The sequence below is a fragment of the Platalea leucorodia genome (assembly GCF_965183815.1).
Source record: "Platalea leucorodia genome assembly, chromosome: 3".
Lineage (NCBI taxonomy): Eukaryota > Metazoa > Chordata > Aves > Pelecaniformes > Threskiornithidae > Platalea > Platalea leucorodia.
Window position 1 is genome coordinate 22289412 of NC_138825.1, and position 144179 is coordinate 22433590.

The window sequence follows — 144179 nt, forward strand, 5'->3', positions numbered from 1 at the left end:
TAGGACTTGCAGGTGTGCTGCCGTTAGCCTGGGCTGAAAGGGAAACTCCCTGTGCAAAAGGGGACTGTTGAACCAGGTGAATCCCACCTGTGCCAGTACTGCAGAAGGACAGAGCTAGAAATGCGTTGTAAACTTGTTGTAAAACCTAAGCTAAGGAAGTGTATCTTGCAGTGGTTTTTGAATATGGTCTGGTTTCTTTTACTAGAGAGTTCCTGAGGTGGTGTTATCTGGGATGTATAACTCCCAGAGTCACAGTGCGGTTTCAGGAATGGGATTAAGTGACCCACTGGGGAATGGGCCTGGCATTAGAGCTTGATTTTCAAATACAGTGAAGATAAGCATATGCTTACTGCTAGGCATCGAGTAAGAGCTTTCTTCCCTTCCCTGTGTTGAGCTTAGCTACTGACAGGTGATAGTGTTTGGCCCTCTGTACAATTAATCATCAGTTTATTATTATGATGTACAATAATTATGCTCTGGAAAATGGAAAAAATTACATGGAAAACACCAAAATTACTGGGAAGTGCTATAAAAAGTTACCAATTGAAACTATAAATCTAACATTGCATTTCTAAGGTTTATTCCTAAGATAAAAATGATTTCCAAACAATGAGCTCTTAATCTGTCTATTGCATTGAGCAGTGAAACCATCTGAGATTCTTGGAACATGAAAGGTAGGAAATATAGTGCTTGGTCTTTTAAGGGGGTTGGATTTTCCCATTGGAACCTCAATAGTTCATACCACAACGGGGCAGAGCATTTAGTCAGAGACAGTGGAAGACATCCTGAAAACATCTTGTGAAATCTCCAAGAATGGCTGTGTACTTCATACTCAAAGTTATGACTGAGGGTAAGAAAAAGAAGTTTGTATTGCAGCGTGATTTTTTGAAGTGTACACATCTCCAAGAACTAGCTTAAGATTACAAGAATGTAGTTATAGCAACGAGGCATATGCATGAAATCCATATGCAAGTTTCTAAAGAGGGCCTGTGGTTTTGGGTGTACTGCAGGTTTGGCTTTGACCCTTTGTCCAGTGTTGTGGGCTAAACAAAAAGGACAAGCCTGCAGTGTGGTTGTGCTGTTACAGAGGAATTTGGAACAAACCAATCCTGTTGTACTGCTGCGGTCACCTCCCGTGAAGGGAGGAGAAGTCATCCCATCATCCACTTTTTCAAGTGGTCTAGAATAGATGTGTGAGTAGGTTCAATTTCTTCACAGCCCTCTGCAAAATTTGAGAAATAATGTGTATTAAAATGCTGATCCTGATGAAGTTTCATCATTCATCCACCTGACTGACAGCTGATCACAGAAGAAATGCAGAAACTTTTCACAGTGGCAAGGCATGAGTAGCCATGAGAGTAAGAAGATCCATAAAGGAGTTTTGCAATATAACATTCAGGTGTTGGGTTTATTTTGCAGCCTCGTGAGAGGTTTTGCCTGAAGCACTGTGAATTCCGTGGGTGATAAACTCCCACCATTTTAATTGGAGCTGGATGAAACACTTGTTGCATGGCTCAGGGTGCTGCTTCTGCTAAGATGTAGTTATTGCACAAAACTAAAGCTTGCGTGTATTCTCTTTAGTATATAACTGGAAAGAATTCTATAAAAGTTTCTTCCCTTCCTCCCACCCTTTTTGTATCTGTAAGTTTCTGTGTGCCAGCTAGCTTGGCAGGGACAAGAACATGCTGAGAAAAGATCTCAGTACAGTTGGTAAGCTTTGCATGTTGAGGTTTATTTAACAGCAGGGATTGCCTTACATTGTGAAACGTACATAGAGAGTGAAAGGAGGCTGCCCTTTCCAGAACCCGATGGAATATAAGACTTGGAATATAATATCACCTCTCTAGTAAAGTCAAAGTGATCCACTGGTCAAAGGAGGGATTTACTTGGGTTCAGTCAGACCCCTGAGTACGTAGGCCAGTTCAGAGAATGGATTTCCTCGCTGTTTTCACTCTGGTCTTCAAGCAGGTCAGTCTCCTTTCTTATCCTGTGAGCTTTGCACCTTTCATGTTGAGACTCAACACAGCCTCTATGGAAACAGCAGGCATAATGGAAATGGTGGGGAATTGTAGAGGAAGGTGCTTAGATACAGGCCAAGAAAGTGGGAGCTGGGTGCTTGATATACACCCCATTAAGACCTGGGAAACCCTGTGGGTGTCCTGGTTCTTAGAGAAGCATTGCCCCGTGGTTCTTAGAGGAAAGCTCCTCTTGCCATCCTCACACTGATGAGACTTACTGGTCTTACTGGCACTCATTATGTTTGAGTGCATGGGGGCAATCGTGGCGCTTTGTAATCATGGTCTCGCCTCAGAGGTGAGTGATACCAACCTAGACAAAGGCATTTGAAATTGGCATGTTAACATGCAGAGGTTACTTTCTTCAGGTCCCTAACTAGAGAGATGAAGCCAGTAGAAAAGAGACCAGTCAGCCCAAGGTAAAGCAGGTCTTGTTTTATAGAGCATGCAGGAGATGCTGACGCAGGCCGTTGGGTGTGTAGGCAGCACTGAATGTTCACCTCGCTGCCTGCTCAGAACGGAGGAGTATGTTTCTAAGCCAGATACTTATTTTTTGAACCTCAGTATTTTCACTCTGGAAACCACCTGGGGTCAGGAAGTCGAAACCATTGACTGAACTAAAAAGTTTATGCTTTTTTAACATATAAGTTAAATGCCTGAAAAAAAGCCGGTGAAATCCACTGGGCAAATCACACGTTCAGGACTGAAACTTGCAGCTTCTTGTTTCTTGTCAGCATTTCCCAAAGCGTGGTGGTTCAAGAAGTATTTGGGGCATGAGCCTAAACCCATGCAACCTAAACCAGCTTAGCTACCTTAGCTTGCCACTTGACTGATGGTGGCCATGAACACTAGAGCTCATTTGATGCACTGCGGGTAGAGGAGTAGGCAGAACACACTGGCAACACACCCGAGAGTCCTGCATTTCTCCTGCTTTAATTTGTAAATCAGGCTATTGGTTCATTTATGAACCAACTGATCAAAAATACAAGATGGAAGATAGATAGTGAAGCTTTCTGTGGTACATCATACAAACGAGCTTAGAAAGAGACATCCAAGTTGTCTTAAGCAAAAATACCCAGTGACTCTGCACAGTATGACTCCTGTGTGGCCATGTTAACTTACCCTTGGTGAAGTGCTTTGGATCCCTGTGGCATTCTCGCACTTGCGCACATGCTATTGTCCCCTGTAAAAAGGGAGAAAAGAGGAGTGTTGTCAGGCTGCGTTTTTAATATCTCAGAGGATTTCAGTGGTAGAGTTAAAGACTTGCTAAGCTTTGGAAAGAAAGTGTTGTTTCAGCACTGATCTAAGCCAGTCTGAGACCATACTGCCCCTAAAAAGGGTGGTCTTGGTCTTTATGAAACAGTATTATGTGTTCCTAGTGTCTCTCTTGGGTTGGAAGGGAAGACTGGGTTGAATTCATGTTGTGGGTAGATGCGATACTGCCTTTTGGCAGTTCTGCCTTTCCTGAGATCCTTGATTTGGAAATATCTTCCACTCATTCCACTGGGAATTGAATCAGGTCCTTAGTGATGCCTAACTATACAAATGAAAAAAGTAGTGTTGTGGAAGCAGAAACGGAGACGTGAAAGGAAGGCCATCTTACTCTTTGCTCGAAATCTAAATACTTTGGTCCCTCTTTTCTGAATTAGGCTCTGCTAATGAAGATTGTCCAGCATTTAGAGAACCCTTGTCCAAAAAAAAAAAATCCAAAAAACCCCAAACCAAAATAGCATAGAAGAAATCTATCAACACTCTTCTTGGAGGAAGATAAAATTAGAATCTCCTTTCAAATTCAACTAGACTTTCACTTAAACAGAAAAACTTTTCCCACATAAAGAACCTTCAGGGATTTAGTTAAAATCTGCTAAGATAAAATATATACCACATCTCACTCTCCTCAAAAAGCCTTATTATGTTCATTCCCATTAACTCCTTCCTTAGGGTATTTCATACGTCTGCAGAACATATTATGGCCATTTGGTTCTGAACGTTTTTGCAGGACTGTTACTGAATTTAAGTCAGAAAATGGCTAAAACTGGGAACAACATTTCAAAGACTATAACAAGAGTGTTTCAGTAATAAATAAGTCAGCAGATAGAAATGTCTCACTAATTCCCTGTCAGGCCAGACACAGTCAGATCTTGAAGGAGAAGGTAAGACATATTTTATTTGATGTATCCTGATATGGTGCTATCCAAGTGAAGCTCTGCCAACATTTTCACTTTAATTTTGCATTGCAGAACCCTACCGGAAGTTGTCTGACTGCCGTTCAGTCATTAATTTCTTTCCAATAACAGCCCTTTCACCCTCAGAGGTAATGTTGGAAAACCGGCATTGACTCTGCTCTATCGATCATTTTCATGTTATTTACCCTTGAATATCTGTGCGGCATATCTGTGTATGTCCACCTTCCTCAGTGGGTGAAGACTTTAATCATATTCATGAGGAAGCAGCATGGCAATTCTTGTACCAAGGAAGTTCTTGAGGGTTAGGTAAAGCCTCTTCATAGATACGCACAGTGGAAGAGTTAAAAGACTTTATGCTTACTGACTCAGATTGCTTTTATATCTAAGTAGGAATCCTTTCATTTTGAAGTTCGATTCTCTCGCTTTCTCTTGCAAGGCTGAACATTTTATCTGTGAATTTCCTACTGGACAAAGGAATGGCAAGCTCCTGTTTCTCAGGAAAATGAGCTGCTGGCTTCATTATCATCAGCTCTGTATAAAATGGTTTGCCAGACTTTCCAAGCATGAGGTAAAGTCCCTCCTGGGCCTGTGCTGCAGTCCTCACAGTGGGGAAGACAAGCTTTTGAAATAATTTCAATTTTTATTCATTAGTGTGTATAAAAATAGGACATTTGATCCATCCAAAAGCAAACAGCCAGAGTATACTGTGTCACCCAGCAAAAGTACAGGACAAAAGGGTGGAGATGCAAGGGAGCACAGCAGCACTGGTTCAGAACAAAGGTCACCTGCCCCAGTGTCCTCTGCTGATGGCAGCCACTGGCAGATACTTGGAGGATAGGCATATACAAGACTTTCTGCCAACTTTTTTTTCTTCAGATCCTTTTTCTCCTTAGTAGATCTCTCTTCCAAGTAAGTGTCTGGTCTTCTCTTGGACCCCTCTAAACTATTTGCAACAAAAACACCCTTTGGCAAGACATTCCACAGGCCAACTACCTGTTGCATGAAGAACCATCTCCTTTACCTTGAGGTTAGCTCCTTCTGGCTTCACGTTATGGCCTTAATTTTTGTATTGGAAGAGACAGTGCATAATTGATGCCTGCCTGTCTGGTCCTGGCCACTCTTGATTTGTAGATCAGTATCTCCCCTGCACTGAAATGACCCCTTTCCATACTGAAAGGACCATATGGAAATTGTTCCTTGTATGGAAGTTGTTCTGTAGCTTTGGTCAATGTAGTTGCCTTTCTCTGAATGTTTTCCGTTCTGATACAGCCTTTTTCAGTTGAGGGAACAAGGACCACACGCTGTATTGAAGAGGAGGAAGAGCCATAGATAGATTCATACAGTCACATAATGAGGTTTTATGTTGTTCATTTCTTCTTGATAATATGTATTCTTTTATTTTCTTCTATTTTAATTTTGCTATTTTGACTCCTACTGAGTTGACGTTTTTATGGAGCTAACTATCCTAATGCCAAAATGTTGTTCCTGGCTGTTAACTGTCAGGTTTGAGTCCATCATTTCCTATGTGAAGTTACGATTTTTTTTTTTTTTCCCTCCATGTACATTGTTACCTAAATTGTCGTTTATCTGCCGTTCTATTGCCCAGTCACCAAATCTTGCATGGCCTCTCAGCAATTCTTCCTAGTCTGCCCTTGTTCTTACTGTCTTGAATAATTTTTTATCAGCAGCAAGCTTTCTCACCTTTTGCCAGTTTTTTATAGTGTATTGAATATCAGCACAGTTCCCTGAGGAAATCAGCTGATGATCTCTCTCCACTGTGAAAGCTTACCCATTGGTTTTTGTCTTTTCACAAGTTATTTTTCCTTGAAAGGACTTTTCACTTACTCCATAGCCATGCAATTTTTGCATAGATATGATTAAAAGGAGAAAAATCAAAGTAAATAATCACCAGAAGTAAAATTTCTGCAGATCAAAAAACTCCAAGCAGAGCCAAGCTGTGCCCAAACAATAAATGCAGTCGCACAGCAGTGGTAATAAATGTCCTCCCAACAGAATCATTTAAATCCACACAGCCTGTATGTGCTTATCCCAAAATGTAATATGTCATCCAGTACTCCAGATAGGGCATCCACTGGGCCACAGAATGAACTGCCAGGCATCTGTAAAGGTGCACAGATACCCAGTTGCAAAGGAGAAAAGTGTGTGGGGTTTGTTTTGTATATGTGTTTGTGGGGTTTTTTTGTTCCCCCCCCCCCAATTTCATGAAACTATCTCTCTGCTTCTGATCTCTCAGGATCATCCTAAAAGGAAATGCTGAAGTATGATCCTAAAACTTAAATCCCTGCTGAGAAGGAAAAATCATGCTGTCTCCTCTTGCGCTGCACAGGGGGTATTTCTCCATTGCTTTCTGTCTCTTCCAGAGGCCTGTCCCCTAGCTACATCCTCTCTTCTCTACCTGTTCTAGCAACCAATTTCTTTCGTGCTGATCAGGGAAGCTTCTTAATCTGGCCACTTCAGCAATGCATATTACAGTCTCACCCACAGAGAGATGGATCAAAGCAGCACGGTGGAGCGAAGTGCAGTGGTGGCTGGGAGGAGCAGCCTGGAGTTGAGGGCTGAGCAGGGACAGGAGGAGCTTTTTACACTGATTTTGCTGAAGAGCATGATTCCTATGTATAGACTGTTAGTGGAAATGTGTCTAGACCATACATTGCTTAGAATTTGTTAGTTGCCTGAGAAAATGTGGAGATTTGAGCCTGGAAAGGTGTGTTTTCCAAGCTTTATCAGACGGTAAAACAAGGATATTCCCTCTCCCTGAAAACCTCCCCTCGCTGTTAAACTGCTTCCCTACTCGAGCTGGCTCTTGTTTAGCAGAGTGCCGGCCGTGTTCTTGCAGGTCTCTTGTTCTGGAGTTGAGGTGGGTAGAGCAGATAGTGGATGTGTGCCCTGATTTTTGCCAGGCTAGCAAGACATATAGGTGGCAGAGCTGGGAGTGGCGGTCAGGCTGCCTACTCTTTCCTCACATACAGTCATGGTGGCTGTGGACACCAAGCACTCTCCACTCAGATAAAGCCCTGTAAATCCGCAACCAACGGGGAGTGGGATCCTCTAACAGAAAGCATTGGGCAACCTTAATTAAAGGCATCAAAACGGGCAGCTTGTGTGATAGCCACAAAATGGCTTTATTGCTAAAATAGCTCAGTTGCACCAGGTTCTTGGTGCAAGGACCACTTTGCTATTTAGCACATTTACAGGCAAATCTTCTCAGGTTTAAGACCCCCAAAAGGCCAGCCAATAATTTTTTATGAAAGGCTTTGTGTTCTTTCAGTCAGTGCATATCCCCACTGTTTGCTGAGCTATGTTGTATTTGTAGGCATCTCTGCTTAGAGGACCTGTTTTTTATTTATTATCTGAACACCTATTCAACAAACAGGTAATGAGTCTGTGTTAATGAATCGGGTCAGTTTTCTAGCAGAGCAAGTAGATGCATTTAAAAAAAAAAAAAAAAGTGGCAATGATCTGGATATTCGGGAAATATCTGTAACGTTTTTTCATCCAAACAATTTGATGCTGCCTGAACACCGACAGGTATTTCTGAGAACCAAAAGGAGAACAACTGAAGGATCTTTGCCTCGTGCTGGGTTGAGTTTACTGAATAGAGCCATGTGAAATGCCCATCCTCATGTCATCCCCTACTCACCTATCTGTGTTTGCTGGAAGGACAGGCTACTGCCTTGCTCTGTCCCTATCCTGATCCCCACTCACAGGCTAAAAACATGACCATCACGCAGCATTTCTTGAAATCAGTCTCTGTCCAGATAGAGCTACAAATAATAGCTGTGTCAGTCTATGGCCTCTTTTCATTGTTTATTTTGTTGGGGGAAGCACTAAAGTCTCAAAAATGTTGACTCTTACAAGAGGATGTACTGGGCATGCCCATATGAATAAGTGATCTGTAATTGTGTGCAAGTGCTTCTACTGGCTTCAAGCATATTTTTGCAGGTGCCCCATCTGGGGAAAAAATGGCCACGAATGAGACCCTAAATCATGTTAAATATTGCAGAGAGCATATCAATGAAGTATTTAAAGATTTTAAAAAAAAAAATCCCGGATTCTGAATTTACAAAACACCATTTCCTCCATCTGCACTCAGTGCTCATCATTTTGTTACAAAACCACTTCATTCCTTCATCGCTAATGGCTCTCTTTGAATACTGAATTGCCTCATTAGGCTCTTTTATCCTGTGAATGAAATTCTTCCTCTGAGTCAAATAGGCAGTCCTTTATTTTTCCCATTGATTTTTAGTTAAATATATCAGACTGGTTCTAAGTAATCAATAAAGCAGCGTGGAAAGACTTCTGATCTTTGAAATTGTGTGGCGTAGGCCTTTTTATTATAATGCCTCTCTCTTTTGAAATCTTGTGTTTAATGGAAGCTATTTGCCACCAGTTTAAGCATACGGCTTCCCTGTTTGCTTTCGTCCGAAGGCTTCTTCCTTTCCCCGCAAGAGGGAATGGCAATTCCAAAAGTCTGAATCCTGCTGCGATATAACTTGGCAGAGTCACCCCTAATGAGGGGGGTCACACTTGTGTCAAACAGCTGGAGGAGCTCGCGAAGAGTTGGACTGGTTTGCTGAATTAGCCTGTCAGTCAGTGGAGAAGTTAGAAAGCAAGCTCTGCCTTGTGCTTTGATGCAATAGCTCTTCTCGGTTGTTAATAGGAGCTAAATAACCACTGTTATGATGATATTGTCTGCTGTAAATTCATCTCCCTAATTGATCTGTTGAGCAGACTACGTGTTTCTAAATATGGGTATAAGTCGCTTCCTTCTGTCTCACTGGTTTAACAGTTTAAGTAAACGAATACAGATGTTTTATTGCTCCCTTAATGAGTGAGTGGAAAACCATGGATGATTTTCTCAGCCGTATCATCTCCCTGTAAAGTGCAATGTCTTTTGGGACCTGAAAGTCTGGATTTGGTAATGAAATAGTTATAGGTTGTTGCTTAAAATCCTGGCAAACGTGGGCCAGAGGACTGTCTGATTTACTGCTCGTGGCTTTAGGGAGAGGTGAGAGGGACTCAGGTTATGGGTACGCCAGAAGATTCTTGCAAGGAAAGCTAAGGCCATCTTCAGTCCAGTGTGTGCTAGAAGAGAAGAGCAGACGCTTTGCTCCAGGACACAACTGGGAGGCTGCAGTCCTGCAGTGTATTGATCACGTTGCCTAGCATCAGTTTAGCTGTCAGGCTGCCAGAGGCCATGAGACAAAACTCACCACCCAAATGGCACCTTTACTGAGAGCCAATGGGGACAAACTCTTATGTGTTAGGTTGGACTCAGTATGGCTGTATGGGAAACGGGTGGATAACAGCTGCTGGTGCATTTGCCCTCTTGGGGTAGCTAGATAGGTAGTTTCAGCCAAAGTGGTGCTTTCTGAGAGTATATGAAACCGTAAAAGACAAAGGCAAAATCCAAATAAGAGTAATTTGTTTGGTAGTGCGTAGGCAGAAGGAGACATGTTTATACACTGTCAGATCATGCCAGCCTCCTTGAAATCAGCCCCACACTAATGCAGACAGCACAGCATGTTGTTGTGGCCAGCGAGGAGCTGATGCTGCCCTCTGTGTGTTGTCACTTGGCGTGAGACACCAGTTCTGATGTATACGGGTAGGCTGGGGCGAGTTAGTGGCTGATAACAAGATAGGGTGTCCTCACCTTCAGATTTAATTTCTGGATGTGTTTCTGATGTGTTTGGTGAGGCTCCATAAGTTACTAAACCCCTCTATGCTGAAGCTGACAGAGAAGTTGTAAGACTTTAGTTAATGTTTTGGCTGATCTAGAGTTTCAAGCGGAGCGCGTGTCCATCCATACTAGCACTGAATAAAACTGTCAGCATATTGTAGACCAGCATTAGCTGTGATATAACTCAGGGACCACAGCTGCCTGACCTAAGCACCTGTTATCACACAGTTTCTAAGCTTGCGGAAACAATTAGCGTCCTTAGATCCGATGATGTGCAACCCAACGGGGCCATAATGCTGCTCTCAGGGGCCTGGTGCAGCTCCTTGAAGTGGCGTTCTCTGTTCTTAATGAAAAGCCCTTCCACGAGAGCGTTTTGCTTTTCCAGACCTGGGATTGATACTTCACGTACGAGTCAACAGCTGTGGAGCTGAACTTGAATCACTCCAGTCTGCACCAGCAAGCTGGCAGCTAGCATTAATATCCCACAGGCAATGGAAGCAAAACAGCGGCGTGTTGAAGAGCTGGCGAAAGGGGGGAGTCACTGCTGTGCAGCACAAAATCAGAGGCCTACAGTTACTGCGTGCAGAAGTGGGTCTCTTTGAGAACACTGTAAACACTCGCAAGTACATATGGCCTCAGCATGCTGGACGTGTGAAATACCACACAATTAAAGTCAAGTGGATTGTTATGGCTGTTATCCAGGACAAAAGCAAACCTTGGAGCTGGCTTCCCAGCTGACATAAAATAAAGCTAGGTGAGGTTATTGAGAGACATGTGCATGGGACTTGGGGAATGAAATGCTGTCACTCAAATCCCGTCTTTGTGGGTGGCCATGTGGAAGCCAACCTGCTTCCCTCTTGCGGGCTTTGAATAATGACCTCCACTTGCTGGTAGTGGGGTAGCAACACTGGAGTCAATTGAGCTATACCAGTTTACAGTTTACAGATGGGAATCAGTAAGACTGGGATTGGTATATTTACTGCCTTCCTGGCAGGCATGAGAAGGGATATTTGTGCAATTTACAAACATGTAGAATATGATTTGTAGGAGTGTTTAACATGATAACTTCCTCCTGTGTGTCAATGCATGGTGGGCAGTGCCGAGGGAGTCCCGCCGAGGGAGTCCCGCTGAGGCAAAGCTGGGAGGTTGAGGCAATGTTGCTTGGGGAATGGAGGGCATGGGGAGAAGAGGGAAGGAATAGGAGCTACTTTTCAAAGCAAGGAGTGAAGAAGACTAACCTAAAGGAGAGGAAATACAAAGCAACGTGTGAAAAGAATGAGGGTAAAGAAACAGATGAGACTGGTTTGATGCTTGTGATTTTGCCGTAATCACTAATCCTGTTATTGCACCTTTCTGCCACAAACACGCCTTGACTCAACATGCCTGGGGTGGAGACAGAAGGGAATAGGGTGGCTTCCTGAGCTCGTACATGAACACTTCTGCATTAACTTGTTTTTACAGTGAAGTAACTATTGGAGCAAATTAAGAAAAGGCCTTCAAATTCAGCTAACCTCAGCATGGTTGTTTGGATATCCTCTGAGGGGACAGCAGAACAGCACTGGCATCCATACATTTCATGCAGGGGGGTTATTTCTAAGCTTGTCCATCAGTCCTGTACATGAGAGGTAGCTCCCTAACAATTCTGTTAGAAATATTAACTTCCTACCAGATCCTGTGACAGAGTACTCAGAAGTGGCTCTTTATGGGAGAAGATGGCAGCAGGACAAAGATGTCCTCCTCTGGCCATTTGAAACAGAAACAGGTGTTTTAGTCTGTTGATGTCAATCCAAATAACCATGTCAACCTTGTTCCCCATGTATTGAGGCTGTATCTCTCTCTTGGCACTGTGGTATGAGTTGGGGTACCAGTTTTTTTCTTGCAGCTATGTCTAGGGTGCTTAGGAGAGGCTGGATGTGTGAGATGGTCCAGTGAAGAAAGTACCATAGTCTTAAAAGTTAGTAAGTAAGTTTCTTGGCACGGATAGGTAGTGAGCAAGCATCTATACTGCCTATTGATAACCTTTACTATCCCTAGGCTGTGCTTATGTGACTGTCGTCTTGGATATTTTACAGTAGCCTGATGGCTGCTTTATTGTGCAGTGCCTCTGGTATTCCCCAGTATTCAGGATCCTTGGGAAACCTTCCCTGTAACTTTGACTCAAGCTTGATGGGGACAAGCAAAAGCAGGGAAGCTTGTAAAAGGAACCTGATTTCAGCAGAGGATCCCTCTGGACAAAAAGAACTGCCTGTGAGCAGGCAGTGTGAGGTGTGAAGGTATTGCAGCGTGGCTGCAACATGCAAAATGAACCTGGTCCATTTTAGTTATACTGTTAAAAACAGTTGTGGCTTGAAATGCTCTAGCACTGAGACTTACTTCGTAGAAACAGGATTTGCTGAAGTGATCCCCTTTCATGGTGGCATACTGAGTTGTGAGGCAATTGCAGTTATTTACATAATGTGTAAATAAACTTCCTTCCCTGACTGTAAACCCTGCCCATTAGCCTTATGGCCTTGTAATGAATCCTTTTAAAATATGTAGCCGGGCTGTGCTTTGAGAGTGCTAGTACTCACCTGACCAGAGTCTTTTCATATTCCAGGATCTCTCTTGTATTCCTCTCTTCAGTCATTTGCAAAGCTGCTGCTTCAGCTCTTGTAAACTATGTCTCCTCCTGTCATGCACTTGCAGTCTGCTTCTCTGATTGCTCCTCTGACTTCTCCTTGGGCAATGCCAATTTAGAGCTGCAGCCCAATGCCCTTTTTTCAGTATGGATTGCTCACTCAGCCTACTTACAGCATGTCTTTCAGTAAAGCGCGTATGGCTCTTGGATACTGAACATTTATGCAAGTTGTGAAAATGTCACTCGATGGGCTTGGTCAGATAGGGAACTTTTTGCAGTTTATTTTCATGAACAGTGGCTGATATAAGGAAATGGCATTGACTTGTAGTTTAGAAAATCTAGATCTGGTAGGAAATTTTGGAGAGATCATCCTACCTGCTGTGCTTAGGTCTGGAATCACTAAACAAAACAGACTTCCCTCCTTTCAGACATCATATTGCAAACACTGCTGTAGAAGAATGACCCAGGATGTCTGCAGAGCTGGATTTATTGTCCCCTGCCTGTTGGCTGCAGTAGCACTTAAAATCTTCAGGGCTTATGTCCATGTTAGCTCCTTGAATCCAGAATGAACATTTAGATGGTTAGTACTAGTGTGAAAAAGTTGCTCCAATGAGTAAATAACAAAGTCACTGGTGCATAAAGAAATAGGTGTCTTCTCTTCTGTGTCACGTTGGTTGTACTTATCATGATGGTGTCTGTGTGCCTGTCAGTAGTACATTAAATTGTGTGGGAGTAACATATCAGGTGATGAGTGGCTTGGCTTCATCTTCTTCCTCATGCATATGCAGAGGAGCACTTAGCGTTTGTTATGTAAATACAGCATGTGTATGTTTATCTTTGAGAAGCAGTTTTGGTTTTGCATTTGGCTGAGAAAGTGGTGACATTTGCAGTTGTGTGGCCCATTTCTTGTGAACTCTGGTGTGAAATTTGTCCCTGGTTGAATGAAGCTGACAAAAAAACGAAGCTACTGGCCTAGGTGGCTTTAGCCTTCTGTATATCCCATTAACTCTCCTAGTTTTTAGGACCTGAACAGGGAGGCAAAGCCCCCTCCCTCTTATTGTCCCCTGTGGACATATTTAAGGGGAATGCTATTAAAAAGCATCTCTAGAAAACTTTCCACACCTTTACTTCTTCCTGCAAGCTTGGCCATGAGAGGGATTGAGCCAACTCAGCTTTCACCATGCCCTTGCTCAGAGCTGTGCTTGCCAAGGAAGGACCCCACAGGATTTTACTATTGTGGAGTAGATGCATTACTAGGAAAAAAGAGACAGCTTTTACGGGAGTGAGGCTGTATCTTAACTACTGCTCAGTCACTTGGGAAGTCTGTAAAAGCTTTCTGAAACTACCAGGCTCCTCCCAAAGCACCACTTGATCTAGTGCATTTTCGGATTCAAAGCTGAGCCTATAAAACTTATCCCTGTACAAAGACCACCCAACACTAGCAGGGTGTGCAAAGAAATTTCTGTTTATAGTTTAGTGCAAGGGTCAGATAGCTTTGCTACGGTTCAGGTTATCCACCCAGAGAAAGCATGCTCTTTTGCTAAGCATGGGATACGTGAGTCATTTCTATTACCCAGACCTCTAGACATAACATAAAATAGATGGCATGAAATAGCATTAAAGATGGGAGGAAATTAAGTATTTTCCCCCTTGCATTCTTGAGCTATAGAGTAATGGAGTTCTAGTGCGAACTCAGCTACTAACGCACACTTAAGAAGTGAGGGCAAACAGTAGAAACCTCAAACTTTGTACTGGAAGATACAGAAAACTCAGTCAAGTAAAAGGCAACACAGAAGTGCTTTCGCAATACAAATTTGGTGATTAATTTCCTAGCAGGGAATTAGCTTTTATCTACTTTTAAAAGATGTTAGTAAACTGGGTTTATCTTAAGCTGCTTAGAATTTGTGACCCTGCCAGTAGCTGGCATATTGCAGAATTTTCTCTCTTTGTTTGAGAGTGACCTGTAAGGCCCCAAATTTGTGTTTTTCCTTTTTCATATTTAAAAATGTGTTATTTAAAAAATAAATTCCTGCTCAACTTGTGCATTCCCAGCTCAGGTCTTTTCTATCATCCGTCTCTGTTACGATCCTGTGGAATGGCTACGGGATTCAGAATAACAGATCTCACACCCACCTGAAACAGAAAGAAATTATTTTTATCTCCCTTTTTTGAAAGGTGTAAATTTTGAACATTGAATTCCCTCAAAACTGGGAATAAATGATTTGAAGGAGCACCTCTCTTCATTAGAGACTGCACTTAAATATACTGGCTCCCTTGAATGATTGGGAACACTTGCATTTGGATTTCTTTTTTAGGACTTTTTCCACTTAGTAATTAATACTCATCCTTATATAACACTTGGGACTGAAAGCACTGTGCAAAGGGATAAAAATGGGCAGTCTGCCCCATTAAAAGGAGACGAACCTACAGTATCGCTGATGGACCTGCTCCCTGAAATTCTCTAGTGCAGAGGAGGTTAAAAGTTATATCTCAAATATAATACTCTCGGTCTGTTGCACTCGGTGACAGCAGCCAGTCTTTTAACTATTAAAATATTAGAATGTAAGGCTAAGCATTTTTAGCAGTTTTTATTGGTAGCTTTCTTAAGCTTCTGTTTCAGAGGTTTTGTGATCATAAAGCAGGATGGAAGGAGTTTCTGTCTAACTAGTGTATCAAATCTTAATTCTCATATGATCGTGCATGTGCATCCATTTAGGGTCAGTGCACCATTTCCAGTAACTAAAGATTGCCTGACTTTCATGATTGCTCTGGAAGTCAGAAATACTTCCCATTTTTTGGCCAGAGGAAATGAATATATTTTGTTTGAGTCGGAATGGATCTTGGTATATGATTTATCGTAGCCCAGATATGTTTCTTATAATTTTGAAATCTGTGAAGTCATATCAATAACATAAATTAAAAGCTTCAAGTAATGTCTCAAATACATAACTATTATTTTACATCTACAGGAAATGCAAAAGAAAGCAATGCAAAATAATAGAAAAGGAAAACCCAGTTACTTGACTTACTCTCAGCAACAAAGAAAGTTTCCCTTCTTTGTCTCGATGAAGGTAAAAACAGTCCATAATCCAGTTTCTTGAAATATTCAGTAATTGTGTTTTCTTTATTTTACTCTCTGAAAGTACACACCATTTATGTAGCACATTATGTATGTAAAAGATACTGGGAATGAATTGAGACTTAGTAATCAATGCCAGCCCTAATTTCCCCATCAGGAAATTAGTTGGTGCAGCGCTGGTATTGAAACATGTGGGATGTCTGTATTATCTGAAGTGGAGCACGCTTGGTTGTTTCTGTCTTGAAAAAAAAACAGGCTCCTGTTACTTGGAAAGGGCAACTGCGTTAATTCACTGTTTTCTCCTGGGCATCCCAACATCTTTGTATGTGTTGGCAGCAGAAGACTACAAATGGCTCTTTTGGAAACCTCTGGCAGAAATATCTGTTTTCCTTACAGGTGACTGAGCCCAGGACCAGCATGAGGTCTTGGTCTCTTTGGCTCTCTATAAATTGAAGCGTGACTCGAGTTGTGAGCTATAGGCCTCTAGAAGGATAAGGCGGTGACTCTGGTCTCTGATGGCATGTGGCCGGTCTGTAGCAGCTACTTTCCATTGCTTTAGTACCACAAACCAGCTCTCAGGAGATCAGTACTGCAGTGTGGAGTCAGACCTTCCCACTGCTGTATCTAGAGCTGGTGAGGCGGCGTGGATTCAGGACTGAAGGTGGGACAGAGATCAGGGAATCTCAGATAAGTCCAACTTGTGCCCCTACTTGCCTTTACGTGGTTAGGCCCCATCCTGTTCTCATTTATCCTCAGGTGACCAGATGGCTCTGGCCCTTTACACTTTTTCTGACAGACCCATTTACTGCTAGGAACAAGAAAGAAACCATCCATTTATTTCACAGTGAAGAGCAACTTTGCCCTGTATATACAAAATTATTTTGCTGCGCTTCAAAGGATAATCAGACTTTTTTTTTTTTTTTTATAGAAGGAGACCAGTGGCAGGGGTTTCTCTGCACAAGCTATCAGCAGTCCCTACCAGGCTGGCACTGTATGCACTCTGACACCAGCCCCTTCCACTGTTTTGAATGGCATGCATAATGGATGTCATTGCCAGGACTAGTTTCTTGATGTTGTATAGTACTAAGAAAGAGACTCTCTTCTCCTGTAGTTAACCTTACTGATTTTTAACCCAGCCATTAGTCTTCACAAATGATACTGTTTTCCCCTTTGGCATGAAGCAGGAAAGCCTGTTGAAAACCACAGCATCCGTTGTAAGGATGGACATATTCATCAGTTAAGCCTGGGGCTCAGCTGTGAACACAAGTAGGACTTCAGAAGCCAAAATATATTTGGCCAAACTTTTTTGTGTAATGGTTTCCTTAGAACTCCAAGCTGTAGTCAAACGTTTCATTAAAATGCCTTGGGAATACACAAGAAAGCTCTTGATTGCAATGTTTGCCTAGGGAGTTTTGTTTCAGTCTTCAGCCTAGATTGTCCTTAAAGCCTATTGTACTGCATGAAAGGTAACGGAGTATCTCGAGGGAGGGTCACAGGCAATTCAGATTCATGGCAGAGAGTTCCTGTACCTCCTGCCTAGAGCCTTCCAGCAGCCACAAATTGAGCTGGATAATGTGGTCATTACTGCATCTCCTCTTCAACACGCTCACTGCAGCCAACATGAACTACTTGCTCTTGTGTTGGATATAGTGGCATTTCTGGTACACGTCCTCAGAAGCAGGGAATGTATCTTGATGATTTTGCTAAGGAAATGGAAGTGCTGATGTCATGTTATTTCAGTTTAGTCAGAGTCCACTTTTACCAGTCTATCCAACTACCAGTTATACCAGTCTGTCTAACAGGCCATCTAACAACCTCCCCACCATTGTGGTACCCAGGTTCTGTGAAGCCCTAAAAAGATACTGGTTCTAGCTGGTGCTGTCATGAGGGCAGCAGCATTTTATGCTTGACTTCACCCAGACCTTGTTCATTTGCAGCTAACCAGTGCTTTTAGCACAGGAGGGGACGTGTTCAGTCGCAAAGCCGGAGCTCAGATGTGAGAGTAGCTCTCTGCATGCTCCCAGGCCCAGCTTTTTGTCTGGCAGCACAAAGTGATTTGCAAAGAGGGTGGTTCAGCTTTCTGCGACTTTATTAATTTGTTTATTAGCAGCCAGCTCCGGGTGAAGCATTTAGTGTAAGTTGATTAAATAATGGGATGCTGTTCCCTTCTTATCCCAGCCGCATGACAGGTTGGCTATTTTCAAGTGACTTGTTCTTTCCCATTAACAAGCAGAATAATTCAAATTAATCGCTTCCAGAAACAAGAGAAACTGGAGTGTCCCCAATTATTCATGCCTCTCTTCCATCTGAGCATCGCTGCAGTGGGCATGCAGTTGTTCTAAACATAGGATATGTTTTCTTTCAGGACCATTTTATCCTTGACAACCCATCAGTCACCTGGAACAAAAACTCTGTTCCACCTTTCATTATTGTTCTAATCGTAATGTCTTTTCTAGATCTATAGTTGTTCTTCATGGGTTATAAAGCCAGCATAATTTGCTATATTAAAAAACATTGGTACTGATTTATGTGGTTTCACTTACTCAGTGTGCATTTCATTTTATGTCCAGTCTGGGGGTAGAAACCTCTCAACCTGAGTATGTGCTGTACAACAGGACCCCTGCTGCTTTTCTCTTATTAGTCCTATGGAGAGAAGTATGTTGGCTTTCAGAAACGTTTCTGAAGCTTTTTCTCTTGACACTCTCTGCCTTCCACAATCACTTCAATGCCTTGTGGCATGCTAGGGCTAATTTCAAGGCTTGTTCTGTGGTTGTGGAATATCTGCTGTTTCCCAGGATGTCTGTAAAACAATCTGACAAACCAGCCTGGTGCTTAGCACACCCCCCACTTTGCTTCATTGCTTCGGATGGTTTTAGTACACTTTGAAACCCATTAACGTGCACCTCCCTCACATGAGCCCTATTTGTACTGTGTCTGTGTATCCCATAATCATCATTAGATGCAATTTTAATTTTGCATTTTTAAACTGAGGTTGAAACAGGAGAGGGTAAAAGCACATCTGCATTGTACATCGTGCTCCGTGGGCAGGAGCACCATGCTGAGGGCACAGGCGTCCTCCACAGCGCAGAGCCGTACTGAGCTGCGGGGCCCAAAGGCAGGGCGTGAGCCGGGCTGCACAGTTGGTAGCTCGCTGCATGCTGCTGCATCAGGGACGGGTGGGCAGTGAAGGCAGGTCTATTCTGAGGAGCAACGCTATCAGATGTGGTGGCTGAGAGTGCATTCCTGCTCTTACTTGGAGATGGTAATGACAACCCTGTTCGTGTCACTCTTCTTTGCCACTTCAGACAACCCGGTTCCTACCTGCCACTTGATCATCCCAAGTTAGTGCTGGCTGTGGCACTGTGGGGTTAAAGGAATTTTGTAACTCTTGTCAAGCTTTAAAATCCCTGTAAAACAACAGAGAAATGTTGGAACCTGGCCTTAAATGTTACTTACTGCCTAATACAATTTTTTATGGGCATAAGCATTTGCTAAGTTTTAGTCTCAGTGAAGTATAAGAGGTCTGTTCAATGCGGCTTTGGAAAACATGCTCATGTACAGCTTCTTTCCTGGCAACTTTCCTTCTTCTCCACAATGTAATGCTTATCTCTTACAAGAAACGGATAGCAGAAAAACCCTCTTCTTTTTGAAAGCACCATTTCTTTCCCCTTCCAGGTTCTTGAATCATGGCAGGGCATAAACCTGGTCCACTTAAGAGCATGTTATTGGGGCCAAAATCTGTTGTGTTAAATACAAGTAAAGCTATCTAAGGCAGACTTTTTACTGCAGTTGTTCTCATCTGTGTCACGGAGGCTGGATCTAGCCCTTCGCAGAAGGCCAGCTGAAGCTGGTGAACTTTGCCTTGTAGATCTGAGTGCATCCTAAACAGCCCATAGGTGAATTGGAAGCTGTGGACATAAAAGCCCTGGAAATCCTCTTTCTGCCTTTTAAAGTGTGTCTAGAGTGGGGAGAAAATGTTTCTCAGCTGGCAAGGGCCGCTGCCTCATATTTTGGTCCGCGAGGAGTGTGATAGTCTCTCATTTTATATTTGCTAATGAATTAGATGATGTTTGTGTTGTTGTCTGGGCCTTTGTTTAAGGCACATACTAAGCTCCGCATCTTATCTGTGTACTCTGTCAGGGGGAAGGTTCATGTGTACATTTTAAGTTGATGCCTTTCTGGTATCACCAGCTCTCTCTTATTTCTTGCATCAGAATAAGAAGGGAGATGAATTATTTAACTGAAAATGTCTCCGGATCACTTACTTGCCTGAGATTATTGATGCCATGACCCCTCGGGGAGAGAAAGCTGAATAGTAGTGGCTGATAAATAGAAAGTGTTTTTCTCTCGTTCTCCCCTGCCACTTTCTCCTTTTTCCCTTCTCCACTAATGTATACAGACAGTTTTCTGAAACATTCACTGTTACCTTTGTTGACAAGACCATCTAGAGGCACCAGCTAAGTTTCTGTATTTCTTGTGCCAGGTACACATTGAGAGCCCAAAGAGCTGAACAAGACACACATAGACATGATGGTCCCAGAAAAAAGACAGCATTATTATAATTTTGTAAAAAAACACTTGAATAGTGTGGACATATTATAATGGGCTGTCCTCATTAATGTAAGGATTGCTGCTATCATCAATCATTTATGTATTAGTCTGATAGCAATTAGGGAAATGTATATATAGTAAGCTAAAAATTACATATCAGAAGCCACGGAAGTGTCAGAGAAAACAAAGGTTATATATGAGATTTTGTCATGCAACTTTCCAAAGGCTGTAATGCAATTCATAGTTGCAGCTCCAGACTCCAGAAACATGAAGCTCCTGGCAAAAGGTCAGTTTTCTGCTCACAGTTAAGTGTTCATCTCTAGTAACGGAGCTGATCCGAGGTTACGAACTGCAGGATTTCTCATCTGAAATTCCAGGGAGGGAGGGATAAGGCCTTCTGCTTGCGGTGCTCTCTTAGCCAAACAAAAGAATCAAAATAATACCAGCTTTTGAACTGCTTTTATTCATATTCTCCGTAGTTTTGGTTGTGTTTCTTTCTAGGCTTGGAAGGCTATTAATTTGGGATGCTGGCAGATATCCTTAGGAAATTTCAGTGGTATCTAAAGTATGCTTGAATCTCTTTCTTCTTCCTTTTATTTGTGACAGCTAGGGATGCTATCAAGGATGGAAGTATTTTCAAATATTCCAAGTCTGAGATGAAAAAGTACTGATGCTTTTGTTCAGACTTTTTCTAGGCCAAACCCCTTTAAGCTGAAAAAGGAGATCCTATAAGAAGACGTTTATATTTTTCCTAACATTTCAGCACTTCTCCTTCCAGTACCACACAGCACCTAGAAATTCAAATTTTTCTTAAAAATGAAAAACAGGAACAAAGAAAATGGCCTTATGTAAGTATTTCATTACAGCGTGGATGAAATTTGACCGTAGTGTGGTGCTGATTCCAAAGGGCTCCTGGTTTTTCAAATGTTTTCTCCTGGGTCTCTGTCTCCTGGCTACACAGCTCAGAATTGCAGCGGGACATCCAAATCCTGTGCTTCTAGCCACCAAACTGCACGTGTGTAAGAAACGGAGAGTGAGTTACAGTCAAGCAAAGGAGTGAATTTCTATACGGATTTCTTCATTTTATTGACTACGCTTACAAGAAGTGCTCCCCATGCATCCTGTTGGCAGCAAATGCCAGCGTGAACCCAGACATCAGAAGCTCCTCGTACTTTCCAGCCCATTCCCTAAAAGCCCCCAAAAAGCCTCCAAGAGCAATGCTCTTATTTTTCTCCCCCCAAGAGCCCAGGACTCACCTCCAGAGGGCACTGCAAACTTGCTGTGCTGGTGGTCACCAGCATGCGATGTGCAAGGGGGAGATGTTCAATGGGCATTTTGTTGCAGTTAGGGGACATCAAAATATTTAAGTAATATTTTGACTGTCACTTTGATTGCAAAGTACGTGTTTTTAGATATTACTTGTATGCACTTTGAACTAAAAAAAATCCCTGTAGCAACTGTGTTTTGTTAACATGACAGTATTGTGCTTATAGAGTGAACGTGAAAAACATACAAGCAGCAAAGGAACAGATTTAAGTCAGTCATGAAAAAAAATCATTTAATGTAACTCTTGGGTCTTCTTGCCTCTCTGCTAATTTGCAGCTGAACAGATGCTGTACAAGCAAATGTTCATACAGTAAAAATACACAAAACCAGAACTCTAAGGAGTGGTACAATAGTGCTTACAGACACTGTGATAAACCCTCTCCTGACATTACTGAGAGACTCTCCTTACCTTCCCTAAATAATGTCCAGAGCAGACAGAAGCATATGGGGAGGGAATTGAGGCACGGAGGGGAAGAGGAGAAATCTGAGTGCTGGATGGTATGATTACAGCATTAGAAAAATGCTGCTTCTTAATGTCGCTTATAAGGCTGTGTAGGAAGCCCATGGCAGAGATGCTAATCTTATGGAATGACGAGTTTCAGGATGCCACTTCTGTCATGAGTGTTACTGGGGTTTTTTGGCCTCCCTATTTAAAATGGCTGCAGAAGAGCACAGCAGCCTGAGGGACCACAGCAGCCGTGAGGCATGAAGTTGCCTGCTGCTCCACTGCTGGCCGTGTTCCTCGGCACTTGCATGGCAGAAATCCTCTCTGGCTTCACGATCTCTTAGTGTTGCTCTCCTCCACTTGGCTGAGACGAGCTGGGAGGATTGCCAGTCCAGCGCTGAAACACTGGCTTTTTACTGGAATTGCCCTACTCTGCGTACTGGAGTATGACCTCGGGGCTGCCAGCTGCCCGTGCCTGTTGGTGAAAGAATTGGCAGGAAGGGTTGGCCCTGTCTTGGGAGGTGCCTCCCCCTCCGAGTGAGCAGCTTGCTGGGGTACCGGAGGCAGAGTCGGCGTGGCACTCTGCCTGCCAGATTTGCCACGCTGAGACTGTATTAGCTGGAGATGTAGCGTTCTGCTTGTGCAGGTGTATCACTTCCAGTGTGCGGGCCGGTGTAGGTGCCCCTGTGCAGCACTGTGCCATCTGGACAGACACGGTGAGGCTGAGCTTGCGAGAGAGCTCTGAGGAAGTCCAATGCCAGGAGCTAAAAGCTGTTCTAGCCATAAACAGCTCAACTGTGCTGGAGTGGGAAAGGACAATTTGTTCCAGGCTATCTTGTTGGTGGGGGAGCAACGAGCAGTGTTCACAGAGGCTTCCAGCTTGGGCAGAGAGCTCATCTTGCCACTGGCTCCAAAACAAAAGCAACCTTGGGCAGATCGGCTGAATTAGTAGGCAGGAAAGCACATTGCAACCAGCCAGGGCAAGCGGTGGAGAAGCAGCCAAGAGGTCTCGGATGGCACGGTCACTGGGATGGTCACGCGCAGCTTTTTCATAAACTGGAATTTGAGTCCTGTGGAAAATGGATGCTTCAGTAGTTGGTTTTGGTCTAATAGTTCAACAAAGAGTGAAAGTACTGAAATTTTTCATGAATTTATCAGATGTTCCAAACTGTTCATTCTGAAAGTCAAAGCATTTTGTTTCAGCTTGATTTGACCAAATCTGCTGGATCAATCGTAGTGCCTTAGGCTTCCCTTCTAATTTGTGGCTGAATTCATCTCCGTGGTATGCAGCAGAAGTTCAGCTGGGGAGGATATCCCATGGCATCTTCTCAGATTAAATCCAAGCAGAGAACACAGAGAAAGGAAAGAGTAGGGGAAAGAAGAAAGGAAGAATGTGAGATACCGCTTCTCTGAGACAGTGTGGTAGCTGAGGCAGCAGAGATTAATGAAAAATTGACCTAAAAACAAGTGTTTTCAAATGGGTCACCTGGAATGTTTCAATTGGGTCAACGAGACCTGGAACAAAATCTTTCATTTTGGTTTTCTGATTAAAATAAAATAGAAATGGCTGCCTTTTTCTTCAGAAGGCATTGGCAGAAAATTCCCAACCAGCTCTACTGGTAGCACAGAAGAGAAGTTTCTTTCTCTGAGCTGGCAGCAAATTTCCATACCCAGCTCCTGATCTTCTGGATTAGACCTGCCTCTTTTGCCTTCATAGTTAATTTGGCCTTCTCGGTGAAACCAATGGCTTGAGTTTTGAGGGAGGCAAATACAGTGGGATCTTGAGATATTTTAGCAATCCAGAGTACCCTCCCCTGCCATCTGGACTCCATCCTTTTTTTTCAGCTGAAAATACACATTTTCCCCCACATCTGCAACAACCCTGCTTTTTGCATTCTGGTCCAGTTTTGTTGCCTCTAGCCTCAAGATCGTCCTTTGAATTAGGGGTCCCATCTGTTGTTATCCTGAGCAGCACAGAAATAGAAAATCCTGCGGGCAAATGAAGCATTGCTTTGCAGGACCAGACTGAGCTCTGCATCCAATTTAATGCTCAGTTTAAATTCTGTTGAATATGCACCTTAGATCTTTGTTTTTTGGGGGCAATGTGCCAAGTAAATGGAAATTTATATTTGACAATTTTCCATTTCCTTAAAAACGAAACACGCTACTAATAAGCAAGCTAGGGGGATGGGTGGGGAGCAGGTTTGCTGAGAGGCAGAGACGGCTCGGAGCACATAGTTGCCCATGCTTGTCAGTGCATCTTTTTCTTCTGGTGTTTGACGTTTTGTACTCTTATTTGCAAAACTGTAACCCCAAGGAGGCTGTGTTTGTGGGCAGAACTGTGTCCAGCCAGGCACTAAGCTATCCTGTCTTATAAAACCCATCTGCAAACATTTGGCCTCTGGCCAATTTCAAGGCTTCTTTGAATAAATGTATGTGCATGAATTACTGTGTGAACAGGGCACAGTAAATAGTAATGGCATAGCTTAGTGCCTATGTGATGGCACATTCTGTGAAGACATCTCACTTGTAAAACAATATACATCCATTAACTGAAACACGTGACTTGGGGATTAGGCAGAAGAAAGTCCTTAACATTCAAAATCCAAATCTTGATCTTAATTTTATAGCCTCCCCATCTTCGGTAACAGCAGAAGAGAGTCTTCATGTGGCTACTGTCCACATCTTTTTTTTTACTATGCCCCAGTGGGATGTTCACACCATCACTGTGCAGTTGAGTCCATTGCTAAATGGATGTGGGCTGGGAAAGACAGCTGGCCAGGCTGCGACACTGAAGGACTCGTGATCGAGAAGCAATGGCTTTATCTTCCTTTTTGTCTGCCCAAGCTTGTCTCCAATTAAGAAGGCTTATTTCTTCCACATATCCAGATACCAAAACCTGCAAGAAGATCCCTTACCCTATAGTACAGCAGTGCCACCACTGAGTAGTACAATATGCTTTGAGGATCCTGATTTTCAAAATGAATAGTGATGAAAGGTGGGTCTGGATAGTAAAGTCTGAGTATAATTGTTGATTGAAGTCCTCCATAGTCACAGGTGCTCAAACCCTGGGCTTTGGTATATGCCATTGTAAGAGACAAGAACTAGCTGCGAAGTTTGGGTCAGGAACCTGACTCTGAATGTCAATAAGTTACAGGGATTGTCCAAGTAAATGGTGGTTACTGTATGTATTGCTGAGTTCAAATGGAGTCATTCTTTAGGGAAAGAGAAAGCAACAGACAGCTTGTCACTTACTTTGTTTCTTTTGAATTGGAATAAAACTTTTCAAACTTTAAAAATAAAGCTGTGAAAAGCAGCTACATTTTATGTAGTCTTCACACCATGTAAAAATTCACAAGAAAGCAAAGGGCAGAGATTTTATGACTGGAATCTCAATCAGATTCATTTTCTGCATTTGGCCTTGGCTCAGATCTGAATATAATTTTAGATGCAAAGTCCTCAAAGTCTACAAATTTGAATCTTCTGTCACCCTTGGATACTACCAGTGTGTGATAGACTGTATTGCACCAGTAGTATGAAAAAGGTGAAATTAACTTAGTTTGCTATTTTCATTACTGTGCATTGTGAACTCAGGTTTCACAAACCCCTAGTATCTCTGTCAGAAGGATGGCATACAAATGGTAAGAATGACCATTTATTGTGTTCTCCTCCTTGGGTTCCCATCCATCCTTACTGGACTGTAAAGAATTGAGAATGTGAGGAAAACCTGGTCACCTACATCCTGTTTCGTCCTGTGGCATGAAATGCAGACCTTAATATTTCTGAGCTTGTATCCAGATTGCAGCAGGAGGAAGGATGATAGAGGCGGACGTGCATGTTTGACGTACTTGATGTACAGGTGCAACCATGCAAACTTGATCGCGTCTGTTTGCTAACATTTGATTTCATTTTTCACCGCAGCTCAGAGATAAACACCATGGCTGTCATTCTGTGATTTTATGACCAAGAATAACGTTTGTAGGTATGCAGACCAAGGAAGGGAGAACCAGATCTCATTTTTCAGGTGTAAAAAGTCCCTCTTTGCAATGGAGAGAGAGAATTTTCATTCCCTTTGTGTACAGCATGATCTAGTGTGGCTCTTGTCCTCTTCCACTGCACAAGGTGTGAGCGGTGCCTGCAGGAAGGATGACAGAGGTGTTGGGCAGCACTGTCACTTCTTTGCAATTCTGTGTACTTAAAGCATGGAAATGGGCCAGCTCTCTTGGCATGGCAGCGCTGCGAAGGTCAGAGCATGTTGTATTGGAAAGAGGCATCCTCCCTCCTGCACTGGCTGATAGAAATCCCAGGGAGGATTTTAAGCGAGGGTTTATTTGAAAACAGATGAAAGCAAGCAAATTAATCAGCTAGCAAAAGGAGAATAATGTTCTGGAAGACTTAAGCAGTCTGAATCATGAGCCAGACCTGCAGCCAGAGGCAGTGGCAGGCTTGCCCGCATGAATACCCGAGAAAAATATAGAGCGGGACACTCGTGTCAGTGAACAAGACACTGCAGCAGCCTGCTGCTCAGGTCTTGTGTTTGCAGTCAGTAGTGGGAGGGAGGCAAGATGGACATGCTGCAGTTGATGTTCTGCAAATGCTTCCTCAGCAGTTACCATCCATCTGAGAACGAAGAAGAAACGCAAAAAAGAAAATCCTTTTCTTATTAACAGTGTTCTTCCTCACTAAACCACTCAATTTATGGCACTTTCAGAAAGAAATTGGAGAATACGCCAGTTTGGTGCTGCTGAGTGCCTCCAGTTTTAGCGTTGTGCTTTAGAGTGTGTGGTCATCCTAAAGGAGCTGCAGTGCTCGGCTCTGTGTCAGGGGCACCAGCACATCACCAGCAGGGTCAGTGCTATCCGCCTGGGAAGACCTTTACTTTACCACTGAGTTGTAAGGTTCAGGCTGCCTTTCCCCTCTGCTTAATTTTTGTACTGGTAATTTATGAGGGACAGTAAGTGCAGCCAAGAGTGGGTAAATCGATCGGTTCACATGGGAGGGAATGCTGTAATATTCTGCCTTTTCTGGGGGAAATAAACAAATCTCTCATCTTGCAGGGTTGCTGCTGAGAGGAGACTCTGTGCTGGAGTCTCCAAGTCTTGGAAGTGGGTAAATGGGAATAATATGTAGGAGATATGTCAAAGAAGCTTAGAAATATGAGTATGTATTAATTTCTCTGTTTTGGCTCACTTGAACATGTTAAATGGCTCCTTCCATCAGCTGGGAGAAACAAAGGAAAAGTAAGAATGTGTATTTACATTTTCTAATTAATTTGCTTAGACTTCATTTATTCCTGTTCTAAGTTTACTTTTCGTTAGTAGCCTCCTGGTAAGAAAGTCTGCTGGAAAGATGCATTAATGCTACTTAATGTAGCAGTTGATCTACAAGAGGTGAATTTTAAACTTGCAATCCTGTGATCTTGCTGTGGAAGCGTAATACCAAGAGTCACACGCAACTATTTAAACGTTAAAAAACCCCACCCCATATGACATGGAGTTATCATTCCTAACACTGAGCTGCAGCAAATAATTCTTTACGAAGGGTTTTTTTACCACAAACAATTTTCAGTAACACATGCCTTTGATAACATTTCCAACTGTTTGTTATCAGAAAACATGCAAGCAGAGAGGAGGAGATTTACTGATTAAATGAGATGTTTCACATTTTTTACCCGCTGCAACTTGCATCCAGCTGCAGGCCTCAGTCTGGAGGCTGAGATCAGTCAGCAGCGAGGGCCGGGCCGGGAGCTCCTTACTGATCCCTAACCTGGTGTCACTGACAGCTGCGGGGTCATTGGTGTGAGCCACTGCTCTGCAGTGCCAGAGTCACGTCTTGTCCCCGAAGAACCTTGTTATTTTCCTTTACAAAGACAAATGACTTTGCTTTGCACGGGAACCCATTTTCTGCTGATGGTGCCCAGCACGGTTTTTTCCAGTGAGGGTTAACCGTGCTCTTGAAGGACCAGCAAATTGCAGCTCAAAGGTTCAGAAGCAGCCACTGGGCAGACAGCTCCTTCCCTTAAAAGGTTGCCAGCGTGTATTGCTCGCTAACACACCGTCCTCCTGAGTACACCCTGAGAGAACTTCCTTACCCAAGCCTTTATTGGAGATCGTTCTTCTCTACCCATCTATTAATAAGCAGGCGGTGTCAGCCTGTTTCTCCTTTCTTCCTCCGGGCAAAATCTAGCCACAATGAGCAAATAATAGGTGAGATTTGGAGAGAGGATGCTGATGGTGTTGGAATGCAGGGTGAATCCAGGAGCAGGTACTACCACTGAGTCAGAAGATGACATCAACACTCCCACTCCGCTGACAGGTTTGCTATCTGCAAAAAAAATGGGCTTAGGCCTGTGCTCCTATTGTGTTACAGTTAATGCTGGCATTCACGGGCAAGCAGTGGCCACTGTTAGTTAATCTGATCAAACGTCGTTTAATGGGATGGATAACAGCAATGTAAATTCTAAAGGGGTGATGCCATGCTCTGGTCTGGAAATGAAAGTGGGCTCAGGTCGCAGCGGGGAGTCAACCTCTCGCTTCACTGCTTATCTGGGTGTGTGTCCTGGTTGGGGCAGGCAGGACTGCAGGTGCTCTGGGCATCCCTTCTGGAGCAGAAGCAGCTTCTTCACTGGGAATGAAACATAAAACTGTCTTCCTGCCACTGTTCCTCTCCAGCTCTGCCTGTCGCTCGGACTTCAAGGAGACTGTTCAAAGCATCGGGAGTAGGTGCAACAAAATGGTCTAAGGAGAAGCGGGAGATACTTGTGTGTCTTCCGTACAGTGGCCCATCGGAGAATTTGCAGGATAGAGAGTACAGTCCCACTTGGGATACCTCTTCCATGTGCCTGTGAGATTGGAAGGATGGCTGCCAGGTGAGAAGCCCTCTTCCATTGGGCTTCCAGATCCCTTTGCGGCAGACTGCAACATGCAGCCTAGACCCTCCACTCCCACTCCCCACTAACACAGGTTTTTATGTAGTCTTTGTCTCCTGAGTCAAAAATACTACACTTTTCTTGCAGTATAGTGGTAGGAAACGTATATATATATTTCTGGTGAGCAGAAGCAGTTGCTTGTCCTTGAAGACCTAGGGGTGGGTACACCTCCTCTCAAAACTGCAGTGGGGGCACATCTTCCTGAGCTATGTGGCGAGTCCTTTTGCCTGATCTTACTCACAGTTCTGTCTGATGGACCCCAGGTCCTTGTGACCTTACTTTGTTGTCTCCATTGGGTGTGCAGAATTAAATGGTGACCCCATCCATGCTGCATGTTACTGTTTACCTTGGGACAGAGGGTGATCTCCCTAGGTACAGGCTGACAAACTTTATAATATAATAAAGGAAAGTACTAGATGATGCAGATATAATCTCTGGAACATTAAACAAAAATCAGCAAGGTGAAGTCCAGACTAGGAATCCAGTAGCTTTAATAGCTGGCATAAGTCAGAATACCTCTGAGGAGGATGCTGCTTTTTTAGAAGGCTGAGCAGGTATTATAATGCCCTCCTCCTTTGCCCCCTTTCTATCTTGCTTCGGCTGTTGTGGAAGAAGTTGTTTCAGTGCCACTGTTCCTTCCACATCATGCATTGCAATAGTGCAACACCACTCTTTAGATTCACAGCAGGTCCATGGGGAACCGCTTGAATCCCAAAGAAGTCTGAAAACCATCCCTTGAAAACATGTACACCAATACCGAGTTTTATATAACCGTCTTTTAGACACAATCTAAATCTGAGGCTACCACTCTTTCAAAAGAAGTGCTCTTTCCGTAGACAAAAAATTGAGCCAGCCTCTTCCAGACAATTATTTCCAGGCCATGTAGCAGGAGTGAATGATGTGAAATAATATTTCAGCAGCAGCCCTGAGTAGAAGGGTTGCATAAGCAGGAACTGTCCTGGGTCAAATCTCAATGGCTGTTACTAAGAAGACAGGGCATTTTTCCTCCCAGCTAATGTAGGTAGTGTGGGTTTTGTGTTGGTAGTGTGGGTTTTGTGTTGGTTACTCATGCAGTCCATTTCGTTGTGGCATGACTATTTATTATAGGTGGCTGCATATACACCTGTAAGCCAGTAATTACCTCATTTGTAATGTTAAGCCAATGACTAGAACAGCGTACTTCAAGGTAGGATACATGGATTTAGCTGGACTCTGCTGCTTACTTAGTATGTGAACCCAGATAATCCATTAATTTTCATGCAGCTTGTTATTCTGCATTTAATTTAGAAATTGTGACACCAATCTTTATAAATCCCTTGGTCATCTTTGACTAACTTTTGTAGTGGGAGGTCAATCCAAACACTGTTGTTACAATAAGGAGGGTTTCTGTTACAGGAGCTTAGGAGTTCAGGGGAAAAGAATTAGTTTCAGTTACATTATTGAGTCTGATAATTATGATCAAGCCTTTGGTAGCTTCCAGTTTAGCAGCGTAATCTGTAGAAAGGTTCTCCTTGCCAGCTTTGCAATGGGCTTTATTTGGTATCGTGACTGTGAAAGGACAGGAAGAAATATGTACGTATTTTTAAATCCAGATCATCTAGGTTCCCTGAGGAAGCCTGGCAAAGTGAGGTTTCCAGGGAGGTGTGAAAAAGGGAAGAGTCCCTGTGCTGTGGATGATCTCAGAACTGAGGAACAAGGCACAGTCGCATGAAACAATACATAGGGTCTCTTGGTGAAGAGGCCAAAAAATACAAATGTGAGAACATTTGTGTTTTGAGAGCAAAGTTTTTCTAAGAATACAGTATTATCTTGAGCTGTAGCTTCAAAATCTGTGTCTGTGATGCTGAGGGGTTCAAACCATCCCTCTTTCTAGGCAAACCCATTCCTGTTTGCTTGTGAGGTGCCTTTTCTATTGCACAGACTAGTGCATGTGTTATATATGAAGATACTGCTTCAGTAGGCGGGCTGAAAAATACTACCTTGGACAATTTGTGAAATGAACAAATACACAGAAAGCGAGCCCTGCTTTTATCTTGTGCACATGGAGTTGAACAAAAATGGCTTCCTCAACCAGCAGCACATTAACTTTCATCCCCCTCCTCTAGCTGGCATCTTCCGTCACTGAGCTGCTCTCCTCTTTGATCTGCTGCTTTGTTTTCAAACAGCTTTTTCTTTCATCAAGAAAGATCAGCTTCTCCTGTGGGCAGAACATCAGTAAACACACTAGAGAAAAATGGAAGAGATAATAATATGAATTTATCTTCTGAATAAGTTCCTGTTCCAGAAAACTAAGCAACATCTCTTTCTCCCCGATGACATTTCTCTAATAACCATTTCATAGTAACAAGCCTATGAACAAAAGAATCTTAATAGCTTTAGGCTGTTGTACTATTCAGTCACTGTTCAAGGTGGAAGGATTTAGACGATAAGGATCCTAGCTCCTCCTGGTATTTTTAGTGGGAGCTAAAATGTTAAATGCAATATTTTAATATATTTGTGCTTTGCATTTCACTATGGTACAGTCAATTTGTCTGTTAGGAACCGGTACAAAGCAGCTTTAAGTCTGTGCGATTCTCTCAATTAACTTTAAAAAGCCTTCTTCCAGGCCTTTTAGTCAAGGTCAGTATTGGAGTTACTCCCTTAATCTGTTCTCTAGTGAGGCAGATTAACAAGAGGGCATTACATGCCCTTTCCAGACGGGAGGACTGAGGAAGTTGCGGCCCTGTTTGACAGTGGTCAGTTGGATCAGCTGTAGCTCTGGGAGCACACCTCCTTCCGAGGGTCTGCACTGCCTCTTCTGACCGATAGTGCGGACCTTAGGGTCCTAAAGGGTCCTTATAAAGCTGCAGTCTCCACCAAGTCATAAATAAGATCACAATTAAAAAATTAGCGTTATAAAATATACATGGCACAGTAACGCATAATATTTAGGAAATTGTAGTTGGAATTACATAAGAGTGTGTTATGCAATATTTAAAAGCTGTGATATTTCACCCAGTTTGCTTCCAGTGTTGCTGGAGAGTCCCTTCTCCAGAGCCCTTCCCTGGACCACATCCTACTTCTTGTGGCTATTTTCATAGCTAGGCTATGCAGATATCTCACTGTGGAGCTTATCTTTGTTGCCATCAATGGGTGTATCAAGAACACCTCACTTATATTATGGGCTCCCTTGGTTCATGAGTAGCCTTGTTAAACTCACGTAGATGCTTGTGAAGTTGGTTATTCTGTGGATGGTAGCCAAGATTAAATTTCTGGCTCGAAATTCATCACTCCTGCTTACACACAGTATCCTTCCTTTTAGCTTTTATTTATTACTCTTTTAGTAAATGTATTATAGTGGAAGGAACTATCATGACAGCTCTGGATAGAAGTGTCCTTGACATATAACTATTATCATTTCTTCTCCTTATCGTATGGCAAAATGCATCTGGTTAATTTATGATTCATGCTTTGTAAAGGACTTGCCCATATTCTATAGAAATGTTTGTGATTTTCCTCCTTGCTTTAGATATCTGTGAGCTGGCCAGTCTGCCCATAAACAGTGGTCTCCAAGAGGATGTCCTGACTGGGGGCCGCTGGGGTTCATTCCCTCTAAATTCCCCTGCTGTATTACTTCCTTCAGCATCACAGGTGTGATGGGAGCTGTGAAAACAGCCTGGAAATCAGCCCATCTTTCCTGCCTGTTCTCTCATTTGGTAAATGCAGAGACTAGGGTAGGGAGTTTTACTTGTCATGCGCCCTGGCAGGGGGTAAGGCTTAACAGGCTTTTTTTAGTCTCCAAAAAGGATGATCCTCTGATTATTCCCATGTTTATCTATTAAAGGATGATGCTTCTGCATACAATTCCGGCAAATCCAAGTCTTTCTTTGCAGGGAACACTCTGTTAATATCTTTCTGCATGAAAATACTTTGTTTTCATTATTTAGGCTCCTACTGACTATGGGGAAGATCAATAGCCAGTTGCTAGTGGCTGTCGTTGTTATCACTTCGTGGCAGGTTATATAGTAGTAGCCTGCACTGAGTATGTTCTCCCTCTACTTTAGACACATAGTTTATCCATAAAACTAACAGTTGCTTCACATTCAATTTGTCATCCTTGCCCTTGAAAACAGAAGCCGATTTTTGAATACACCGCAGTGTGCAATATACTCCGTGTTCACTGCAGCAAAAGCTGATGAGTAACTGTGGGGTTGGAAGAGGAGAAAGATGTGGCTTCCAGTAAATAAGAGCAACTGGAGGCAGAAGCAGAGGTGGGTAGATGGGTAACGAGGAATGCCAGCTACAAGAACTAGATGGGTCATCCCTGAGTTTTCCTCTTTGGCACTGCTAATTAAATCCCCCAGTTGGACATCATGGGGGTGAGAAGCTGTACTTTCATTTCATACTAAGGTTTTCAGACTGTAGCGCTCTTCCTAGCAAATCTGTGTTTCATTTCACTTGCTGCACAGCTATACTGGAGGTCTAACGTCAGAGGCAATCATTGACCGGCCAGGTTTCAAAAACCACACTATCATTTATTGCAATATGTTGAACATCTTCCTTTGGAAGATATGTCTCGTTTAAGGTGTCTAACAACGAGCCTTCGGAATTGCTGGTTCCTTTGGAAATTTTGGCTCTAGTGGTGTGGGTAGGGCACTGCCCCCCTCTCCCTTCTCTAGGGAAATGGGAAACTCTCCGTCGTCTTACATGGTGCAGCTTGTACCCATCTGGCACTGCAGCCATCGAAACCCAATTAAAGAAGGCACAAAAAGGAAAAAGCAGAGAAAGCTGATTTTCTGAAATTGTACTACCTTTTGTTATCAGTCTGTGATCAATGCTGTGGTAATTGGTGACAACAGCTGAGGAAATGCTGGTTATTACAGGAGGTGAATGTCCCTATCTGTCATCTGAGTCCAACTTGCTTATCTTCAAATCAGAGCATGAGGTCATTAAAGCAACATAATATTATTGCATTGATGGAACAAGCAGTCTGCTAAGTTCTTGGATACCAGATGGTAAATGCAGCTTGAGTTGGCAAATTGTTGCTCTTCTTCCTGCCGCGCAAAGGCTTTTTATCTACAAACATAATAAAAACAGAACAGAAAACCAAGGAGAAATTTCTTTAATCAAGCATGAGAGATTTGAAAGAAAATAATAACAACAAGAGAAAACTTAGACAAAAGCACAAGAACAGATTCTGCTCCAGTGCTTTCTGATTTATTCCTCTTGCATGAGAGCTCTGAGGGCCAAAGCCTGCTGATTTTACTGTACAGAGAACCCTAATGACCTCAATAGGAATTTATTAATAAAATAAGGTACCACTGAGCATAAGTCTGTTCAGCTTTACCATAGTGGCTTCTTTTACAAATATTTCTGAAATTCTGCAATTTTCCTAGAATAATGGGGAGGGATGAGAGTTTTTAAAAAGGTAGTATTAATAAACAATAGCTGATGATAGGACCAGTCATGTTGACACTTGGTCTATAAAAGTGAAACCTTTAAAATTTTGGAGTTGCCTCCAGATACAAGCTTTGTCACTCCAAACCAGACAACATGAGTCCTTGGCAGTATGCTTTAGAAGGCAGCCCTGTCCTGGTGGGGAATTCATCAGAGGGAAGGATAAATCTTTCCATCTCTAATTTCAAAAATCTAGGAATCCTTCTGGGGCCTCACAAAAATAAAGAAATTATAGTGCCTCTCCAGAGCACATAATGTGCCTTGAAATGCAATCATAAAAACCTCTGCAAATCTAAATCCCAAAGGCAATCAACATATTTTGGTGGAAATCTTGAGAGACTTAAGTTGCCTAGTCTTCACTATACAAACAGATAAATGCCACTTGTCCTGTAATTTTCATCATGGGATATAAATGTGTTCGGTTTTATATGTTCTCAAAGATGAGGGCTCCAATTTCTATGAGTCCAGCATTTCTTTTCAGTGGTATTGCTCATGGCTGCATCCTGTAATGCATTTAGACATTGTGGGGAGTCCTTTAGCCCGTGAACGATACCAGGGCAGTCTCTAACTTGGTCACGTTCAGATCTAAATGCATAATCTAATTTCTTTAATTTGTTTTTTTCCAAGTCTTCCCAACATATCAACATATTTCTTCCTGCATAAATAGGGATATAAGTAAATGAAGTAATTCACATTAATTTTGATACAAAGGAATCTGTGGGTGAAGATGAGGGCATCCATTGAACTGCACTCCGCCTCTTGCGTTCTGTAGCACACCCTATGTCCCGCTCTCAGACCCATTGCTTGGTGCCTGAGACCACAACAATGGTTGTACAGGGTCAGGCCAGAAACCTGCCTACCTCCATGTCTCTTCTCTGGCAATGGTGCCAAAGCAGACGCCTAAGGAAGAGTAAAGAAAAGGGCAAGCATCTAATGATACTTCTCCTACTCTCTAATGATTTGCAGGTCAGGGATTTCCTGAGCCAGAAAATGTATCATTGACTTTGGAAAGTGGGCCATTTGCCCCAGACAAGTGGTTTGTGATGTGATTGTCCCATTCATTGAGCTGGCACCATTTAGAGAGCATTTCGATCAACCCAGATTCTTGCCTTGAACTAGAGTGCTCATTTGAGTCCTGATTATTTATCGTTGTTGTGAGTTTTCCTGTTTGTGGCCTTCTCATTTAATGATGAGTGCTGCAGATGGCTTATAAATTGAGACATATTTTAAACTAAGTATGGAGCTGGTTGTGTAACCTCAGCTGCCTTGGGATTTGTATTGGGGAAAAAAAAAGAAAATCATTTCCCTGCCAGTACTCAACAGACAATCACTGCTCAGTGAATGAAGGCATGGATGTCATTTTACATCAGCTATACTTGCTTACATTCCTTGTGGCTGGAGGCAGAATTTAAGAAGCCATTGGATATGGCTGATAGAAGGAGGTAATAAAACAGCACAGAGGGAACAAAGAAATGCAAACTTAAACAGATAACAGCATCACTCTAAAATGAGCTCTTCCTAAGGTCTGTGTTTTTAGGGAAAAAGAATTGCTCACCTTCTGTATTTTATTTTCTGCTGCAAAGACAGAAAAGAAAAAGATAGCAGTAGAGTTGTAGTTTAATACTCAAAAATCAAAGGAAAGTTTATGCTGTGAGATTCTCAGGATGCGATTTACCAGTGCGTTTTCCCTGCTGTGTAGCTTCTTTCATGGCAGAGGGGACTTTAATGGGCAGAGGAAACATTTTTAAGAGCTGCTATGCAGCTCCTGACCTCCTTTGTAAAGACGCCCAGTTTGCTCCTCTGGCTGCTGATTCCTTGCCGGTGTTCAGTAGCGGCATTTGTGATAAGACTTTTTACCATCCACAGATGAGTAGAGGATCTGCATCATTCTGACAAACGACGACCTGACTTCATGTGATGTCATCACATTGTGGCTGTATGGCATGGCGTGGGGTAGTGGGAACAATATTAGCAAGGTCAAGGAATTGCAGTCTGATGGAAGATGGTGCAGACCACCTTCTCAGTGACCCAGCAGCTCCTGCAATTCCATTTCACTTGCTGACCTGGTTTTCCATCAATGGTTAAACAAGATCATGTTGTAACCCTGTAGCTGGCTTGGGCCTAAGCTAAGAACCAGATGGCTGGGAGGAGAGCGGTTCTCAGAGCTGCTCCCCTGGTGTCCCGGGTCAGATGTATTCTCAGCTGGGAATGGTTCCTTCTGTAATTTTTTCAAGAGGTGGGCCGTGATTCTGGGCAAACTCCCCATGAACCATCATGCATCTTCTCCTGTCTGGGCAGGATGAATTCTTTTGACCTTTGCTTTCTGTAACAAAACCCCAGAATAATGTGTACTTTCAAAAAATCCTCAAAGGGTTTCAAGAAGAAAATTTGTCACTTATAGCGAGACAGTCAGGGTTAGCACTATGTGTGTAGTGTCATTTGAGAAGCTGTAGGGTACCACCTGGTCTCTAACTGTCTCTCCAGAGGGGTGAAGACCTCTCGTGGATCCTGTGCCTTATCTGCTAGATCGGTGTGGAAGTCTCAGATGCTCCAGGACAGCCCAATGCAGCTGAATTGGTGCAAGGGAAAACAGCCTTCAGCTGCATCCACTTGTCCTGAGGTGGGACACGGCTGTGCCCATGCTTTACACATGGTGGAAGGCGGTCAGATCCAGCAGTGGTGAGTGCAGTGCAAGGACCAATGCAGCGGGGAAGCACAAAGCTTCCCCCTGCCCAATTCTGTGGCCCAGTTGCAGTAAGCTTGTGGAAACCTGGCAGAGGGCAGCCAGCAGGCCAGACCTAAATATGACACCAGTGAAAGTTTTACCTAAATAAGAACAGAACTAAAAAAGAAGTGTAAAGTCATTATGGCTTAGATCACTACAGCCTCATTCTTGAATATCCTCTGGCTGCCTTTTGCTGTTTTGGCAGCACAAAGCTGCTGCAGCCGAGCACAAGCAGCTGTACTAGGTTACGAATGCTTTTATGTTTCTGGAAGAAGCAGAATGCTGGTGAAGCAGGCTTGTTCAGTGCTTTGTATTGATTTTCACCAATGCAAAGTGGGTGTAAAACTCTACCTGATCGATCCTGTCCTCTTTCTTGCTGTGCAGAGGGCTAACACCCCAGGGAGGCTGGGGGTTTAACAGAGCTGCTTTAATGGAGCAAAGAGCATAAGTTGGCTCTCACCAGGCCTTTAGATTGGCCCTCACTTTCTCTTTCACAAGGTATGTCTGTGGAGGATGGCGGAACCCCGTATCCAAGGTGGCTTCTGACTGAGAGTACAGTTTACGAAAGCATTTCTAACTGGGTGACAAAACCCAGCCCCCTAACACCCAACCACCAAATAGCGCCTGAGCAGAAAGAGGCGTTACAGCATGGGCTGATTTGTTTGCATGTAGAGAACAGAATGCTGGTGGCAGCTGCTTTCTCATCCTGGGAACCAATTTAGCATCCCCTTCCCCATATGACTCAGACAATAAATTACACTTTAATCTAAATCTTGTACATTATTCCCACACAAGAGCTGGGCAATTTCGCCATTTCTTTTTTTCAGCATCTCCCTTGGATCCTCTTTATCAGCTATATTGTTTCATATTAAATAAGTTATTGGGTTTACCAGGTAAGGTATTTATGCTCAGCATGAAAATGAGCAATACGCAGATAACTTTCCTTAACGTTATTTTATTTCCCTGTGAACAAACAGAGCAGATAGCCTAAGGTGCAGATTTACCTAAAGCAAAGAAACAAAGATGATGTGAGGAAGCGTCCTAACTGGAGAGGATAATTTCCTGAATATTCTGCACATTCTTCACTCATCAGCTTTCAGTCAGCCAGACATGCATTTGAAGTCCCTGTGGAAAAAACATGGTGGACAGAGGGGACAGGGAAAGGGAGAGAGAATTTTTATCGCCCACCAACTGTGTTGGGCCCACAACCTAACTGTGGCACAAGTCCCTGCTGCAATAAGATTGTTTATGTACAGAAGCATGTCTTCATCAGGGGATCTTACAATGCCCAGCTCTTGAATATCCTCTAGTATGCTGATCAAAGGATGCTACAGATCATGGAGCAAAAGGGTTACCTTGAAGTCACTGAACTAAGTTAGACAGAACAAGAACTTGAACACCATATTTCTGTAATTCCAGTGAATTTTCTAGATTTTGAGCTATTCACTGGTCTAGTGAGTCTGAAGAAGATTCCAGTTTGGACCAGAGTCCATCGAAGCAGGTCTGTACATTAATGCAAAAAGTTTATTTGAACAATAAACATTGCAATGAAAAACAGTGAAGGCAGAAAATTCTCGGTAGGCTTTTGTTGGAAGTGATAGCTTCTGCAAAATCCCAGCGATCTGAGGAGAAGCAGATGTTTTGGTTCTCCACCAGGAGGCTGTGAGATGAAATTTTGATTTGAGTCTGGCTGCCATTTGCCTGTGTTCACCTTAGCTGTTGTTGTACACCATATGATGGTGATGCTCTTGGGGCATCCAGAACACCACAGTCCCTCTCACAGGGGTCTCTGAAATGGTTCAATTACAGTTAATGGGAAACCTAAACTATTAGGAATGTTGAAATGTTTAGTTTGGATCAGAAACTGTAGAAATCTTTGTTCAGCATGTTGCATTTATGCACATTTCCATTTCCTGGTGTTATTTTCTATATTTCCTATTGTTGGCCTTTGCGTTTAATACGATCATAAAGTTTCAAAGCTTAAGTAAAGTGAGATGAAAACAAATAAACAGAAATAAGAGCTGTTCACTGCCTGTCTTAGATCACTGGCTGGTGGAAGGTGCCACAGGACGCAACAGATCATCTGCGTGTGACCACAGCAAGGGAAACGGGCATGGCGCGGCAGCAGCGCTGACCAAGTAGTGCAAGTAGTCAAGTGGTCTTGCCAACGTGAGCAATTCAGATTATTCCTGGATAGTTTATTGCCTTTACAGCATTAATTTTAACCGAGTTAGACAAGAATACATGCTTGTTCATAGTGCTTTTCATACTGCTGTGTGTGATTTTCACTTTCAACTTGAGAGAGACATGTTGATTTACATGACTGCTGTATCACTGAGATTTTTTCATAGCACTTTCCAGGAAAATTTCGTATTTGTGTTGCGAGAGAAAGAGCAGAGACCTGACTGAGGCCTGTAAGGGTGAAAGTTAGAAATAAGAAACCATAGGGGTTTTTTTTCCTTTCTTTTTGTATGAATTCCTACACATTTATGTTATTGTATGGGCTTCAGTAGAGGTAGTCTTAATAAGCAGTCCCCAAAAGGAGGGTGATGCTTATCATGCCTAATTTCTCCATGGAGCTAGGACTGGCTGTTGTTTCCTCTTCATTTCTGTAACTCTGGATCATCTTCAGCTCTCCTAGGGCCTCTCCCACCTTCTTCATGGGTCACCAGCAGATCCTTCCCTCCGGGGTCTCCCTCCCTTCACCCCATCCTACATTTTAATCTGTTTTCTCTGACACACTCCCAGATGACTCACTGCCAGCTTGCAGTTACCCTGGTCGAGCTCCCTGGATGGGCGTCCCTGACTCCCTCCATCCCTCCCGGCAGGTTTGCGTGTAGCCCTGAGCTGTGGTGTGAGTCAGCCTGCTCCGCGACGGGAGAGCCCACGTTAGCAGCCACCTCGCAATTGCAGCCTGTCAGTGCCCCATCGGGCAACACGTGTGAGTAAGAGGGACTTCTGAGACGGATTGATTTATGTCCTGTGTTTTTAAAATCAATTTGAACCCAGCTAAAGATTTTATACCACAATTACCCTCTTCCTCCTTGCTGCTTATATGGCACACCTGCTTTTTCTATTAAATTGCAAACTCTTGAGGGAGGCAAGTTCTTTTTTTAACTCAGTGTATAGTGCCTAATACAGCTGGGGTTGTTTCATGGGGATTTTGTCTGCTACTGCAATATAATGATTAAATAACAATGAAAGGAATCTCTGGGGCTAATGCATCTGCCTAAAATCTGGATTTTCACTCGGAATTATATTGCTTCGTGCCTAAACCCAGGCTTTGCTGTGCTTGCATAATACCATTTCATGACAAGAAAACTGCACCGCAGCAAGCTAAGGGGTATTGATCACTCCAGGAAATTTGAAGAAAAGCAGCAAAATTAGAAAAAATTTAATTCATTTCTTTTTCCACGCCATTGAATGCAAAATACTGAGTAAGCAGTATGGAGGAGCTCTGGAAACAGGAGTCAAAAAGCATGGTGTCCAGGGCTGTCCATATTAGTATCTGATGTGAACAGCACTAGATCTAGAGACTGGATCTGGAGAAGATACTTATTTTTTTCTGCCTGACAGTCTAAACAGACAGTGGTTGGGTTGTCTGTCTTTTACAGCTGCCTGAGGCAAAAAGGTGGGTGTCACCCAGTTGCATCGTTACAGTGCTGAACATTGCTCCCTAACGTGGATACAACTGGTCCTGTTCCTCCAGAGGTGGAAAGCTTAGGCACACCTTTGTGGCACACAGGGGTCTCAGCTTGCTTTGCCTGTGACCGGCTCATTAACGCTTTGCAGCCTTTATTGCTACAACGGCTTTTTTGTCTCCTTGTTCAGAAGCAAGTTATACTTTATTTCAGGTATAGCTTCATGGTAGTTACATGTGTAAATTCATTGTTTTGTTCTTTCTAAATGTGAGATAATACCCAGTTTCTGGCTAAATTTTGTCTTTCTGCCCTGCTGCTTCTCTTTCTCCATCTCTTGGGGGTTAAGAAAAGTGGGAAGACCTGAAAACAACTCTGCTTCAGTTTCTTGTTTTAAATGGGGGAGGTCCTAGGGATATACTGGTGTGGTTCTCTCCCAGCTGCCTCAGTATGAACACACCAACTACCAGACGTCTGCAGGATGGCACTGCAATGGCAAAGTCTCCAGTGTTGGACATGGAGAAGGGCAGTAGTTTGCTAGTGGTTCAATGTCTGTTTTTCAAGTGCTTTCTTCTGTACCTGAGTAATGACAGCTGAACAACAGCCCATTTAGAAGAGGGAGACAGTGAGAAAACCCTCTTAAGGATGATATTGGGGAAGTACCAGACCTGCAACACCCACATTGTACACATGTACACTGTTTAAAACGCAGGTATCACACAACCTGCAGAACAGAAAGACCAATTTGTATATAGAGGCTGCATTATTTAATACATGCCACTTGAAAAGTGACCTGAAATGGAGACTAAAGTTCATTCATATTTGTTGTAACCACCTTCAGGAAGAGTGGCTTTGCTTCTCTCTGAGAGGATGATATGGCCCCAGTGAGCAAGCGTCAGGGCTGAGTTACACGTAAACTCCTCAGAGCTCATAGCAGGCTTTGACTGTATTTAATTTATTGGTCACTCTCTCTTTAGCAACTGAATGGAGGAAGATGTCAGACATTGCCCAGTTCCACAGTTAATGGGTTGAACTTGTTTCCAAGGTAAATAATGGACAGCTTCTAGCTCTTGGTATTTTTCCATCTCTCTCCCTCTCTCTTGATCTCTACAACAGTAAATCAAATGGGGGGGGGGCTATGAACTCCTTCACTTCAACGTGCTGTGCTCTGAACCGCTTACCTGGAGTCATGGGGCTTGGATGGGGTCAGGTGCCTTGTATGAATGAAGTCATCTTTAGTCCTAGATGCTTGCAGTACATTCCCACATTGGCGAGATCATATAAAATAGTCTTCAGGTTGCTCAGGATACATGATTTTGGGAGGTGACTTAATGGAGTCTGGGGATTGTTTTCCAACCTCTGCTGCGTTGTGAGTTTGAAGAGTTACTTTCTTCCTTCCACCTTTTTCTTCTCTGAGTATTTCAGTATCATCAGTAACACCATCTGTGCTTGCTGTGATAGCTTGTAATAATTCTAGGTGTGGTGTTTTCAGAGTGGTTCCATTGATTTCCTCAGTTCCCTGGCTCAGCACCTTTGAGGGAGCATTGATGAAACTTTTTCCCACCATTTGGGCATAAAAGGTCCAGCTCAAATGGGGTCTGCAGATAGCCATGATTTCTGGTGTCCTAAAGTAATAGTCCATGTTTTCTGTTGTGGTCTCTGAGGGCTTGGCTCTCTTCTAAGGCATTATCAACTTCACGGAGGTAAAACAGAACAATATAGTGGAGGATTTCACACCAAGTATTTTATGTCTGTCTTTCTCCGATGATACAAATTGTACTAGAGGTGAAGTGTGGAGCAGACACATCAGATAACATGTAGTACTGGGGTCAAGAAAGACAATTCATGTGAGCAGCAGCACACACCCTCGGGAGCACTGCTGCACAGCGCCTTGGTGCACCCTTGCCTTCGCTTGTCCTGCTGGAACGAGGAAAGCAAGGCACTCCATTAAATGAAGTAAGATGACAATGTTTGCGAATAAAGCCTTACTTCTGAGCAGTAGAGAAAAAGCACATCAGCAACAGTTGCTCTGAATGAATAAAGTGATCTGAATTTTGTGATTTTATAAAATGATTAAGTGACTTTGTACTTTGTTCTCTTTCACTGAAATGAAACAATACATTTTCATTCCAGTCTTTTGTCTTTTAACAGTATATTTTTTAATACTCTGAGTTGAGATAAATTTCCTTTGATTCCACAGAACAGATGATAAGAGAGAGAATTAAAAAAATCCAAAGCCTTGTCGTTAAAAGACTCAGGTGAATTAAACAAGAAATAAGGCTTAAATCAGCTGAATCAAATTACCTCTTGCTTGTGAAATTACCTCTGAGTTATGAATCAGAGGATTTGGCTCCTGTTTCTCATGAACATTTATTTGTGTTTTTCAGCCCTAGTAAGTTACTTTGCACTTGCTAATACTGCAGTTTCATCTGAGTTTTGCAGATGAGCTCTCCTTGTGAGGCAGGTACACACTGTCTTCAGTTTACTGATGATTAAGCCAAGGCACAGAGTAGCTGAAGGTCACACAGAGGGTGAGCCAGGGCAAATCCACTAAGCAAACGGAGGACTCTGTGCCTTGTCCAACCTGTAACAGCTTGACAAGCAAGTGAGCTCATTTCCACAGGGTCCTAAGTGTGACCTGTAGGTCAGGTCGGTAGGTTTGTGTAATTTTTAAAAAGATTTATCAGTATATTTGGGTACACTATGAGTACATTGCTGGATTTTAACCCATTTCTTGATTCCAGCTAGGTTTCAGGCTTCCAAAGCAGCATCCAAAGAGACAGGATGTATTTTTATTTGCCTTAAAAAGAGCAGCCAGCATGACATAATCCCCTTCAATTAGGCAGGCACTGATCTCTGCTGTGGAGGGGGAGGGAATACACTGCCACCAAATCTGTTGCTCTAGAGCAGTCTCTGTGGATGTGAATAACATAAGTGATCAAAGGGGAAAGATCTTCAGTAGGAAACGAAGAGTGGGGTTGCAGAAGGGAAGTCTCTTGCTTTGGCTTTGCAGGGAAGAAAGAAGGGAAAGCTGCAGGAGTCATGAGAAACCAAAGTGAAATACTCCGAGGGAACAAATGGTGGGTAGCTTTAACAACCATTTTAGCAGGGTCAGAGAAGAATAAAAGGACTTATTGAGTTCACTTGCTGAGACAGAGTTCACACAGTGCTCATTTGGCTGGCAGAATGGAAAATGGCAGCAATCCTGGGAGTTAAAGAACAACCCTTGGGCTGCAGACACATGATTACGTGCCAATGAAGAATACAGTGAATTAGGGACAGCAGAACAGAAGCAGCTCTACTTTGGTGTCACATTTTGCCTTGTTCTTCATTCTGAATGTTCTAGTTGCTTTTGGAAACATCTAAAATTTGCTGTAAAAATGTGGTAGTTCCCTCCTCATGTCCAAGTCACACTTCTGCGGGAGCTGCCATACCTCCGTTGCGTGAAAACATCTTGACGGATAGTAACAAAATACAGAGGGAGATTGAGGTTCCATTCATACAAGAGTAGTTATTTCCAAGGCTACTGAAATGTCTTCAAAGCAAGAAGCTGTTTCAGTTCAAAGAGTTATCCAACATTTGCTCATTCTTGCCACTGTTCATTCACTAAGCAACTGCCATCATGGTTTTTATTTAGGACAGGAAATACTCTGGCGTCACAGGGCCTGTGCAACAACAGTGCCCTGTCTTAATGCCTGCTATGTTTTTTCTTAAAGGCTTCTTCACATCACATCACTCCTGGCTGCAAATATTGGAGGAGCCATAGATTTGAGACCCTTTTTCTTTAGTAAACACCAGATTATCATGGACTTCATTCCGGGGTTTAAAGAACATTGCCAGAAATCAATATAACTTTCCATTCAGCTTCTCATTGTAGATGGCTGTAGCATGGCCCCACTTGGCTCACACACCATGGTCCTCTTAACTCAGAAATTGTCTCACTGAGCTTCACTCAAGGAACCTGGATTGGAGGTGAGTCGGGGATGTGGAGCTGGAGCTGTGTCATGGCAGTGTGTGGGAGCCCTGCCCTTTTGTGCCTGTGGCAAATGATCTTGAGCTGGAGGCTCATCAATAAGCATGTACATAGACCACAAATGATTGCTGGGGTATATGAAGGCAGCCTGACTTCTCTTTGGGAGGCTTTACTGTGCCTTCTTGTGAACATATTCAGTGCAAGTAAATTATACTGCTGTACTGTGTTTAGACTTGTTAGATCTGTCTGGACCTAAATCTAGCCAGCATTAGCCCTGTCTCCTCTCTGGGGAGCTGTGCTTCTGCCATGTTTGTGGCCATGCTCTGGAGGAGGCCAGGGGATGGGAGGGAAGGGGGGGGTTGAAACTTCACATCATCTTGGCAAGAACAGTTTATGGGGGAACTTTCTTAATAAGCACCCTGAAACCTGGTCTGTCTGGGTAAAACCTGATTCTCTAGTGAGAATAATTCCTCCCTGAATATGGTAGGATGTTTTCCTACCCCCTGCTATGAACAGACCCTGCTTTCAGCTCTGTGGAAAATGTATCAACAAGGGCAGATGTTGGAATCTTGCTTCAGCTCCTGTGTCTTTAAAAATGTGAAAATACCCCTGAAGCCTCCGGGTTGGACCATTTGAACTCCATTTGGAATGAAAGCCTGAGGTATTGGGAAAACTGCTCAGATCCTTCGAGGCCAGAAGAGAAGAGGGCTGAAGAATAACAGGGTAATATACCTGTAAAGGCACATTTGGATCCATGCTAGAGCAGAAGCTAAAGATCTCCAGTTACTTAAGCCAGTGATTATCAGCAGATTTCAGGTGCCTCAAATATCTCTGGATAATCAAGGCTGTGTTTTGCTGTCACACCCAAGACAGGGAAATGGAGGCATTGAGAAGATTGCTGTAGAATAATTATCTTCCAGAGTTCAGAGAAGATGTGGCTTGACAGTCCTTAGTTTTACCTGATGGCACATATGTGTGATATTGAATTATTGCACGTGGTGAATGTGAACTGTGTTCAGGCCAATTTTCACCAACCTTTCAAATGCAGGTTCATACAGATAAGTGTATACAGCATAATTTCTGACCAGGTCCTAGGACTTAGTAGCTAAGCACCTCTTGCTTCACTTGCCCTCTAGAAGAAGACATGTTTTACCGAGTCAGGTGTCTTGGCCTTTTTTTTTGTAATAAGCAACTGTAGCAAACAGGCTGCCTTTCATCATTCACAACTCAAATTATATCCTCCTTGTAGTACTGTGGGGCATTATAGCAAAGTCAATGAGGGCTTTTGTTGCTAACAATGAAACCGACCAAAGTTTGTTGCTGGCTTTAATAAGAGCATGATAAAGTCAGTATTGGGGACATAAGCAAAGCCGCCATGGGATCTGGCATATCATACTGAAGTTTTTTAGCATCTGCTAACCTTAATTGATTTGCACACAGGACAACAGATTGACTGGGATGTTCTGAGATGCCATATTGTCAAGCCCTACCAGTTTTCTGGACATTGCACTAGAAATGTCTCTTCTTGTTTGCACATCTTTCATCATGAAAGACCAAGCTGTGTCGAAGCAAGCCAGCCAAGTTCAAGCTGTGATCTCTTCTGCGAGGCTAGTGCCCAGCAGTTCTGTTAATTACGTCTATTCTGGCTAGGGAAAAAAGGGCCAAACAAATGAACTTAAACAACACATGGGGAGGGAGTAATTGTACAACCATTTCTTTAGTTCAGAGCCATCCAGCTCCCTGACATTGGTTGTGTGTTAGCAGATGTGGTTTTGTGAAACATCTGGTTACTGAACAGAGGCAAGATATTTTAAAAAGTGTTTTAACAGCTTTTCCCCACAAGAAACAGAGTTCTACAGCAAATACAATTCCATGTAAAATGGCTTATGTGGCAAACGGAAAGACTGAGGTGAAAAAGGGCATCTGTGGTGCTCTTCCACGAGTGGCAGGCTTTCTGGGACCTGTAGTCACCCAGGTCTGGCAGATTTTGTTTTCGACAGCACCTTGAAAACACCACCTCAATACCCTTCCCTTTCCCAGCAGTGATCTTGCCTTCTAATTGTCCTTAGCTGCCTTTAGATGAGAGCATGTAGCACCTAAATGCAATGCTGAGGAAGTCAATGACATTGTGTGGCCACCATATTTCCTATAAACAATCCTGTTAGCAGCAGGAGAGGCTTTAACAGCAGTTTTACTGAATGGATTTTTTCAAAGTGATGAAGGGATCTTGAAAGGATTACAAACTGCATTTATAATGTTGGGAACGGCCACTTTTTGGTCTAGGAATATCATCAGAAGTCTTGCAGGTTTTTGGTAAGATGCGGCTGTTCTATAGCGTTCCAACAATATCAGCGTTTGCCAAGTCCAAAAGAAAATCACCAGCCAAACCACTTGGTAGATGAAATGCCAGATAAGATTTGAATTTAGTAGAGTTTCAGGTTAGATTATTTGTTAGGCTTACAGTAAAGGGCTGCAAAGCTCAGAATGAGTTACAGCATCATGTTGTACACGGCTTTATCCATCCATGGAATGAAAAGCATTTTACAAAAGCTAATTGCTGCCATCCCAATTACAAATGAAGAAGTGGAGGCATTAAGAAACTTGCCAAGGGTAACAAAACTGGTCACTGGGGAGAGCTGGAAACAGGGCCTGGAACCCAGGAGCTGGGTGTTGCTCAATATCCTGGGCCACATCACCTCCTGGCAGTTCAGAGGTGAAATCCTAGCTCCTCTGAAGCTGTGGAGGTTTGACAGCTGACTTCAGCGAAGCCAAAATACAATCCCATAGGATTATTCTGCCTTTGTTCAAATTATCCGAACTTCTTGAGACAGTCAGTCTGTCTGGACTCTTCAAACGTCACAGAGGCTTTGGTCCTTCCTCCGTGCTGGGGCATGTTTCCTTCAGAAGAAAGCCCAGGCTGGGCAGAGCGGTGCACTCCACCTCAGCTGTGATGTGGCCTGCAGGCTCTACCTGCTCCACAGTCTAGAGAGGAGCTGATTAACTCCATTACATACATCGCGCAAAAACCCCTTATTAAATAAACTTACGTAAATGTGTATATTTTTAAATACATTAATTGCTTGATTTGTCCTCTCGTAATTTTTTTTTTGTAAACAAGGAACAAAAAGAAGTGGGAGTGAAATTAAAGAAAGTTTCCATTACTATATTATGTCAATCAATCAGTATTACAGCAGATATGAATGCCAAGGAAACAAATACACAACCATAGCTGGGGATACAAACAAGCTTCTATTAACTGGAGCTCTGAAGATCAGATCAGCGTGTATTTTTTGGACCGCGTTCCCCTCACTTTATTCCTTGAGGATTATAACTGAAAGTATCAAAAGCATTGAAGATCTGGAAGCAACTATCTACTCATTTGTTTATTCAGTGCAGGAATATGTTTGCATTAGGAGCCCATCCAAAAGCAACTTCTTCTATTAAAAGGGAATGGGTCACAGCAGGACACTTAGAAATGGATTTCTGCAGGAGCAGGCTGCAAACACCCATTATTTCCAGTTATTCTGTAAATGAATGAGATTTTTACTTTCTCATGTACTACTTAAAAGAAATAAAACACAAGCAAAAGAAGTCTGAAATATGTGGAAAAATCACAGACATGAACAGATAAATTTTCATTTAATTTCAGTATTAAGTACTTGAAGTATTTAAGTATTAAGTAGTTAGACAAAGTGATAGTGCCAAGTAAGCGCAGAAACTAAACAAGCTGTCTCCTGTATTTAAAGAGCAACGAGAAAGCAAGTTAGTCAACTAAGACAAAAGTAATGCTTTGTACTTCCATGGCTCAAAGGGAGGAATGACCTTTCCAAGATTGTACAGAGCTGAAAGCCACCACCCTCATTCATCCCGAATCACAACTTGCTCTTAAATCTGTGCTTTTGAACTCAGTGGAACTGTTTGTGGAGTTACATGTCCAGAACTTTGTGGGGGAGCGGGAGAAGGTTCTCAACAAGTCCATCCCTGGAGGACATTTGAAACTTAGCTTTGGTGACTAGTTGAATTGAACACAGCCACAGCCTATGGAAAGGAAACAGGAACTGAGATTAGGTTTAAGTTGCCTGATGTGCAGACTTGCCAGGGTTTTACTCATGTTGCTTTTTATTTCTTCCAGGTTAAAGCCAGCACATGGACAGTTTGCATGAGCTGGCTGGTGGGCAGTACTGTGTAAAGTCAAAATAAATTGATTGCAGGCTGGAGTCTGAAGGACTGGGGATTAGGTACAGCAACAGAGCAGGATCAGGATTTTGTCTCTCTTCAAGACAGTTTTCCCTTTAAAGGTCATTTTGGCAAATTTATATAATGTATAATAGAGGTCTTTGATCCTTCAGAATTGAAAATGAGTGTGCTAATCTGGAAGGTAATTGTCAATCTTTCAAGAGGATGCTTAAATCACGCAGTTATTTTCTAAGCAGGGCTCTGTTCTGTGATACTGCCCACATTGGTCAAAAATTCTTCAGAGAGGATGTCGTTCTCTGTTATATTCTCTGCACGTAGAGATTGATAGAAGCAGAAACAATAAGAGAAGGGCATTAGGAAAGTTTCAGATTTAAATTCTGTTTTAACTGTTGTTAGAAGGTTGTGTCAGGTCTTATTTCCATATTCAACACTGGCTCGCTTAAAACCAAGTGAAATCTGCTGTTCCTCAAGTATACATACTCATCTCTTATTTGCTTTTTGGGAAAGATGTGGAATTCTTATATGAATAACAGATAAGTGAGACCATATGTGGTATAATAGGTTGTATTCCTATTATGTTGCTCTTGGCACCTCTCATATCCTCTGAGTAAGTATAAAACTGTGTCTCCATCTTCCCCCTCCTCACAAGAGCATAGACTCAGTTCTGCATTTGCCATTGTGCTGACTTCTTCCGTACCAAAAAAATCCAGTTACAAGCCTATCCTCAAGAGTGTGTGTGTACCTCTTAAAAAGTGATTAATTTTAACATGGCTCAGGGTGTTTAGAGAAAGGGAGATGTCATGGTGTCTGGGCCCTTTTTCTTGTTGGAAAGGCTAGGCATAAAATGCATTTGAGAAAGAGAAATGTGAGTGCATAAATCCAAATCTGTTTATATTTTTAACAACCTGCATTTTGAAGGAGTATTAAGCTAGTGGGGTGGTTTTGAAAATCTTCGTCTGAAATGATGTTGAGGGTTCCAGTTTAATTGGTGAAAAATCAGTACATTTAAGAACAAATTAACAGTAATACAAATAGTAAAGACAAATTCACATGGGATCAGAGGCATGAAATTGATGTGCTGCATTGCAGGCAAAACTTTAAAGAAACTTGCATGTAAACAGAACTGGGAGTGGACTTTGAGGGCCATGACTGGGAAGTAAGATGTGCTGTTTTCTGTCTTTCTCAATGAATCAAACAACGGTACCTTCTAATGGAACTTGAAAGAACTGAAACAGCCAAGCCCCAGGATGTAGGGTGCTATCTTAGGGATTGCATCTAATCCACAGCCACTGAAAAATGTGATGATCTTCAGAAGACCTTACTGAAAAATTACGTTTGTTCTCTGCACACATAATTTTTACTGGGAAGGAGGAGGTGGGGTGGGGTGGAAAGGAAGGGGGAAAATCTGGTTTCCATTGGAAATATTTTTAAATGGAAATTTCCAACCACTTCTATAGTTAACGAGGAAATAGAACATTTTGTTGCAAAGGTTTCATTGGGAAACAATTTCCGTTTTTCATCAAAAAGCTTTCCAGCCCAATTTTTCCAAGCAGCTTTAGTTGTCTCACATAGCGGCTGCTTGGAAGCTGATGGCACAGATGGGAAAGAGCATAACTCTGCCGGCCTCAAGAGCTTTGTGCCCTGTAATGGGGGAGTTTCCCCGAATGCGGGGTGGTAGGGGATGAAGTGACACTCAGAGCAGTTCTGATTACACTCATCGGAGGGCAGTGGTGCACACACAGAGTGACCCACTCTGCGCTATATCAAAGGGTTGCACAACTTATTATACATGGCAGAAAGATCGTTTCATGCACCAGTGAAATGCAGTCTGTTGTGGCTTGGAAAATAGCAATGGCTGGACCTCAAAAAAGTCTTAGATTCAGTTTGGGATACCATAGAAAAGTCAACATTTGCTAACAGTTACCAGCCTATTGGTATCTGAGACACCACATTTTCCATTTATACTCAGAGCAGGAAGTAACTGTGGTCTTTTCATATACCACAGTGTGGTGATTTTTCTGGCAAATGTTCACTTTTTAATGATGACCGCTATATTTTCCATTGTTTGTGCTAGAGCTCTGTTTACAGCTTAAGGCAGTTGCGATGCTCCATGCTAATCATTCATCCATATGGAAATACATGTAACATATACTTCTTCAGACACTTAGGAGAATACTCACAGAGAAAATATACAGAGGGACAAGAGAAAAATCACCCCTGCCAGTCCTCCTGCAGTCCTTGACTATACATCTTCCATCTTCTAAGTTTGCTGATACATATTTCGTTCTAAATTATCCTCATGGCTCGGACAAGATCAGACCAAGTCAAGATAAAACCAGCTGATAGCTGTCCCCTTCCTTGCAGGTCAGCTCTTTCTTCCTTGTAGAGAAAAGAGCCTGTCTGTGCCTCCAGTGTTTTTGAGGTCTGCTGCATCCGCAGATGAATCCCTGGCTTCAGCCAGCAGAGCTGAGATTCGAACATCGCAGCAGAGCAGAGCTGCAGGCCACTGCTGCCGGCTGAGTCACTGCACCGGCGCTGCAGATAGCTCTGCCCATTTGATCTCTTATGTCAAAGCCTTGTGTACAGCAACAAGCCAAGGCCACTTATTTGACCTTGGGCATCTCATTTTTGACATCATTTGTAAGCACTTTTAGAAGCACAATGAACAGGATCAGGGAGGATTTAGCTATAGCTGTTTTAATTTTTGCCTGCTACAAATGCTGTGATCCATCAGCTCAGCTGGGGCAAAGGACCCCACTGCCAACTCACAGGTGTCTCTGTTACTCAGCAGAATACAACCGTGTTTCCTTTCTTGGAAATGAATTAAAGCCAGATTTTACCAGTCCTCGGGCAAGGAAGGAAGCAGAAATTTTTCCCCACTTAGGGATGGAGGGGGTCACAAAGTAGGGGCTATGTTCTGTCCATGTGACTGCTACATTGGTATGGTTTCTAGGGGAGAAGTGTTCACAGAGAAACTCAAAGTCTTCCTGCCTGGAGGGAGAGCCTTTCTTCCTGTGTGAGAGCAAACACCACCAGTGACTGCTCTTTAACACAGACACGGTGAGGGCTTTTAAGCACTTTGCCCGGTGGAGAAGTATTCCCAGTAAAACCACCAGTACTGCAGTCTATTTCGGGCTGCCCGGGGATGTGCGACCCATCCTTTGTATGCATGGATGATGAGTTGGTGTGGCAGGAGGTTACCTTGGCTGAATGGGAAACCCCTCACTGAGCTTGGTGAACAAAACAAGCACTAAGGAGAGGTGGAAGAGGGGAGAGGACATTGAGGAGGAATATAGAAGCATCTCCTGGGCTTGCAGGGATGGAAACAGGCAGTCCCAGCCTCGTCTGGAGTTAGAACTGGTGAGGGGTATGAGGGGCAACAAAGGACTTTCTGCCAGTACATCAGCAGCAGAGGGAGGGCTATTGCTGAGTGGGTTGGGTGGTACTGTGATGAAGGACACTGGAAAGACTAAGGGACTCAGTACTTCCTTTGCCTCAACCTTTCCTGGCAAAGTCTATTCTCAGGCCTCCCAGGTCTCTGCGTAGCGGCTCAGCACCTAGAGAGCTGCAGCACTCATGGCCCCTCAGTGCTCATGAGATGCAGCCCTGGAGAGGAGCCTCACTCGAGCTGCGCATGGGTTCAGTGTACCTCAAGACACAGCGGTGACCAGACCTGACACGAGGACTGACACAACACAAATTGTATTGGGTGATAGCCTCATCCAGTGAAAGGGAAGCTCCTTTTATCCATCCAACAGGCAGGAAGAGTTTGTCCAGTGCTTCAGAGAGTAACAGATTTGTCTTTGGTGATGGTTAGATGATCACAACCTAGCAGCTGTCTCTCACTAGGCAGGTTTACAAGGACTACTCACCCTTCTAGGCAAAGCCAGAAGGCCCAGATTCCACCTGGCTTGGTATTTTGCAGTCACAGCGAAATCAGCAGGGAGCTTGTATGGCTCACATGAGAGACAGGCAGGGCTCTGCCCTGGGGCTCTTGCAAATGCAGGGTTGTTCTTCTGAAATTACAGAAGTTGCATTTATTTTATGGCATTTGAAGGATCTGACCTGTTATATTTATTTTGCAGATGGCTTCTTTGACCTGCTGCTGTTTCTATTTTTTTTTAATGAGGTTCTCAAGAAACATTTATCTATTAAATCAGGTCATTAAAAAAATTACATTTCCTTTCTGAAGCCCATTGTGGTTTTTTCTGTCTAAGAAAACTGGGACATACAACTATCATTTCCCATGTGCGTGGTCACAGAACAGTATTAGCAGAGACCAGGGTCATTTTTATAAAGCGAACATTGTCCCCCCTCCATTTCAAGGTGCTAAATAAACAATGGGTTTCCATAACCAGGGGACAAACCAAGGTCTTGTCAAACAAAATATTTAAAGCAGAAAGAAAAAACTTGAGTTTTCACATTGATTTTTTTCTTCAGTTTTTAGTTGTGTTTTTTTAGTTTTCCCAAATTATCCATTATTTGTCTGACTGTAATTGTATTTGGAGCCCAAATTTAGGTCATGTGGAGTGCTTGTCTGCATGAGCTCAGAAGTAAGGTGTCAGCTTTTCCAGCAGATGGACTCCAGAAGATCTTGGGAAGACTTGGAGGCCTTGCAGCACACTCGTAAGCCAGCTGCATCCAGGAACAGCACTGGCTGCCGAGGGGACTACCAGGGAAAAGCCCATGCCCACGTTGTAAATGTTTTTAACACGCAGGACAGAGAGGCTGTGGGCAAACTGCCCTTTGGGCCGTTCCTGGGTCTGTTCTGACTCACAGATCATGTTTGAGAGAGTTAGTTGCAAAGGCTGAAAGCATAACAGGGAATATTTTAACAGCCTAACCAGTTATGTTCTACTTCTCCAGACTGCTTCTAGGCACTGAGCCATTCGCTCATGTAGACTTTATCATTTTTATTGCCTGCAACATCGAGGCACCGAGGATGGATCTTGCCAAGCGCTGAATATGCTCAAATTCCATTGCACTGGGGCGATGAGTCTTCAGAATCTTACTGGCTCCAGCACTAACTTGCTCTGAAATGAGTGTGCTGGATCTAGACGCTCTTTGAATTTAGGGAACCATTGTGGCTTTAAGTTCCACCCTGTGGGACTGCTGAGGATAACGGTGGCATTGGGTTTGACTGTGGTGGTGGAAGTCCTGTTACTCTACTACTCTCTTATTATGAGAACTGAGCTTTCCCCTCCCCTTCTGAAATGGGTGCTGGGATGCAAACATGATCCTTTCACAAGAGATGCCTGGTAAGACTCCTGCTGGAAGCACACAGAAGCATGCACGTGGTCCTTACGTGGGTAAACAAAAACTTGGGATTAAATTCTGAGTCTTCCCCGTTTGTAGACCCAAGAGTCTGTTGATTCATCCCAAATATCATGAGTGTGTGTTTGGAGAGACAAAAGGACTGAAGGCAGCTTTCAGAGTAGTCTAACAAATCTAAGCTCAAAATTTCCCCTGAAGCCACCGTGTTTAAAAGTGAGCAAAACAATTCCTGTTGAAGAAGAGTCATTGCCAGAGTGAGTAGGTTTTGCACAGCTTGTGGAGGGCCTTACCTGACAGCGTAGGGCACACTTTGTATGCCATTGCAGTCCTCTTGTTCCCACTAAGAGATTATTGTGATCTGAATCACTGATGATACTTAACAAGCTGAATTGCCAATACCCTGTGGCAAATATTCTGCTGCATACTGCTAGAAGCACAGAAACAGATGTCCTGGACCTTCCTGGCTCTGTTCCTCCGATGCTTGCAGCAAACTTCACAGGTGACTGCATCTTAGCATCACCCACTGTGTGGATGAGATCTCCACTGGTGACCATTTGTTCTGTTTTGACCCAGACCAAGAAGCGTAGACGCAGTTCCAGTACAAAACAACTAGCAAAAGGAGGCACATACCACAATCCTGTTTAATTTAAGGTCATTCTTCCATGCGGCAACAGGTTGTGAGGGGAGAGGCAGCACCTCTGTGGCTTAGCACTTTCACATCTTCCCCTTGGTGTGTTTGCAAGAGACAAATCAATAGAGAATTTGCAAAGCTGTGAGGAGGGTGTAAAATTTTACAGCCGTGACCACAATACATATGAGCGGCAGAAGCACTGGTGAATTATGCAGGTTATGCCAAACAAGCAGTGATAAAACTTTTATAGCCCCATCCCGTATTTTGTGCCTGTCACATCTTTGCCTGGCTTTATTAGCTTTGTTTTTTTAACTTTTTATTGAAACTAATTTGTTGCTATGGAAACAACTGTATCCATTACACCGGGTGGAGCTTACTGACACTCTCTCAGGCTAAGATCTGTTCATCATTTAATTTTAATGATGCATTGTAAGAGTTGCTGCAGCTTTGTCATTTCGTTGTAGTTTCAGCCATCCCTCCCATGCCCCTTTTGCTTTTCCCACCTACCGGCTGGCTCCAGGGGTATGGACGTAGTGAGCTCCTTTGAGCAGGAGCTTTCTTCGTTTGCGCCGTCTTTTAAACAGTCTCAAATGTGCTGCTGAACTAATCCCAAAGGATAGCAATTCAGTTGTAAGGAAGCTTCGTTTTCCCCATTTTCTGTGGTCAGAGAGGCACAAAAAAGTAAAATGATTTCTGCGTAATCATGCAGTTGAGCAGTAGTAGAGAGGGATTTTATACTGTGACAGATACAGATAGATGGATATCTATCTATAGATAGATCTATATGCATATATATTCTTTCTCCCTCCCATCTCCCCTGCTCTTATAATGCTGCAATTTACAGATTTCCTAGTTGCAGAGAGAGCAATTTACACTGTGGTTACTTCTGTTTTCTTTTTGGTGTAAAAACTCTTGTGGTACTAAGTCTAAAGGATCCTCTAAGAGAGAAGCTGAGAGTGAACTCAAGGTTAAATTGCAATTTTCAAGACCGCTACCATGTGATTTGAACCTGAATTTCTTAGTACAACAGCAGCCAGGCTGAATGTGGATTTTGGAAGGACAGATATATTCCTTTTGGGGATTATACTGGAGTCAATTCCTTGTTTGCCAAAGATAAGTCTGAAATGATGGCAAACATTGAGTCTCAGACTTTAAACATCTGAGGGTGTATGCTATACATAGAAACTGGGGACTGGGGGATAGGGATTACTTTAAAAGGGGGTGAGCTGTCATTGACAATACAAAAGCAACATGTATTTATCAAATGTCTGTACTCTAGAGAGATAAAATTATACAGAAATAATTTCCTCCCATTTTTAGAGGTGATCATTTGGGAGGTGGAACATGATGACTGTTAAACAGCATTCAGCAGTATAAATCTGTGGCCCGCTCGATGATTTTATGAAAGGTGAATAGTTGCATTAAAGTCAGCAGTATTTTTAGTTGTGTATAAAGAAAAGCTTTTAGATATGTTTTTGTGTTTGCAGTGAGTTGGTTGAATTTGATCTAAAGTGGAGATTCACCAGGTTTAAGATACAGCATGTACCTTCTGATTCCGTAGCTTTCCCTGTGGAACTTTAAGGGCATGATTTAGAGGAACATAATGTGACTGACTGATTTGGGAACAGTTTCTGCTCTTGCTGTCGTTATCATGTGTGTCGCCGTGGGCCCGAGGACCCCTCCTCCATCCTCGCACAGAGCACCAACTCAGTGAGCATCAGCCCAAGTGTCTGGCATCTATGAAGCCTCTTCTGTCCCAGTGCCTGCTTTTCCCCAGGCAGCGTTCAGCGCCGCCGGTGTGGCTGGGATGGCAGGGGCAGCAGCCAGCTGGGCCAGCACGGCCTGCCCTCGCGAATGAGGGATGGGAAGTAGAAAAAGGACGGGTTAATGCACTAACGTCAGCCTCTAGATGAAGAGCCGTGGTACATTTTCTGCCCACACAGTGCTGGGTTTCATCCAGACCCTTCCCTTCAGCCGAGTTAATCACTCTATGTACAGCTTGTAAATGTTTTGAAATTGTGAATGATACGTTTCTGAATAACCGTGAACATTTTCATGGGTACGGCTTTTAAAATTTTCCACAGATGGTTTGGTGGTTAGGCTGTAATTTATCAAATATTTGAACTTTCGAGGGATCTTTTCATACACAGCGAATCAGAATATTGTGAAAAAATTTCCTAACTTTCTAGCGTTTCTACGTTGTTTCTTCCAGATGGATGGAGTCGATTTTGTTATCATTTGGAGTGGAGAAATTCCAAGGCTGACAAAACAAATGTTTAGGCTTGTAATTTGTTGTCTTCAGGTTGTTGGGATTTATTTCCTTGGACGTTTGCTGGATCTAACGTTAAACATGCATCAAAACACCCATCGAGGAACGGGCAATGCTGAGAGTGGTTGCTCGAAGCAGAGCAGCTGGTGGGGGAACTCGGTGGCAGGCCCGGGGGGTGCCCCACGCTCTCCGGGCAGCAAGTGTGGCTGCTCTCCGTCGTCCCCCAGCGGGAAGCATTTGGGAGCTCTGGGTAAGGAACCAGCACCGCCGTGCACAGCGCCAAACACAGCTCCTCTCACCGGCCCGTTTGTAGACATTTCATCAGTGCTGTAGCATTGATGTGCTGACGTACCAGACAAGCTGAATGCCTGCGTTTCAGCACTCTCTTATCTGTCACCTCTCCCAGGGAGTGTTTTCCCTGTCGTTTCCAGCCCTGCCCTCCTGGTGGGACGTGGCTGCTGAGTAGACATGGCTCCACTGATGCTGCTCCAGCCTTTCCCGCTGCCGCTCCCCCAGAGCCCCGGAGCGGGGCAGAGCTGCGTGTTAATGGGGGAGATGGTGGTGCTGGGGATCCCTCTGTCATCCTCCACAATGCCGTCCTCAGTCAGGCTGGGCACCTGGGGACCAAGCGATTACACAGCTCTGGAAAGAGACATCCCCTGCCGTGCAGGGGCTCGTGAGGCAAGGAGCAGACGTGTGGCTCCAGGCCACCTCCAGGTGCCTAACAGGACCTGTAACCTACCTGGGGTATGTTTGCCATCTGGAAAAGTGTACCACTTGTTTTACAGTTTTAAAGGCTGTTTTCACTGTTTTCACTTTTCACTGTTTTAAGCAACTCTACTTGCAGTCCCTAGTTTAAAGGCATTTGGTTGGCACTGTCACTGCTCCTGGTGGGAGCAGACAGCAATCCCCCAGCATCAGTCGGCTTTGCTGGGGTGTTGCTGTTGATAGACACCCTGGGAGCTGCAGACCAAGGCTCAGGCTGAGGGATGAGAGGAACCAATGGAGTTTCTTCTTTATTTATTTTGAAATTAAAAAAAAAGGGAGAGAAAAACTGAATTACCACGTTTCTCAAGTCTTGTTTAAACACAAGCTACTTATCCAAAGCATTGTTGCCTATAAACAGATCCTGGGTCTCCTCTTTTAATAATATCTGACTTGTCAGTGTGACATCTGGTAAATAACAGAACTAAGCTGTCTGCTGCAAGGAAAAGAAAGGAAGAAAAGAAAATACCTTAACTTCTCAAAACCACTTAAGTTTTTCCTTTATGAAATACATTGATAAATATAGTTCAGCTAGCACCCTGCTGGTGTTATCATGTCTGAGAGCTATGGCAAGCTTTCAAACAAAGCCAGCAAAACCTATACTTAGAAGCAACCTTCAGATTTTACATGCAAAGCACAGAAATGAAATGGGAGTGATAACAAAAGGGGGAAGATGGTGGCTCGCCTACGTGTGTCTGCCAACCCAGCTGCTGTGTCAGACTTTCCTGTGAAAACCCTTCAAACCGTGATTTCCAGGAATGCAGCTGTGCCTGCGCCTCCCTGTGCACCATCACGGGTGCATACCCTCATGTGTCTGACCTTTTCAGAAGTGTGTTGACATGTTCAGAAATAAACTTTGCGATGTAAAGATAACATATTGGATTGGGAGGGGACAGGAATAAACAAATCAGCCCCAAGAGAACAGGTCCTTTAAAAGCCATGGCGAGCTCTTGCAGGGGCCTGGATGCGTGCTCAGGTCTGGCAGCTGCTGCTGGCATCCTGCTTCTCTCCTGTCTGCGGGGCCTTACTGGTGCTTATCACTGCAGGATCGAAGCACCCCACGTGCGTTCATCAGCTTATCCTCATGCTGCCTCTTGTGGGGTGGGTGGGGGGAAACTGAGAGAGGGGGAAATGAGCTCACCTCCCACTCCTCTCACCTCAACCGAGCCTTCGCACGGAGAGATCGAATGATTGCCCAGCCTGGAGGCTGCTGCCGCAGCTGGGAGAGCACCACATCTCCTGAGCCCCGGCACGCCCTCCTTCACGCCCGGGACCCCCTTCCTCACCAGGTCTTTGCAAGCTGTGTGGTTTTTAAAGCCTCAGAGGCTGCCGATTTACCCTTCACTGTCCCTGTCAAAACTAAAGGTAGCACAACACTTTTTCTGAAAGGCTGGCACCTTGTCACAGGCACTCTATCGCTTTTCATCAGGCTGGCGTTGTGAGGGGAGATAAGCTTCTCTATCAGTTCACAATAGCACCAGGACAAATAAAAATTTTTCTACCACAAAATGGAGTTTATTATTTCCCTGGACTGCCTGGGTGAAGGCCCTGCTGGGAGCCCTGTGCCTTGGAGACAGTCCCAAATGCCCCCGTTTGGGAAGGACTCGAGATGTGCATATGGCGTCCACCTGCACATCACCAGGGACCACGTGTCAGCAGTGGCTGGTGCTGCAGCTGGTCTAACCTGTATGGTCACGATTCCTTCATGTATCTTCTGGACTTTGCCCTGGCTGCATCAGGCAGGGAGGTAAGGTTGCCAGGAGGTTAGAGTGCTGGACAAGTGCTCAGAGGTTAAATTCCTGCTGTGCCACTGACTTCTGGTGCTACTTTGGCCAAACCACGGAAAACATGGTCTTGCAACCCTTTTAATCACACAAGTTGTTTTTAATCCTCAAAACAGGTCTCATGATATTAATGGGAGTGGTTCTATTCAGTGCTTCCAAAGACCGGCAGCTTTTGTTTTGCTCCAGAGATATACAGATGTCCATCAGGAGGGGTGTTTAAACTCTGACTGGGTTTGGCTGGGGAGGGGTGGTTGCTTATGTTGGGCTTTTTTAATTAAAAATCTTGCAGAATTGCTTGCATGTGGCAAAATAGTGTGACTAAGACTACTTCTGTAAAATGAAAAAACTGTATGGTCATGTCTGGTCACCTTGAGCAACTACAGAAATGGGTAATTCTTGTCATGGATGTTCATATCTGTTTAGTCATTTACTGAAAAACTTTGATTTTTCCTATCAGACAAGTGGGAAGACACTGATCTGAGCCAACAGTTGCGTGGATTTCTCCATGGGACAGCAATTTTTTTTTATTTCACTTTTAACTCATTGAAGAGAAAGTTCTTCTAGCAAAGCCCTAAATGATACACCCAAGCAATGTTTAACTAAGTTTTCTCCTCATTTTCTTATCATCTTTCCTCCTTTTGGAGCAGATGTAATTTGATTCTCACTGCTATTTTGAGAGAGATTCTCAGTGCTCTTTAATCAAGAGCAAGAAAATGGAAAAGTGCCAGAGAAGCACATGAAGATTAGGAGAAACTGGACAAAGCAAACTATAAATGCTATCCCATTTTAAGAATTACCATTGACTGCAAAGCAGCCGATGAACATTTTCTAATGTAAGCTCTGCTATCATAGCTTTATAGAGGTTTTATCCAGAACAATGACTTTTTTGGTAATTTTCTGACCTGCCTTACCAAAGGCTAAGCTGTGAATACCACACCTTGCTGACTGCTTTCTTTAACATTTTCTGCTGTCTTAGCTAACCGTTGTTATTTCTGTCACCCGTTGTTCATTGATCACTGAGTCAGAGAATGATTCAAATGTTATTTGAACAACAATGTTTGAAGATTGTTTATCAGTGACTCTCTGTCTGTCTGTGGGAGGCACATTTTGCAATATGTACTTCACATTTTTTCCCTCTGATAATCTGGAGACCTGGTGGTGTTACAGGTCCGCCGGCTCACCTCGCCTCTGTGTGACTCAACTTCCCCAGGGATCCTACTCTTTTCTGAGCTCCCCCAGTGAGATGCACCAGCAGAGGGTTAATGTTGCTGAGCTCTGGCACCAATATGCTTGCCTTTGCTTAAATATATAGCAGGTATGATGATCCCTGCATTCAGGAGCCGATAGTTGAGACAGGTCCTACCTCCTTGCAGAGAGGGGGAGAGCAAGATGGGGGAGAGCAGTGTACTGCCAGCCCACGGGAATGGCAGTGGATGAGGCAGACTCTTTTTAGTCGTCCTCATTCTGTTGTGAATTGGTCCTGAGAGACATCTGCCTTGGAGAAGAAGCTCACGGTTGTTTTTCTCCTGCTCCTGGGGCTTTTGCCAGCTGCTGGTTTAGCTGAGCCAGGGCCCCGAGGTGTTGATTTCTCTCTCAGGAGAGTGAAGGGCTATGTTCACCTTTCCAGTGAAGGGCATGGCTGGAGGTATTTTCTGTGCACTGTCACTAGAAAGCCACACCATCAATCAGGCTTTGCTTTGCAAGGTCTACAAAAGAAGAGCCTGGTGTGTACAGCTCTCTTCTCTCTCCCACGCAGAGGTTGGATCATGCCAGTCCCTGTAACCCAATAGTTACCCCATGGGTAAGCAGTATCAGTATCATATTCCATAGGAGAATGATCTGACCTTTCTTGTTTATACGGTAAGTGTGTCCAGGAGGCTTCTTTGTCAGCCCAGTAGTCCCAGCTGCCAGCTCGCAGCGCATCTTGTCAGCTCCAAACCTCTTGCCAGGGCTTTGAAGTTAACAGTTATTTGGAGTTATTTGGAGTTACAGGGTTTTATTTCATAGAGAACCCCTGTGCATGGCTCAAATAAAAATGTTCTCCTGAGTCAGAACCCGCCCATTCAGCAGTGCTGGAGGGGTGGTGGGCTGTAACAGCACCCAGTAAATGCAGGTCAGTTTGTCTCTCTCCAAAACCTGATGGAGATGAGCTGGTCTTGATACTTAAGGGCAGGCCATGGGAGGTTGCTGCTGGAAAAAGCAAGAGCTCAGAAGGGCTTATTTTAGTTCTCGCTCAGTTGTGGAGCATGCTGGTAAAGACAGCCTATGTATGAGACCAACCCTCTCATCCAGCTGAGATGATTGGGCCTTTTTGGGTTTAACACTGGCAAAATATTTGAGTGATATCTACTGTTGTCTGAAGAGACGCTCAGTTGGCTCAGGTTTTCCCACACTGCCCCAACGTCCGATCCCATGGCTCGCTGTGGTAGGTGAGTAACTAAAAGAGAGGAACTGAACTTCAGAAGAACGTTCTCAGTCCACCTCTGCTCAGTTAACAAATGCAGGTGCCTACCCAGTAGACCTTTCTAGTTCCCAGTATGCTGGCATGGTATTTTTCTGCATAAAATAGCTACGAAAACACCATCTTGCTTAATGTTACACAAGTGAATGTGTTTATGAGACAGAACAATATAATTCATCTATCAAAGCAGATTTTTTTCTTACAATTACAGAAGCATCTCAAAGCCCTTAACTTGTTTAAGGCGCCTGTGTGCTGGCTGTTAGATGCCTGCACATTGTCAGAGACTCTTCCCTAAACTGATAAGAGCAACAAAGAGAAGGGAAAATCCCCATTGTACAGGGTAAAAATGAAGTGATTCACTCCAAGTCACGGATGAGGCCTGTGGTAAAGCTGGGAACAAAACTCTAATCCTCCCCACGTCTCAGGCTCTTCCCTGCAAATAATCCTTCGCTTTATTGTGCTTTATTTCATCCATAACAGTAGAATAATGCTGACTGTGCTAAAGGAGTCCTTTCATGCTTTTGGTGCTGATGGCCAAATGAGACATGAATGTATCTGAACAATAATTGCAACTGATTAATTATGGCTGCAGCGTACCTGACATCACTTCTGTTATTCTGATGCCTACTCGGCTTCATTCAGGGGTAGACCATGCTGGTGTAAAACACCTCCAAGGATCCACCATTCGCTGTGATTGCATGACTGTGCGTCTGTGTTTTCCACAAAGCAAAGCAAAAGGCAGATGTCTCTGCCAGAAGCAAAACCATGATCTTGTGGGCTCTTTTGGGTCAGGCTGTCCATGGACCTGAGCAGCTGTGGGCTGCTGAAAGGGTGGGAGGGAAGAGAGGCACAGCTTTTTTTGTGTGTGTCCAGGCCTTCGAAACCACCTGGCTAAGGGGGCAGCAGATGAGCAACCTTTATAGGGCAAAGCGACTGTGTCCTTTCTGTCTGCTCATCACTTGGCTCCTCAAAATAGTCCTGTGTCTTGCCCAGGACCTTACAGGAAACGGTTCTGCATCTCATACCAATATTTGGATTACAATTCTCATTTCACTCCAGGACTAACCTGAGACCTTTTGATTTTTTTCCCCCATACAGCGAGCATGAGGCCAGCCTTAAAAAGCCCAACAGGCAGTGGTGCTGGCAGTTGCTGGAGGTGAAGAAGACCTAGGCTGCAGTCCATGCCCTTAGGACCCCAAACTGAGCATCTGGCCTGGGTTTCTCAGGTGGGTGTTACATTTGCCAGGCTTTGGGCTATTCTCAGAAGAAACCATACTTGGTTTTGGGCATTCTGTTTTATTTGTCAGAAACTTACTCAGTCCAATCCTAGGTGAGTTTCTCAGTAAGTTTTCTTACAGAGGCCTTTACCGGTTCTTCGGGCAACATTGTAAGGGAGGAGTATTAACACTGAATTACTGCTGAAACAAGGTTTAATTAGCAAGTGTGAGAAGTGAGTCAGGCTCTCTCTATGAAACCTTTCTTGATACAATTAGATAAAGAGAAGGTAGGTAGCACTCAGCTTTAAAGATTTCTTTATCTTTGGTAGCTCTCACGGTCTTCCTCCAAGGCCCAGACTTCTGGCACAAAACTCAGCAATTTTAATTGATAGATGCAGATAGTACTGACAGATACACAAAGGTGTGGGTTGATGTATAGTTACTATCGGCATTCATGTGGAGTGACTGGGACAGTCACTTTTGTCTTTGCAAGCTTTCCCCAACGAGTGCCAACAGAGTCTGCATATTCCCACTGGCCCCCAGCACCAGGCGCTGCTGAGAAATTAAATTACACCCAGCAGCAGAGGTCAGCAATGGACAGCAGGCGGGGGTGGTGGAGGATGTCAGATCCACTCAAAACGGTAGGGGAAAGTTTTGAGAAGATGCTCCCAATTAGGGTTAAGTTTTCAAGGGTCTGGCCCTCAGATAAAGAACTTTGTGGAAACAGTCCCTTTTTAAATAGAGCTGCACGTCCGTTGAAAGCGGTGACTGATGGTTGTTAAGCACATCTGGAGCCCTAATCTTTCATTCAGGCCACACTTTCTGTCCTGCTAAGGAAAATAAATCGCATGCTCTTATTTCTCTCTCCTCCTCAAACACTCAGCAGTTTGAAAGCTGCAAACGTCGAAGTAGCAGAAGGAAATATTTTCTTCCACACAAGGCGTAATTCCCCTGTGAAATGCAAGAATTCAGCAGGGTTCAGGAAGGGAAGAGAATTTTATGGTTGGACCTTAGAGGAATTATGCAGCCAGCTGTAAAGGAAAGTCATGGGTTTGATGTCTGAGTTTCTCAGTCCTTTTGAACATCACATGCTGTCTGGAGAACAAGACCATCCATGTATATTTTAGATGTTTTATTTATTCCTTTGGTTGTAATGATTGGATATGAATATAATGTCACTTATAAAGAACAGAGCCCAGAAAGAAATTTGTGCAGTAGGCGTGTGCTTCTATTGTTTTCTCTTTGGACAGGAGGAAGCAGAGCCATGTGATTGCAAAAGAGGGGTCACATCCCTATGTACTTTCATCTCTGTGAATATGGCTAAGATTACGTTCATGTTCCCCATAGATAGGCTTTAAGTGCCCTGAAGCCCCTATGTCGTGTTAAACGCAGTACTCGATCAAGGCTGCTGAAAATGATCTCCCACTGTGTCAGAACTGAATGTTTCATAATCTCTGGGTGAAATACCATTTTATCATACTTCAGGATTATGTTCTGGGAGGCGATAATGCCTACTGTACTCCTCTAATTGTACTACTTTTTTTTCTCCTAGAGACAGTGAATGTCTTTTGTAAGGGCCAGTGATTTTCTCTCTGTGGTATGATATACCTTTCATCTCCAGGAACCTCTGCTAGCTCACTATCATGGCTCATTATTCCAATTAATCACTGATGACAGTAATACTCACAAAAATGGTAATACTTATTTATTCTCACTTTCAAACAAGGATGAGCCAACACACTCATTCTGTTTTTAAGTGACTCCAGTAGAACTGGCGTGTCAAATTATTGCTTTACTACCCACGTTGATAGGGTGTATATGTAGTAGTACATCTGTTACAAAGAAGACGCTCAGTGATTCCATGCAAAAAGGCTTGAGTCAGTTCTCAGAAATCTTTTATCTGTCAATCAATCAGATGTGGAGATGACACAAGCTTCCCCACATTATCACTCACAGCATCTCAACCGTAACCAGGTAGGGCTGACTTAAGGAGCACTTGTGCACTTTGGTGTGTCTTCATGCTCATTTTAATTTCTCTGTTGGGACTCCTTGAGGACTGGCCTGGATCTTTGCATTGATTTGAACAGGTCCTTGTGTTGTACCCTAAGTAACTTCACAAACATATAAAAAAAAAATAAAAATCTGTATTTTTTGCTATCAGGTTCCTGAGTGCACTAATGGGCCTTAATGGCCCTGACCAACCTCACCTGGGGCCTCCAACCACACCCATGGGCCCCAGGGCTCTATTTAAGCTCGGCTCCTGGGCCTTTAGCCTTTCCCTGCCAGAGCTATATTAGAGGAGTGATCTACAGCCACAGCTGTAGAGTACCTTGCTCTAGACCTCAACCTGCAGACTGACTTCTGGCTTAGCCTAAACTCTGCCTGGTTTCTGCGGATCTCCCTGGTCATCACTGGACCTTATCCTTAACCCTGACTTGTGGATTGACTGCCCAACTTCACCTTGGACCTGCCTCAACGCTGTGATATTGCCTTATGGTCTGGACTTCTGGTTGGACCTGGCTGCCATCTTCAGGTCTGTCCTTGGTACTGTGGGATGATGGGCCCTGGCTGTGAGGTCCCTCCTGGCTCACATTCCCTCAGGGAGCAGCCCTGCTCTTTCTGCTCCCTGACATTTGCAGACCAGCCCATGCTTCTTATGTGAAAAGACCGCAAATGATTTTGTCTAGTTCACCCATTTGTCTTTATGTGAATGCAGCCTCTCTGGAGTACAATGTGGCTGCCTGGTAGAAAATCAGCCTATAAAGCCCAATGCAAGAGAATATGTGAAGGGTTTTTCACCAAAGAACCTGAGGAAATTTCCCCTCTCTTCTCAAAGCCTGCGTGCAATACAGATCTAGTCTCAGGATCTCATCCAATGTGGTAGACCGTCTAATATTCAATTTGTTGATTTCTTTGTTGTGACAAGTCAGAGTCCAGCAGTTAATGAGCTTGTTAGCTGCCTCACTGTGTTGGAGACAAATGTAGAAGAAATGTCAAATGGGTCACACAGATGTAACTGAGAACTAGACCCTGTATTTTTGGGAAAGCTCACTGAGTTAACTTTTGAGGTGTCATTCCCACAAGTCTGAAGAGCTTCCTATCTCTCGTTGTGTTTGCCGCAGTGGCAAGTGGCCAGGAAATCGGCAAACATTCAGTTAACAAAATGACCCATTTTGCACTGTCTGGACCAGGTTTTCCTGGATGGGAGGTGTTCCCACAGCTAAGCAAGTCATGGGGCAGCTCAAGCAGGAGGGTAAACCTTCCCGTTATGCTCTGAGATTCCAAGGACCCCCATGGCAAAGCACTCCTCTGCGAGGCACGTGAGGGACCATCAGAACTTGCAGTCATATCTTCTCGTGGTAAGTGCTTGATGTTTTCAGTTTGCTGCTTGCCTCTGCTGCGGTCTTCCTTCTGTGTCTCTCCCCTGGGTGGACACGCGTAATGAAGATGGAGTATGGGACAACAAGTGGTTTGACTCTTGGTGCTGATAAGAGCTGTATTTAGTGCAATAGGGTATGAGTTGCTAAATTCCTAAGCTGTCTGTATCAGGGATGCTTAGAGATCGTGTAGCTGGAGTAGAACTAAAGATGTGGGTGGCTTAAATGTCAGAGAGGCTCCCAAACAAAATGCAGGGGTTGCCATTCCAGGTGAAGGTGTCAGCCTGACCCCTTTTTATGGTTCCCTCCTTTCCTAGATATTTGTGAATGGCCATAGGTAGCCCAGAGTGGTTTTCTTTGGTTACTGCTGAGTTCAGATACTGCAATACTGCCTTTTTCTCGGGTAGTTCATTGTTTGCCCTTTCCTATTGCTGTCATAATTACTTGTAAGGAGTTTCTGCTTTACTTGCTTGCAACATCAAGGTGAACTTAGTGCGTCTCTGGCAGCTACAAATATGGCAACAGAAATGAGTATTTAAAACCAGTGCATTGTGCATTTGTAGGCCCTCTGTGGCTCATTCCCTTTACTGTCAAATTAATCGATATTACATTGTTGCTACTTAAGCTTAATACACGCACAGATTTTTGTACTGGACCTTAATGTCCTTGTGAACATTAACAAAGGATAGTGGCCTGCTCTCAGATGAAATAAAAAAAAATCTTTATAGGTGCAACATACATATTTGTTCAGCTATTAAGTAGAGAGTTTCAGAAAGTACCACCACCAGAGATTTTTCTGTTCCCACTGATTTAACTGGAATGTGCTTAGATACTCTAGTAACGAGTAACAGCATAAATTCTTAAGTTGGACAGATAATTACTCTTTCAGACAAAGAACCTTTGGATTTTTATTTATGTCTATAGACTGAAATCTCTTCCATGCTGAGACTTTCTGGGGTTATTTAGTCTGGAGAAGAGGAGGCTGAGGGGTGACCTTATTGCTCTCCACAACTACCTGATAGGAGGTTGTAGCCAGGTGGGGGTCGGTCTCTTCTCCCAAGTAACAAGGGATAGGACAAGAGGAGATGGCCTCAAGCTGCGCCAGGGGAGGTTTAGGTTGGATATTAGGAAAAACTTCTTCACCGAGAGGGTGGTCAAGCATTGGAACAGGCTGCCCAGGGAAGTGGTTGAGTCCCCATCCCTGGAGGTATTTAAAGAACAGATAGATGTGGTGCTCGAAGACATGGTATAGATGGACTTGGCAGTGACAGGTTAACGGTTGGACTCGATGATCTTAAGGGTCTTTTCCAACCTTAACGATTCTATGATTCTGTGATTCTAAAAGGCATCCAGTCCACTGCTAGCTCCATAGGGTGGGACACAATTACCTCTAGGCAGTGTCTGTAACATATAGGCAGTGTCTACAGTACTGATTCTCCATTGGTTTATGTAGGCTTGGGTGTCAGTGTTGACATACTCTGTTGCAGCAGGATGCTGTATGCCCTACAAGTTGCTTCTCCCATCTGAGGAATATGCTGCTGGTTGTTAAAATTATAGCATCTCCTGATATGGCAGTACGCACCTGAAATAAGTAAATATTGAAGGATGCTGTAGTGATGGAAATTTGGTTTCGTACCAAGAGAGACTGTGTTTCGAAGTTAACTACCCTCAGTAATGCATGAGTCTCTTCGGTCTGGCGTGTGCTTTGTCCTTGGGACCATCAGCAACGCTTTCCCCAGTGTGGCGTAGCGGCCACGGAGCACCAGGCCCTCCTTACGCTTCAGCTCAGCATCCCAGAAAGTAACTGTGTTCAGGAGGGAAAGCAGCGTGAAGTTCTTGTGGGGATAGACTCACTATGGCTGAAAGTGAGAAAATGAGAACTTTGAATTGATATATAGCAGAAAATTGTTAAAATCACCACCACAAAAAACCACAGTGCTGGTTTCAAAATTGGAACCCAGGTCAAAATCTTACTTTTTTTTTTTCCCCTTTCTATCTAGTCCTAATGTCTAAGGTTGTTGTTGGGGTTTTTTTTGTTTGTTTGTTTGTTTTTTAATTTGAGGGTAGGGAAGACCATCACAAATATTGTAATTTTAAATTCAAATTCTTTAGAGTTCCTATGGGGAAAATTTTAGCAATATGAACTGGGGGGGGGGAATGAGAAAATGGAAAAAGGAAAAAAAACTTGGTAGGTGTATGATAAGACAAATGCCTGGAAAATGCACTGCACTGTGAAGCTTCCTTAGTAGTGTCCCAGGCAGTCAAAAGCAAGGGTAGCACATTGTACGTTCATTTAGTTAGCTGCATTGTAATTTGAAATTTCTTTAGAAGGAAGAGCCTCAGCACTGTGGGAGACCATCAAAGCAGCTTGAATTAAAGAAGGTTTCAATAATTAAAAGATCAAGTGATGTTTGTAAGCAAGGCTTTGTGACATGGGGTGTGAAAATTCATTAGAATTTTTAAGGATTAAGTAGTCCTTTTTGTGTCTTGAGAATTACATTTCTTTCTCATCATCTCAACATTATGAATACAGGGAAGAAAATATTTTTCTGGCTGAACATCACACACATGTTTTAGCCAAAAGGTTTCTTTCTAAGAGATTTTGAGGGACTCAAAACTAGCTTTTGTCCTTACTGCCTTTACTCTTGTGGGTGTAAACACGGTGTTACTGCATGGAAGCGAGCAACATTGCATGAATGTTACCATTTATCTGCTAATCCTGTTTGCCTTCCCCTTACTGTCTGTGTATGATCTTGCATTTGGTTTGTTGATGGCACTGTGGGAATGAGGTTTTTCATTTTGTCCAAAGAGAAGAATAAACACATTTGTTTAATTTTCATGTGAAAGTTGAATATTCATCAAAACATTTCCTTTTGGATGTGTTTGTATGCCCACTCCTCCAGGAAATTGTACAAAAAGCCATTACAAAAGGGAAAAGCAAAATGTTACATTTGGCCTGTCCTGGAAATCTGTAGTCTGATTTTTTTTTTTTTAAATGAAAAGGTAATTGGAGCTGACACATTTCACTTCCAATGAAATGGTGTTTCTTGATAACTGCACTAGAAAGCCCTAACCAGTACTAATTGGGAGGCTCAGTTTGCATGCATGGGCAGGGTACTGTCTTCACTGGATGAAATCATTGACCTATGTTTTACTAAGCGTTGGACTTGATCAGCAATCCTTCCTGGGTTTGAAGTCTATTAAAAAGATGTCTTTCTCTTGATTCAATGGTAACTTCTTTTTTTTTTTTTTTAAGAATTGAGGCTTGGCAAACTGCTTTCAGTCTTAACACAGAAATGCATTTTATAGTCACTTTCTGCTGTCTGTCCATGTTGGGAATCACCTGTCTCTGGGAGGCATACTTCCTGAAACGAGATATAAGCCACTCTGGCTCCCTCGCAGAGAGGTGAAGATATCAAAAACATGATAGCTGTGACAGTCATATGCATCTCTGGAAAAAGAAGGGTCAGGGAGCAAGAGCAAGCTGCCATGCTGGGCACCCGTTTGCTGTAATCTCTGCAGAATCTTCCCAAGTGTTACAGCTGCTAAGCAGGCAGAGTTACCCTTGCATCCTACACTGATCAGCTGAAGGCTTCCAGTGATAGTTGCAGTGGAAAAGATTGATATTTTTTTCCTTTAAGATCCTGCTTAACACTAGCTCATGTTTGCAAAGTGGTGAGGGAAATGGTTTCAAGTGTTCTTCCTCTGCAGTGACTTGCCATTTAGAGAGCAGAATGTGGGTTCTGGCTGGTATTTTGTCATGAGTGCCAAAAGAGCTTCAGGGCTGTGCAAGGAAGATAGTTCACCACCAAGCTGAAGCACAGGCCTTAACAGGGAGGAGGTCTGTGCTCCTCAGCTATTCTCACAGTAATTCCTGTATGGAGGAGAAAAGCATTAACCCCATTTCACAGAAAGGTGAAACAGACCAAGCTCCGGATCTGTGAAGATGTAGAGCACCTAGCTCCCACCAAAATCAGGTGGGCTGGTCAGGCATCCATAATACCTTCAGGAGGTCAGCAACAAGGAACATGCCTAGAGGTAGTCTGCGATGGAGCAGGATGCGGATCTAACATATCCTCAGCCTCATCTTCACTTTTGTCTCCTCAGTTGCCCCTATGGAAATTGCCTTCCCCAAACCATCCCTGGACTTTAACACTGCTTGAACAATTATCTGCTTGAACTTCTGGATCAAGTTGAACACATGTATTAATGAGACTGGTCCTCTGATCTGTTCAGGAAGGAGCAGGAACTCTCCAGGCTCTCCGTTGGTTGCCTGCAAGCCCAACACTGTGGCAGGGTCACCACACTAAGCTGGGGATAGTCTGTGAGCAGAAAAGTAGGGTAAGCAATTCCAACAATCCATGTTTCCATTTTATTGGGAAATTTGGCCTTCACACTTCTTTTGGCATCTAGTACCATTTTTTCTTTTCATGCTTTAACTTGAGGCTAGATTCTCAGCACAATCCAGCTGAAGGGAAACAGCTGTTGGCTGAAGTCCTCTGGAAAGCTCTCCCTTGAGCTCAAATCTGACCATTCTTGGCACGAGTTCCTGCAGACAACAGGTGACTCATTTTGCTTTGGAAAGCGCAGCCGTATCCTCTGCTGTCTCTTCAAATGCTATAGGAAATTCATAGAGCAATTTCAGCTTTGCCTCTTCTGCTAATTGAAGAGAAGCTCTGTGCTTACCCTTTGCAACAGAGCCAAGCCAATCCAGAATACACATTTGATCTAGATTATCCCTTTACTCTTTGGTTTAAAGTAACACACAAATAGAGCAAATGAACAAGGCTTGCCTCCCTGCCGAGAGATTTAGTGTGTGAGCCATGGCCACTTTAAAGGAATACTGATGGCTACTGTAAATGAATTGGTAAAGAGAGTCAAATGCCACCACTAAGTTAGACTCCTGTTGAGTGACTGTCGAAATGCTCAACAGATTTACAGTCCAGACCTACCTGAAACATGAAGAAATTAGCAAAGAAAGCTTGGGGGGTTTTTTTTGTGTCCTCAATTGCCCTACCTCCCACACTACTACCCATGTCCATCACTGGAGGCAAATAGGACAAGCTTTTATTTATCCTGATTTATAACAGCGTTTTCCAAAGTGGCTTTCTGAAATTGTAAACAAAATGTCCACACAGTAAAAGGGAGGAAATACCAATATATTAAAATCAATGTACCAAATTGTGTGCTATACTGAGTACTTTTGGCCAGGGGATGGAAGTGACCTATGTTTGGCTGAACAGGGATTGATTCTCCTCTCTTGTGATTTACGCCAACACAAATGTGTAGCATCTTTGACGTCAGTCCACAGAGAACGGGCACGAGTGCAAGGGCAATTGGGCCCGTAAGGTTTCCACTTGATCGCTACCTCAGGCAAGGGGGAGCTGTACCTGCGAGGGGCTTCACCTCCTAAAATAGACCATCTGCAGAAATGCTGGAACTCTGTGTGGAGTCTCTGGCTCCCATGATAGCATGGTCCTGAAAGGAGGGAGGAGAGAGCAAGGAAACTTGGCTCAGGCCTATCTTGAATAAAAGCCACCATTGCAGATGAGCTGGGTTTACCCCACCTCCCCCCGAGTTCCTCTTTTCAGTTACATTTTTCAGTTGGAAGAGTCAGATGGAGTATTTGCGTTGGCTTTCTGTCCTGGCTGTGCAAATTCTCAGGGGTGGGGAAAATGTTAGTAAACTAGTAAGTATCCAAGAAATGGAAGAAAATAGGTTGAGTTGTCAAAGTCTTTAATCTCTTTTGAAAAATATTTCCTCTAGGAACACTTTCCTGTTTGGAACAGGTGCCCAGAAAAAAAACACTGCAGAGGTGACATGTCTTTTGCTGCCACTGCAAAACTTTTAAATCTGGCTGATTATCCACATCCCCAAATCCCCACTTATATATGTAGGACATGTTGTTGGGACTCTGCTGCTACAGTCACTGAGCCCATGCTCCATGCTGACCATGCTCTGGCCGTTCCTGCTCCCCGATGGTGCTTGGTGTGCTTTCACCCTCCAGAGCACCCGAAGGCTCAGGTTTGAAGCCAGAGTTCAAATCCATCTGGCAGGGAGAAGGGGAACTGTGTATCAAAACCAGCCCAGGAGTTGTACCACTTCATGGTTTCCCATAGCTGCGTGGACGTCGCTGCTGAGAAAAGCTGAAGGGCAGCCTTTTCTGTGTCCCTGGCACTGAGATGCCATGCAGGGTCCCAGCCTGTGGAGCAGACTCAGGTCGCTAGCATGGCAGGCTTGGCAGACAGTTTGTACTGAGGCTGGTAGCCGACAGGGAATAGAGGAGTTTGAGCTTGTAGTGCTGGCTTCTTGTGTTGTTCTCTGCTGCTTTTTTGAGCACAGAATTGGATTTGGATTCGGGGTGGTGAAGGAGTTGTGGCACTGCTCTGTCCCGGGTGGTAAGATGAGGATGGTCTGAGCTGTGCCTCTCCACTGATTGTGCTGGGTTCCTGTTGTGGGGAAGCTCTGGTCCACTTGGGTCCTGCTTCTCTCTCCCTGATGGGGCTCTTTAACCCAGGAGAACAGCAAAGCCTAGCCTGTCCTATAAAGTGGGCACAAGGCCTTTGCTCTACCAGCTGTCTCACCTCAATCAGTGCTGAGGTGGAGAGCAAATGAGTTAATTGCCTATTGCTGTGAAACTGAGGCCTGCTGCTGAGGATGGGGCTCCTCTCCCAGCTGTGTCATGGACTTGCTCTCAAATGCAGGCTGGAGCTCACTGGTGTATGTACACAAGCCATGGGCTTATTTCTCCGTGGGGTTTCTGTGCAGCAGTACACAAATTCCAGAATGACTCAATATTTCTCAGCATATGGGTCTTATGGTAGCCACCCAGCCCTGTGATCTCTGTAACCCTCATCTGGTGCAAGCTGGTGAAATAGTGCTATTTCTCCTGTTTCACCAGGGGCTACTCTGAGCTGTCCCCTGAGAGTTTTTGGGGTTCATCAGAGCCCCAGCAGCCCTCTAAAGGACAAATAGCCCTTTAGTGCTGGAGTGCAAATAGCAGCTGGTTTGCAGTGTGGGTGTCCCACCTCAGGAGGAAAGGGAGATGAGGTCACCCCCTGCCCACCAAGTCCTTACTGAATATACAGCCTCCCACTCAATGCAGGTCTTGGCACAGGTGGAACATTTGTGTTGCTTGTTTGTCCAACTGTGAGTGTTTCTGAAGACTAAAATTAGGAGATGAACGTATCTCTTGGGAAAGACTGCTTCTAAACTGGAGGCTGTGAAATGCTGCTCAAAGAATTCAGTGGTTTGGGAGCTCAGCTGCATGGGTCCTCAGCTGTCTGTCTCACTGGCACTTTCACAGGCAGCAAAGCTACAGCATTGACCCTACTGATTCACCAGAGAAGTCCTCAGTTCTTGTTCCTCTCCCTTTAGACTTCTTTTCCCACCCACCCCGCCCCTTTTTAGCTTCAGGTAATTAAAAATAAAAAATGCTGGGTTCTGGTTTATCACAGTCCTCTGGGAAACTTGTAGTGGGGATCATATAAGTTTCATCAGTACCTTTGTAGTAGGGCTTTTGCTAATGACTGGCCTCTGGTGGGTGGTGACAATGCAAATAAATAACAACACTTGGATGGAAAATTCCGCAGATGAACTGAAATGGTTTCCGAAATTCCTTTCGAAGTGACAAAACAACTGTACCTCAGCAGAGAGCCTGCAGTGAGGGGATCCATCATGCATAAAGGAGTAGAGAGCAAAGGGAACATCTGTGAGTGCTTAATTCAAATGCTGAGAGTCCAGAAAACTTGGTGAGCAAGATTGTATTTCATGTGATCTGGAAGTGTACCAAAGAGTAATGGAACTACATAGGAAGCAAAAGATATGCTATATGTGGCTGCTTACCCTTTATGGCACCTGAATTTCCTGGGTAACTCAACTCATCATGAAATGTCAGCATCAGAAATGAGATACACTTGCATATGAATTCTGGCTTATGCTTGTTATTGCCAAATGTTATGTGGATGCTGCACATGAGAAAAACCTACTTTCTATACAAAGAAATATTCACCATGAATGAAATGCATTTGTTTTTTCAAAACACAATTAGCAATCCACCAGAACTTTTTTCATTTTTGTGTCCATCTGAGGATTGCCACCTACATCCTTGCTTTTCCATTATATGAGGAAATAACAGATTTCATATGGTGAGAGAATGAAATTACCTCATAGGCCTTCTCTGACACATGTGGCAGATTGTACCTTCTCCCTCAGTGACGGAGTGAGTCATTTTGGAGTAAATTTGGCTGGTTTGTAATGAAATGAGCAGGGAATATTTTTTTCAAGCAGTCTGAAAATGGGCTCAAATAAAAAAAAAAGAAAAAAAGTTCAGCTGTTTGCATCATGGCTTGTTCCTGTTCCATGACTGTTCTAGCAAATTCAGCTGGCAGCTCCCAGCCCTGCTTGCTGACCGGTGCTTTACATCAGCCCTGCTCCTGCCGGAGCCAGTGCTGCGTTGTGCAGGGCGAGGGACTGCTTGCTGTGCTTGGGAGGCTTGGGATCAAGGCCTGCCTGTAAATCTGGGCTCACCCCATGAAACTTCGCCTAAAAGTTGCAGCCGAGCAATGGGGAAACTGAACCAGTCCCACGTGAACTATGCCACAGGCCTTCAGAAGTGCTTAAACACCAGACTCGTCACGGTTTCAGTTCACTTATTTTCCTGCTCATTTTTTAATAGCTACATCGAAAAAAAAACTCACAAAAAAGTGCTGATATGAAAGCAATCATAAAAATCACTGGCACTGTGTTATGATTTCTGCCCTTGTGCCCATAGTCCCAGACTGTGCTGAAATGGGACAGGTAATTTCAGTCAGATCCTTGTGGCCATGTTTAAGTCCTTGGCTCCTGCTGAAGCCCATGAATGTGGTTAAGGTGCTCCAAAACACCTCTAACCCAGGAGATCTTCACTGTTTGTCAAGGGTTTGGAGCCTGCTCTACATGCCTGCATGAGAGCTCTAGAAAAATATAATAATAAATTTAGGTGCCCAGATCTCCACTTCATTTTCTAGGCTTTCTTTGGTTGTAGAATCTTCTGGAAATCCTTAGGTGCAAACATGTCCAGTATCTAGACGCCCAGCCTGTCTTCCTGATCTCCACTGGCACATTTGACATGAAGTCTATAAAATAAAAAAAGAAAAGAAAAAGACTTTCATAAAGTTCTTGCATACTCTAAGGCAAAGACTTTTGATCAGTGAAGACTAATGCATCTTAGCATGGGACGGAGTAGGTGCTATAGTCTCTTTTGCTCTTGCTGGCTGATCTTGGGCAAACGACTTCCATGTAACTGGGCCTCCTTTTTCATTTCCTCCTCCTGTCAAAGAGAGGGATGCTGAGCATCGCGTGTAGTGAGGCACTTGGCTGTCATGGGAGTCAAAGCCTTATAGTTTCTTGGAGAGGAGAGGGTAAAAATAGCAGATTCAGTAATGCTCAGATATGTGCATTTTCTAAGTTTGTTGCGTGTTCTGTTTAGAAAAAACTTTTATAAAGATTCAACGGAAAAAAAGAATTCTCTTAGTTTTAAAACAAAATATTTGGATTTTTTAGTTGGAAATGCCTTGTTTTGCAATATTCTTCAATGTGACTTAGATATCAAAAATATTTTTAAATGTCTGGAATGAAAACTTTTTGTTTGATCTTAAATATGGTTCACTAAAACTTCTTCAACATCTTTTAAAATGCAGCTAGATTTTTTTTCTAGTTGGAGCTGAAGTGGCATTTTGTCACATCTTTCATAAACTAAGAAATCTGTTATTGCTACAGCTTTATCTATAAACTCACTAGAAATATACGCTTGCTGTACAAAACAATATTAAATTTACTGTAGAAATGGGCCACTTGGACTTATCTGGTCAACTCTATATAAACCATGTATAAAGCTGAAATCAGACACTTTACCCTCTGGACGCTTTGTAAGATTGATATGTGCAATCTACAGTTTAAGAGGCAAGTTAGACATGAGATTGTGGCTGCAATTGCCTTTCAATTAAAATATGATGCTTTGTTGTGAATGATTAATGGCCAGGAATCTCTCACTACTTCTGTTTGCAGAGCTGGCTTTGGCCTTTTTGTCTCTCCCCAGGACTGAGCTCTGGACAGAGTAGTTTTTGATAAGCCCTGAAATTCCCTAGCTGCTTTTCTTTTCTGCAGAGTGATGCTATCATGATTTATGAAAAAAATCAGCTCCTGGAGTTTGTTTTGGTTGGCATGCAGACAAAAGACTCCAAACCCATTTTTTAATAGAGAAAGGTTAGGTGGGAGGCTGTATGCTATGCTTCTTGAGTGGAAAACTTTGCAGCTAAATTGAGAATAATATTTTTCCATCTAAACTGACCTTTATGCTGATATATCCTCTGTCATCTTGGGCTCTTTTAAATGGTGCCTAACTTCTACAGGCTTAAAATTGTCCTTTATCACTTGCAAAGGAGACAAAAGTACTAAGGACCTTGTCAAAGAGAGACACCTTTGTTCCTCTTTGAAGTCGAACGGGTCTGTGCTTTGGCCTGACTTCCAGCACCGCCTGTGCCACTGCCGCGTCTCCGCGTTGCCCCTTCAGCAGCGTGGGCTCATTTGGGCATGCTGTGTCCACCTGCTTTGTGTTTCCTGAAGGCACTCGGGGCAAATTTCTCCTCATCTCTGCCATGTTTTGCTTGGCCTGTTCCTCGCTTTTGGCAGAATTGGGACACTTAGCTGCTTGTCTAGGGGGAGGGAGTTGCAGGAATAAGTGAATTTGTGATGCTCTGAAAGGGAAGATGCTTTGTGTGGTTTTGAAGAATGGACATTTTGAAAATAATGTAGTTCATAAAAATAATGGAAACAGCAGTAAAATAGTGGCAGGAATTCTAAAGAAAACTAATCATAAGAACTTGCTGAAGCAGATTTTTTTTAAAGTGGACTGGATCTTTCTCCCCAGTCTGAGCTTTTGGTAATGGCACAAGTAACAAGTATTTCTACCTATACAGTGGCAGAGGCACATGGCTCTAACTGTTCTGCATTATAAACCCCATAGAGACCATGGGGGATATCCCTCATGCTGTAACAAGGTAAGCTCATCAGTCGAGTGGGGATTTTTGGTTGTGATTTTTTTTTTCAGTGGCAATACTGAGTATTCAAAGACACCAATAGTTTGAGACTTGCAATTTCTTTCATTACTGGAGCTGGTCCAGAAGGTTCTGACACAACTTTAGCTTTTTATTCACATCAGGAAGGGGAATTAATTAAAATAAAAACTTTCTACAGAACGGCCCATCACAGAAAATGGTTCTGGGAAAACTGGGTGGGTGTCTCCCATCTCTGCTTAGGGCTGCAGGCTGGTGGGAGGCCGCACCCTGGCAGCTCCCAGCGCACCAGCTTACCGGACCAGAGGCACCCGACCCCAGAGCCCTGGGCTCTGAAGCAGCAAGTCACACAGATGACTCCAGGACTAGGATTTACCCTTTGATGGAAATTTCAAAATGCTGGGCTTTTCTGTTTAGTGGCTATTTTTAACCAAAGTGAAATGAAATTTTAAGAACACATGAAACTTCTACAAAGTAGAACTACCATGAAATTCTGGAAAATGCCAGGTGGAGATTGTGCCATCTCCAAGGTTAATATCAGCCCCTGTAACCCTAGGATGTGATTACCATTCTGTATGTGCTGTATGGGAGCTTCAGGTCAAATAGTCTGAAATAGCGTGTCAGCCCCTGCAGAGTGGTGTGCTTACAGCGGCAAACGGGAGGTGGATGAGGGACCCTGGGAGCATCTGGGGGGGGTCTAGGCTTGCTGAGGGTGTTTTGGGCTACAAAGTAAGGAAGAAGAAGACTTCTGATGTCACCTCATCCATCTTGCTTTTGGGGAAGCAGCCTTTGGAGTGCACCATCTCCTGAAGAATGCTCAAGAATTGCCTTCAAGCAGTCTAGGCAAAGCCAGCTGTCAACTGAACAATGAGGATGATGAGGGTCTGGTTCTCCAGCTTTGATTTAGCAGTAACACAATACCCTTCTTTATTGACAGAGCTCAACCCACCAGGTTGAAAACTCTTAATCAGTTTGTCCGTTTTTGGAAGCTTCCAAACAGCCTTTGCCTTCTTATTTTCCCAGCACAACTCACTTTGGTGAAACCTGCTCAAGAGCCTCTGACTTTTAGGCCAGAAACAGAAAGAAATACATGAAGAACAACTTTCATTTGGATTGCATCTCAGCAGGCAGTTTGCTTCTATAACGTTAACCTGACCTGGGTTGTTCAGCTGGCAGAAATGTTTTTTTCATAAAGGGATGTTAATCAACCTGTCTCAGCTTTTCAGATTAGAAGCTGACTTCTTCCAGCCTTCTCCAATGTATAGTTCATAGATAGAGAGCTTGATTCTTTATCTTTTATATCTGACCAGCTCTTATTTACATCAGTGTAAATTGAGAGTGATTCACATTAAGCTAATATCTTTTCAATGACATGACAGTGGTTCAAAATGGGGAGGCTGAGATGTATCGCTTATTGGGGATTCACATCATGTTTGGAAATCACTTAAGTTTTGGTTTCTTATGGTTAGCAATGTGCATCTCCTTTACTAAAAGAGACATTCCACCTTTTGGAGTTAATTTGCACCTCCCTTTTCAACATGTTTCTCTTAGCTATTGATCAAAATATTTGCACTGTCTGTGTAAATACGCCAACAGGGCCAAATTTTTCCCCAGTGTGTTTTTTCCTCGCTGGCTCCTTTGGAATGGTGTCAGGAATGAACTTGTTTCATTGTTTGTTTCCAGTTATTTCTGGGATCATGCATGCAATCCCCACAGAGCCTTTCTTAATTTTTCTCATAGGTAAAATAATTTTCTTGCTTGCTGTTACACAATGTGTTATTTGCTTCACTTTTATTGAAATGATTTTGCTGGCTTTCACACATTTTATACAGTTGTTACCCTGCTATTAGAGCTTGCTTGCTTTAACAAAGCAAATAGCTTGCAAAGCATTCTGCAAAAACATACCAGCATTCAGCGTAACACTGTTAAACTTCCCTAACAATTCTTCTACTGATGAGCTTCACTGTTTTTCTCTGAGCCCCTCACATTAATGCTCTTGTAGGCTGTGTAGTGGTGCTGGGGCCAGTGGCCCACACGGTGTTTCTGTTGGCCTTGTAGATGCATTCTGCGGATCACCAGTCTGCATAGCAATATGTATAAGCATTTCTGTACCTTCCACTAATATATATGGAGAATTGTTTTTCTTCTCCTGGCTGTATGAAAAAATAGACAGTGCTCTTGGTTCCCAGTGTCTTTCCTTAGCCCTGCCTCACTGCAGACTTTGGCTTGCCTGCCTCTGCTCTTGTCCTTTTTTTTCCTCATAGCTTCTAAGCAGTGCAGTATTTTTGTGGTGCATGCTTGGGTCCAGAGGACACTTAGGTGTGTATCTTTTTCAGCCTTCTCTTTTCCTTTCCCTTGGATCCTGGCAGACCTGTGATCAGCTGAAGTCAAAATAGCCAGCTGAATGGCCACAAAATTCCCTGGTTGCAAGTGATGACCCTGTTTGTACCGGCCCCATTCCTGCTGAGAAATATCTTTTACCTGGAGGGAGTTACCGTGGGAATGAGCTGACACTCGTTTGGATCACAGATAGCAGAGTCGGGCGCTGCGGAAACTCTAGGCCCTTTTTGTAGAGGTTTTCAGTTGTGACTCGGATCATGTGGCCCCTTGGGGCAAGCCACTGCGTAGCTCCTCAGATGCCCGGATGCCTGTGCACTGTGCACAAGGTGGGCAGGGTGCCTGGTGCCTCTCGTCTCCGTTCCTGGGAAAGAGCTGATGGTGCCCTTCTCCACACACGAGGAGTGAACCTCAGAGCAGCCTGGCCCTTTGTTTCAGCCGAAGCTGCTGCAGCTCTGGAGATGGCTGTTGGGATGGGATTAGGAGGCCAGGAGGGATGTGCGGCACTGCATCACGTTACCCCAAGACGATGTGCAAAGTCTCTGGGGAGGTTTTCACGGCGTGGCTGGACAAAGTCATGGGTGACCTGGTCTAGCGCTGGTGGTAGATAGTGTTGCCCCAAGTGTGGGGCTGGACTAGCGACCACCAAAAGTCCCCTCTAACTGACATTTCTATGAATCTATGACATTTGTTTTGATGGAAAACCAAACAGACAATTAACCAATGTTGCAAATAAATAAAAAGAACAGAAAATCTACTGTGTGAAGTAAAACAGAACCGTGAAGGAAGAAATGAGATGAGGGAATGTCCAGATGTTTTGCAATAAATTCTAATGACGGGTTTAAGCAGAAAAAGTGACCAAAGACAGGCCTGTGAGCATCTGAAGGGAAAGAAGTTATTTATTGAAGTTAATGTTGAAGGTAATGGGACTTTACAGCAAGAAGATTACAGCAGCATCTGCTGAAAGCTGCAATGACAGATATGGTAGTAAAACAATAGCCAGAGAGGTGAAGGAGAAACAGAAATGTATTAAAGCTGGGGCAGTTGTAGGATGAAATGGGTGAAACACAATGAGAAGGTTGTAAAGCTTATTCTTTTAATAGCTGTTCTCCAAAAGTGATGTCTCGCCTTCAAAGACCTGTATCTTTGAAGAAAAATCCATTTTGGCTAAGGAGTCCGTGAAACGTTGCTGTACCATTGACGTAAAGGCAAATCCCCGTTGCCGTGCCCCCATATGTACTCTGGAGACCGGCTCCAGGGAGGTCCCGCTCTGCGGCAGAGGGCGGTGACCTAAAGTGCAGGCTGGCTTGTGGTGCCAGCGTGCAACACTCTCTGGGTCAATGCCTGTGGACACTGATTGTCTTCTAAGGACAGAAGACACTTTCCTGAGAGCTATAGCCAGGATGAGTGGAGCAAATGTTCAACAATTATGGGTAAGGGGAGAGAGTGTGTGGCCCTTCCTCTTCCACTTGTGGGCAGAGGCTGGAGTCATTCAGGATGCATTCTTGATGTTATTTTGGACCCTGAGAAAGCTGGGTTTCTCTTCTCTTCCTCATTTATTTATTTACTTATTTTTTTGGTTGCCACTTAGGAACCCCGGGGAGGGCAGGCTTCTTGCAGCCCAACCCTGGGAGCTGTTGAGTGAAAATTATGTAAATCTTGAGAACGTTGTATGTGTGACAGAAGCTGTTCAACAATGATCTTCCTCTGGTACGACAAGGATTCATTAAATGTAACTGCTTGGGATCCAAGAAGGGCAAAACAACAGGTGGAGGCGCTTCAAAAAGCAGCTGGAATGTGGCAGCCGATGTCACCCGAGCCTCATTTGCTCCAATAATGAGGCGCGCAGTGATACAAAACCAACATGGCATTTACAGTTATGGCATGATAAATGCTCTCCTGCGCTTAGCAGCGTATCGCATAGTTTTTATTCCTGTACATGGAGATTAAAATAATTTGATATGAGACCTCGTTTTTGCTCATCCCAGTAATGGCCAGGAAGTCTTTGTAATTTGGTCAAGTGCGTGAGTGAACCGGCCGTTTGCCAAAGCCCCTGAAGTTGCTGTCATTTGCTCAGCTGCCCACTGTGATGAAATGATTGGGCGTAGCTATGGACACAGCATGGCAGAACAAGGATCCATGTGCACTGCGGGAAGCACGGTACTTTTTAGTTTCTTTAAGCGGAGAGACAATCTCCTCCTGGCCAGCTGGCAAGCATAGGAAACCATATGATGTTCATGTCCTACAATGGCCATGGGCAGGTGTATCGCTTCTAGGAGATGGCCTTGATTATTCCATTACAAGAACAACAAAATGAAAGTTATCCAAAAGCCTGGTGTTCAGGAGACAGGGAGCAATGCCCGAGTAGCTGTCTTATAGCTTGTCCTCCAAAGCTAATGCTTGGGCCTGATGAAGGATGTACCATCTGTGACCAAAGAGACTTAACTGAGCTTTTCTGAGATTATTTCCATGAAGAGTTTGTCTCTAGCACGTTGTTCTGTGAAGACACACTTGGAAAGGTGAATGGTTTTAAACTTATCACAGACTTTGGAAGGAAGAAGCATCTGGGCTTCACGGAGGAACAAGAAATAATGTAAGGATGCTGATTATACCATTGTGACCTAAAATAAGTCAGTTTAATTCAGTGCCTGGCTGAGTCTTAAACCAGGCATGCATTAGGTGCTGTGTTTATGGTGAAAATAAACTATTCTGGTGAAAATACAAGGGGACATACTGTTTCACAGGCTGCTTCAAAATGTTAACATTTGCTTTTGCTCCACCTGAACTTAAAATGCCAAGTGTCTTTGCAGCAGAGACGAATTGTGCAAGAGGAATAAAAAACCCACAATAGGTATTGTCTGCGATGCTGTCTAGCATGAGGCTAGCACTGTAACAGTTGTTTGTAGAAGTAAGGCTTTCAATTTCCAGCAGTTAAGAAAACTCCATTGGGAAAAAAAAAAAAAAAAATCTTATGTCTGGAGCTAAAGCAGCTGATTTGTCAGACTAATCCATAAACTCTTCTAGTGCTAGTGGGTCCATTTGCCCCAATATTTATTGCATCTAAGCTTTCAGGACACTATGATTGGAATCACAAATGGAATAGGAATAAGTCTGTGGTGAATTCAGAGCTGGGAAAAAAGCAAGTGAGCAAAAAATATCTGTGGTTTGACATAGCAAAGGACAGTCTTTGCTCGGGGATATTCAAGTTGAGCATATTGATTTCTGAAGTAATTAACACATGGTTCTTCATGATCCATTTACTCTTTCTACCAATATATGTTCAGGCAATGACAGTCCAAAATCATGACTGCTCTTGCTTTTACTGTGGCAAAGATTTCAGAGAGAATAAAAATTACCGTACCAATTTCAGACAGCACAGCTAAATTAATAAGCATCCTATAAAAAATTAATTTCTCTCTTTTGGAAGGAGAGCTGGAATTTAAGGAAAATATGTTGAACTGAAGTGTGAAGGTGAGCCATGGCCAGAGAGCACAACTGGTATATGAAGCTGATTGTTCCAACATTTTGAACAGACCTGAACAAGAACAACAATTAGAGGAATTTTATCCTTGAAACTTAAAATTGTCTTCAGTATGGCACAGGCTTGGAACCCCAAGAGAAAAGGCCAACAAAAGATTTATCCTAAAATATAGATTTGGGGCAACATATTATCGTGACCATGGAGTCAGTGGTCTATAATAATATAGGAAAATGTATTTCATTTAAGTTAACAGTAATATGGTCTTCCATTGGTTAGGCCTTATCAAAATTTCACTGAAGTGAATTCTTTGTCTTAATGGGCCCTCTTTAATGTTTTGGGTAGAGTTATCTGAAGTTTATATAGAGAGAAGAACAAAGAAATGAAGAACTTTTAAGATGTTTGTTCTGTTAAAGTGTCTTAAGTTTTCAGGTTTCTGTTGCGTACTCTGGTGCAAATAAAATGGCAGACAGAATTTAGACACGAAAGGAGATCTGACATCTGTGAAAGGCTCTGTACCCAGAAAACAAGTTTAAGACCAATAGGTTGTATTCTTTGAAACTGTATTTATAAATGCTTTTTCCTGTGGCATGGGAGAAAGCAGACTGTGAAGGTACAAGGTCAACCTCCTCCTGTTTCTTGTGTACATCAACAGTCACCTTCCAGCAGAGAGATTTTAAGATTCAGCTGGGTCCTGCACTCCAAACAGACCCGGATTCAGGCTCCTTTCAGTCCTTAGCTTTGATTTTCACTTAAGCAGTCATTATTGCAATGGGGGAAGATAAACAGGAGCAAATCCTCTTATTTTTCATGGCTTTTTTTTCCTTTCAGCCAGCTATAGACTGTGAGTAACCTAGTATATGAACCAAGAAAAGGAAGGGAGAGGGGTTAGGAAAGGAGGAGAAATAGCATAGTGAGTCACCCTGTCCACTATCTGCCTGAAGATCTATATTCTGCTCCCTTCTTAAATATAGAAATGATTTCATTCAATTATTAACTCTTGCCAACTAAACATTTGGTATGAAGGGGGCTCTTGGATGCTGATTCATAGTGATGGTTCTCTAAAGGAAAACTGGAGCAATCATGTATAATCTCAGCAATAAATCTTGACTAAAGCAGAAGATATGTATTTAAAAATGTTTTTATTCAGTGCCTGTCACTTCTGTGTCCGTTAAACTGTGAGCAACACTAATGACAACTGATAGGTGCTTTTCCACAGAGATTGTCTTGTGGGCTCCAGATTCCACTCAAGTGATGGGTTTTAAAGGATAACAGGACTTTTCTTTAACCTGTGGAAGCTTCCTACCACCCACATAATCTCATGGTGGTTTAATATTCCACGTTTGGAGGCTCACACTGTGCTAACTGCTCCTGGTAGGTCACAATAATCACACAGACTACCTATGATTTCAAATGGCGTCTCACCTAGGCAAAGGGGTAATAACCTCATCTTGAAATCAGATAGAGACATAACCCAAAGGTATCTAACACCAGGTGTTCATTCCAATGTGGGACACTAGCTCATCTCTAAGTCAGAAAGCAGAAGCATGTACTCACTGGATCTGCCTTGCAAGGAAGCCACACTGTCAAATGTTTCACTACCTGTGTGCTGAGGCGTAGAGGATGCCACTGTGTCAGTAAGGTGATGTAAGGAAGTCAGTGAGACTTTGCTTGTAGTGGTTTATGCTTCTCCACCATGAGATATTTTGATAGAAACAGTTTGAGAGCTGCATCGGAAGTTTTAGGATGGGAAAGAGTGCTGGGGAAGGCACTATCATCTTATGAGTAAATTAATGCAGAGACATGAATTTGAACCAATAGGTAGATTAGCATGTTAAAGAAGAATTTCAATTATCTGAGCTACCCTAAATTGTCATGGGAAGAGTTTTGAAACTCCAGGAAATTTCTCTACTTATTTTAGGATCTGAAAGCTAAGGTGGGAGTCAATAGTGGAAAATATTTTATTTTTCCATGGGAAACAGATGACTTGGCATTTGTCCGTCTTGTATCTGTGATGGTGGTTGAAAGTAGATACTCTTAACTCATTTAATGCTCTCCTTCCAGACTGATCGAGTTCTCGGTTGCAGGGGCCTTAGATGCTGAAATCAGAAATCAAACAATACATCCTGCACTCAGAGGCACTGTGGAAAAATATGGTTGCACTTTGAAAAATGTATGTTACGCTGTTGGACAGGCCAATGAGACGTGTTTCATCTTGGTTTTCAAAAATTATTAGCATTTGTTTTACCTTGCTTGCAAAACCTCGCTGACAAGTGCAACTTTTTGCTTTTGTAGCGAACCTGTTTCATATTTCCAGGATCAACTGTCTCATTGTTTTTTCAGGAGCTAAAATGCCATGAAGAAAGGGAAGGGAGTAATAGCTCCGGCTCTCCTCAAACAAGAGCTGTGTGAACTTCTACCATGCAGGTGGCCAAGTTAATCCAGGCCCTTTATTCATAACCTCCTTTAATAGTTTTGAGTTTAGCTGTAATTGCTGGTTTGGGTTTGTTACCACTGTGCTGGAGTGGTGGTGCAGCAGACCATGCCCAAAGGAGACCCCCAGACTCCTTCCTTTCTTGTGGTGCATCGCTTCCTGCAGCTCAAGCTAGTCAGGAGCAAAAGCCACAGTAATATTTGAATCCTCAGATCTGAAAGAGTTTGCCTCAGATTCAGAGGTCTCCATCCCTTGAACCAAATGCAAAAAGAGGCAGGCATTGCAGGAGCTCTGGAGGCCATCCCTGCCAGTTTTCCTGGCTGTTTACCTGCCTCATGTTCACTGAGGGTTTTTGCCATCAGGGACTGTGACTGAAAGCGGGAAAGCTTCTTGGCCATCGGACCCTGTCAATCCAATTCATTCCTGCTGTGGGAGAAGAAAGCCAAAAACCCTCTGGAAGATGGAGTGGTGCAGCGCACGCAGTCAACCTGCCACTGACTCCTGGGTGAGGGGGCTGCGAAGGAAGAGACTTTGCTTTCTCCCTCTAATGTTGTTCTGTTCAAAGGAGGCAAATCCCCACTGGGAGACGAGGGAGAAGAAAGGTAGCGAATGGAAATAAGTACAGGCAGAAATTCACAGACCTGAGATGAATGCCCAAACCAAGCTGCGGCATGCAAGGGTGCACTCAGCAAAAGGGCGGAGCGGAGGGTGGTGGAAGTGGAGGGATGCCACGCTCCAGAAGGAAGGCTTTAAATCTTTTGCTCCCCAAACTCAGGCAGAAAAGCAAGAGAAGGCTGGAGTTTATTTACCTTCTTAGCTATTTTGAGGATAAGACTTCACCGCCTAAATCCATTCTTTCCTGCAAATGTAGCAGAATCTAATCTATTTCTCAAAAGCCATTCTGAGTGAGTGCATGAGAGAAGGGAGCTTATTGGCATTCATACTGTTACTTACTTAAATGCAGATTTGTGTAGTGAGGCAATTATGTATTGATTAGATTGCACAGCAATAAGAACCATGTGAGCATTTCCTCACCTAACCAGTAGCATTGACTTATCAAGTGTGTCTTGATAAGTTAACATAGACAACAACTATAGACAACTACGATCATTTGCACTGCAACCGCCTGTTATAAAAGAGTATTCTCAGGCAGAGAGATGAAGCCAAAAGTAATTTGATCTTTGCAAGCATCTGTTTTGGACAATTATTGCTGATTAAATTTATTAACAACCACTGGGGAGCATACAACTCACACTTCGGATTTACCTTCTGTGGGAAGGAGCGCTTTGGCAAAGCTGCGTCTGAACTTGCAACAGGAAAATGAAAAAACATAAATCTGGATACCACTTGTTTCTTAGGATTCACAAAGAGTTTGCAAGAAACCGTGGAAGCACTGGGGCTTTTTTTAGCAAGGGAGGCAGAGAAAACAGTTTCAACTTGGAAGTTTCACAGCCAGCACTTGATTTTTATAACATGTTGTGGTTGTACACAGGGAGGAGCTGAAGACAGGAAAAGTACTGACCCTGAAGAGGGTAATCACAGACTGTGAATGATCAGTGCAGTCTGATTCATCTACAGCATTTATGTCTATCTGTGGAAAGATATAAGGACATCAAATGCTATACTCACCCAATAATGCCAATTATTTGTTAAGGAGCAGATTCGTCACCGTCATTATTATTAGTACTACATCAGAAAAGCAATGTCCCAAATGAGATCAGGGTTTCCTTATCAAGATGAAACATGTATCATTGGTCTGCCCAAGGTAAAAGGGAACAGAATAACATGTTTTTCAACCACATTTTTCTACAGTCTTGGTACAAATGCACAGTAAATCTTTGCCTGCTCAGACAAGTTTGAATCAGCTCTAGTTATACATGCCTACTTATAAAGATCAGTTACGTGTGTGTCCCTTGCTGGGAGTCCTCTGGGAGGAAAAGTTACTGGCAAAGCTCTCTAATTATGCTGTGCGGGTTACACAAATATGAGTCCTGCTTCATGTAGAAACTATTACTTTGATGCCAAGTCCAAAGAGGAAGACCTTAGGCCACAGAACTCGCAATCTGAGCAGTTTTGAGGTGAGATCCGAGGAGCAAAAAATGATTTGCTTCAGGCCATGCAGCGGCTGTGGGGTGCAGCGAGGACCCCTCAGGACCCCGCGCCCTGGGACACACAAGCTCTCATTCACGGGAAAACGCAGTTTCTTCCTCCGGGGCTGTGGGGACAGGCCGACGGGGCAGCGCTGCGCCGCCTCCAAGGGCCGCGATGGAGGCGAGAGGGAGCCCGGGGCTGCTGCTGCATTCGAGGCATCGCGGTGCACGCCTGGCATTCAGCAGGTGATTGGCATATTCCAGTCACCGTGTGAACATTAAGGGAATATTCCTTGCCTTGCCATAGTGAAGTAAGGGGGATAACAGCACTAATACAGCTGATCCCCGTCTTTCTAGCCTGCACGTTTTCCTTTATATTTGGCCTTTACTGACAGTGGAATCATTCACAAGGATGTTTTGGTTTGTCTGCAATTTCCCATCTAACAGTATTTTTAAGAGATTTGTTAAATGGAACAAGGTTGCCTGCTGCTTGTGGCATGCTTTGTTCTTTCTTTTTTTCTTTACTTTTTAGGGCTGTTTGGTGTTTGGCCCTGGGTAATGCCAGTTTTGATTGCTCTCCTGAGTTGCTTGGTAGAAGCTTGGAGATGTTGCTGGCTGTTAAGCTGCTTGCCAGTTGCATTTGGTTGTGTAATTGCCCCGTGCCTCAGTTTCCAAATTATTGCCGGGTTGTGTAGCATCTCTGACATATTCAAACTGCTTGTAAAGAAACAAGAAATTGGATATCCCATACTCCGAACTGGCTTATCTGAGTGCTTAGGCAATGTGAATATGGGCACTTGATTACTTCATCCCCTTTTAAAAGAAGCTGACCCGTGGAGAGATGACAGGGATGTGCCGTTTGGAGCCCAGCCTCCGGCAGTCCTGCGTCTGCCATCTGGAACCGGCACCAGGGCTGGCTGCCTCCCCTCTGCCCACGGAGCCTGGGTGGGTACCCAGAGCTGCACCGTGCGCAAACCTCCCCTGTACTGCGGCATCTGGGGCCAAAAGGGGGTTTTGATAGTATTTTGAGAGTGGATAGGACCAGAGACACTATGTTTCCATCTGTATTAGTTCTTCTATAGAGAGCGACATTTTAAAATAAACCAGTGAAAAATGCTCACAAGATAAACTGATGAATTAAGGGCCCACACCACCCTTTCCCTGTGCAGTTGCAGTTTCCAGTGCATGTAGGGGAGGATGGGAAGGACTCGAAGGCTGGTTTTGTAAGAGGGGCAGGGTGTTCCCCAGCTGCCCTGGTAGAGCAGACCGCTGGAGCTGCGCCATTCCTGGTGACTTTTCTTCTGCTTGATGACATCAGCCTGAGCGTTCCCCCAGGGAAGGTAATACATTTGTATGGCATACTAAGGAAAGTGAAACTTGCTCCTTGTAGGTGATCTTGTGCTGTAAAAGCTGGGAGAACTTAGCTTGACTGTTTTGCCTGCCCTGCAGTAAATGGTATACAGTCAGTTTCCACAGCGAAGGCATTGCTGACCTGACAGAGCCATTACTGATGTTAGTGAGCGTGAAGTTATTCTCTGTATGTATGTACTCGGTTAGCATGTCCCCTAATTTGTTCTCTGCTAGGGTAAGCTAGTCAAATTACAAGGACATCACTATGAAAGCAGCAACATCATCAGCTAGGTTATATGTCCTTGGTCCTGCAACCAAGTTCAAGTTAGCAAGGAGCTCGGGCTGAGCTGCATGTTCTGGTTCTCTATGCGTGAGTGGCTTAACTGCCTCACAACCAGGCCGCTGCTTTCTGTGTGATGCACATCTGCTCAAGGCTGCTGCGCAGAAAGGACAGACAGCTGTTCCGGGCCTGTTTCAGCACTGACTGCCAGCCTAGGTGTCCTTGTGGAGCCCTGCTTTTGTACTTTCCTTTTATTAATCTCATAGTCTATATGATCTTCTGAAGACTATAACTGTGTTCATTTGTTTGCTTGCTTTTTCTGTAGATGAGCAGAACTGTTCTCATATTCCCTCAAATCCTCTCCTAAATTCCTTCCTTTCAAACCAGAGGTTAATGAACTGCCTTGGGATTCAGAAGTAGTTTGAACAGGGATTTCAGGTTGGCCCATTAAAGACATGGAGGAATCCCCAAATCAGGGTTGGAATGGAGCCTCTGTTTCTCCAGTGCGACTGAAGTTTAGATCTAGAGTTTTGTCCTAAGTCCTGGTCTGCCCCTCTCAGGTGGCACAGACCTGGTAAGTGCAAATGTGCTTTTTTACCTTTTGAAGGAAACAGGAGTACTTGGTGTGTATCGGAGGGAAGAGTGTTACGTTGCTCAGGTTCCACTGACTTGCAGGGAAGTTGTGCATTTGGTGCAGGAGAGCCTGTAACTTGTCACTCTCGTACACATGAGCCCAAGTGGCTGAGGTGAAGCCTATGAAGATGTAGATGGCAAAAGATTAACTTAAAGTATCACATGGCAAGTGTGTATTATGTGTCTTGCTGTTCTGCTGGTGGAGGAGCCAAATGATGAAGTCCTGAGGGATCAGTTACTGTATATGTAACCCTTCTGCCAAGGCATGACTGGCAGCAACAGGAGCCACATTCAAATTTTACCCCATCTCAAGACCCTGTGCTCAGTGGGCTGATTTTTCTGGCACAAACAATTGCCTGAAGAAGCAAAATTTTGTAAAGGCAGGGGAAACAGGAGAGTGTCCAAATATACTGTGCCTTGTTCCTTTTTTCCTAAAGAATGTCTAAATCAAAAAATTTAAAAGAAGGCCTCCTTAAAAATGTAAGACAAGGCCCTCCTCCTCCTTTCCCTGCCCCAAAACAGGCTATCTATCACTTCCACGCCCTTGTTCTGGAGGTAGTTGGGAGCCCTCTTCCTTTCCCTGCACTTCAGAGGAGTTGGATGAATGAAGCAGAGCTGACCGGCTCAGGCTTCCCTATGCTACACTGACTGCAAACAGATCTCTACTTCATGATGAGGTTCTTTGTTAAAAAAAATGCCCCCCAAGTGCAGTAAGAAAATGTATATAAAATAAATGTCTCACAAGCCTTTGATTTATTTTCCTTCCTTCTGAAATTGAGAGGTTGCTTTTTCTCCAGGCCCGCTGTTGGACATTGGCCACCATGGCGAGGCAGCCTCTGCCCTGCGGTGAAGGTAGTTGCAAGCACCCATACAAACTCTCTGTAGCAGGAGGCAGATGATGGAGGCCACCAAGTAAAAAGATGCCCAGGACGGTGCCAGAAACAAAACCAAAGATGATGCCCTTCAGGAAGAAGGCTTTGATAGGTTTTGATCTGGGGTGTACTTGAAGGAGAGAGAGAAGTAAAAGCGAGAACAGAAAATTAAGGAAAAGAAGCAGAAACAGCTGTGAAACACTGATGGCAAGAAACAGAGAAAAATCCTAAAAGTAGTTTTTGGCAGCAGATTCCCTCTGGTGCATGGGGAAGCAGGACACTGCATATTGTCCCAAGTTCTTCAAACATTTTCAGTTTCTTCATACCTGGGATGAGCTGCTTGGTGTTTGCATGCAGATGGGTGATGTGTTCTCCTGATGTTCAAAACAGTCACAAAGTGACTGGGGTGAGAAGGGAGAGAGACGTAGGGAGGCAGAGGGAGACTAAGGTGAGGCTGTTAGAGCAGAGCTCAGCTGAGCCGAGATGAGTCAGAAGGGAAAAGGAAATTGGGTAGTGAGGGGAGAAAGGCACAGAGGCTGCAAAAAAAACAGGGAGGTGTAAGACTGTGGGTCTGGTGTGGGGATGGCTTTTGGGGGCTTTTTGAGTCCCCAGAATCCATCCCAGTGATGAGCCTGGCTGGCTTTGCCAGCTCCACTGGCGGGGTGAGGCAGGCTCGGCATCACCAGCTTCCATTTTATTTGAGGCACTGATTGTTCAGGGCTGTTTTAAAGGCAAGCAGTTCTTTAATTCATACATTTTATTGCTGTCCTTTTTCATTTTTCAGAGATTAAGAGAAACGCTGTCTGGGAAATGAGCGTACCTAAAATCAGCCTTTAATTGCCCTGCGCGTGACTGTGCTGCACGAGTTCCCCACATCAGGTGCTCGGTGATACCTCCTGCCCGTATGAGATAAAGTTTGGTGGCAGTGTTTTGGCTGGGTCAGAGATGTAACCCTGCAGGCATTTAACATCCTGGAAGCTTGATTAATGCTGAAGGGAACACTGAGGTGCTTTAGCTCACTGCCATTTTCACTTCTCATGCATCAAATGCATGGAAACATGCCGTGAATACACAAAGAAGAATATTTAATATCGATGATGTAATACTGTGGTGTTGGTTCAGTGGCTCTCCGGTGTTATTCAACACATCTTCCTCAGCAGAATGATGTTAGTGAGATGAGATTTTATTAAAAGCAAGCTCAGTGTATCGTTAAGCATTCAGGGCAACGTCTCCATTTCCTTTCTAATGCTGTGGTGCTGAAAACACATCCCATTTCAAAAGTGAATGTTTAACTACAAATGTAATTTGTGAGAAAATAATCATCTTTTTTTTTTTTTTTTGTCTTTTTGAAATCTGCTGAAAGCATGCATATTAGCAGAGCAGCCTTTCTTGCAGGGTTTTAATTTTCTTTTTCTTTCAAAGGAGCTGCATAAGAAAGTTGTTCGAGTGATTTCTCCCCAGCTATTCTGCTGAGCGATTCCTAATTACCCTCAGCGTTTGAAAGGTGAATGGTACTCTTATATAATCAACATTAATAATTCAGCTTAGTCCAAGAAAGCTTATTGCAGCTAGTTCTTTGATGCCAAAAAACCTCTACTAAAGCATTCATTCTCAATTTAATTCATAAGCTCCTAATAAAGCCAGTCCAGCCAAAGTATTTTAACTTGGCTCCTACAGTTAAAAATGTAGCTGAAATTATTTCAGGTGGACCGTGGTAAATAGATATTGTAAATTTTAGTAGAAATTTGCTTTTCCACTCTGTTTCTGATCTTCAGGATTGTCTTCTTTGGGTTAATAGAAGATTCCCTAGAAATTATGTGTATGCAAACACACTTTCTCCTTCCTTTCTTTCTGTATGCTTGCTTTCTTTCTAACTGCCCTCTCTGGTGGAAATGCTGCTGTATGAAGTGATCAGCATAAATGGAGGCGAACAGCGATGGTGTTCTTTATAACATGAGCGTGAAAGGTCATGCAAGATTTCCAGAGTGACTTCCCATCACACTGAGCCACCACAACCTACTATTACAGAGTCAACACAGTTACTAGAAGATAATGATCTTGTGCTCTTTTATTAATGGTAATAACTGGAAGAATGCACCGACAGACTGATCCTATCAAAACTGCAATGTAGAGAAGCTCCAAAGAAACAGAAATATTTTACTAGCCTACACCATTTCATGATAGAGAAGACTTTCCATAGGAATGAGTTTTACCAGGTCTGATGGTGACATGCAGAAATGTAGATGTTTACCTCAGCACGGTCTGTGCAATCTGGAAGGAACAGAGATCCTCTGAAAGCAGTTACTTCTTTGACACCACTGTGCTTTCTAAGAGAAGCTACTAAAGGTGGATGAGTGGATTTTTGTCCATCACGTGTCAAATTTTTCATGTTTTAATTTATTTCCTTCTATGCTAGCTAATTTCAAAGGGATGAAGGTGGGCATTTGTCTTCTAGGGGCAAAAAAGGGTGCTGGTGATGTGGCAGGAAGGTGGAGGTACAAAATGAGGCTGGCAGGCTGGAGTCCTTGAAGGTCCAACTGCCCATTTGCAGCTGGGAGCATATGTCACACGTGCCTGTCTTAGAGATTCTCACTTGCTAGAGAAAGAAAAATAGCTCCCTTCTTTCATTCTATCCTTCATAATTATTACTGAGATTTTCAAAAGCTGGGAGAGTCAAGGGAGGTATTTGCCATTTGACCACCTGCAAAAATAGTCACTCTAACTCCAACATAAACAACAAAAAAAAAAATTGCAGGGAACATTTTTTAAAGGAAAACAAAAAAGGTGCCTCTGCTTGAAATGCCTAATCCTGCAAATGTGTTTGTAGGAGTGCCATCATTTCTTAAAGGTATCATAAAGCTCAGCTGTTCAAAGCATTTTTACCTTATCTGTGGAAAATGAGAGTTCTGGTGAACGTTTCTTCACACTTTCCATTTCAAGACTCAAAATAACATATTCACTCATAGTGGTTGAGAGAAGTCATTTCTAATAGGTAGAAACACCATCTTTGCATTTCTCAGCTTTTCCGTCTCTCAGATGGGCCTAATAGTTGCAAACCCCATAGGTGCACTGGAAAGATCACTGGATTGTGAAGTGCTTTGATAACATCAGGATGTGAGATGCTGCAGCAGAAGAAAATACTTTGATTTTTCTTTTTCACTTGTGTAATATGTCCATGAGCATTCTTGCTTCAGTGTTAGCATGATTCTCTGTCAGTGCTTAAAAAAAGGTACTGTTTTTTTCAGACTTGATGGTTTGCCTGCCTTCAAAAATTTGTGACTGCATGTCTCAGGATTGAAAAGCATTTGACTGATACTGAGGAAATTGTACTTTTGTCCAAAGAGGGAAAGTGATCCAGGGAAATGATTATTGCTGGTAACACACAGGCAAAAGTAGCATACAGTGTCCTAGAGAGGACAGTAGACAGCTGGCTCCTGGGTTTCCAGCTAAAGTAAACCTGCATGGCTTGGCACAGACCGGGTGCTCCTGGAGTCCGTGGGGTGGTGGCCCATCTTCCGCAGACTGGTTAACGCCGCATATTCAGCACTGCCCATCTCCTCTGTGCACTGTGTTCTGTACTGCCACGTTTAACGCTTTGCCAGGTTTTGAAGTGGATGGGTTTCCCAGCTGAGCTGTTGACTTCAGCCACTTGGAAGTGGCTGTGGCTGTTTGTGTTGTCCCCAGTGAGGTGGAAACCAGCTGAGACAAGGCTGGAGCTGGAGCCTCCACCTCACCGGCGGCTGGCACCGCTCTCCCTGCCCCAGGAGGGACCTTCTGACATAGCCGGGGTGGGATGGTCTTGTACAGCTTTTCATAGTTCATCTTGCAAAGGAGGAAGGGCCCGGGGTTATTTTGAGAGAAGGGAGTCCTGTCTCCTCCAGACAATGAGACTCGCCTGGCCCAACTACTTTTTTTTCTTTTTATTGCAACAGTTGTTATTAACTTTTTGAGAGTTCATTAATTATGTTGTAGCAGTCCAGGTATTAAATAGTACTGTGATTTTTTGGCTTTTAAAAGAGTCTAGAAAACTTCTTTGGAACAAAATGTTTATTATGGGCTATTTAATGGAGTTCATTTCATGTTCGTCTATTCAGCATTATGCTTCATTAGCTGCGAGCTTGTTGTATGACGACGTGTAATCAATCAATCATGTACCATTTGTGGTTACTCTGCACATGAAACCAGATTTCTTTGTTTTAGTGTCCAGACTGGTATGCATTTTTATTGCGCTTTTCCAGCACTGAACAGTAGATAAGACCAGTTGTTAGTCTCTGAGATATCTGTCTGCTCAGGAAACCATGCAAAGAAAACAAACTGCCTCCTTAATTAGAAGGCTGTGGCTGCTCCTGATTTGAATGACTAAATATCCTTTTTCTCTCAAATTAATATGTTATTACTCACATGAGAAGTCTGATTGTTGTCAGCAGGAATTACTAGTTAGTGCTGTGTGGGAGGACCCAGCAGAAAAACTTGTGGTTATCGCTGGTTATCTTTGTGAAGGAGTAGTCTTCATGGAGGTTCGGTGGCCGTGAGGGCTGCCATGTGGAAAGGGCGCAGTGCAATTTGGAGCCCTGTCGATGGAGCCCTGAATCCACTGCGCATTTGAAGGGATAGCATTGTAAGCCCTTTTTTAAAGACAAAATGTTAGTCATTCCTTATAGCTACTTCTCGTGAATGATTTATAAATGTTATGGCTGTTGGGAAAAGAACTGTGCAGCATAGATTTCAGGAGGAAAGGGGGGAGGGATGGTAAGGTTACGTGGAGAAAAGATGTAAATTAGAATAATTGCCATTACTCCAAGAAATCCCTCCGACCCATGAAAGACGTGAGATTTCTACCTACTTCTTCCCACTGTGAATTTGTTTCTCTGGGCTCATGACATTTTTGAGGGTTGGAAAATATGAGTGCGGATCGGGAAGGAAGCTGTGGAGTTCCTTGCAACAGTCAAAACCAAAGGTAATTGTTAGCTCTGCATGAACATGATCTAATCTGGAGCCCGTGCTTCATACCAGTTCTTACTGGCCAAGAGCAGCTGTGAATAGACAGAAAATGATACAGTGCCGCAGCCAGTGCCCTCACTATATGGGTAGTTAATCATCAGCTCAGAGCTTTTCTTCTTCCATGTAGCTTCATTCTTAGCACTGCTCTTTGCAATCTTGTGGCTTTCTCTTTGTGCCGAATAACAGTTAATTATTTTGTTTAAGCCAAGTGGAGATGAACTGAGTCCTCACTACTCAAGTCATATGATGTTGCGCAAAATGCCAACAATTTTGCTGCTGGAGAATGGGGCTGTGAAATACAACATTATCACCTGAAGCAAATAGCCCCACTAGTTTTCTGTTTGTGTCCATGTACACATGACCTCTTTTGAGTTTGAAGTGTAGTTGAAAAGATAAATTTATTTGCTATTATTTGAATTACAGTCATGCCTACGGAGAGAGAGAAGAGTCCCTTTGGGATGAACCTGTAAGCAGTCACTACCTAAAAAATAAAATAGAAGTCATGGTGAAGTTGAGTGGGAACAGGTGGATAGATGGAGTTTCTCAAGGTCATAGGAAAAATGTAAGCAAGGTCTACTGAGTTATACCTGGTAGAATAGCTGCTAGGCCATCATGCCTGCTTAACACGAGAGTCCTCTTTTCTGCAGCCAAATCGTAGGTTCTCTTAGTCTGTGAAGGCAAACTTCTGCTCCAAATCGGATGGCAAGGACTTGAGCAGGGGTCTCCCACATGTAAAGGGAAGTATCCTATACAGCAGTCTTGGGACACACTGGTCCTTGATCTCTTTAGCCAAGCAGCATCCAATTTAGCCATACTCCAGCCATTTGGTGCATTCGTACCACACTGGTGACACGACACAGGAATATCTCACATATGCAGGGTGGGGCGGGAGGGGACACAGCCTGGGATGTTGATTTACACCTTGATTCAGGATCCCTGGTTTCTTTCTTTTTAACTCTGGTATGGTATTTATACCTGTGGGTGGGTAGAAATGGCAGTTCCTTGCGTTAAGCAGCAGCTTAAGCCTGCTAGTTTTGATAAGTCATTGGTGTCCACAGTGATAGATAGATGTAGAAGTAATCCTAGCACTGGCATCCTTTGGCTGTGGGTCCAGATAAGGGAAATGCTTTGTTTTATCCACAGTTATATTGGTTTACACAGGAACTCTGTTGTTCAGTCAGTAACCATTGCTCCATCTGAACAAAAAACTAGGCAAATATTGTCTCCAGTAGTGGCATGGGCATGGTCAGGAGACCAGAAGGCATAAGAGTTAGGATGAAAGGACATCTGTGTATGCTCACGCAGATACGTGCTCACACACCATTTTTCCCAACATTTGGCCAACTCTATTGATGTGAGCTGACCACAAGTGAATGGGACAAAGTTTTTGGCTCTCCCTGTGTGTGTTTTGCTCAGCTCCACTGGAAAAGCTTCTAAGAGCTATTTGCTGCTAATCGTTCTCAAGCAACAAATGAATGGAAAAGTATCTTGCTAGAAAGATTTACTGTTCATCACGCATAATAAATGAATAGAGTTATTCACTGGTGGTAACACGTCTCTGGCCGATCCTTTTGAAGGTCAGTCGTACCAGTCGCCAGTCTCTTGTCACAGCTACTGCAGCAGGGAGCAACGTGTCGAGGATAGGGAGTTGTTTAAAAAAGTGGGATCAGCTCCGTCCACCGGTCTGGGTTTGTTCTTCACCCTGATTCCTACACCTCATAACACCAAGGACTGGTAAAGGGAAGACCAGAAACAGATGAAAATGTAACAATGCTGTTTGAATTATTAAATCATCTCAGCCCAAAAGAAAAGAGCTGTCAGTGTTAATTGGTCTCTAGGGAAGTCGGAGCAGAACAGTTTGTTCTAGGATGTCCTCTCATGCCCAGATATTACACTAACCAGGTTGCAGGGCATCTGCAACAGCTTCCTCTTTGGTGCAACACCATCTGACTGGAGGAGAACTGGATTGCAACGTATTATTAACATTTTTATTACATGCTACTTCACGTTCTTCAGAAAATCCCCCGATTTGAGTTTTGTGTCGTAATTTCCTTCCTCAGTTCCAGAGTCAGACAACACCAGAGGGGAACAACAATGTGACCCTACCCATGAGAAACGTGCAAGGAAATTAGGCTATTGTAATGACCTGGAAGGTATACTTGGGCACTGCTCACTCCCTGGGACTAAGAAGGACTTTAACTGTGTTACCACCCACCTCTCACAGCTACAGCAGAGTCTGCTGGTGCCTCTGTGCCCTGCCTGAGTGGGTCTGAGCACCATGGAAAGTGCTAAATGTCTACAGATCGTTTGCAATGTACTAAAAATATACTTTGTGTTTCAACCTAAGGGAACCCAGACTGTATCACCCACCCAAGGGCATGCTGCATGCCAAGGAGTGACTGAGGTCTCCCAGCACAGGGATGAGAGCTGTGGATAGCAACACCAGTGAGTAACACGTTGTCCCAGCTTGACAAGATTTTTCCCTGCCGAGGGGTCTGTGAGTCATCTGATGTAGACAGGTACAGAGCTGCTAGAAAAAGCAATATTTCTTTCCCATTTCTGATAGGTGTGAGGTGATCATACCACCTGAGAGGCAGAAAGTGATCAGAGAGAAACTAAGAAACTTGCTGTCCCAGTCTTTCTTTCTGCCTCCTTTTGTCGCTTTATAGCTAATCACTCAGTTTTGGTTCATTGCTCCTGGGCCTTGTCTGGCTTCTTTGGTGCGCCTGCAAAGGCCGCTGTCTTGAGTGACTGTCTTGCTGCCATGGTTAGGGCTCGGTCGTCTGCATTCTTCTGCCAGTTGGGCCAGGTACCAATCCCGTTATTCTGAAAGATGCTGACTTTAATTAAAGATACAGAATACTCCTGTTGGACAGCAGGTCACTGTTTAGATATACTGACAGGAAGAACTGAGTAAATGGTACCTATTTACAGCTCAGTTTTTACACAGCTTCATTGACAGCGCTCCTGTTGTCTGCGGGGCCAGAAGCTCAGCCTGTTCACAAGGGTGAACCTAAAGCCCTGGGACTCCATGAATCACTATAGTGATCTTGTTTTCACTCTGGATTCAGAGCAAATCCAGGTGAGCACAGCCTGCTGTTATCCATTTCAGGAGCCCTGATATACATACGTTCTATACTTCAGAAAGTAAATACAGGGGTGTTGGCTGATGTATCTTAGGGAGGAAGACTGAGTGAGTCTACCTGGAGAGAAATAAAAAAATGTACATGCAAGAAACATCATTCTTGCAGAGGCTGTGCTTAATCCACAAAATTACTCTCTTCCTTGGGCTAAAGTCAGCCCCCATGGTATCTCCTCTCCTGGAAAAGTTTCCCCAGATATCTCCTGTGGAGATTTCAGGTGTGGGCCACACCATGGTGGTTACTGACTTGCCCACCTCCAGTCCTGGCTCTGGGAGTGTGTTTGTTTGCTGTACTGGTGCGTCCAAAATGCAGGCAAATTTCAAAGGGCCCACGTTGCTGCTCTGCAGCAAAGCCAGCTGAGGATTTATTTTTGGCAGGCTGTTAATAAATAAAAGGACATTGAAAATACAGGTCACAGAGGACAGCAGTATCCACTCCTGCTCTTCTCTGCTGGGCTCAATGGAATGATACTAATCCGGCCTCTTTCTCCTGTCTCTGCAACCTTCCATTTCAAAACCAGTTCTGCATGCATTCAGGTTGTAGGGACGTGGGAGTTGGGTTTGCTCACTGGGCAGCTCTGAAACCTGAGCCCCCCCTTCAGAACCAGAACCAGAACCAAAACCTCCTTCTCTGTTGCCTCCCACAGATTCCTGTTTTCAGCTGTGGGGAACAAACTCCTGTGCACGTTTTAATTTTTTCATTTTTTGCTCACAAAAAAGACACCTTCCCTGACCTGGAAGTCCCAATGATGCTAAAAACAACCAAGGAGCTCAATGCCACGAGTCCTGCTGCACATACAGACATTGAGTACGATGTCAGCCAAGCTGATCGCTGCAGCTGTGCTTCAGAGGCTTAGCTTGTTATCAGGGTCCAGCAGGCAAACGGCACCCTGAACTTGGCTGCTGCTCAGCTCCAGCTCTAAAATCCTCTTTCTCGCCTACCTCCAAGTTAAGACAACGCAAGCCCCATGCTAGTTAGGAGTGCAGGTGGGTGTAACTCATAAGTGGAGGAGATGAGAAGTTTGGAAGTAGGCTAGACTTTCATCTTACAACGCCTAATTGCCTTCTGGAAGTGTTCTCATTGCGTTAAGTCACATCACTGTTGTTCAGCTTTCCTGAAGGAATAAGCACCTGGCTTATCCTTCTGGTTTAGTGGAACTGTCCTTTCTTCCTCTCCCCTTGGTGCACCATGCCATTGCTACTGCATTTGCCATCATAAATTCATCTAGCTGTGCCACCGGTGGGTTTCCCTTGTCAGGTCATACCAGCTTTCCTCATATATCCTTGATTATCCAAGTTACACTGCTGGGGCTTTGCTTTCTTTTCAGACCTTTGGCCAGTTGGTGTCTTTGTGATGCTCTGACGGAAGGGAAGAGGACACTGTAGATGTCGAAATGGGGCTGCTTTGCCCATCTTCCCCTTCTTCCCAACATCTGCTCAACTTCAGCCTGCCAGACTGGCCCAGACATCTCCCCTTCTTCTGGCCATTGCTTCTTCCTCTTAAAATCCCTTATCACATGGTATTTTATTATATGATACAGTAAGAGTGGAGACAAGGTGAAGGAAAGAGTGAATTTTGTCAGCATTATATCAAACTTCTGTAGGAAGGGGTCATGGCAGGAGCCCTGGTGGAAGGAAAGCGTAGGACAAAGGGACAGAGAGAGGGAGAGGGAGAAAGTAATTGTAACCTGCCACAGCAGTGACAGATAGCAAAATCAAGTAGAGTCAGGCTTACAGTGCAGCCAATTATTCTGCCAGTAAAGATATGAGAGCAACTAATGTCTTCTTTTGCCCCAGGGTTTATATCTCCTTATTTATAACACCATTACTGAGAGAGAGACAACATCGCAGAACAGCTGCTTGCTCAATTTCAGAAGCAAGGAATGGCGGGTTGCTCCACAGAGGAGGAAGGATCCTGAAGTGGGATATGAAAAAAAAGTGGTTTTTTAGCCTGAGTAGAGGAAAAACATGATTGAAAGAGTCTGAAGTGGACACAATAACAAATTCAAGATAATGATGTTGAAAGATGCACTGTTTCTCCTTGTGATTTCTGTAACGATGGAAGCGAATCCATGCCCAGTCCCGGAATCTCTTACTTAGAAATGTTCTAAATCATCAATTACTGACAATATTCTTGTTTTTTCTTATTTTAACAAGGTATGTCCCACTGAATGGTTGGGTTGTGTTTTATTTCCTTCTTTCTTTTCACGGTAAAGTGGTCTAGATTTTCCATACGTTAAATTTTCAGTGGTAAAACTATTATTTACTTAAGCTCATTAAAAAAATTCCTCTGCAAATTTCAGGGTGGTAACCAAGAGCCTCTGATTTCTATTTTGAACAGGGAGGAGTCAAGAATATTCCAGATATTCCTCAGCCTCCAGGCAGAATAAAGCGCCAGATTAACAGTGTGCTGGGGATGTTAATGGAGAAGCTGGAGAGTGAAGACAAGCCTTGTGCTCATTTCTAACTCTGTTTGGGCATTTATAAAACACTTTGTGCAAATTTGAATTCCTCTAGGATGTCGTAGCCAGTGTTGTACTTACTAAACACTGGGTCTGTTGACCACATGAGGCCATGGGGCAGCTGGACCACCCATGACTCTGTGTCATTTTCAATCATTTTATTATTTACCAGAGGGTAAATTTTACCATACTAGCATGTAGAAAGTTCATTCTTTTCCAGACAATTTTACAAGTGTCTCTTTACAGAAATGGTACTCGCTCTCAAGTCATTTGTTGAGATTTGATGTGATGCTGTAAAAGAAGAAATTTTATCAGCTGAACTGTGCAGTGGCTGATAAACCCCTCTAAATGAGTACAAAACCATTTGTAAATTAGTATGGGCTATGTAAGAAAACTAAGAGCAATAATGAATTACAAGAAAACAAGCTCTACCAGATGTCTCCTGTGCTGTGGAGAGGATGCCTGTCTACCCCAGATTTTCAAGTGCATGTCCAATTTGCGGCTTTTCTTAGGTATCCAGGCTGAAACTTGATTTTTGCCAATGCTGAGCCTCAGAAACTCTCATAGACTCTTGGTGGACTTGAAGACCAGGCAGACCATATTGGGAAATGAGGTACTCTTTTTCTCAATGCTTTCCAAAGTTATGACATCTGGTTTTAACGCTCAAGCTTTTAACTACTTTTCATGAAAGCGTGGAAGAGACCACCCAGAAGAGCCACCAGGCCAGTGGTTAGGAAACTCATCTGGTTCTTCTGGTGTGGCTCTTTCTGTTTCTGGTCTTGAGAAGAAATTCAGCCTGAAGCTGGAAGAATTTCATCAAATACTATTGTGACTAACAGCATTGCATACCAAACATCGACATGAGAAAGGGGCATCTCAAGTTGTAACGACAGCGATGAGATCAATATGTTGCTTTCTCTGCAGGGATTGCAAAAGTCTTACCAACACTAGTTGAAGCATCATAACTCTGCTGTGAGAGACGGTATTAAACGTTCTTGCAGCCATACTATAGATCAGTAAATTTGCTGCCAGATGTTAGTGACCCGTTTTTTGGAAACAGTTGATTCTGGAAATCAAGCCACCTGCAAGATGACCAAATTTGTACAATGAATAGCAGGGCAGAAGGAGAAAGTTAATCCCTGTGGTCTGAGATGGGGCAATCGGGCTGAGCTTCCTCTCTACATGCATGCTGCTCCTTGATGGAGGAATGGGAAGAAGAATTAACATTAATGTTATGCTCAAGTGCAGCTTTACAATCTATAGTCCCCTATAGTAGGAGAAACCAAATGGCATGGACCATTACCAGGATCTGTAAGGAGCAGTTGTGCGTTATGATGGATCTGAGCTGGACCGATCCCTGCATCGTTCTTCCCTTTCTCTAGCTTCCCTCCCTGTAAATCACTCCTGCACACATTTTTATGCCTACCCAACACATATGGAAATAATTAAAAAGCTTTGGAGAGGAAGTGTTCCCCATGATAAACCCATTCTCTCTTGGTACTTAAGCACTGTGGAAAATTGATAACAAATTGACTCTGACAGGATTAGGGATCCCGGTGAGGGATTGCGTGGAATCTCCAGAGACACCTGCCGCTCCTGCAGCCCTCCCCCTGCACGCCTGCCTCTCGCACTGCTGCAGCGGCTGGCTGGACTGCCCGGGCTGCTTTGCAAAAACAGAATAATCATCGTGCGAGGCTGGAAGGACTTGCTGTGCACCAGCTAGTGTCAGAGCAGGGTCATCGCTGGCTGTGCCAGCACAGGGTGAGGTGCTGGCCAGTCTTGCTGGACAGGAATAATGCTTTTGCAATCTAACTAAAAAAATGCCATCAAGTTGTGCTTTCTACACCTGTAGCAGTGACAAACCTTTATTTTTAACTTTCTAGGTAAGGGTGTTGGGAACCTGGAGGTAACTGTACATGAAAACCAATGAGACTGTGTGCAAGCAGAGCAGCTAAATTCATCGTGGTACTAGCCTCTAGGCTCTGCACTACATACTTGTGTTCAGGCTTCTCTAACCAGTAGTGCTGAATTTTGTTTTTTAAGCCTTTTTCCCCTTCTCTCCTCAAACACTGAGCTCTTCTAGAGCAGAACCCCACTGCTTGTGTTGGATGCATCTCCTTTATGCAGTGAGACAGGCTGTAACAAATCATTAGACTGCATTATAGAGTGGTTCATTCCCTTGGTAGTTTTGAGTTCATATAACCAAGCAAGAACTAGAAGGCAGTGGCACTATCTACAGCTTAATGGCAGCCACCTGAACCCACTAATCACTAGCCACATGGGGTTGGCAGGGAAATAAAGGCTCATCACCAGTCTGTGTCACAGCTGTGGTGAGCCGAGGTGTTTTAGGCCAGCAGCGCTGGAAAACACTGGGTTCTTCAGCCCTGGCATTTGCAGCGTCTCAGCATTGCGGCTTGTGACCAAGGGCAGCGAGCAGTCTGATCTAAAACTTACTGTTGGTACCAAGTAAGATTTTGCGTGTTACAGGCTTGTTATGATCCCGAAGTTTGCAAACCTGCTGGTACGTCCAGGCTGTTTTATCCTGGGAGAGAAAACCCAGTGAAACACCTCTGTCCTCTGCAGTGGTTATCTCAAACCAAGTTCCGCTCATTTTGGCTGGGTTTTACCTCTGCGCCTGCAGGCGAAGAGGTGTTTGAATGCTATCACGGCTGTGGGAGTGCAGTAAGTGTTGTTGGGGGGGGTTTGTGGGGGGTTTCTTTCCTGTAGTCTATTTGGGCCTGGTGAGCAAAGCCAGGACTGGCAGTGTGATGTGGAAGCAGGTATTGTGATGGCTTTGAGATATAAGGCCCTATTACAAACCATTTTCTACTTGCATTATAGTTTTTAAAGGCTTAAAGCTTTAAAGGTTTAAGGCTTGTTGCTGTTATGTTTAACTGGACACATGGCTAATGTCTTACAAAGCTGGGGAACAAAATTACATTTGTAGAGACTTCACCTGCTGAGCCTGTATTTTAGATGTTTAGTGTAAACCACTGGGGCATGCGCAGCCAAATCTGGACCTTTGTTTTCTTTCAACATTGTGCCAAGCTAATGCATTTGAGTGTGCTGTGTATGAGCTGTGGTCATTTACTTCTGCCAAACAGATTTTGTTTTGCTTTCCTTGCTCTGTAATGCTTCTGTCTTGTTTTATTAGCAAACCAAAGTCACCTTGGGTGTAGACAACCCAGTATGTATAGGATTGGAGTTGCCAAATCTGCCAGGTTTTCCTGGGACTGGTTATTGCTTGGTTTTAAAGTTTGTTAGAGAGAGAGAGAGGCTAATAATAATTTTATAAAGCTGTCCTTACTAACCAGAGGCTTTTGCTGCCACCTGTGAGAGCTGGAGAGGCCCTGACTGCAGCAGAGGCTGCTCTGAGGGTCTCAAGTTTGTGGTTCCTCCATGATCCAATCTTTATTTAAATAATAATAGAAATAATTTTAAAATCCTGCAAGCTATCAGTGGAGTGGATTAAATCTGGTGTTTGGACATTATGGCTTTGTTCTCTGGTGTCTAACTGGATGTGGATACTAAAGGTAATGTTTCCTTGATGGGGATGGTGTCTTATCACTGGTGGATTTTTCTGGAGTGTGATAAGGGTTGAGCTTGCTCTGCCTTTGGTTCAGTGAAGGCTAAGTATTGCTTCCTCCTTTCCCTCCATCCAATATAGCTTTTCCTTTGGAAGCTGCTATGGCTTAGTATTTCTGGGAGCAGCTCACTTGGCTATAAATATTTAAGGGGCTCAAGACTGACTGTGGGAAACGTGAAATGGGTTCAAGACCGACACAATGGAAAATATACAGGAGTTGAAAATGTGGGAAATAACAAAGATAAAAAATGATTTTAAGGTACTATTGAGTGCCAGTGGGAGGTGATATCTGAGGATTCTTTGTACCTCTGAGATCTCGTGCACTGCTTAAGTCCCAGCAGAAATATGTCGGCCTCTGTAGTGAGGAGGGGGATCTGCTGGTGTTGGCCCCTGTGAAGTGTGTGTGAAGAAGAGGAAGGCTCTGCGGAGAAATCTGCTTTAAGTTAACTGGAAGATATATTAGGGTTCCTTGAAGCTCTAGTCAGGTCTTGGATCCCATTAGTCCCTGTTGAGGAGTGATCTAAGGAAGCCCTAATGAGGGGAGGGGATCTTGTTCTTGGCAAGGGGGAGCACTTCATGTTAGATTTTATTTATTTTTTTTTTTTAAGTGAATGCAACAGTACTTGTAACTCTCCATCCCTCCAGGCGTCTACTGGGAATTGTCTATGAGTGGGTTTCTGGGACCATACACTTCAACAGGGAGGGGGAAAGCTGCTAGTATCACCCCTGTGCATGAAAAGGGAAGGACTGGGGAGCTGAGATGAGTAGGAGACATCACAGGCGTGCAACATGTTGATGGATCTGTGTGCGGTTTAATGAAAAAAAAAAACACCAAACAAACTTGCAAAAATTCAGATGAGGGTCACAAACCCAGGATTGGGGTTAGAGAGGATGCCTTCTTGTGGCAAAATCCAGGAGCTCGGTCCTGGCAAGAGGATGAGAGGAGGAGGAGGAGGTCTGAGGACAGTGATGTATGGTAACTGGGGAGAAAGCAGTGAGGAAAAGGTAGAACAGGAGTCAGTTACCTGGAAGCCAAATTAGCAGACTTAAAGTGGATATCAGGCACAAAGATATAAGAAAGCAATTGGCCACTGGGATGAGCTGCCGTGGAAATTATGGACATTTGATCTTGTTTTCAAATCATGAGTACCTGCCTAGCTGGAGGATGAATTTTAGCCTAATCTGTCTTTGGAGATCAAAATCAGTGTGTCTGTTGGTGAAGTCTGAGAATTTGTTGTAGGCTTGAGGTAAATGCCATGAGCTGATAGCACAGCTGGATTATTACAGGCAGTTATTCCATAATAATGTGTTGCCTCCGTTCTGCCACTTGCGTGGGGTGGCTGCTCTTACTCCAAAGTCTGGTTCCTGCTAGCAGGACGTTTATGGGCCACGGAGTGGGATGTCTTCAACAGGAGCAAACGCTGCTGTGTTTTTAAATCCGACTGCCCTTTGTTTTGGCAGGATAATACTGTTTATATAGACACCAACTGAAGCTTTAGTGAGTTCAATAGATAAAGCACAAATCTGTTGTTATGAATTACAAGCTTGTGGCCTTATGGTCAAATTTCCAATTAGAACAACACAGATTTTTCAGAGTGTTTTGCATCTTAAAGTCCTTGTGTCTGCAGGAGGGGAGGAGGAAGTTGTGGACCAGGACAGGCCAGGCATTCAGGTCAATTCATCTTGTAGTTCTTGCTTCTCTTCCCAAAAGAGAAATTGGAAAATTGAAAATATTTCAACATTTGCAAAGTGTTTCTGGTTTTGTTTTTCTTGCTTTGAAATTAAATGTTCGCTACAACTTAAAAGAATCAACTTGTTTCCAGTAAAACTTTCATTTTGGGATTTTGTAAACCCTTCATTTAACTGGAGATTAGGATTTCTGTTTTAATAGCTTTATCTGAGAAAAATGTATTAGACTATTGGGTGGGTGGGGGGGGTTGTGTATCTGTGTCTTGAGAATGGAGAAATCAGATTTTTTTAACTGCTTTATTTCCAGTTGTAATTTTAATTGCTGGCAAATTCTACAAATTTTTCTTGAGGCTTTTTCTTTTTTTTTTTTTTTTTTTTTTTTATTAAAACTGTTATTGTAGAAAGGGCCTGATAAGAAGGAAATTTGTCTTGGCATAGACTACTTCTGACTCCGTAGTGCTGAAAAGTTACTTTGCAGGACTTTGTTGCATTTTCACAAAACTGGAATAAAATTATGGTCAAAGCACTGATACGTTTTGCTCTCTGACTGGGTTTACTTGAATTCTAACTTCTTTTTTCCCCTCACTTAATCCGAAGAGAGATGATAAAGAACAATGTTGAGTACATCAAAATCTGTCACACTGCACAGTCTGGAAAAAGCATAAACAAGAAGGCAATTAAGGTCTGGTAGCCCTGGCTTTTTAAGAGTAGTTTGGCAGGAAAGGTTATTCAGATAGGGAATGCAGGGTTTGCGGTGTGGAATTCAAATGACTTTGGTGCCACCTGTGATGATTCAGTCTCAGCAGGCTGCTCTTTAAGAGTGGTAAACTTGGGCGATGATGCCCTTTTGGTTAGGTCCCATGGTTACGGCAGCAGCAGCGTTGATCAAGGTCGCATGAAGCCCGTGGGTGGATTTGAAGAGCGAGCATCTCATGGCCTTTTGGAAAGCTGACTGCCCTTCATACAGGACTGTAAAAGACAAGGTGTGTAGGTGAGCAGTAGCCCTGAAGAAAAGGGTCTGTGTGCATCAAGCTCTGGCTTCAGATAAAATAGCCCCCTCCTTTTGTTGAAGTTCCCTTGCTTGGTGTGGGCTTCATCAGCAAGGAAACTGCCCACCATAAACCTCATGTAATCCCATTTCAGATGGTGGCAGGTGGTGAAACAAATGAGGATGCTAGTGGAGACGACAGTTAGAAATTGCCATGCTGTCCCCTGGCATGGCTCAGTGCAGGGGAGTTAGCCGTCAGTCATGAGGAATCAAATTAGATTGTAAAATACTGAAGCAAATAAACAGAGTTTACAGACCCTTTCCCCGAAACGACCTTTCCTGTGCCTTACAGTGCCTTTGTCCCCCAACCCCCCCTCCCATCTGCCTGCTAAGGAGCCCCTCTCCATCAGTGCCCAGCCATCAGCGCTGTGAGTGACTGACCTGGGCCCCCGTCAGCAGTTCGTCGCTCCTCCACGGGCCATTAGCTGTCCAGAAATCCCTGGCCTCAGGTTGTCCTTCCTGGTACGGCAAAGAACATCTGTAAGCCCAGCCTGACCTTAATTTACAACCAGAAAGTTCATCACAGCTTAAAACCAGCCATAAAGGTAAAGGGCTGGGTGATGGATCTGTCCTCTGCTACCAAGTTACTCCTGGGGCTCTCTGTCCTTTGCGTTTCAATTAGTGCCGTGGCGGGCGTTGTGTAACGAGACGCTAATGCACTACTAGAAATTACAAGAGGATGGTAGCTCTGCTGGGTGGAAAAACATGTCATTAAAAAAGGCTGACAGCAGCCAGTGACAAACCACAGCAGGCGGTGTATTTAGCAACCTGGGCTCCCCACCGTGTGAAGAGGTTAAGAGGAAGGAGAGAGATCATTCATAAAAGAGCGAGAAGGTCTCACTTGCTGGTAAGTCATTTCTGTCATGCTGCTTCACACGGAGTGTGCTAGGGAGCAAACCCAAACCACAGTGGAAACAATAAATGAGTGTGTATGACTGCAGACCAGGTACTAATTACTCTCTCTTCCTCTCCCCGCTTAGCTGTATTTCTGAGGAACATGCACATCTAGTAAAACTTAATGCAATTAATAGCTTTATTTTTACTAGTTAACTGTATTAAGTGCCAATGATATACATTGAATGAGTAAGTGTTTTCTATTACTCCATTTATTTGAGCAGGGATTGAAGTTTTTTGCAGCAAGGCCATAGTTATCAACTGTACTTGAGATCACAGCATAAACCTGGGAGGAAACATCTTCAGTCCTATTGCTGTATCTCCTTTTTGTCGTCCTTACAAGGTTTGTCTCCTAAGTCACAGCCTTTGTCTCCCATTCTGAAAGCTATCCATTTGTGGCTATGCTCATTCATACTGTGTGCTTTCGGTAAAATGGGTGCCCTGGGTGTCGAGTGGCTCGGAGGTGACAAAAGCTGCAGGTTTCCTGAAGCAACTCTGTCGGTGGCTATAGCATTTGAGGCTCAAACCCATAATTGTCATGGAGCCCAGCTGTGGAGCGCTCTGTGCAGTGAGGGTGGTTAGAAATGTCTCTTTCAGGATGTGCGTTATGATTTTTGTCTTGAACCACCTGTTGAATGGTGCTTCGGGGATGAGTCAGTCATGTACTGAGCGAGTTCCTTGTGTGGGTTTCTCTGTGGCGTAGGGTGAATGGGGCAGGACATTACAGGGCAAAAAAACCCCTACAACACCCACCAGAAGGCTCTTGAAACTGCCTCAAAGAGCAAGTTAGGAAGTGGCATGTTGCTTAGCAAAAAGTTGAAAGTGTAGTAGGATGCTTCTGTTCAGGTGAGCAAAATGTCATCGCGGTTGTGAAGGAAGAGGCTTGGGTTGAACACTTGTAGTTCTGCCCTCTGCACATGTGCCGCTTGGTTAAGGTCCCTCCTTAACACTTGTGGAAAACTTCGGGGAGGCAGCAGCCAGCCCCGACAGTGGCGCCCCTCCGCAGTATGGATGTATTTGCCTGTATGTGTGGTTCAGGCTTCTTTTGTGTTATCCTAATTCTCAGTTTTCATACCACAGTTAGCATCTTTATTTCTGCTCCCAGTGCCTTTGTGGTTTTTATTTTTTCCTCTGCTTACACTCCCCTCGGTCCTGCTCTGAGTTCACCTCCCTTGAAGCAGAGATTTGTCCTTGGATATTGCTTGACCTGCTTTGCCAAGGTGTTTATCTTCTGCAATGCAGATACCTAACTTCTCAGTTTAATGTTTCCCCAGGCAGTTTGTTGGCTGAGGCAGCGTGTGGGGAGGTTCCTTGGGGAAGTGCATTTGCCTTCCCTGACCCCTCCAGAAATTTGGAGAGAAAGTTGAGGGGTGTAGAAAATTGAACCAGGAGGTGGAGAGGGGAGAAACAAGCAAGTTCCGCACTAGCAACAGGCACTGCGGCTGCCTGCTGCTTCGTAACACTTGATGAGAATTCAAGTGGATATTTATTACTGATGAAAAGAAAGCCAAAAAGGACTTGATTTTTGTGCTCTCAGGCTGAAAAATTCCATGGCAGCTTAGAAGAAATTGAATCATTTGCATCCAGTGGTGACTTTGAACTGGAAGGGGAGCCTCTTATTTCATGGGGTTTGGCTGTGAAAGCATCTTGTAGCCGGCAGTCAACTCCTTGCAGGAGTCTTTAGCTGTACACCACAGATATAACCCCCTGCTCCACAATAGCATTTCTCCTCATGGAGAAAGGTTACAGTGAAATGATAGTAAATGATATGGCGTGTCTGCAAATTATTGGTTTGAGGGGCAGTTGTTTCCATTCCAGTTGCTACTCCATCATTCGGCACTCGCATTGCATAATTCCTGTTTCATTTACTGCTGCTTATGACGGGGGAGCTCAGACCAGCAGCCAAGGCCGGTGCCAAGAGTGCCTAATCAAATCTAGTCATGCAGATCCCTGTCCACGGGCTGGGCAAACCGCAGAGCGTTTCAGGGCTGCAGCAAAACTGGACTCTCTGTCCTCTTCCTGGCTTTAATAGCGGCTAGAAGAAATGGATTGCAGATGCATTGCTTCTGCTGGTACGCCACCGCTCCGCCCCCATCCCCCCCTTCTTACGGGACATTAATAGTGATGGCCCAAGCACAACATCTATGCTCTGAGGCTGTTTTTCCCAATTATTTCCCCCCCAGTAGTGTGTGCAGTCAGCGAGGGGCTGCTGGGGCCTGACACCAGGGCAGCCTGCTGCAGACAAGACTTTCTTGGAGAGTCCTGTCGACCAGAGAAAGGAAAGGGGTGCTCTTTCCTTTCTGAGTCTTGAAGGGCTTTGGTGGCAGAGGCAAATTAAATCCACATTCTTGGTTTATCTCATTGCTTTAAAATGTGTGTTTACATTATCCTAAAGGCATATTTTGAGGCAAGGAAGTGTGGTTGTGTGTGTTACTGCTTAGGAGACCACGCTAACTCATGGCAACGGTAGAGATGAACTTCCACGCTGGGCGCTCTAAATGTGTCAGCTCACCCAAAAAGCTTTGGAAGCGCCTCCAACACGATGGGAGTGCTGAGGCTTTGGTTCGTGCCGCTGTGCTCCAGGGGACGCCCGCACCCTGACGGAGGAGGAAGGATGAGCACTCTCGCCGTCGGGAGGTGCCCGTTTTGCCCACAGGTTGTTGTGGTTTAACCCTGGCCGGCAGCTCAGCACCACACAGCCGCCGGCTCACTCCTCCGCAGCGGGATGCAGGGGGAGAATGGGAAGGGTAAAAGGGAGAAAACTCGAGGGTTCCGGTAAAGACAGCTTTAGAATTTAAAAAAAAAAACTTGTAAGGAAAAATCCCCAACAAAGAAGAAAGAGAGGAAAACAAAGCCCAAGAAAAACAAGTGATGCAAAAGAAAGCAGTTGCTGCCCAGCAACCGAGCGATGCCCAGCCAGTCCCCGAGCGAGGGCAGCCCCCGCCAACCTCCGTCCCCCGCCCAGTTTTGCTGCTGAGCACGGCGTCGTATGGTGTGGGCTATCCCTTTGGTCACTTGGGGTCAGCTGTCCCCGCCGTGTCCCCTCCCAGCGTCTTGTGCACCCCCAGCCTGCTCGCGGGCGGGGCAGCCTGAGGAGCAGAAAAGCCCTTGGCGCTGCGCAAGCACTGCTCAGCGCTAACTCCCACATGCCTGGCTTATCAAGGCTGCTTTCAGCACAGGTGCAAAACGTAGCCCCTGACAAGCTCCTCTGAAGAAAGGCAACTGTGAAGCTCATCACAGGGTCACGCTTTGGGACGTCTCTTGCTCCCTCTTCAGCCTCTCCTGGCCTTCACTGGGCCATGGCAGCACTTGCGGCTGCTCTAGGTTCTACCAGTCCTCCTGGGGCATGACGGTGCTAGCAAGAGCAGCCTTGAGAACTCCCAGGCTCTGGAGACGTGGGGGAAAGGCAAGGCTGGAGCAGAGAAGAGGTCCCCTTAGTGCAAGAGGATGCGGTCAGATCAGGTGGCAGAGGATGAGATTAGGCAACACTTAAGCAAAGTGGAGATTGTATTGAGCAGCCTTGGCTGCTCAGAGGTCTCTGGATGCCTCCTCCTTTGAGCAAAAGCTGGTGGGGTGGCTGCCTGGAAGAGCAGCCCCACAGCCATGGCCGCCTGTGCAGAGGCAAGGCTCAGGAGTGGGAGAAGCTGCTCGGTGCGCTTGCAGGCAGCAGGGTTGAGACCAAGGGTTTGATGTGTGCAGGTGACAGTGCTGGTGGAGTTCATGATGGAGAACTGCAGGGAACTCTTTGGGGATGAGATTGCTGGCCTTTCCTTTCCATTGGCTGAGGAGTCGCCAGCTCCCACAGAGAGATCCAGAAGGACATGTGGAAGGAGCTGCACATCCCTCTTAGCTGGTCATTGCTCTGTTTCTCTGTGGAGCGTTTTGGAAAGAGGATCTCTCTATATCTGAGCCACTCAAGTGCAGCTCTGACGAGCAGCGAGCAGAAGCCTGCACAAAGCCATAATCTTTCTCACTGCACACTGTACTCACTAGGTGAAAGCCAGCTCCTTGGGGCTCTGTGGTGTTTGAGTCCCCTTCAAGTCATGACTCTGGCTCACAGTCTTGGAGACTGATGCTCCTCAAAATTTCACCTTGTATCAATCCCCATGCAAGGGAACTGATCTGTAGCAAATGCTGGGTGCCAGAGCAGAGCAGCGTGTGACAGACTGGAGATGAAAAGGGATGCACCAGACTCTCGACTGCGCTTGTGACGCACGTTTTGCCTAACCACAACTGCTTTGTTCTCGAGGCCACTGTTGCAATTTTAACCCAGTCTGTTCACAGCCTCTTCGGCTGACGTATCCTTCTGAATGCTGTTGTCGGGGCCCTGCCCCAGCCTTAGCTGCTTTGCACCCTCCTGCCTCTCTCCAAATGCTGGCAAGAAGAATTTGGTGGTGAGAAGGGCACCAGGGAAGAGCTTAGGAGCTGCAGAGTTGTGTGTGACAAGGCCATGTGTGTTGGCTGCCCTAAGTGTTTTCCCAAGGAAGGTGCCAAACAGAGGATAAATCCATGTTGGCTGGTGCTGCTCCCTGGGAAGAGCAGTTCTCAGGTCTGTCTTGGTAAGCTGGGAGAGTGGCAGTGATTTGGGAAAGGGTGTCTCTGTTGCAAAAGTATGATGCCCCAGCAGTGGGTCATCATGTGCACCAGCCCCTTCTGCTCAAACTATTTCCCTGGCTGCAAAATATTGCCCCTCTTCCCCTACCGCCCATCATCATCTCTGCACATCTCTTCAAGCCCCTGTCATGAAGGCTTCTCAAGCAAACTTTTATTTTGGCCTTTCACATCCTTCCAGTGTTGCAGCTCCACAGCATCCCTGCAAATACCCACCAGGAGCACCTGGGAGTGACAAACTGCTGCTGTGTGAGGCTGGTCAGGAAGAGAGCGATGTCCCCCCAGGAAGGAGAAATAAGAAAGGGGTTGAAAGAAATGGCTTGCTGCGGTGGGCAAGTATGTCTGGGTTTGGGAGTTGAAACCAAATCTACCCTTCACATAAGGATCCTCTTATCTTCAAAACAGTATTCTGGCTTACACTGGTTTGTTTTACATGAGTGGAGAATGCTTTGACTTCACTGAATTCATTTGGACTTCTGTATAAGTAGCAGAACATCCATAACTTTGGGTCGCATGCATGCAACTGAACTGCAGGAGTCTTGTTGCTTGTGTTTGAGGATCACAGCTTCAGGGTGCCAGGCACTGCAGGATAAACACCATCCCTTCTCCTCCAAGCAAAATGCTACAGGAAAAAACAGCTGTCATACCTGGCAGCTGCTGGAGAGCTATCTACACACTACATGTGAAAGAGAAGCAACCAACTTGTCGGCCTCATTTTGTAGCACAACTTACCAGATGTTGGAGCTGTGATGTGCACATACAATATCTTACCTCCAACAGAAACCACACCTGGTGCCTGGAGCAAGGCATAAAAGGTGTAATTGCCAGACTTGCCATTCATAGAAAGTATGGTAATCCCATACATGATGATGGTCGAAAATATTTCTACACACAAAATGCTTATGACGTTGTGCCTGCAGATACAGTTTTATGCTTTAAGGCATGTTTTATGTAAAAGATATGTACTTCTAGAGAAGGAACTTGGCATGCATTTTAAAGCCATAAACATAAGAGCTCCCAGACGAAGTACATGAGCCTGTGCTGTCTGCCTCGGCATTCATATCTACTTCATCTGTTCTGTGTTGCCAAACTCGTTTGTTGCCTTTTGCTGTCAGTGGAGATAAACCAGTGCTAATTTAGTCCACAGTATTTTTTTTTTAGTCTTTTACTATGGAGCCAAATGCTCTGCTGAGATAAATCAGCACCCACCTTAGTCGTTGGCTGGGGCAGCTGTGGAATAAGCCGGCTGCTGCTGTGCCGGGGAATTATGGCTGTCCTGCACCCATGCCACGTTTGGCCTGTGAAATTAGAAAGTGAGGCATGAAATTAGCAGCTGCTACGATTGTTGCTCATTCTGCTGACAACGATGTTGTATGACATTAGCGTAGGTGTTTCCTGCAGACCGGTTTCCATTACGGTTTAACATTTAGGGTTGGGATTACACAGAACTGCAGAAGCAGCACAGCGAGGTGTGACCTTGTGTCTGGGCTCCTACACAGCCTCAAAGATAACTAAGGTGCTTTTAAAAAAAAAAAAAAAAAGTTTAAAAAAAAAAAAAAAGGAAAACAACAAAAACCAACCTTGTATGTGCCTTCTTTCTGTCTCTACACAGGAGCAAGGCACAGGTTTGGTTAACTGCCAAATCCAATTGGAAAAAATAATTTTTTTTAGTATGAAATTTCTTTGCTATGGGATAATATTTCAGTCCAGGCATTTTTATTTCAGCTGAGTGTGTATTGTGAAGGAAGACCCCTAAGAGGTGGAGAATAATTTCCATCCCACTAGGGAGATGGGGAGGCTGGAGCATGGAGGAGAGGGAGCCAGCTTTCTCCATAGTCACACAGCAGCCTAGGCTGTAGTTGGAAAGTAGACCCAGACCTCTTGAATTCTGTTTTCTTGCTCTTTCTGTTTTAATATTTTTCTGTCGCTTCCCGATGGTTACCACCCAGCCTCTGCTGTTCCAACGGAGCTGATGTTTTAGAAGCTAAAATAAAAAGGGGATGGGGAAGGTGTTAAAGATGCCAGGTGGAGTCATCCATGTCCTCCTTTCAGATGCAGTTCATCGATTGTGTAGGAAGAAATGTTTCTCCTCCTTCCAGTGTCAGTCTGTTGATGCATTTTGCCTGTAGGTATAACGGGCTGGCTGGGGCCAGGTGAGCCTGGGGAGGAGGCAATCGCTCTTATGGCCACGTATGAATGCGTTTAGTTGCAAGGGTAACGGGGCCCATGCCTGTCATAATTCCTGCTCAAGACATTCCTGGTTCGTCAGCTCTGCTTCCAGTGCAGTTCAAATGAAAATTGTGTAGTCAGGAACAGGCATTGACTCCGACACATCTGGTACCTGACAGGTTTCAGCAGTGGGTGTGTGAACCGGGATGAGGTTCCTGACAGCGGGGTTTCCCCTGCACGCACAGAGTGATCCTATGCTTGCCCTGAGCTGGCTGTTGCTGGCATCCCCGGGATGGGGACCGATATATGGCTGGGTGGCATTTTTGTGTGACCAGTTATTTATTTAAAAAAAAAACCAAACAAAACAAACAATGGCGGGGGGGGGAGCAGGAAAGCAAGGGGAAAGAAAAAAAGCCCAACCCAAACAAACTGGGGAGAGTGGAAAGCAATTTCAGGTCAGCCAGATGACTTTGCTAGTCAAATGTGGCCAGCTGTTTGTGTGAAGTTTCTCTTGGGAAAGTTCAAGCATTTTATTTCAGACTTTTAAGCAGAACACTTTTGTTCCTCAATGGCTTTTGTTCAGGAGTTGAACTAATTGCAATTACAATTTAAAAAAAAAAAAAAAAAAAAAAGAAAAAAAAAAAAAAAAGGACTGGTGAGGATGGAGAGGAATGAAAGCAAATGCCGAACTTGAAGCCAAGTGAGTGAGGGGTGGGGAGGGGTTGGTGAGAGCAATGATATTTTAGGTCAGGAGTCATGTAAGTTGGGGTCTTTCCTTCAGGTTTGTTTATTTTCTGACTCTTCCACCAAATTGGAAAAAACACCTTATTTTGCATTAGTATAAACTGTAGCAATCTTGGTTCAGAGATGATTTGTACAAGCTAGTGTTTGTCAGAGGAAAATGAGAAAAGCTGTGACATCCCTGACTTGTGCTAGGGCTTTGCCTGACCTCCAGCATGAAAGATGATGGATGTTTCTTCCTGTAGTTTCTTGGAGATGAATTTTGCACCACCTGCCTTTCATATCTGATAAGGTCTGTGATGTGACATAAGAACATGGCTTGTTCAGGCTCTTAATTAAATGTTCAGGCTGGGCAAATATTGCTGTTTATGAACAGCTAACTTTAATTTTATATATATATTAAAATGCACATAAAATTATATAGAAATAATATATTAATATACAATTATTGATAATTTATAGTAGTATTTTAATTAATATAGTAATAAATTATATATATATTTAAAAAATAAAAAGTTCCACTCCCAGTTACAGGAAACTACTACTTTTGCCTTTGGTTCGTTTTGAATGTATGGCAGAGACTTCCAGGAGTTACTGAGGTGGTTACTCCTCAGATCAGTAAACAGATAAATGGATCATGTTCTCTTTGCTTCGTATTTTTGAAATTGATTTGCAAAATGCCACTTTCTAATCTGCTGCCTTAATCCGAGCTCATCACTCTGCTTGAGGCTGGCTCCCGATTCTTTGAATGATCAAGTAGGCTTCCTTTCTTTGTTCCCTTCCTAAAAATACAAACCGTTCGACAAAGCTGCAATTAATATTTTCCTGTCATCATGTCCTTTTCTTCATCAAGCCTTCAGATCAAGCATCGGTATTCAGACATGAAGAAGGTGTTGCCTCGTGATTTTACCATTTCGGTTTGGTGGCAGTTGGGTAGAAAAAAAAATAAAAAGTCTCCAAAAAGGAAAAACTCAATAGTGACATAATGCTAGCAAGTCTTTTAATTTGATAATGTGTTTTTTGGGTTTTTCTTTTTTTTTTTTTTTTTTTTTTTTTTTTTAAATGAGAAATCTGAGCTTCTGGAGGCTTTTAATTCTGAGGATGATGAAAATTAGCCATCTGGGAAAAGATTCCCCCTCAGTGTAGCTCTTTAATTTGCTTGTCTGGGTAATAATGTTACTGCATCCTAATTGGAAGTCACTTGAAGGCAGACTAGGTTTTGATTGTGATTGATTTAATAGATCCTCATTATAGCTGGTCTTGAGAAACCTATCTTGCCCTGGAATAAAGTTATTAATAGGCTCTGCTGCATATTGCTGATCCTTGGCTGTGTGGAGGTACAGTCCTCATACTTTAATTTAGTCTCATTGTATCTTGTGGTGATTTATTTTGAAAACTGGGTGCTGTCATGGAGGAAACGGCAATGGTTTCTTCTGTGGGACATCCCTGTAGGGCATGGGGACCATGATGCCAAAAGCCGCTGCTCCTCTACCCACAACCTGCCACCACGGTGAGGCTCCAGGGGTCTGGGGAGCCCGGGAGCTGCAGCCTCCCGTAGCCCCGTCTTTCACTGGCGGAGGATTTGCTTAACTGGGGTGAACCCAATTACAGTCATGCTGACACGTGGTGCAGCCAGAACCCTCTGAAGACAGCTTTCTAGATGTATTTAGCTGATATTCCCCACCTCTAGGCCTTTTTGTACTTTTAGTGCGCCTGTTGATTTCCCTGGGACAGCTTCCACCAGCGGCAATGAAGTTGGGTCTAAACCAACGTCAGAATTCGGCCTTCTCTCTATATATAGAAGGAAAGTAGTAGTTACTCGGCTTCCCTTTCTTCACATCCTACTGGAGCACAAAACGTTCCTGCTCACTGGCTCAGTTAAGCTACAGTCTAATGTTGAACTGCATTAATTTTAGTTTGTAACTGGAGTCTGAATACTGGCCAGAGCTATAATGTGTGCTCTCTTGACAGGCTCACGTTTTGAAGCTTAAGACCAAGGGATCTTTTCAGCAAGCCCATTACTGATGCAAGAGCAATGGCTATTAAAATGTCCATCAGTTTCTTTTAATTATGCCTGTAGCAAGCTGGGAGAGCTACTGATTTCATTTTGAGAATGCTGTCACTTTTTGACAGGTTAGAAAGAAGCCTGGGCTGGCAGGACGCCTGACCTGCAAAAGCACCAGGGTGAGGGCAGGCTGGTTGGAATAAAACTGACCCTTACCCCACTGTAGCTTATTGCTCCTGCCCCAAACCAGACGTGGCCATTACCTGAACCGACACGGTCTAATTGTAAAGACTTGCGCTAACCTTTTGTGCCATGCGGTGACAGGTATGACCCAATTCCCCCTCTGCTTGGGGTGACTGAATGTGCTGTGGGGCAGCTCTGACCCTGGGCGCGAGACCCAGCTACCTGCGCTTTCCCTTGTGTAACACGGGACAGGCTGTTTCAGTGATGTAAAATGCTGCCTGACCTAAGTGTGTTGTTCATCAGCTAGCTGCTGTAACATCTTCCTGAAACTCATCATATTTTATTTTCCGAGCAAGTGAGCTTTGGTTTCTCATGATGTAAGAGAGCAAACAAGCTGTGTGAGGATCCTGGCTCTTCCCTACAGAAAGCATTAAGGAACACGTCCTGGTCCATGGGAGCCTTGCCACTGACTTCAGTGGGTGTAAGATTCAGCTCTGTGTCTAAGCTCTGACGCACTCCGTGCTGGCAGACGCAGAGAGATTTCCCTCGCACACAAGATGAATTTACACTGCTTGGCTACACATCACTTGTACTCATTCCTCTTCCAGCTGTCACAGGGCTCTCGTGCTGTGCCAGCGGTACCAGCTCTTCAGCATACTTCTCTATCGTCCCTTTTGATGGGGACGATGCATCTGTCTCCCCCACTTTTGCGTTAGCTCTTGTTTCATTTGCAATGACAGTAAATGAAAAATGCGAAGTGCTGAGTCACGGGGTAACAATAACAAAAAAGCCATTTGTGCTGGACAAATTAATACTGTGTTGCCTATAGCATGATGACTGACCTCCTGTTCAAAGGTCTGTCAAAGATGGTAAGTGTTCTGCATGCTGACATTGTCTCCTTCCCCTAAAGCATGTCCTGCAGCATCAGCTTACTGCCCGCGTGCCCGAGGTGGTCGTAACCAGCTAGCTCGGGAGCTGGGGCGGTGCACAGCTCCCTGGGGGTCGCTGCTATGGCACTCGCTCGGCCCCTGTGGATAGGTCCTGGCCACTTCTGCTGCATCCGTGCTGCCCTCCTCTGCCTCTGTCCTGGGAGGCGTCTCAGTGGTCTCTGCTGCCCTGGAGTTGAGTTGCAGGGTGAATTGCAGGACTTTGTGCTCATCCTTCTGGGTGGATGCAGGGGGATGGTGGAAAGATGCTGCAAGATGACCAGCGGGGTTATGGTTTGTTTTCTGTGAAGAGAGTGGCTGGCTTCAGGTGCTCACCACCAGCTTGGTGCAGATGCAGAGCGTCTCCAAAGCATTGATCTGTGTCCTTGGGGGTGGTGTCACCTCTAGTCCAGCTTGTTCTCTGGTACTAGATAATCAGATGACTCATGATGGAGAGCTGATTTTACAGCTAGAGGGCCAGAATAGCTCAGACATGGGCCATCCTATACTTACATAGCTTCGGCAGAAGTCCAGCTGCTTGCTTGGAGCCATAGTGACTCAGTGTGTACTGATCATGCAGCAGAGCCAGCACCCACATGGCCTCATGGACATGGGTGTCCACGGGGACGCTTGGGATGTGAGGGTGTGGGGCTGTGGAGGGCGAGGGCAGGGCAGCAGGGAAGGCTGGGACATGAGTGCTGGGAGTTTGCTGTGAGCGATCAGGGAGCAGGTGGAGGTGGGTGACAGTCAGGACTAGGGTGATGTGTGCCACTGCTGAGAGGAGCCCAACCTCAGCCGTGGTGCAGGGTTAGTGCATGGGGCTGGCACTGGCAGACCTTGCATAGTTGATTGGACTTGGTGAAATGAGGGGGTGAAAACCTAATGAATCTAAGGACAGGAGCTGGCTAAAGATGCAACTGTGGTATGGCACTGGGGCCAGGCCCTGCCCACCTTGCATGGCCCCAGCACACCAGCTCGTGTGCGGGCATCCCAAGCCTGCAGCAGGGTAGGGCAGGCAGCCAGGTGAACGCTGTGGCTGCCCCCAGCACCTTCAGGGGCAGGTGGGACACGGAGAGCTCTCAGGGGCTCGTTGCAGCAGGACTGAGAGCAAAGCAGCGGAGTGTGCTGCTGATCCCAATAGCTCCTTCTCCCTTTATGTGGGTCTCTGTTATGCTTGTTTAGCTAACAGGTTTGGAAAGTCTCCTCCAGGGCGGGGATGTGGCCTGGTGAAAGAGCCATTGCTGGAGTCAATCGCCGTAGTCAGGAGCAGGCTGTGACTACTTCGTCACCTTTGCCAGGTTCAGGTGCAAGAGAGCACTCGGTGGGTTTGCTCTCTCCATCTGTGCTGGGAAACTAGTCTGGCATTTGAAGCTCATGCAAATGGTGAACATGGAAATGCCCCACGTAAGTATTAATACAGAGGAAAAAAACATTAGAAAGAACTTCTGAAAACGGTCTGAGTGCCAAACTGTTCACATGAACTGGCAGAGGATTAAGGCAGACTGAAATGAAGAGCTTGTTCCTCTCACACTTGCCTGACTCGTGAAACAATTCTCTAAATCTAACGGGAGTCCATTTACGCTGTGTGTTTGTCAGCAACAAAAACTAAATCTCTAGCTTCTCCTAGTTAAGCAAGGAGTCAAAATCTTTCTGCTTTTCCAGGCTTTAACTTCCTTTGCCAGAGACACCCTTCACATGCTGGGTCACGGCCATGTGCTGTGCAAGCACCTGAGCTTCAGGAGCATCCTCTGTTCCCAGAAGCTTTAAGGATGTAAAATCCCTGAAGGTCTTTCGGTCAAACCTTTTTATTCTTTTTTTTTTCTTTTTTTTTTTTTTTTTTTGTACAGGCTTACTTTGCAGTTATGGGCTGTGACTTTCAGTGTGGCTGTGCCCTGGATTGCCCAGTGCTGGGGGGAGGTTTTCTACATGAATTGCTCTGTATAAATAAACCCATGACAACAGTGATGAAAAATGCAGGCTTTTGCTGTAAAAGTGCATCAGCTGCTTCTTATTCTTAAAGAATTCTTCCACCAAATCATCACAAATCATCATTCCTTCCTCATTGCTCTGTTGTCTGACAACAATATTTTTTTATAGAGACAAAAAGAAGATGTGTAGAAAAAAGCAATAACTATATAGCATTCCGAAAGTCTGTTGAGCAATTGCCCCCTGGAAAGAATAGCTTTACAGCGTATGCACATGAGTTTTAACTCTTGGCTGCTGTTTAAACTAAGCTAGTGTTTCTGGTATCACTCTGGCTTTGTTTTGCTTGGTTCTAGGGTGCTGAAGACCTGCTTTTATCTCCCCATGGTGTACAGCGGTGCAAGCCCCTTCCTTGCACCGCAGTGCCCTAGAGCCAGAGGGGAAAGCTGAAGGTGGGAGGGTGTTAGGCTGAGACTAGAAATGCAGGTTGTGTTGGTAGCACCGCTGGGCTAAGAGCGCTAGACGTGGAGCAGGATCCCAGTGCGAAGTAAAATACCCAGCACGCAAAGAGGGTCTCTGTGACCACAGGCTGAGTGAGGGGGAAACAGCCTGAGCCAGGCTACCCTTGTCTAACAGGTCTGGCACATCGCAAGCGGCTGGGTGAGGGTTTGGTGTTACCTGCGGCTGTCCGTGCACATAGCGCACAGCGATCTTTCACTGCTGAGGGTCTGAGACTACCTTATGGCACTTGGCAAGAGGTGTTTAAGCCTCGCCTCCTGGCCTTGCCTTGGTTCAGCATTCTTCATTAGCCCTGTCTCAGCACCCAGAGGATGCTATCACACCACACAGTTCCTCTGTTCAAGCTGCTGCAAGATTTACTAGCTCTCCAGCTGCTGTTAATAATGATGCGTTTGTCATGTGCTGTTTAATTAGCATGGAGCATGAATCACAATAAAGGAGAGGAAGAGAACCGATGTAAATGCCAGCTGATATACCAACAATGTAGCTGCGAACATAAAATACCTCCATCTACCAGCCACACAAGACCAAGGTCCCTATTAACATAACGTATGGCTGAATAAGCATGGGGGAGAGCAAGGCTGCGCTGATGGGCAGTGCCTTTTCCGCGCAGGTGTGAAGAGCGATGGATTACCTGACCTTGGAGGGACAGCTTCCCTCCCCACCCCAGACTTGACACCTGCACAGCATTTGATACCTGTTACCACAGAAGAGCAAATAATCCCCACAAGAGGCCTTGCGATGTGTCCAGGAGTTGCGTGTCCGTTCTGGTTTCCGAGCTCAGCTTTGATACCATTGAGCTATGGCACAGCACAGGGCAATTCCTTACTATTTTTTTACTGATCACAAAGGCATTTTTATGAATTCTCATACCTGGGATGAATAAAACTGTGCTGATGCAAAACTCAACTAAACCCAGCTGAAAAGGTGAGAGAGGAGAGCCACACAGGAGGAGAAGCAAAGGGCAAAAAATCATTTCTCTAGTTACAACTTAGAGTCCATGTAAGTAAACTCCAGTGAAAAGGAAACTGAGCTGTGTGAAGAGCCATTAGTGGGCTGGGACATAAACCACTGAGTCTGTAATAATACTAGTGATTTACTAGAGCTGATTGCCAGATCGAACCTGCTCAAGAACAGGCCTCATAAAAACCAACCAAACAAAAAGAAAATAAGTTTCTCTTGTACACGGAGGCTGTCAGTGTCCAGCTGCCCCACAGCTCTTAGGTGCTCTAAAACCTGCTAAAATCTACCCTTGAAGCCACTCCATTAAGCATTGCCCTTCCCTCACCCACTTTGCTGCTGCGAGGCATTAATGTCTCTTCGTTAAACGTGATGGAGCCAAGGCTGCCACGCTTGCTGTGAGCTTTGAGCGTTGCTGGATGTGCTGATGGGGCCCCGATGGCCGCAGCAGTCGTGCACGGGGGTGGTGCGAGTGGCTGTGGGCACAGCTGCTGCACCAGCTGCTGAGCCCCGGTCGGCTCCGGGAGCCCGGCTGAGCGGGATTATTCCTCTGACAGGGTGAGGGTTTGCAGGATTGGTGAATGCTGTTCTGAGAGGCCCTTGCAAAAGTTAATGCTTTGCTAGGTAGGTGTTTATGCTGGGGATTGTACCTGGGATCTGTTGCTGTTAAAAATGAAACGACCCCAAACAACACTGGAAAAACATCTAAAACGAAACAAAAATGCTTCCTTTGTCATCAAAATTACACTCCCTCCTTTCGTTATTGTCTTTTGTGTGGCCGTGCCAAGAGCTGCTCCGTGACTCATGCCCGTCCCATTGGGAATGGCGTAAGTGAATACGTGAGGTCTGACAAAGCCACCGTGAGAAGGCACGTACGGGTGGTGTTGTGATAAGCGATGTGGTGACCTCTGATCTTTTTCGTTGGTCCCAGTTGTCATTCCATGTTAAAGGCTAGATCCAGATTGTTCCTGACTCCATGGGAGTCCCTCTGGAGCGAGAGTCCGGCCATAAATCCTCCTGGGGTGTTTTAGCACCTGTGGATGGATTAAGGGAGGAGTCCAACAGGGATATACATTACCACGGGAAAAGTTATGAGACAAAATTAGTGCTACTGTTAGGCATCCCCAAAGAGTTTCACAAATTCAAATGACCATCTTCCCACTCTGCAGGCTCTCTTTAGCTTGTGATCACAGGCGTGGTAAGTGAGATATGCTGTATTTATAGTGGTTGTGCCCGCTCTGCCATCTTTGATGCTACAATTAAGGTTTGAAAGCTACATAACTTACTGATGTGTCTCACAAATGGCACATCTGTTAAGAGATTCTTGTTCTTAAGCTGAAAATCTAAAGAGGGGTACATAGATGTTGACAGGGTTGAGCACCCACCCTGTCTGTGAGTGTAGCTTATGTCTTCACTCATTAGCTGAGGCTTTGCATCAAGCAGGCAATCGTGAGCTTAAAGACTGCTGAAGTCACTGATGTGTTCCCCATACTCCTCCTCTCCCGGGCTCTCTCTTCAAGCCTTTCATCCTAGGGACAAAATAAAGCAGATATTCAGAGGCTGAAGAAGGTGCTCAAAAAATTCCACGCTGATGGGGTTGTAGCTGCAGCGGGCAGCTTCAAAGGGAGGCTTTGGGCCAGTCATCCAGGAGGTGCAGCCAGCCCTGCCCAGCCAGGCAGGAGGGGGATCAGGGAGCCACCACTCTTTTTCTGGACTGATGGCCTCAGGAGGGCAGTTGGTGTCCTTGTAAAATGCCTGGGACCTCTGTAGGGGCAGCACTATTGGGACCGGTGGTGGCTCAGCCACCAAGACCTGGAGGCTCCTTTTGGCACAGCATTTTCCTTGCCGTGCTGTAGCCAGCCCTGTTGCCTGATCCACCTGTGGTCCCCCACGGCCATCATGGCGACGCTACCAGCAGGGCTGCCAGCATGGCTCACCCAGGCGCGTGAGTGGCAAGGCATGGTGGTGAGGAAAACCCATGCCGCTCCTCCTCCTCAAGGCAGTGGTGATAAGAGAGAGCTCGTCTCCTTTATCTCACTCCCTGCCACCTTCCTAGCAGCATTGCTTTTTTTTAAAAATAGTTTAAAACAGTTTATGGTCTGCATAAAAAAGAAATGGAAAATATTGTGAATTCAGGGGCTGTAATCTTAAATGTTTCTGTGAGTTTATGAATGCATCTGTGAAAGCACATGTCCTACAGTGAGTCAAAGACTGGCCTCTCTTCCCGGGCAATTTCTTACAGGATAACAGATTTCACTGGTAGGTGTCTTCTTGGGGGCACCTGTTCCTCTGAAGTAAGTCCTCTTGTAAGGACTTCTCGGGCAACTCTCCTCTCAAAACAAACGAACAAACAAAATAACCCCATCCTTTTCCTTCGTGTTACAGGGAGGTAAGGGGAAAGGATAGATCCCCAGCAAATTTTGGGGATGCTGGAACCGTACAAAAGGGTGGCGCTCATGCTTCCTTAACTGTTATTCCAGTGCTAGCCTTACACAAGCGTGACCGCTCTTGAAGACAGCAGATCACATTTTTATGGCAATACAATCACATTTAAAAATAATGGTGTAAAACTGTGCATTGAACTTAAGAGCTCAGGCTTATTTTGTTTTTATGTAGCTTTTTGCTTTTTATGATTTCATGGATCATATACCAAATTTAGTTTGACTACCTAGTGAACGTAAGTAGGCCTGTAGGAATTGTACTATTTGGCTGTGTTGACTATATTTCAGAGACACTTTTGAAAATAATCTCTTTGGCCTAACGTGGTTCCTGTTGACATCAACAGCAGAAGCCCCCTCTGGATTTCAGCAGCAGAGGGGAAGGGGCACTTCAGTGCTTTTGCAAATACTGTCTTTAAAACATTGACGGAGAGCAAATATCCACACGTATTCTTGGACTAATGCTTTCCCAATGTTTGTGCCATGACTACGTTGCAGCTCATTTGCAAGAACTTACAGCAAAGTGCTCTGTTTCTCCAGACTGTTCACCTTAAGTGTTGTAGGTCTTTTTTTTCTTTCCTTTTTCCCCCCACCTTAACCCATACCTTGTTCTTTCTTTAAGTCAAGCACAGTTTCCTTCACACCATGCAGTTGTCATACTGGTTGGGTGACTTTTTGTTTTTCATATTTGCTCCCATGATTTCACTGAGGGGTTGAATAGCTGACACCTAATACATGGCACTATCTTGCCAGGTATTGCACAATAAATGCAAATATGGCTCAGAGGTCAAAGTGAAGTGAGGTTCTAGTGGCTTAAATCGACAGACCTTAGGAGGTACGTGGCACGTGTTATAACTCTCCAGAAACCTTTTTCTACTTCATGAATTTTTGAGCAATAATGATAGAAATGATTTTAGAGATTTCCTCTCCCTTCCCAAGTTAGACTAACACCATTTTAGACACAACACTGCAGGTTTGGGCAACAGGTTTTAAAAGGGTGTGGGTGTAGATTTGGGGGATATTTCTAAGTTAAGACAAAGGTCTTTTTTTATTTTATCCCGCAGAAATATTTGCACCAGCCTTACAAGAACCCTTCTCCTTGCTCACAAATTGCATGTAGAAAAGCAGCCTAACTTTTTTGCGTGGGTGGTCTGGCCAGCCCGGCATGGACAGAGGGGTCTCACTGCCCAGCGTGGCCGGCTGACTGCTCTGAGCACGTCAGAGCTACGCCGGGCGTCGGGTGGAAGCACCGCCATGGAGGTGGTGTTACGTCAGGCCGACCTGCTAGGGTCCAGGACCAGCTTCCCAATGTTTGCTTGTGATGTGCTTGAGACACAATTACCTTTTGCTCCAGGCCGTTCTCTGGGTGAAATCCGGCGCTGCCCAACTGAGAGGATGCACCCTTTGGGTACCCTGAGATGGACAGTCCCATGGTGCTATATGGTCTGCACTGATATGTGGTCTATACTGTTGTGCAAGCTTGGAGCTTTTGCTTGTGCCCAGGCAGACATTCGCTAGAGCAGGGTGGCAGAGGAGGCCAGACAGAGGGCAATGCAGGGGGATGGGAATTGGCTCCATTTCTCCAGCTGATCTGACTGCAGGTGAACACATGGATGTCCCTGCACGGACCATCTAGCCCAGCATTTGGTTTCTGACAGCAGCAATAGGAGAAGCTGTTTAGAGAGAACAAGAGTTTGGCTGCTGTTCATGTTCCCAACCCTTGTACCCTCCCAACAACTGTAGGGTTAGAGCTATTGAGTCTATTGATCCTTTTAGGACCTGAAACTGGTTTCTTGGCTCTGTGAAGCAAGCCTCAGGTACCTGGGGCAACACAGACATCGTTCTGCACAGTCATGCCTTGAGCGGCTAGTCTTGAGCTCTCTGACACAGAAGCCAGAGCCATGTATTTGCAGTCAGAGCTTGCATCTTATTCATGTTAAGTGTAGCCTCACAGCAAGTGTTATCGGTGTTAACAATCCACTTCTTTCTCCTGCAGTAAGTTGCTGACAAGTCCTCCTGCTGGTCTTTCAAGGGAAATAGAAGAGATCAAAGTTTAAGTATTTTAAAATAACAAAGTCTTGGAATATATGAGAGGTGTCAGCATTATTGCAGAACATGGATTCAACTGATGTGAAGGAGTGTGATGGGCTAGTGCTCTTACTTTCTGGCTTTGGTCTGGGAGGTGACAAGGGGTGAGACAAGTGTTATTTGCAAGCACTTGTGAAGAGGGAACTGGCATAGCTCCTGCTGTTCCATTGCTCCTGCTGTTTCATATCTCCCGGGTGATGAATGAAACTGCTTACAAATATTTGTCTCCCTTCTGCCACGTTCCCACCTTCTGCACACGTTTATGGCGTTCTTCTCTCCTCTACAAAGAGGGTCCGCAAGCCATCCCGGGGGCCTGCAGCAATCCACTGCATGCAGAGCTTGGGGCAGCCTCTGGGAGCAACACTGCTTAAAATGCTGGCTAAGATATTTAGGGGAGCAGAGGGGTGCAGTTTGCTTATACGTTTGGCATCCAGGACAAAGTTTTATGTGAACAAACAATATGTACAAAGAAGCTTTTGCTCAGGACTTGAGTCCTGCCTGCTCCTCATGGACCCTGGGCTTGAGTACTGGTTTGGTGTTCCCAGAGGGGCAGAGTTGAGGTGTGTAACTCAAGTTTAAAGCAGAGTAGAGACTCACCTGTGGCTTGGGCTGTGTTAAAGATTCTTTGGAGTTCAAACAGTAGGTTAAGCTGTGTGCACAGATACAGTCTTTCTACATGTTTTTCTTGTCAAACCAACAGGGATCAGAAATGATAACATGTCCTTTTTGTAATTCTTAGACATTTGTTTCTTTAATCTTCTTTATTCAAGCCTGACTGGAAGGACCCTTTTAGGCTCCCTTTGACTTTGGCTGGTTTTGGATTACGTTTGTAATGCTACCTCTGTGCAATGGGGACCAGAGGGTGCATGGGATCCATGAATGTGCTGGAGGCCCCACTGTGCACACATAGAAAAACGTGTAGCAAAAGGCCACCAGAAGCTCCAAAAGCTAATAACTGAAATGGATAACCCTGGGAATCCTGTTACCCTTCCCTGTCTGAGACCAAGCAGTGATGCCAGTATACGTAGGAGGTCTGTGACAAAGCTATGGCTTAGCCATAGTTATCCTGAGCCTCACCTTCATTTGGAGAAGAAGGTTTATTTTGCAAATTGGCAGCCTTACTGCCTGTGGCAACTAACTCCATGGTGTGCCTGTTTGGGCTCTCACATCCTGAACAACTACCATCTAACGAGTCCTGCTGATGTTAGTCTGTCTAAAGGGAGTAGAGGAGGGTTTCTCATCCGTACTCTGTAGCAGATTAAGTTTTCTGTTCCAGGGCGAGATGCTGTTGCTGATCAAGTGCTAAGGAGAGGAAATATGCTAAGGAAAGACAGAATGGAGAAAGGGAGAGGAAAAAGACTTCCAAAACACCTACTAAAAACAAATTACAAAATCAGTTTTTCTGCCCCACAGAATACACTTCCACTGGAAGCAATGATGAAGGACTAGTTATTCATGGCGTTGCCCAATGCTTATTTCATCCCCTATGTGTGTCAAAATACATGCCTGATTAGCATCTGTGTTCAAACTAGGAGAACTTGGAACCACTCAGTCTTTTATTTGAAAAGAAAAAGTTAGCTGCTGTCAGTTCTGTTTTCTTCCCTGAGTCTCAAGATACTGCTCAAAGTTGACACAAAGCATTACTGAACAATGTACAAATTTGTATTGGTGGAGAATATGACCCTAAGCATTATATACTGAGTATACTGAAATACAATACAAGGCAAGCTAACTGACACCATTTTGAGGAATATTAATGCAGAGACACAACCAGAAGGGTAAACAGAAACAAATAGTGTAGGATTTCCCACTCTGGAAACAAGAATCGTCACTTGCTGATGGTCCACAGAGTTGGCTGAGCTTCTTGAGTTGGCTCAGCTCCTTGTCTCCGGCTGCTAAACTACATTCAAAACAGATTAAAAAGACATTGGAGATGTTCCTTATGTTACTCTCGGTATAAACAATGGCTTTTCCAGTTTACTGGTGACAAGCTGCAGATGACACAAAGATTGGTAGAGGGGCGAGTGATGGAGCTCTGGAGAAAGTTGATCCTCGTTCACAGAGGACTTGGACTTCAAAATCGGGTCTTGTTGTAGGTTGGTGGAGTTGGAATGCTCCAATTTGGAATGAAATTAATAACTTTTTACATTTCCCACACAGGAAGGCAGGGGTGAAGACCCCTGGAGGCCCTGCGGCTCCCATTTCTACAATATTGTGCCTGGTTTCTATTGCGAATTTGTTGAAATTGAACTGTTTTCCCAAAACATTTGGGTTAGGGAAACTCCAAGGAAAATTCCAGTTCAACACTTTTTTCCTGACTAGCACTGGTAAATTATGCTGAGGATTTTTCAGCTACACGGAGCAGTGTGAATTTTTTTCTTAGTGTGCCCCAATCAAACAAAGTATGTTTTACAGCCATTTGCAAAGTAATAAACCCAGGGAAACACAGACAAGCCTTACAAAATGAATAACAATATTGTGGAAAGTAGCAACCCTTAAAAGGACTTAGGGGTAAGTGAACACAAGCTCCAATCTGATAATGTGGCAGAAAGTTGAATGAGGCTCTTAAGCTTATAGACAAGGAGGTTAAATTGTGGAGAGTGGTGACTTATGATACTGGTGGGCACAACAGTGAAACAGTCTGTCTCATTCTGTCGATCTCATTTAAAGGAAATGTGTGGAAAAAGACGGGCAGAAAAACGCCTAGGGAATGATTCTTGTGTTTGGAGAAAATGCAGTCCAAAGAGAGTGTGAAGAACTCATCACACTTCAGTCGTCAAAAAGTAAGATCAAGAGGTTCCTTAGTTATGATGTATAAACCCAATACATGGGGAGTATAGCAGGTATCGAATCTAAACAGATACTGAATTTAGTGGAAAAACCTATCACAGAAACCATTGACTGAGAGCTGATGCCATTTAAATTAAATGTTAAGAAAATGTTTTCACTGCTCTGTGTTGATCAGTCACAGGGAAAATTGCCAATGGCAGCAATGGATTCGCGTTTCTGGATGTCTTCATAACAAGACAGGCTGTCTTTTAGGAGACAAATATATACCAATTGTTCATACGATTAGTGGGTTCAGCAGAAGAATAAATATCTGAATCTGAAGGAGCTGTGATAGTTTATGAGCTAGTTTAAATGATCAGCTGGTTTCATTAGTCTTAAATTCTAGCAATTATGAGATGGGATCATGAACGGTAGAGGAAATGTCCCAGGCACCATTCCCGCTTGTCATGACATTGCTTGCCATTACAATATCAGATAGCCATCACGTTGGAAAACAGAACAATAGAAAAATAATATAAAATCTTTGCCTAAGAGCAAAGATCAGGGCACAGTTCCCTGACTTTGGAGTCCTGTTTCCTTTGAAGGCTGGTGGAAGATGGGACCCAAGCTCTCACCTGCCCTGGGAATGGGATGCAGGCGCACGAGGGATTGCAGCGTTGTCCCTGTGATGCAGAGCCTGATGTTGCCTGGTGCTGAGCAGCCTCCTGTCAGCGTCACAACAGGAAGGGGCCACTTCTAAAGCAGTAGGAACATACCTTATTTTTGTGTAGCCTCAGTACAAGCCAGACATGCTTTTACTGGTAAGTCTCCATGCTCTGATCGCTAGCTTCCATCACTGCTGGTGAAACAGCAAGCAGCGAGACAAATCAAGGATAGACAGTAATGGGTGATGGAGATTGAGCCAATGTGACCTTGAGACTTGCAAATGAGCTATCAGAAAGAGTCAGGAAAAGTGCTTCTGCCTCTTGGGGAAAGGACAGAGATGGCATTGTTTTATGTCTCTTGATAACTTGCCAATGAGTTTTATTAACACTAGCCTCACAATGAGGTCAATCAATCAATCAATTTCCATATTTGCAGCATATTTACAAGAAATGCCTTAAAGCACTTTCCAAAAATACAGCTGTCCCTGTGAAATCTTTAAATAAACAAGAGGGCTGGAGAGGGAGGAATCAATACAATTCTTATATATGTATTGATATTTTATATTATATATTATCTGTAAATGGATAGTCAGATTTTATATAATATCTTCTATATAACCTTATAAAAAACATACAGTTGTGATGCAGTCCTCTACTTGCCCTTTCTGTTCCATCTGCTAAAAGCTCATTGTGTAAATGCTGGACTGCACAAATCACACTTCCTCCTGGCTGGAGAAAGCAGTGGAGCTTTTTCTTCTCAAACCTCCTAATAACGATGCAGTAAAACAGCTATTAAGTCTTTAAAAATGCTAGTCAAAATGGACAAACTGAGGCATCAGACTAATATGCAGTAGAAACCTTTAGATTAAAATTATTTGTGTAGTGGAACTATGGTGGGTCTTTAACAAAGGCAACAGTGTTTGGGGAAATCAGCCAGCCGGGACTTGCAATAATTCAGAGTCTTAAAAAATAGTGAACTATCATACAGGAGTGAAACAAGAAACTAAAAGAAGAGCATTGGATTCAGACACAGTATGACTCTTTCTTGGGAGATCTCGGTAGTATCTATCATTGTGCATACCCAGATTTCTGCAAGAGGCAGGAGATAATAATTGAGCCATGTGTAATAGTAGCAGGGAGTTGAATAATAAATTCTATGCTCAGTCAAGCATTGCTTAGTTTCTGTCTGAGTTTCATTTCCAGCAATTGCTAGACAGTCAAGATTGAACTCCAGACAAGCAGAGGTAGGACCTGGATTGCATCAAGAATTATGTGTTAGTCATGAGAATTACAGCGTGATCTATTATTAGAGCATCAGAAAATAGCCCTGTGAAGTAAGGGAGAGGCTCAAAAGCATAGAAATAAGACCTGAAAGGGATCTCGCCACGTCAAAATTAAAGGAAAAGAGCAATCTTCCCTCGTGGCAAATAAATGCTGCCTCACAAATAGAAAGGCTTAGAAAAAGAAATAGAAAAAGAAATCCAGATGTCTCTGGATTGCCTGCCTCCTTCTGAGGATGTGTCGGCCGTGAGCTTCCTTCCCTTTCCAACTGTGGGGGCACAGCTCTCCAGCCCTGGGGTGAGCTCTTGGAGGAAACCCTGCTCTAATCCAGCCAGCTCTGGCTGCAGGCCTCAGCTCCCTTTGCTTGGGAGTACTTCCTTAGCCTGCTCTTGCCCTTTTCCTGCCTGACCAGGTGCCCTAGTGATTCAGGGCCAGATCCTGACCCCTGGACTTGACTTTCTAGCTTGACCTTGGAGCTGCCTTGTCGCTATGGGCTGGCTTGGTGGTCTGGACTCTCTGCAGACCCTGGTAACAACTTCTGGATAACAGCTAGCAGGGCTGCAGTCCCAGGCATGTTGTCCCAGTGCTGTTGGCCTCAAGGAACGTGTGGCTTACTGCATGTGCAGGATGCACAGTGCCCTGTACAACAGTGCGATGCATCAGGACATGTTGGACTCGCTGTGAAATCACCAGCTCTGCCAACACTTGTACTTGCACAGCTCAGCACAGACTGCCTCCAGAGTTCCTACCCAATGTATCACACTCATCCTCTGTACCTCTCCAAAACTCATTTCCGCTTCTAACGTGAAACGTTTCGGTGGGGTTTAGTTCAGGCCTGCAGCATCACTGTTAAGTTCCTTGTCCTTGGAGGCCGGATAGAAAACCTTAACTTTGAGTTAAGCAGTCTTTGAATGTTTAGTCACACACTAGGGTGTGACTCTAGTCACACACTACCAGGCAGGAGATTCCAAAACTGAAGGTTGACATGGCACAATGAACTTCTACGGTGTAACTTTGTAATTTGGAGGAGTGCAGTCAGTTGTAGAGTTGCGTGTTTGTGTTTTGGGGTGTTTGGTTTAGCTTTTTTTTAAGTAGAAATGGCTACAAAAATATGGTCTTTTCTTACTTATAGAGACTTGTAAATTCATTTTTGACAACTTTTGCCTTGGAATGGGCCAGGAGTCGGTCAAGAGCTTATGGGTCAAGATTAGCAGGCAGTCCAATATGGGTGCTGTTGTAGTGGGTATCTGCTATGGACCTCCTGATTAGGAAGAAGTAGTAGATGAGGCCTTCAAACAACTGAAAGAAGCCTTACATTCATAGGCCCTTGTCCTTATGGGGGACCCACCCCGATAGCTGGTGGAAGGATAATACAGCAGGGCACAAGCAATCCAGGAGGTTTCTGGAGTGCACTGATGACAACCTCCTGGCACAGGTAATTAAGGACCCAACAAGGAAAGGTGATTTCCTGGGCTTGATACTTACAGACAAGGAAGAACTGGTCTGGGACATAAGTCAAAGGCAGCCTTGGCTGCAGTAACTATGAGATCGTGGAGGTCAGGACCCTGAGGGGAGGGAGCAGGGCAAAAAGTAGCACTGGATTTCTGGATAGCAGACTTCAACCTCTTAAGAGACTTGCTTGGAAGAATCCCATGGGGCACAGCCCTGGAGAGACAAGGGGTCCAGGAGAGCTGGGTAATATTCAAGGATCACCTCCTCCAAGTTTAAGAAAGGACCATCCTGAAAAGTAAGAAAATGAGCAAAGGGCAGCAGGAGGCCTGCGTGGATGAGCAAGGACCTCCTAACTGAACTCAGGCATAAAAGGGAAGTGTACAAGAGGTGGAAACAGAGGCAGGTGACTCAGAAGGAGTAGAGAATTACTCTCTTGATCATGCAGAGATAGGATTAGGAAAGCTAAGGCCGGCCTGCAGTTGGATCTGACAAGGGTTGTGAAGGGCAACGAGAAAGACTTCTAAAGGTACATAAACAGCAAATGGAAGACTTGGGAAAACATGGAGCTGCAGCTGAATGGGGCAGGGGAACTGGTGATAAATGACAAGGAAAAGGCTGAAGTACCAAATGTTGTCTTTGCCTCAAACTTGACCAGTAAAATTAGCCTTAGAATCATTAACGTTGGAAAGGATCTCTGAGATCGAGTCCAACCATTAACCTAACTGCCTGGTCCACCTCTAAACCATGTCCCTAAAATTCCTTCAGGAATCCCAGGCCCCTGAGACCAGAGGGAAAGGCTAGAACAAGGAGGACTTACCCTCAGTGAGGGAGGATCAGACTACGGAGCACTTAAACACACTGGACGTGACGTGTTGCACCCATGAGTGCTGAGGTAGCTGGCTGATGTCATCGTGAGGCCACTCTTGATTATCTTTGACTATATGGAATGGTCATTATGACTGGGAGAGGTTCCTGAAGACTGAAAGAGCAAATATCACTCCTATATTCAAGAAAGGCAGGAAGGAAATCTGGGAAACTGCAGGCTGGTCAACCACACCTCAATCCCTGGGAAGGTGATGGAGAAAATCTTCCTGGAAGTCATTTCCAAACACATGAAGGACAAGAAGGTGATTGGGAGTTGTCAGCATGAATTTACAAAGATGAAATCATGCTTGAGCAACCATGTTGCCTTCTGCAGTGAGATGACTAGGTTGGTGGACAAGGGAAAAGCAGTAAATGTTTTTCTGTTTGTTTGGTTTTTTGGGGTTTTTTTTGGTTGGTGTTTTTTTTTTTTTTTTTTTTTTTTTACTGTGAGGGTAGTCAAACACTGGCACAGGTTGCCCAGAGGGGTTGTGGAGTCTCCATGCTTTGAGATACTCAAAACCCAACTGGACGCAGTCCCAGGCAACCTGCTCTAGCTGGCCCTGCTTGAGCTGGGGGGTTTGACTAGATAATCTCAAGAGGTCTCTTTCAACCTAAACAATTCTGTGTGAATGTATACACCCTATGTAGATTTTGTGACAGAAGAACCTCTCAATCCGTATTGCACCAGTCAGTAGCAATGATGAATTAAATAAAAAAGGTAATTTTCTAAAGCTATGATACAAATTGTATTGAAGTCATTAAAAAGTCCCATTGATTTCAAAGGACTTTGGCTTAGTTCCAATACTCCTTATTTAAATAACTATCTAAATGGCCTGGTTTTCACGAATATAGGGAATGCAGCTGCTCCAGAGGGCTTCACTTGGCTTTGATCAGGCTCTAATTAGTTGTACTTGTTTAAAATGTTTCTAAAAAGTTTGAAAATTTGGTATTTTTTTTTTCTCCCCACAGTCAACAAACTCGGTAATTCCTGGAGGGGTATGGTTTAAACTTTCCCCAGAGCTCAACCTTTTATATAAAATAACTTTAGACAAAATATTATTATAAAATACAACTTTGAGTATAAAAAATCAGCAGCATGGTAGAGAGACTGTTCTGTAATCATAGAAACAGGCCAAGGGTTTTGGTGTCTCAGGTTTGTAAGGGCAAAATTCTGGGGCAAAGGGTGTTGGAGGATGTCATCCAACAAATGTGTACCATGTCAGAAATCAGAGATGGGAATGACTGGAGATTGGGAAAGAAGCATTGGATCCCCCTCTCCTACAAGTGCCAGCTGTGTGGGAGACAGTAACTCCAGTGACGGATGGTTTTGCCTTCTACTTAGTCAGTAGGTGCAGGATGTGTGAATGATGATGTTTCTGAAAAAGACTGGTAATGTAATATCCTAGGCTGACTAGAGATCTGAGATTTGTTATTGAAAAACTCAAATGGGAATGCTGAAACTGTTTTCTGAACACTGGAAAGCTGAGATGCCAGAGGGAAAGTGATAGCAGTGACATTCTGGTGAAATGTTCATCAGCTACTGTCATACTTTATTAAAATCAATGAATTAAATACCCTTAACAATTATACCAGTTATTGACAGCTTATGAATGTGTAAATCTCATTCTTAAAGAAGGTCACCTGGGCAGTGTTTCCTATTCTGCTACCAAAATGTGTGTAATTTCTGTATAAATTATTTTGCCTTTTCTACAACTGAAATTATCCATTGGTTAAATGATTATAATACACATATTGTTATCAGCCATACTGTAGTTCCTACTAAGAGCTCAATATTTTTCTTACATAAATACAAGATGTTATTTTTTTTTCTTTTGAATACTTTGTAGGCTTATATGCTATTTCAAATTATTACCACATCTTAAGGTTGATGTAGCCAGAATATCTTGTGTGGTGTAGATTTCTTCTTTGGAAGTGGTGGTAAGCATGGCTTCATCTATATTTCTTCCCTATCTGCTGCAAAAGCAAGAAAAAGCTCTGATTGATGGATATGACTATGGGGAAAAACAAAGGGGAAATATGCAGCCTGGTTAAGTGCAAACTAGAAATATCAAACCAGACAGCTAGCTAAGCAGACAGCCAGATAAAAAAAAGATAGGGATGACCACAGAAATACACTGAGAATTTTACTTAGCTCAGCTGGGGAAAGGCACTGAAAAAGCAACATCCCTCCTGAAGATACCTGAATGTGTAAGAAGTAGCATGAGATAAAGGACAGAAAGGTACACCTGCCCACTGTTACCTGATGTACTTTCCTGGTGAAAATTCAGGGTATAAAGATAATCTTAAAATGAATACTTGTGTTTTTCTGCTGTAATAACAATAAGTGGAAGTAATAACAAGTCCCAGAAGAGGAAAAGGTTGGTTCTTTAAATGGTCAAGCCAGGCTGTAGCTGTGACCACGAGGGACCAGCCAGAAGGGTTATGAGCGACAGTGAATGCTGCTTCTTCCCCAGAGACCACTGTCACTGCAGAGCCGTGCCATTAGCCCAGAGCCAGTAACTCGCCTGCAACCCACCCTGAACCCATGCGCAGCAGCACATTGAAACTCAGTGTAGTTTGCTGGCACAGTTTGAGAAATAACTTCTGAGCCTCCTCAAGTGCAAGCATATTATTCTGTGAAACAATTTGTTCTTCTTGAATGAAAAAGACAAAATTCCAGCATTCATCATTTCCACCATTGTAAACTCCAATGAAGCTATAGATGTTTCAAATTTACATGAATGTAAAAGAGGGAAAGATTCAGACCACGAACCTCGCATTTTTGGCTCGCAGACTTCAAGCTTGTTAAGAAGGCGCAGATGCAATGACTGATAAAACCAAAGCCTACGCTTTCTTGCTTTGCTATGCAGGAGAGGAAGTGGTTTTTCATCTAAAATGCGATACCACAAAGAACTAACTTTTTCCATGTCTGAGTTATACAATGTTCTTTGTAGCTAGGTTCTTGGCACCCGTCAAAATATGACTAATAAAAAGACTGCACTTGAAGAGATATGTGCAGGATCCAGCTACTAAAATGAAGTCACCTTCATCTTAGTGTGGGCATTCCTTACCAGAGTGCTTCTGGGTTTCTTAACATGAAGGGATGTTCGTCCTCTCTACCTGGCTTTGACTGCTGGTGGGGTGCAGTAACAAGATACTGCTACGCAAGGTAGCTGTCAGTACCTTTAGCTGCAGTGAAGACCTGAATCCATGGGGTACCTATCTGCTGCTGTAAATGTCCATACTTCATTACACCTGTTCACCCCAATGGAAGGGTTGGTCATAACTGTTGGCCTCTCTTTACGGGAGCAATTGGGAAGTCTTGTGGGGTGAAGCTCTTGGATTTAAGGAGAAAGCAGATGACAGATGTTTTTGCTACAATCCTGTGCCTGGAGATAGTAACATACAGAGGAAAATTTCCTAGGGAGGATGGACTCTGAGATGTGGGCAAAGGCTTTCTTTCTGTTCTTTGGCTTCAGGAAAGGGTTGGGCATGCACACAATCTGGGGAGGGAACCGCAGAGCAGCGATTGCTGGGGGCTCTCTCATAGCACTCAGAACTAGCGTGTTTCACCTTGACTGTTTATAGCAATCCCCAACTGCCGTATGTTCCTGCTTCTCACCCTCCTCGAGTGATGTCCTCTTGCCACATATTGTGATGGAGTAAAGAAATTGTGCTCTTTCAGCTTCTGGTCCGGCATGGCAAGTTATAGGGGCCATGACTAAAGTGTGGGTCAGAAATGCTCTGCAGGTGCCCAGTGAACCTGGCTGGAGCATGCTGAAGCTGGCTTCTGGCTTACACGATTGGTTTTCTTTCATGTACAAACCAGGCTGTTGAAAGGTGGAAGGAGAGGAAATCCTACATACCTGGGCCCTTCTAGCATGGAGGTGGGTCATACATCGTCCTGCAAGCTCCCAGGTCCCACAGTTTAGATGAGGCCAAAGGGTAGCTAATATTTAAGTCTTTAATTTAGTTTTATTTAGCTACTGAAAACCAATTAAGTCTAATTTTAATTGCAGTAAAGCCTCATTGCACTAATCTGAAGGGGTAAAGGTACCTCTTAATGGTATATATTAGTTAGTTTCAATTTTAAAGCACTACTTTAATTCACTCCTCAGTGTTGAAGAGTGAAGAATAATTGCATTAGCTTCTTGTTATCACTGCTTGATGTATTCAGACCATCTATGTGTGTGCTGGCCTATCTTGGCAATGGCTGGAGAGCATTAGTGCACGCAGCAGGGCTGTGGAGCTGACTTGAGGTTTCCAGAGGGTACCAGAATTAGGGTTTGGTCTCTGAACATCGTTTAAATTACCTTTTAATTGATGTTTTAAAAGAGAAAGTTTTGAAAGATGCAAATGGAAACTTTCTAAAAGCAAAAATCCCCTGAAGCCCCACACACTGTTTCTCAGGATGCCTAGATAGTTTCTTGCTTTTACACCAGCCTGCTGAAACAAGGCATTTTAAGAGCTCTCCCAGTTTCCCTTGACTACCCCAGTTCTTAGAGGGGCCTGGTGAAGTTTGGTATTTCAAAATGCTTTAAGATCCCTGATGAAAGGTGCTGTATAAATGCACCTTTTTTACACAGAAAGAATACAGTCTGCTAGGACTCTGTGTGTGTGTATATACATCTATATCTTATATATATACACATATATATCTTTTATATATATGGACACATATATATATCTTATTCCCATGCCCTTGCTGCCCATCTAGGGTGTAACAAAAAATTATTTTCCCTCCGTGCCACTGGGCAGGGCTGGGAGAGCAGGTAGAGCCGTATTGCTGCAGCTGTCTGGATGACGCAAAGAGCAAAAAACTTATTTACAAAGAGCACAAAAAAAAAACCTCTTCCAGGTGCAGGGTTTGTGCATATAGGTGACCTCCCATGCTAGAGCAAGGTGAAAATGAAGGACTGGTGGTGGCTGAATTGCAGCAGTCTGGTATGTGATCTGTTCCTTTACAATGTGCTGCCGTCTGCTTCATCTTTGTCTCAATGCTGGGGTGACACCACCACACACACACCTTGTGTGGTGTTGTCTCTGCGTGTCACTAGCTGGTGCTGCCATATAATCAGGGGTTTCTTCCAGCTGCCTGAAAAATTGTGTGGAAATGGCACATATTCAGGACATACAGTGCTAGCTGAAAACAGCCCCATGGAGTAACCACTACTGGCCAGACAGCCTCAGTGTGTGCATCAGACCTTCGAATGTCAGAGGATGATCATGAGGTGAGGGGGAAAGGCAGAGCTGTGGGGGACAGGTTAATTGTTTGGCTGCCTTTTTCAGTCCTGAATTTCTATAATCAAGAGACCTAAGGGTTCCTAAATGTCTGCTGATTTTTGGCTTTGAGGAAGTCAGGGTAGTGGGATGCATAAGCTGAGGACTAGGTTTCTCCCCATTGCTCTAGGGTGAGTGTGCCCAAACAACCAAGGAAAATGCATGCTCCGAGGGCATAAAAGATGTAAAATACAGCTATCTGCATGCAAGAGGTTTCTCATCAGACTCTTTTCTCTGTCCCCCAGATTTCAGATGACTATGTAGCAGATAAGAGTGTAGGAAAGAAGCCATCAGGCCTGGATTATCTTCTTGCAGGGAAAGAGCGAACACAGATTTAGGAGGCAGACTACACCCTGCACTATGGTTAACCACACCAGTGAGTGAAAAGTCCCCTTGCGTATATTAACAGCAAGATCATGCTTAGCATCCTAGTTGATAAAGCATGTTTCACTAAGCATGTTTTCTGTTTCAGTCTTTACAAAGGATGTCAGGCCCTGAATATGCTGCTAGAGAAGTCCCATCCTGCTGCTGCTGTAGTCCTTGGGCCCTTGTGAACCAGGAGGGAAGCACAGCATGGGCCTGAGTCTCGTGGGAGTGGGTCAGCTGGTGGATCATAGGTTTTCCAAAGTCCCTTGGCTTTGGGTGCTCTGATAATTGTGCTGTTTGCTGACTTCTGTGTCTTTGATCCTAAACGTAATACTCTTTATAACATCTTGCATGTGTGATGTACCGTACATAGAATGCAGGAATCATTTGCTTTCCTGCACTGGCAAGCAGCCTTCCCTTAGGATGGAGGGACTGTTATTTAACAGCCCATAGAAATACACACAGCAGCTGGAAAAGAAGTAAATAAGGGAACAGGAAGGAAAGCTTTTTCACTGAAGAGGCAGGACTATTATTTAACACTTAGGGATGCTCTCTACCCTTCAAGATGCTCCCGTGGGGTCTTCTGAAACTGGGCTAGCCTTTCTGTTTGTTTTAACAAAGGCTGGATGGGCTCCGACACCCAGTAAGTCCTCAGGAGAGTTGAGAAAGGCTACCCAGGCATGTCAAGGGGGAGATCACAAAATGGCATTTTTAGCTGTAGGGCCTGATTTCTTTCAAGCTGGCACCGCACCTGTACGATGGAAAGAGAATCAGCCAGGCAGCTAAACTTGTACTTCCTTCTGATATATCAATACATTTTGTTAGATACAATCAGTCACTTATAATCCTTATACGACAGCTGCAGTTTCTCCTCTCAGCCTCACACGCTGTGCCATTATAAATAGATTGTCATATTCCTTGCAGCACTAAATTGCTTTCTGCATTCCCAGTCCCTGGGCAGACTGATTGACTTGGGAATCCTGCCATTTTGGTAGCCCTCCAGAAAAAGTGATTACTTATTTTTGCATCTGTTGCCAAACCTGTATAAGTATGTTACCATTAAAAAGTTAGTATTTAACCACAATTACCATAAAGGGATATTTGATATGACAGTTGCTTCCTGCTGTGTTATGTTTCTCTGTACACAAACAGCAAATGGATGGTTTTAATTAGAGGAGGGGGGGCCTTCCTAGCGATGCTTTGAACACAGAAATGCATTCTTGCTTCTTTAACCAATCCAGTGATTAAGGATTTAAAAGTGCAGCCCACAAAAAAAAAAAACAAACAAAACAACCCAGAAGTATACCTGTTGTAGGGAGCCCACAAGCACAGAGAAATATTGGGGTGTATCAAATGACACCTCCTGCAAGTAAATGTTAACTGCCTAAGGGTGATGCTGGAAGTGGAGTGGTCGTGTGGCTGTGGAATACTTTACTGGAAGAATAACGATATTCATAGCATTTGCCTGTCCTGTGGCCTAATACAGAAATGTATGCGTGGCAGTGTGCTGGGCACTCCAGAATCGGGGATATGTGTCTGCATATAACAAGATTTCTTGCCATAATGACCTGATCCAACCTTCGTGAGTCAGTGAAAAGCTCCCCATTGAGGTGAATGGGCTTTGGATCATACCATAACCCTTTAAAAATCTTCCAAGACAATGTACCTCATGTCTAGCCCTGCAAAATAGGGCACTTTGTGCTGCGTGGTTCTTAATGAGGCAATGTCTGTTGCATTTTAATAGCATCCTTTTAGGCATTGGCCCAGATCAGAGCTCCTTCAGTGGCTGTTTAGACACTTAACATTAAGTGCTCATTGATTAAAACCCAAACACAACCTCAGAAGCAGGGACCAGTCTGTCCTGACGAGGCTCCAGACTGATGTCCCCTCCATGCTTGTTCTCTCCCTTTTTCTATCTAGTCCCATGAACGGTGAATTTTTTACTGCATGGTGACAGAGCTCCAAGGGGAGAGGTGAAGAGCTGGTCTTGTCTCTGTTTCCCTTCTTCACCAGCTCTCTTCCTAATCTGGACTGCATTTGGGCAATTAAATGCCCCATGAAGAAGGTAGGAGATGGGCTGAGAAAGGTGCTGAATCTCCCCTTCCTAGTCAGCTGCTATAAAAATGCAGTTAATATACAAAGGCTAGGGGAGGAGGTGACATCCCTAAAGTTTCATTTTTGAGAGATGATGACAGTAGGAGAGGGCAGACATGCCTGCTGGATTCATCCCTCAAGGACAGATGGAGGAGACATCTAGGTTATAGCTGAGGCTTAGGGTGGATATTATCAGGTTCCCCTAGGCCAGCTCTCATTGTGCAGAGGCTTTCTGATGAATCTGATAAACTTGCGGTCCAACATGGATCTCACGAACATATGTTCCTCCAGGGCTCAGTGGAAGGTAGAGACTCCATTTTGGGTCACAGCTTTAAACTTGGATGCTTCACCTCTGCTGAAATGCTTGATTAAAATGAAACCTAAACCCAGAGACCTCAAAGTGCTTTTTGGAATGGGTAAATATAATTATTTCATAGTTTTGGGTGAGGGCAGGATTTCTAAAGATAGCCATATGTCTAGCATCAGGAAAGGAAGCCTTTGGTATTTCACCCCCCCCCTCCCAGTGATTAAACAGGTAGGTGCTTGAGGGTTTCAGTGAAGATTAACCTGAATCCCACTAAGTATTTATCTGTACCTTGAGGTATCTGAGGAATCTGAAAATACAGCCTTGGGGGATTTGCCCAGAGCCCAACAGAAGGCAAGTTTCGGATCTCATAACAGAACATGGCTTTCCTGATCTGCTGCTCGCACCGTGGGCACTGACGGGCTTCTGCTCTGCTGCTTCTCTTGTCCACTCTTTCGTGAAGGGTCCTGTTTGACATGTATTTTGGTATTGGATTAGAGACAACAGGCTTATACTTTGTGACTGAAGGCAGAGGAATAAGGGGCAGAAATCTTTCATAGTAGATACTTATAAAGAGGCATAGATGTACAAAATTCTATTGCTTTGATATAAATAAGAATTTAAAGTTACTTAATAGTCTAAATACTATTTTACATCTGGCCTGTGGAGTGTTTTAGCAGGCTCAGTCTATTTAGATTGAGCAGATACTTTTTGCATACTAATCAGAATACTTACTGATTTAGCACATTTAATGTTTTTCATCTAGCTAATAGGAATCTCTTTAGTTGTTCTTTCCCTCCATAAATACATTTTCTAATGTCCAGTGCTCTTTTTTAATATGCAAGTCCTCTCTCCTGAATCTGAAGAGCAAGATTAAATAGGATGCTTACGATATCGCATATAAATAAAGAGCTCTACACCATTAAAAGCAGCTGGATAGTAAGTACTGTAAAATCAGCATCTTTTTGTACTTTCAACCAGAGCATAAATGAGCTTCATGGCTTGGTGTACCGTCAAATCCAGGTCTGGGATAATATAAGTGCAGAGATCCTAGAGTTTGTTCCAAAACCAAGAAAAATAAAAGATCACAAACCATTACATAGCTACTGCATTTTTCCTGCACTACCTTATTGCTGAGCTGCAGCACCTTATCAGCACTTCCTTCTGTCACTCCCTATTGCCAGACACCTACAAAATGCCTGCAAAGCCTTCGACGTGAAGTAGGAAAGATGATGCCTGTCTCCAAGTTATGAAGATTGTTTACAATACAAATATTTGAAGATGTTGCTAGTTATATGGTAACCAGAACCTGTGTAACTCAATGCTTTAATTAAAGGTTTCTGTTGAGTGAAGCATGGATGATAGCTGATTCGAAACCTATTACTGCAGCTAGGTTTTATCTACCTCTAAAGCTGACACCAGAAAACAGAGTAAATATAAATTCAGAGTAAATATAATTTTAAAAAAGCTAGTTGCTGGCTGGTTGCTGTGCAAATGCAATCAGCTATTGGTAGTCTCACATGATGGGAGGAATATCTCTGATGGGGAAAACTGCACCCTCCAAGAAAGCCTGCTTCTTGCATTTTCTTTTATTTT